Here is a 144,179-nt window from a genome sequence, read left to right as displayed (position 1 = left end):
AGCGACATTAATCAAGACCATATGGTACTGACACAAAAACAGAAACATAGATAAATGGAAGAAAGATAGAAAGCTCAGAGATAAACCCACACACCTATGGTCAACTAATCTATGACAAAGGAGGCAAGGATATACAATGGAGAAAAGACAGTCTCTTCAATAAGTGGTGCTCGAAAACTGGACAGCTACATGTAAAAGAGTGAAATTAGAACATTCCCTAACACCATACACAAAAATAAACTCAAAATGGATTAGAGACTTAAATGTAAGACCGGACACTATAAAACTCTCAGAGGAAAACATAGAAAGAACACTCTTTAACATAAACCAGAGCAAGATCTTTTTTGATCCACCTCCTGGAGTAATGGAAATAAAAACAAAAATAAACAAATAGGACTTAATGAAACTTCAAAGCTTTTGCACAGCAAAGGAAACCATAAACAAGACGAAAAGACAACCCTCAGAATGGGAGAACATATTTGCAAATGAATCAACAGACAAAGGATTAATCTCAAAAATATATAAACAGCTCATGCAGCTCAATATTAAAGAAACAAACAACCCAATCCAAATATGGGCAGAAGACCTAAATGTACATTTCTCTAAAAAAGACATGTGGATGACCAAGAAGCACATGAAAAGCTGCTCAACATCACTAATTATTAGAGAAATGCAAATCAAAACTACAGTGAGGTATCACCTCACACCAAATAGAATGGCTTCATCAGAAAATCTACAAACAACAAATGCTGGAGAGGGTGTGGAGAAAAGGGAACCCTCTTGCACTGTTGGTGGGAATGTAAATTGATACAGCCACTATGGAGAACGGTATGGAGGTTCCTTAAAAAACTAAAAATAGAATTACCGTATGATCCAGCAATCCCACTACTGGGCATATACCCAGAGAAAACCGTAATTCAAAAAGACACATGCACCCGAATGTTCATTGCAGCACTATTTACAATAGCCAGGTCATGGAAGCAACCTAAATGCCCATCAACAGCCGAATGGATAAAGAAGTTGTGGTACATATATACAATGGAATATTACTCAGCCATAAAAAGGAACGAAATTGAGCCATTTGTTGAGACGTGGATGGATCTAGAGACTGTCACACAGAGTGAAGTAAGTCAGAAAGAGAAAAACAAATATCATATATTAACGCTTATATGTGGAACCTGGAAAAATGGTACAGATGAACCAGTTTGCAGGGCAGAAATTGAGACACAGATGTAGAGAACAAACTTATGGACACCAAGGGGAGAAACCCACAGGGACGTGGGGGTGGTGGTGTGATGAAGTGGGCGATTGGGTTTGACATGTATAAACTGATGTGTATAAAATTGATGACTAATAAGAACCTGCTGTATAAAATTTTAAAAAAGATGCTCAACATCACGAATTATTAGAGAAATGCAAATCAAAAGTACAATGAGGTATCACCTCACACCAGTCAGAATGGCCATCATCAAAAACTCTACACACAATAAATGCTGGAGATGGTGTGGAGAAAATGGAACCCTTTTGCACTGTTGGTGGGAATGTAAATTGATACAGCCACTGTGGAGAACAGTATGGAGGTTCCTTAAAAAACTAAAAATAGAACTACCATATGACCCAGCAATCCCACTACTGGAAATATACCCTGAGAAAACCAAAGTTCAAAAAGAGTCATGGTATAAAAAAATAAATAAAATAAAAATCAAATATTCAAAAAAGAAAAAAAGAGTCATGTACCACATCGTTCATTGCAGCTCTATTTACAATAGCCAAGACATGGAAGCAACCTAAGTGTCCATCGACAGATGAATGGATAAAGAAGATGTGGCACATATATACAATGGAATATTACTCAGCCATAAAAAGAAACGAAACTGAGTTATTTATAATGAGGTGGATGGACCTAGAGTCTGCCATACAGAGTGAAGTAAGTCAGAAAGAGAAAAACAAATACTGTATGCTAACACATATATATGGATCTAAAAAAAAAAAAAAAAGAAAAATTGCTCTGAAGAACCTAGGGGCAGGACAGGAATAAAGATGCAGACGTAGAGAATGGACTTGAGGACACAGGGAGTGGGAAAGTTAAGCTGAGAAGAAGTGAGAGAGTGTCATGGACATATATACACTATCAAATGTAAAATAGATACCTAGTGGGAAGCAGCTGCATAGCACAGGGAGATCAGCTTGGTACTTTGTGACCACCTAGAGGGGTGAGATAGGGAGGATGGGAGGGGGACACAAGGGGGAGGAGATATGGGGATATATGTATATGTATAGCTGATTCACTTTGTTATAAAGCAGAAACTAACACACCATTGTAAAGCAATTATACTCCAATAAAGATGTTAAAAAATAAAGTATAACAGTATAAAATTTAAATATTAAAAAAAAGGAAAGAATAGACCAATTCTACAAGAATTTTCCAAAATAGAAACAGTATGTCTTCCTCACATTTTTACTATTGCAAATATCATAATTATACAATTCGAAGTAGTCTCAATTGTCCAATGTATCTGAAACAGTCCATAAGAACAAAAACCATAGTGAATGTCAAAAGTATAGTCATACCAGTAAGCATGTGAATAATAGAACAATCATTTACAATTTAACAATTAGTATAACAATAAAAATAACAAAAATTAAAGAATAATTTTTTAAATTAAAATATTGGGTTTATGCTTTTTCTTAGATGTTTAAAAATCAATTCTAGGCCTTAATAAGAATTACATAAATATAGGCTTTCATTCACCATGCTACCTTAAATTTAGATAATCTCATCATCAGAATGTTTATCAAATGTTTTAAATTCTAAGAGAAATGAAAAAGGTAAGCCTCCAAGGTTTTATCTTTTCTTTGGCAGGCAGGAAGTTTGATTATTATTTTATTACAATTAATTTCTTCTCTCAGAAGTGCTGCAATAACTGAAAAGGCATAGGACTAGAAAGAAGTAAAGATAATTTCCCCCTCTTTTTTGTCTAGCCTAGTATTCTGGTTTAAATGTATTCTCTAATTTTTGTTTATTTTTAGTGTTATGCTAATTGTTAAACAATATTTAAGTGATTTTTCTATGATTCATATACTTACTGTTGTGATTAACTTTTTACTGGGTGAGTTAACCATTATCAAGAGCAGGAAAAGCTAAATCTATCCTGCCTCTAGCCCTACTCCACCCATCCCTCAACCTCATAACTGAGTACTCTCTCCCCAGCGTTTAGCCCTAACTTGTGGCTGAGCAGAGCAGCATGAAGGCAGGGTCCCCAGCAGTCAGGGATGCCAGGGCAGATGTAGTAGCAGCCACTGATTTTAAAAGAACTGGGAGAAGGAGAGCAGGGAATAGTACTAAACCAAAAGTACAAGGCAGAAACCAACTGGCCTTGTGACTGTTGCAGCACCATCAGTCACCTTTCTTTCCATTCCACCTTCAGTAGACCCAAGCAGTAAGGGATGTCCAGCCCAGTGCTCACCTCCCCAGTCTCGTCCTGAACCATACGCTCTGAAGCAGGATGCAAAGAGAGTCAGCACTAGAAGTTCCATCAGTACTGGAAGGAAGTACCAATATAATTCATCTTAAAGACAGATCTAACAACGGCTAGAGCGTTATGCTTAAAACAATGAAAAACAATACCCTGTAGTGTTATTTATACATTCATATATGTTATGTCATTTCTCACTCTCAGCAACTTTCTGAGGTAGGTAAATTAAGGAAAGGAGAATAGAGAAATTGAGAAATGCAGTGACTTGTCCAAGCATACACAACCAGGTGGAAGTAGAATGGATGTTCTCTGAAAATAGTGGTTGAGAGTGTGGATTGGGGATCCAGATTTTGGAGGTTGGAATCATGACTTCTGAGCTGTGTGATCTTGGGTAAGTGATTTAACCTCCCTGTGCTGTACTCAAGGATTTTCATAGGGCTATATTAGGCATTAAATATGTTAATCTATGTAAAGCACTCTGGAACAGCAGTCAGGCTTTAAGTTTTTGCTCTTATTTCCTCCTCATGTAATAGCATTTTCTAGTCTCCTGATCTGTTTTTAAGTAAAAGAAAAAGTCAACATTTTTGCTTATTGTTGATACTCCTTATCTACCGTTTAAGCCAATAGCCAGTAGCATTCTAAAATAGAGGAATAACCTGGGAGAAGCAGCTGTCCTAGGAAGGCACTAAATGTAGAGGGTAAAAAGGTAATCACTCACCAATCACTTGTCCAAGGCCAAAAAGCCACCTGCTCTCAGAATGTAAATAAGCAGCCTAGTACCTTTCTGAGAAGTTCAGATCACATCCTCCCATTCCTGTTAAGCAGTCATCTACTACCCTTTTAAAACTATTTTTTGCCCTCTCCTCCATTTCCTGGATGTATTAGGTCTTCCTCTGCTTCATTTATGTCCAATGACTGATATGCAAAAATAATTTAGTATAATGTGGTTAGAAATAAAATATATTTTATAATGAAAAAGTTTTCCTTGGTGTTGTTATGAGGTTTAAATGGATTAATACATAAATATAATGCTATTAGAAGTTCCTGACAAGTATTCTGTAAGTGTTAGTTATTATGTGACCGTTCCTTAGTCTCATGCACTGACTCCTTAGAATCATGCTAGTCATATACTCTACATCCTTGCTTACAACTGCTTTTTGCCAAATTAACATAATATGTAAGGGACAGCAGCATTCAAAAATGTGGTTTCATTTATCTCACTCCCAAATTATCCCATGTCTTATTAAAGGTTCATCCAACAGAGAAGTCTTGGAGAGAATATTAACTCTGCAATCTCTGAGCCTGGGTGTAGGATATTTGGGTTATTTGGAAATGCCTACATTTTCTTGGTGTAAACCCAGTCCTTGTCCTAGAGGTAGAGACCTCCTCCAAATTATGAGGAATGAAGAAGACTCATGTTGAAGGCTTTGGGAAAGGAGTACTGTGAGTCTTCTCCCTCTCTTCCCCTTTCCCTCCCACCTAGCACTTCATGCTCCCATTACCAACCACATTTCTAAGTTTTCACTTGGATTGTTTTGTTTTTGACCTACCTTACCTAGCCATTAAGCTCTGTCTTAGTAACACAATTATCAGGTTGATTTTTCATAAAATACAAGAGACACATAATCTTAAAATTTTTCCATTCCAATTTTTTTTCCACATGGTGTTTCTCTGTCTACATTTTGAGATCAAATTAGTTTTTCTTAAAACATTCTCTGCAGAAAGTACAACACTGCATCTTCAAGTTCTTTAAATCACTTGAAGATTGTTTGATTCCAAGTAAAGAACTTCTTTTTCTGGTAAGGAATTACTACCTTAAATGAACTTCCTTCTTAATACCATGATCAGCCTGATTTTTAATACAATCTGTGAACATGTGGCATCCATTAGGACACAGCACGATTTGCTTTACCATCTTTCTTTCAAAGAATTCCCTGTCAGTTTGGAGAGGAGGAAGAGAACTGTGATATATGGCTATGATGAGCTAGATTTCTGCAGACAACTGGATTTGATACAAAAAGACCTTAACTCTCTGAACCAACCCACATTTACACTACACTGGGGAATAAATAACATGTAAAAGGGGACTTCCCTGGTGGCACATTGGTTAAGAATCTGCCTGCCAATGCAGGGGACACGGGTTCAAACCCTGGTCTGGGAAGATCTCACGTCCTACAGATCAACAAAGCCCATGTGCCACAACTACTGAGCCCATGTGCCACAACTACTGAAGCCTGTGGGCCTAGAGGCAGTGCTCTGAAACAAGAGAAGCCACCACAATGAGAAGCCCACACACCATAACTAGAGAGACTCCTGCGCACTAGAATGAAGAGCCCATGTGCCACAAGGAAAGATTCCACATGCCGCCACTAATCCACACAGCCAAAAATAAATAATACATAAATAAAAATTTTAAAAACACTTTAGATCCAAAGGGGAGCCTCCAGAGTGTGGAGATCCAGAGTTCGGAGCCATGTGGCTGACAGGGTCTTCGTGCTCCAGCCAGGTGTGAGGTCTGTGTCTCTGAGTTGAGAGACCCAAGTTCAGGACACTGGTTCAAGACCTCCAAGCTCCATGTAATATCAAATGGCGAAATCTCTCCCAGAGATCTCCATCTCAATGCTAAGACCCAGCTCCACTCAATGACCAGCAAGCTACAGTGCTGGACACCCTATGCCAAACAATTAGCAAGACAGGAAAACAACCCCACGCATTAGAAAAGAGTCTGCCTAAAATAATAGTAAGGTCACAGACACCCCAAAACATACCACTGTAGGTTGTCCTGCCCACCAGAAAGACAAGATACAGCCTCATCCACCAGAACACAGGCACCAGTCCCCTCCACCAGGAAGCCTACACAACCCACTGAACCACCCTTACCCACTGGGAGCAGACACCAAAAACAATGGGAACTACAAACCTGCAGCCTGCAAAAAAGGAGACCCCAAACACAGTAAGTTAAGCAAAATGAGAAGACAGAGAAACACACAACAGATGAAGGAGCAAGGTAAAAACCCACCAGACCAAACAAATGAAGAGGAAATAGGCAGTCTACATGAAAAAGAATTCAGAGTAATGATAGTAAAGATAATCCAAAATCTTGGAAATAGAATGGAGAATATACAAGAAACATTTAATAAGGACCTAGAAGAACTAAAGAGCAAACAAACAATGATGAACCACAAAATAAATGAAATTTAAAATTCTGTAGAAGGACTCAAGAGCACAATAACTGAGGCAGAAGAACGGGTAAGTGACCTGGAAGATAAAATAGTGGAAATAACTACTGCAGAGCAGAATAAAGAAAAAAGAACGAGAAGAATTGAGGACAATGTCAGACACCTCTTAGACAACATTAAATGCATGAACATTTGAATTATAGGGGTCCCAGAAGAAGAGAGAAAGAAAAGGACTGAGAAAATATTTGAATAGATTATAGTTGAAAACTTCCCTAATATGGAAAGGAAATAGTCAATCAAGTCCAGGAAGCGGAGAGAGTCCCATAAAGGATAAATCCAAGGACAAACATGCCAAGACACATATTAATCAAACTATCAAAAATTAGATACAAAGAAAAATATTAAAATCTGCAAGGGAAAAACAACAAATAACATACAAGGGAATCCCCATAAGGTTAACAGCTGATCTTTCAGCAGAAACACTGCAAGCCACGAAGGAGTGGCAAGACATATTTAAAGTGATGAAAGGGAAAAACCTACAACCAAGATTACTCTACCCAGCAAGGATCTCATTCAGATTCAACAGAGAAATTAACACCTTTACAGACAAGCAAAAGCTAAGAGAATTCAGCACCACCAGACCAGCTTTACAACAAATGCTAAAAAAACTTCTCTAGAAGGAAAACACTTAAAATAACAAACCCAAACAATTAAGAAAATGGTAATAGGAACATACATATTGATAACTACCTTAAATGTAAATGGATTAAATGCTCCAACCAAAAGACATAGACTGGCTGAATGGATACAAAAACAAGACCTGCATATATGCTCTCTACAAGAGACCCACTTCAGACCTAGGGACACATAGACATTGAAAATGAGAGGATGAAAAAAATATTCCATGCAAATGGAAATCAAAAGAAAGCTGCAGTAGCAATTCTCATATCAGACAAAATAGATTTTAAAATAGAGACTATTACAAGAGACAAAGAAGGACACTACATAATGATCAAGGGATTAATCCAAGAAGAAGATATAAAAATTGTAAATATTTATGCACCCAACATAGGAGCACCTCAATACATGAGGCAAATGCTAGCACCCATAAAATGGGAAATTGACAGTAACACAATCATACTAGGGGACTTTAACACCCCACTTTCACCAATGGATAGAATATCCAAAATGAAAATAAATAAGGAAACACAAGCTTTAAATGATACATTAAACAAGATGGAATTAATTGATATTTATAGGACATTCCATCCAAAAACAACAGAATACACTTTCTTCTCACATGCTCATGGAACATTCTCCAGGATAGATTATATCTTGGGTCACAAATCAAGCCTTGGTAAATTTAAGAAAATTGAAATCGTATCAAGTATCTTTTCCAAACACAATGCTATGTACATATCAATTACAGGAAAACCTGTAAAAAATACAAACACATGGAGACTAAACAATACACTCCTACATAACCAAGAGATCACTGAAGAAATTAAAGAGGAAATCAAAAATTACCTAGAAATAAATGACAATGAAAACAAGATGACCCAAAACCTATGGGATGCAGCAAAAGCAGTTCTAAGAGGGAAGTTAATAGCAATACAATCCTACCTCAAGAAACAAGAAAAGTCTCAAATAAACAACCTAACCTTACACCTAAAGCAATTAGAGAAAGAACAAAAACCCTCCAAAGTTAACAGAAGGAAAGAAATCATAAATATCAGATCAGAAATAACTGAAAAAGAACGGAAGGAAACAATAGCAAAGATTAATAAAACTAAAAGCTGATTCTTTGAGAAGATAAACAAAGTTGATAAACCATTAGCCAGACTCATCAAGAAAAAAAGAGAGAAGACTCAAATCAATAGAATTAGAAATGAAAAAGGAGAATAACAACTGACACTGCAGAAATACAAAGGATGATGAGAGGTTACTACAAAAAAGTATATGCCAATAAAATGGATGCCTGGAAGAAATGGACAAATTCTGAGAAAAGTACAACCTTCCGAGACTGAACCAGGAAGAAATAGAAAATGTAGACAGACCAATGACAAGCACTGAAATTGAGACTGTGATTAAAAATCTTCCAACAAACAAAAGCCAGATGGCTTCATAGGCGAATTCTTTCAAATATTTAGAGAAGAGCTAACATCTATCCTTCTCAAACTCTTCCAAAATATAGCAGAGGGAGGACCCCTCCCCAACTCATTTTACGAGGCCACTATCACCCTGATACCAAAACCAGACATAGATGTCACAAAGAAAGAAAACACTGCCCAATATCACTGATGAACATAGATGCAAAAATCCTCAACAAAATACTAGCAAACAGAATCCAACAGCACATTAAAAGGCTCATACACCATGATCAAGTGGGGTTTATCCCAGGAATGCAAGGGTTCTTCAATATAAACAAATCAATCAATGTGATAAAATATATTAACAACTTGAAGGAGAAAAACCGTATGATCATCTCAAAACATGCAGAAAAAGCTTTTGACAAAATTCAACACCCATTTATGATAAAAACCCTCCAGAAAGTCGGCATAGAGGGAACTTACCTCAACATAATAAAGGCCATATATGACAAACCCACATCCAACTTCATTCTCAATGGTGAAAAACTGAAACCATTTCCTCTAAGATCAAGAACAAGACAAGGTTTTCCACTCTCACCACTATTATTCAACATAGTTTTGGAAGTTTTCGCCACAGCAATCAGAGAAGAAAAAGAAATAAAAAGAATCCAAATTGGAAAAGAAGAAGTAAAGCTGTCACTGTTTGCAGATGACATGATACTATACATAGAGAATCCTAAGGATGCCACCATAAAACTACTAGAGCTAATCAATGAATTTGGTAAAGTAGCAGATACAAAATTAATGCACAGAAATCTCTTGCAATCCTATACATTAATGATGAAAAATCTGAAAGAGAAATTAAGGAAACACCCCCATTTACCATTGTAACAAAAAGAATAAAACACCTAGGAATAAACCTACCTAAGGAGACAAAAGACCTATACGCAGAAAATTATAAGACACTGATGAAAGAAATTAAAGATGATACAAACAGATGGAGAGATATACCATGTTCTTGGATTTAAAGAATCAACATTTTGAAAATGACTATATTACCCAAAGCAATCTACAGATTCAATGGAATCTCTATCAAACTACCAATGGCATGTTTCACAGAACTAGAACAAAAAATTTCACAACTTGTATGGAAACACAAAAGACCCTGAATACCCAAAGCAATCTTGAGAAAGAAAAACGGAGCTGGAGGAATCAGACTCCCTGACTTCAGACAATATTAGAAAGCTACAGTAATCAAAACAATATGGTACTGACACAAAAACAGAAATATAGACCAATGGAACAAGATAGAGAGCCCAGACATAAATCAACGCATATATGGTCACCTTATTTTTGACAAAGGAGGCAAGAATATACAATGGAGAAAAGACAGCCACTTCAATAAGTGGTGCTGGGAAAACTGGAGAGCTACATGTAAAAGAATGAAATTAGAACACTCCCTAACACCATACACAAACATAAACTCAAAATGGATTAAAGACCTAAATGTAAGGCCAGACACTATAAAACTCTTACAGGAAAATATGGGCAAAACACTCTATGACATAAATCACAGCAAGATCCTTTATGACCCACCTCCCAGAGAAATGGAAATAAAAACAAAAAGTAAAAAATGGGACCTAATGCAACTTAAAAGCTTTTGCACAGCAAAGGAAAACATAAACAAGACGAAAAGTCAACCCTCAGAATGGGAGAAAATATTTGCAAATGAAGCAACTAACAAAAGATTAATCTCCAAAATGTATAGGCAGTGCATGCAGCTCAATATCAAAAAAACAAACAACCTAATCCGAGGATTAACCAAGATGGCTGAGTAGAAGGATGTGCTCTCACTCCCTCTTGAGAGAGCACCAGAATCACAACTGGCTGCTGGACAATCATTGACAGGAAGACCCTGGACTTCACCAAGGAGGATACCCCACGTCCAAGGACAGAGGAGAAGCCACAGTGAGACGGTAGGAGGGGCGCAATCAGAGTAAAATCTAATCCCATAACTGCTGCGTGGATGACTCACAGACTGGCGAAAACTTATACCACAGAAGTCCACCCACTGGAGTGAAGGTTCTGAGCCCCACGTCAGGCTTCCCAACCTGGGGGCCCGGCAACGGGAGGAGGAATTCATAGAGAATCAGACTTTGAAGCCTAGTGGGAATTGATTGCAGAACTTCGACAGGACTGGGGGAAACAGAGACCCCACTCTTGGAGGGCACACACAAAGTAGTGTGCGCATTGGGACCCAGGGGAAGGAGCAGTGACCCTGGGGGAGACTGAACCAGACCTACCTGCTGGTGTTGGGGGGTCTCCTGCAGAGGCGGGGGGTGGCTCTGTTTCCTGTGGGGACAAGGACTCTGGCAGCGGAGGTTCTGGGAAGTGCTCCTTGGTGTGAGCCCTCCCAGAGTCTGCCATTAACCCCACCAAAGAGACCAGGTAGGCTCCAGTGTTGGGTTGCCTCAGGCAAAACAACCGACAGGGAGGGAACCCAGCCCCACCCATCAACAGTCAAGTGGATTAAAGCTTTACTGAGCTCTGACCGCCACAGTAACAGTCAGCTCTACCCACCACCAGAGCCTCCCATCAAGCCTCTTAGATAGCCTCAACCACCAGAGGGCAGACAGCAGAAGCAAGAAAAACTAGAATCCTGCAGCCTGTGGACCAAAAACCACAGTTACAGAAAGATAGACAAGATGAAAAGGCAGAGGGCTATGTACCAGATGAAGGAACAAGAAAAAAACCCAGAAAAACAACTAAATGAAGTGGAGATAGGCAACCTTCCAGAAAAAGAATTCAGAATAATGATAGTGAAGATGATCCAGGACCTCGGAATAAGAATGGAGGCAAAGATTGAGAAGATGCAAGAAATGATTAACAAAGACCTAGAAGAATTAAAGAACAAACAAACAGAGATGACCAATACAATAACTGAAATGAAAACTACACTAGAAGGAATCAATAGCAGAATAACTGAGGCAGAAGAACAGATAAGTGACCTGGAAGACAGAATGGTGGAATTCACTGCTGCGGAACAGACTAAAGAAAAAAGAATGAAAAGAAATGAAGACAGCCTAAGTGACCTCTGGGACAACATTAAACGCAACACCATTCGCATTATAGGGGTCCCAGAAGGTGAAGAGAGAGAGAAAGGATGAGAGAAAATATTTGAAGAGATTATACTCGAAAACTTCCCTAACATGGGAAAGGAAATAGCCACCCAAGTCCAGGAAGCGCAGAGAGTCCCATACAGGATAAACCCAAGGAGAAACACGCCGAGACACATAGTAATCAAAGTGGCAAAAATTAAAGACAAAGAAAAATTATTGAAAGCAGCAAGGGAAAAATGACAAATAACATACAAGGGAACTCCCATAAGGTTAACAGCTGATTTCTCAGCAGAAACTCTGCAAGCCAGAAGGGAGTGGCATGATATACTTAAAGTGATGAAAGGGAAGAACCTACAACCAAGATTACTCTACCTGGCAAGGATCTCATTTAGATTTGATGGAGAAATCAAAAGCTTTACACACAAGCAAAAGCTAAGAGAATTCAGCACCACCAAACCAGCTCTACAACAAATGCTAAAGGAACTTCTCTAAGTGGGAAACACAAGAGAAGAAAAGGACCTACAAAAACAAACCCAAAACAATTAAGAAAATGGTCATAGGAACATACATATCGATAATTACCTTAAACGTGAATGGATTAATGCCCCAACCAAAAGACATAGACTGGCTGAATGGATACAAAAACAAGACACATATATATGCTGTCTACAAGAGACCCACTTTAGACCTAGGGACACATAGAGACTGAAAGTGAGGAGATGGAAAAAGATATTCCATGCAAATGGAAATCAAAAGAAAGCTGGAGTAGCTATACTCATGTCAGATAAAATAGACTTGAAAATAAAGAATGTTACAAGAGACAAGGAAGGACACTACATAATGATCAAGGGATCAATCCAAGAAGAAGATATAACAATTATAAATATATATGCACCCAACATAGGAGCACCTCAATACATGAGGCAACTGCTAACAGCTGTAAAAGAGGAAATTGACAGTAACACAATCATAGTGGGGGACTTTAACACCTCACTTACACCAATGGAGAGATCATCCAAAATGAAAATAAATAAGGAAATAGAAGCTTTAAATGACACAATAGACCAGATAGATTTAATTGATATATATAGGACATTCCATCCCAAAACAGCAGATTACACGTTCTTCTCAAGTGCGCACGGAACATTCTCCAGGATAGATCACATCTTGGGTCACAAATCAAGCCTCAGTAAATTTAAGAAAATTGAAATCATATCAAGCATCTTTTCTGACCACAATGCTATGAGATTAGAAATGAATTACAGGGAAAAAAACGTAAAAAAGACAAACACATGGAGGCTAAACAATACGTTACTAAATAACCAAGAGATCACTGAAGAAATCAAAGAGGAAATAAAAAAATACCTAGAGACAAATGACAATTAAAACACGATGACCCAAAACCTATGGGATGCAGCAAAAGCAGTTCTAAGAGGGAAGGTTATAGCTATACAAGCCTACCTAAAGAAACAACAAAAATCTCAAGTAAACAATCTAACCTTACACCTAAAGAAACTAGAGAAAGAAGAACAAACAAAACCCAAAGTTAGCAGAAGGAAAGAAATCATAAAGATCAGAGCAGAAATAAATGAAATAGACACAAAGAAAACAATAGCAAAGATCAATAAAACTAAAAGTTGGTTCTTTGAGAAGATAAACAAAATTGATAAGCCATTAGCCAGACTCATCAAGAAAAAGAGGGAGAGGGCTCAAATCAATAAAAGCAGAAATGAAAAAGGAGAACTTACAACAGACACCGCAGAAATACAAAGCATCCTAAGAGACTACTACAAGCAACTTTATGCCAATAAAATGGACAACCTGAAAGAAATGGACAAATTTTTAGAAAGGTATAACCTTCCAAGACTGAACCAGGAAGAAACAGAAAATATGAACAGACCAATCACAAGTAATGAAATTGAAACTGTGATTAAAAATCTTCCAACAAACAAACTCCAGGACCAGATGGCTTCACAGGTGAATTCTATCAAACATTTAGAGAAGAGCTAACACCTATCCTTCTCAAACTCTTCCAAAAAATTGCAGAGGAAGGAAACCTTCCAAACTCATTCTATGAGGCCACCATCACCCTGATACCAAAACCAGACAAAGACACTACAAAAAAAGAAAATTACAGACCAATATCACTGATGAACATAGATGCAAAAATCCTCAACAAAATACTAGCAAACAGAATCCAACAACACATTAAAAGGATCATACACCACGATCAAGTGGGATTTATCCCAGGGATGCAAGGATTCTTCAATATACGCAAATCAATCAATGTGATGCACCATATTAACAAACTGAAGAATAAAAACCATATGATCATCTCAATAGATGCAGAAAAAGCTTTTGACAAAATTCAACACCCATTTACGATAAAAACTCTCCAGAAAGTGGGCATAGAGGGAACCTACCTCAACATAATAAAGGCCATATATGACAAACCCACAGCAAACATCATTCTCAATGGTGAAAACCTGAAAACATTTCCTCTAAGATCAAGAACGAGACAAGGATGTCCACTCTCACCACTATTATTCAACATAGTTCTGGAAGTCCTAGCCACAGCAATCAGAGAAGAAAAAGAAATAAAAGGAATACAAATTGGAAAAGAAGAAGTAAAACTGTCACTGTTTGCGGATGACATGATACTATACATAGAGAATCCTAAAACTGCCACCAGAAAACTGCTAGAGCTAATTAATGAATATGGTAAAGTTGCAGGATACAAAATTAATGCACAGAAATCTCTTGCATTCCTATACACTAACGATGAAAAATCTGAAAGAGAAATTATGGAAACACTCCCATTTACCATTGCAACAAAAAGAATAAAATACCTAGGAATAAACCTACCTAGGGAGACAAAAGACCTGTATGCAGAAAACTATAAGACGCTGATGAAAGAAATTAAAGATGATACCAACAGATGGAGAGATATACCATGTTCTTGGATTGGAAGAATCAACATTGTGAAAATGAGTATACTACCCAAAGCAATCTACAGATTCAATGCAATCCCTATCAAAGTACCAATGGCATTTTTTACGGAGCTAGAACAAATCATCTTAAAATTTGTATGGAGACACAAAAGACCCCGAATAGCCAAAGCAGTCTTGAGGCAAAAAAATGGAGCTGGAGGAATCAGACTCCCTGACTTCAGACTATACTACAAAGCTACAGTAATCAAGACAATATGGTACTGGCACAAAAACAGAAACATAGATCAATGGAACAAGATAGAAAGCCCAGAGATAAACCCACGCACCTATGGTCAACTAATCTATGACAAAGGAGGCAAAGATATACAGTGGAGAAAAGACAGTCTCTTCAATAAGTGGTGCTGGGAAAACTGGACAGCTATATGTAAAAGAATGAAATTAGAATACTCCCTAACACCATACACAAAAATAAAGTCAAAATGGATTAGAGACCTAAATATAAGACTGGACACTATAAAACTCTTAGAGGAAAACATAGGAAGAACACTCTGTGACATAAATCACAGCAAGGTCTTTTTTGATCCACCTCGTAGAGTAATGGAAATAAAAACAAAAATAAACAAGTGGGACCTAATGAAACTTCAAAGCTTTTGCACAGCAAAGGAAACTATAAACAAGACGAAAAGACAACCCTCAGAATGGGAGAAAATATTTGCAAATGAATCAATGGACAAAGGATTAATCTCCAAAATATATAAACAGCTCATTCAGCTCAATATTAAAGAAACAAACACCCCAATCCAAAAATGGGCAGAAGACCTAAATAGACATTTCTCCAAAGAAGACATACAGACGGCCACGAAGCACATGAAAAGATTCTCAACATCACTAATCATTAGAGAAATGCAAATCAAAACTACAAAGAGTAGTTTCTTATTGGAACCCTAACCAGACCCCGTGTGAACAACACTCAGCCCGCTGGAGGATGAGAGACCATGTGAAACAAGAGAAAGCATCCCAACTGAAGCCATCCCAGACCAACTGGCTCCTAGCCAGCCTAGCAGTCAACTGCAGACACATGAGTGAGCCCAGCAGAGACCAGAAGAAAGGCTCACTGGGCCCTGCATACCTGTAAACTGTGAGCTAAGTAAATGCTTGTCAATTAAAAAAAAAAAAAAAAACTACAAAGAGGTATCACCTCAAACCAGTCAGAATGGCCATCATCAAAAAATCTAGAAACAATAAATGCTGGAGAGGGTGTGGAGAAAAGGGAACCTTCTTGCACTGTTGGTGGGAATGTAAATTGATACAGTCACTACGGAGAACAGTATGGATGTTCCTTAAAAAACTAAACATAGAACTACCATATGACCCAGCAATCCCACTACTGGGCATATACCCTGAGAAAACCATAATTCAAAAATAGTCACGTACCACAGTGTTCATTGCAGCTCTATTTACAATAGCCAGGACATGGTAGCAACTTAAGTGTCCATCGACAGATGAATGGATAAAGAAGATGTGGCACATATATACAATGGAATATTACTCAGCCATAAAAATAAACGAAACTGAGTTATTTGTAGTGAGGTGGATAGACCTAGAGTCTGTCATACAGAGTGAAGTAAGTCAGAAAGAGAAAAACAAATACCGTATGCTAACACATACATATGGAATCTATAAAAAGGAAAAGAATTGTTCTGAAGAACCTAGGGGCAGGACAGGAATAAAGACGCAGACATAGAGAATGGACTTGAGGACACGGGGAGGGGAAGGGTAAGCTGAGATGAAGTGAGAGAGTGTCATGGACACATATACACTACCAATTGTAAAATAGATAGCTAGTGGGAAGCAACCAGGTGCTCAGTTTGAAATCATATCAGTTTGGTGCCCTCTGACCACCTAGAGGGGTGGGATAGGGAGGATGGGAGGGAGTCGCAAGAGGGAGGAGATATGGGGATATATGTATAGCTGATTCACTTTGTTATAAAGCAGAAACTAACACACCATTGTAAAGCAATTATGCTCCAATAAAGATGTTGAAAAAAGCACCGTTTGAAGAATATTTTTTGAAAGCAGGATTTTAAAAGAATGTACATGTATCTATAATTTTATTATGTATTTATATGGGTACATATAAGTATATTATAGAATAGAATATACAAAAATATTAACAGTGGTTACATTTAGTGGTATGATTCTTATAACTCTCATTTTCTTCTTTTTATAGAAATGTATACCCATTTTCTTAACTTTCTATAATGACCAGGAATTACTCTGAAATGTGTATTTTTAAAGGATGAAGGTTATTAGTTAAATATGTTTGAAAATTATTTAACTATAAATGCTTTTAAAACTTTCCAGATATTTGATAAACCCAAAATGCCTGTTCCTTATGGAGTTTATTTTTTTAAAAATAAATCATTAAAACTGCACATTTCTGAAATATTCTGTTTTCCCTCTTAATTGTCCATGTATTCAGGTATTATGAAATATTATACTTTTACAAATACATTCGTTTTAGCTTATGCTTTTCACTTACTGGTTGATTACTGACTTAGAGCAGTCTATCAGCATAAGAACATTATGAAAAATATCAGTGACTCTGAAAATCTTTCCTCCCAAGAATTCCAGGATGTGAGCTCTGTGTCTACAATTTAAATCCATGCCTAATCTTTAACAAAGATCAGAGTTCCTGAAAGTGACTAATGCTGAAAACTACTTGACATTCATTGACACTGTATTGAAGGAGGTGATAGGAATTAAATGAACAATGACACAATGACAATACTTAAAATATCTCACTACCTTTTATTTTACACTGTGTCCCTGCTTCCTATGGTACTGACTGTAGTAAATTGCCAAGAGACCAGAAAAAGCATACAGTGATTTAATGATAACAAAGATACAGAGGCTTAGACTTGGAAAGAAATTTAGAGACCAGATAGTTGAAGTTCCATCCAACAGATTCTCTTCCACAACATGCTAAGGGCTGTCCAGCCACTGCCTTAATATTACCTCAGGAGGCCGGAAGCTCAGACCTTCCTGAGGCAGCACATTTGAATGCTGACCAATGCTAATTACTACTTCTATTTTTATTTCTATTACTACTGCTTCTGCTACTACTGCTACTAATACTAATTCTATTACGTTTGCACAGACCTTTCACAATGTTTACAACATTCTAAAGCAACTATACTCTGAAAAAAATTAATAATAATAATAAAAAAGATATCTCTGCTTTAATTAGCCCATACAAATTTGACAAGCTTTTCAAAAAATAAAATGCCATTTTGCCAAATGGTGTTCAAAACATTAAAATTTTGGAGACAGACTTTGTAAAAATCTAATTACTAAATAATCTAATAAAACTATTTTTATAAAAAAACAAAACTGCTATAAACATTTGAAGACACGTCTTTATAGAGAAGTTTTCATTTCATTTTGGGAAATACCTAGGATTGGGATTACTGAGTCATATGGTAAGAGTATCCTTACATTCAGAAGAAACTTCTGTTTTCCAAAGTGGCTGTATTACTTTGCATCCCCAACAGCAATGCATGAGAGTTTCAGTTGCTCAATATCCTTAATAACACCTAGTATATTCCATTTTTTGGAGTATAGTTGCTTTACAATGTTTTATTAGTTTCTTGTTGTACACCAAAGTGAATCAGTCATACATATACATATATCTACTCTTTTTTAGATTTCTAACAGTTTTTTTTTTAATTTATTTATTTATTTTTGGCTGTGTTGGGTCCTTGCCTCCGTGCAAGGGCCTTCTCGAGTTGCGGCGAGCGGGGGCCACTCCTCATCGCGGTGCGCGGGCCTCTCACCGTCGCGGCCTCTCCTGTTGCGGAGCACAAGCTCCAGACGCGCAGGCTCAGCAGTTGTGGCTCACGGGCTTAACTGCTCCGTGGCATGTGGGATGCTCCCAGACCAGGGCTCGAACCCATGTCCCCTGCATTGGCAGGCAGATTCTCAACCACTGCGCCACCAGGGAAGCCCTGCTAACAGTTTTATTTTAAAATTTTTATCCATAATAGCCCCAAACTGGAAACAACTTCAATGTCCATCAACTGGTAAATAAGTTGTGGTAGTTCATATAATGGAATACTGACCAGTAAAAAAATAAAGGATATTCCAGAGAGAAGAAAGCAGGCACAAAGGCTCAAGAAAAGAAATAACTTGGTGTACTGCTGTAACTACTAGGATTTGGAGTTCACTGGAAGGTTAAGAATAAGGGGTTAAGCAGCAGTTAAACTAGACCACATATGCTATGCTAAGGCTAAAGACATATTTTTGAGAAGGGGTAACATCTATAATTTGATTTGGGCAGCATAAGGCAAACAAGCAGGTATTGAGATAAAGTAAATAGAAAATATTTGTTCAACAGAGCATGAATTGACTTATTGTCAAGGAGTCCTAATCTTTGCAGGTAAGCTACAAAGTCAAAGACAGGAAAGAGAGCAGTGACATCTGTTAGAATTTTCCTGAGAGTGTGATTTATTATGTAGGATAGGTGAAATCCACAAATGTGTTTCCTTTTTTTTTTTTTTTTTTTGTCATATATGGCCTTTATTATGTTGAGGTACGTTCCCTCTATGCCCAATTTCTGGAGAGTTTTTATCATAAATGGGTGTTGAATTTTGTCAAAAGATTTTTCCGCATCTATTGAGATGATCATATGGTCTTTATTCTTCGATTTGTTAATATGGTGTATCACATTGATTGATTTGCATATATTGAAGAATCCTTGCATCCCTGGGATAAATCCCACTTGATCATGGTGTATGATCCTTTTAATGTGTTGTTGGATTCTGTTTGCTAGTATTTTGTTGAGGATTTTTGCATCTATATTCTTCAGTGATATTGGTCTGTAATTTTCTTTTGTTGTAGTATCTTTGGTTTTGGTATCAGGGTGATGGTGGCCTCATAGAATGAGTTTGGGAGTGTTCCTTCCTCTGCAATTTTTTGGAAGAGTTTGAGAAGGATGGGTGTTAGCTCTTCTCTAAATGTTTGATAGAATTCACCTGTGAAGCCATCTGGTCCTGGACTTTTGTTTGTTGGAAGATTTTTAATCACAGTTTCAATTTCATTCCTTGTGATTGGTCTGTTCATATTTTCTGTTTCTTCCTGGTTCAGTCTTGGAAGGTTATACCTTTCTAAGAATTTGTCCATTTCTTCCAGGTTGTCCATTTTATTGGCAGAGTTGCTTGTAGTAGTCTCTTAGGATGCTTTGTATTTCTGCGGTGTCTGTTGTAACTTCTCCTTTTTCATTTCTGATTTTATTGATTTGAGTCCTCTCCCTCTTTTTCTTGATGAGTCTGGCTAATGGTTTATCAATTTTGTTTATCTTCTCAAAGAACCAGCTTTTAGCTTTATTGATCTTTGCTTTTGTTTTCTTTGTTTCTATTTCATTAATTTCTGCTCTGATCTTTATGATGTCTATCCTTCTGCTGACTTTGGGTTTTGTTTGTTCTTCTTTCTGTAGTTCCTTTAGATGTAAGGTTAGATTGTTTATTTGAGATTTTTCTTGTTTCTTGAGGTAGGCTTGTATAGCTATAAACTTCCCTCTTAAAGCTGCTTTTGCTGCATCCCATAGGTTTCAGATTGTTGTGTTTTCATTGTCATTTGTCTCTAGGTATTTTTTGATTTCCTCTTTGATTTCTTCAGTGATCTCTTGGTTATTTAGTAACGTATTGATTAGCCTCCATGTGTTTGTGTTTTTTTATGTTTCTTTCCCTGTAATTCATTTCTAATCTCATAGCATTGTGGTCAGAAAAGATGCTTAATATGATTTCAATTTTCTTAAATTTACTGAGGCTTGATTTGTGACCCAATATGTGATCTATCCTGGAGAATGTTCCATGCACACTTGAGAAGAAAGTGTAATCTGCTGTTTTTGGATGGAATGTCCTATAAATATCAATTAAATCCATCTGGTCTATTGTGTCATTTAAAGCTTCTGTTTCCTTATTTATTTTCATTTTGGATGATCTGTCCATTGATGTAAGTGAGGTGTTAAAGTCCCCCACTATTATTGTGTTACTGTCGATTTCCTCTTTTATAGCTGTTAGCAGTTGCCTTATGTATTGAGGTACTCCTATGTTGGGTGCATATATATTTATAATTGTTATATCTTCTTCTTGGATTGATCCCTTGATCATTATGTAGTGTCCTTCCTTGTCTCTTGCAACATTCTTTACTTTCAAGTCTATTTTATCTGATATGAGTATTGCTACTCCAGCTTTCTTTTGATTTCCATTTGCATGGAATATCTTTTTCCATCCCCCCACTTTCAGTCTGAATGTGTCCCTAGGTCTGAAGTGGTTCTCTTGTAGACAGCATATATATGGGTCCTGTTTTTGTATCCATTCAGCAAGCCTGTGTCTTTTGTTTGGAGCATTTAATCCATTCACGTTTAAGGTAATTGTCAATATGTATGTTCCTATGACCATTTCCTTAATTGTTTTGTGTTTGTTTTTGTAGGTCCTCTTCTTCTCTTGTGTTTCCCACTTAAGGAAGTTCCTTTAGCATTTGTTGTAGAGCTGATTTGGTGGTGCTGAATTCTCTTAGCTTTTGCTTCTTTGTAAAGGTTTTGATTTCTTTGTCAAATCCGAATGAGATCCTTGCCGGGTAGAGTAATCTTGGTTGTAGGTTCTTCCCTTTCATCACTTTAAGTATATCATGCTACTCCCTTCTGGCTTGTAGAGTTTCTGCTGAGAAATAAGCTGTTAACCTTATGGAAGTTCCCTTGTATGTGATTTGTCATTTTTCCCTTGCTGCTTTTAATATTTTTTTTTAATTAATTTATTTATTTATTTTTGGCTGTGTTGGGTCTTCGTTTCTGTGCGGGGGCTTTCTCTAGTTGTGGCAAGTGGGGGCCACTCTTCATCGCGGGGTGTGGGCTTCTCACTATTGCGGCCTCTCTTGTTGCGGAGCACAGGCTCCAGACGCGCAGGCTCAGTAATTGTGGCTCACAGGCCCAGTTGCTCTGTGGCATGTGGGATCTTCACAGACCAGGGCTCGAACCCGTGTCCCCTGCATTGGCAGGCAGATTCTCAACCACTGCACCACCAGGGAAGCCCTGCTTTTAATATTTATTTTTGTCTTTAATTTTTGCCAATTTGATTACTATGTGTCTCAGCCTGTTTTGCTTTGGGTTTATCCTGTATGGGACTCGCTGTGCTTCCTGGACTTGGGTGGCTATTTCCTTTCCCATGTTAGGGAAGTTTTCGACTATAATCTCCTCAAATATTTTCTCTGGTCCTTTCTCTCTCTCTTTTCTTTCTGGGACCCCTATAATGTGAATGTTGTTGCATTTAATGTTGTCCCAGAGGTCTCTTAAGGTGTCTTCATTTCTTTTCATTATTTTTTCTTTAGTCTGTTCCACAGCAGTGAATTCCAACATTCTGTTTTCCAGGTCACTTATCCGTTCTTCTGCCTCAGTTATTCTGCTATTGATTCCTTCTAGTGTAGTTTTCATTTCAGTTATTGTATTGTTCATCCCTGTTTGTTTGTTCTTTAATTCTTCTAAGTCTTTGTTAAACATTTCTTGCATCTTCTCAATCTTTGCCTCCATTCTTTTTCCGAGGTCCTGGATCATCTTCACTATCATTATTCTGAATTCTTTTTCTGGAAGGTTGCCTATCTCCACTTCATTTAGTTGTTTTTCTGGGGTTTTTTCTTGTTCCTTCATCTGGTATATAGCCCTCTGCTTTTTCATCTTGCCTGTCTTTCTGTGAATGTTGTTTTTGTTCCACAGGCTGCAGAATTGTAGTTCTTCTTGCTTCTGCTCCACAAATGTGTTTCTATGTCATTTCTGTGTGCTTGCATTAGATTTAAAGTTTCTCTTTCAACGTTCAGGTTAACATATTGTTAAAATCAGAGAAGTAGTGACTGTATTGACATGATCAGAAATATGATACTTTTCAAATAATCAAAAGACTATGGAAGAAAAAAGAACATAATATTTTCTTCTGTCAAAATAAAGTTTTAACTCTATTTTACTCCAGATTTTGACTCTAAAATATACCTTCAAAAGATGAAGCCACAAGTTTAACACATCAATAAACCACACAGGGTTTACAGACCACTCCTCAATGTAAGAAAGTAAAAAGTTTTGCTGAACAATATCCATCAGAATGGGCTGGCAATTAGGAGTGCAGCAGATGGAAATATAACAGGAAGAAAAGCTATACTGTGGTCGCTAGGGAAAGGTTGGAGCCAAAGAAGTGAAAGAGGTAGAGGAGGTAGTTTACAACAGTTGTAATAAAGCCAAGTTACATTAATGGAGGCTTACTGCAAGCTGCTGCCTTTTCACCAAGTTTCTCCTTGGCAGTCCTCAGTGTTCTGCTGGACCTATAGAACATTAAAGAGATAAACAGATTATCATGTTGGAAGGAAGGGACGTATGTCTAAAGGAATGAACAACAAATAGGGTACTAAGAGTAGGTGTAACATAATGCATCAGCTCCAATACGTTATTACCTCTTCTCTAAGAGCTCATGATCCATTTGCCTTCATTGAATTTGTGGCTGTGCCATGTATATCTAAACTCAGCACATGTGTGGGCTCTGCTGACATGTTGAGCTTGTCCACCTAGCATTTTCTGCTAGTTTTCTTGGCACTTCAGTCTATTCAGAACATTCTTGGCTTTTGCTAGTCCCACTCTTGTAGAATGGAACCCTGATTCTGAGTAATGAGCAATTAGATGTAAATTCTACTCCCAAAGTAGTTTTACTGGCCATAATTAGATGCCAAATAATAATAAAGTCGTTTTATTAAGTATTGTACATATCAGTAGTGAATTTAAGTTCAAAGTACCAGTTTGATCCCTTTGAAAGAAATAAAAGAATTATTTTACTTTAACCTAGGAATGATGAACAATCAGAAAGCATATAATATTACACAAAATTCTGCCAACTATTTCCAGGGAGAGAAAAAGGGGGAAATTCTTTACTTATCATCTTTGTAACCATCATTCAAGTAAATGTAATGATAATGATAAGGGAGTAGCTAATAAACTCAAGTGGAACTCACAAGAAGCAGTGAAACAATGAAAGGTTAAGAAGGTTAATTTATTAAATTAATAAATTTTAGGTTAACATATCAGAAAAAGTTGATACTGGAAGGACCTATTCCAATACAAAATGCATGGGCCAAGTATAACAATGGAAGTTTTGGATGTACTGTCAAGCTATAAATTACTAGGAAAATTTCCAGACTGTAGAAATAAAGGAACAGAAAATGTGGGATTGTAATTGGTGGGCAGGAGCAAAGACAAAATAGCTTCCACCTTAGCGTGAGTGCAGGGTTATCACATATGTACTGGTTTTGTTACCAAAACAAACTTGGGTGTGCTTGCCCACGTGTGATAAAGCCAACCTACTGGCACTGGGGTGTGGCGAAGGTAAGTGCAGCGTTTATTGTAGGTGCCATACAAGGAGTCCAGGCAGCTCATGCTCTAAAAAACCAAACTCCCTGATAGATTTCAAGGAAGCATTTTTAAAGGCAAGGTGAAGGAGGGGAGTCACAGGGTGTGTGCTCAGCTCGTGCACAATATCTGATTGGTTAATGGTGAGGTAAAAGGGTGGTGTCACAGGGGTTAACATTACCAAGCCTCAGGCTCCAGTTCGTCTGGGGGTTATGTGCTCATGGTCATCATGTAGTTAACTTCTTCCGTTTGGTGGGGGTTTTAGTATCTATAAAATAACTCAGGAATGTGTTTCAAATACTGTTATCTATGTACTTCAGGGAGGAACTAAAGATTCTATACTGCCATATGGCTTATTTACTATTTAAATTGTTACCAGTTCTTCTGGCCCAACTCCTACTTTTGCCACTATACATTCACATCCTTTCAATCATTCATTCTTGAGCCAGGCTTTTGTGACTCAGGGAGGCCTGGAAGACAACAGCTTTTCTACAAACAAGAAACAGGTAGAGGACATGGGGGGAGGGGTCTGTCCCAGGAAGGCCCCATAGGGTCCTGCTTGGTTACAGTTTTCTAAGGATAGGATTGCTTTGCACCTGCTGCTTCTGCATAATTAATAATAAATCCCTTTCCAATTTTCAAAGTGTTCTGATTTAAATGATAAATGATAAGGTTTTCCTAGTTAATGAACATGTTGACAGCAAGTATTATGCTTGAGAGTAGGGTTCTGGCCAAAAGACCTAACTATAAACTTCCTGCATATGACCAGGAGTCATAAGGAGCTGACCTTTCCATGAAATGGAAAAACATCAGCCACTAACCCTGCCTAGGAAACTGCAAGGAAGCTTGGGTGGAAAAGAAGCCAGTACCTTAACCAGTGGGTAGCTGTAGAGTCCAAATTCATTCTGTCTGCTTGGCTCAAATGATCCTAAACTAAGATATTTTCATTAAAACTGATCTAGATATGGTGAAACCCATCCAGTCTAAGTAGAGGCAAATTTGAAACTGGGCTGTGGTTAAGAGGCTACGCCTTGAGTATGCAGCATAAGCCACCAAATCAACCCCTGCTGCAGATGAATTTATAGTTAAAGATTATAATCTACTTGAGGAAATGAATCATTGTGAGAAAGTATTAGCAGACACAACAAATAGAAGAATATGCACACCAAGGTTACAATCTACTCTGAAAGATACTTTGAAATAAATATTTATAAGGAAGGAAGGAATATAAATCACAGTGAAAGAATAAGAGTATTTTAAATAAGAGCAGACAGATTTGTAAAAAAAAAAAAAAAAAAGCCAAACAGAATCTTTCTGCAAATAAAATATATAGTCATAAGAAAAAAAAAAATACTGAGTAGGTAGATTTCAAATCTCTTTTAATTAGTTTATCTAAAGCTCTGGTGTCTTTTGTTAGTTAACTTTGGAGATTAACTCTTACATCCATATATTTTTAAACAGGAAATAAAATTTCCCCTTGGAATTGCTCGAAGAAGCTAGATGTGTTTTACATTCTTTTAAGGAAATTAATTCCAACCTCTAGTTCTGAGCTCTGTATACCACACTAAATTTCTAAAATATTTAGCATTAGTTTTCTTGATTTCTATTGCAGTTCATAAATTAACATAAAATTGCACACAAATAAGCACATTCCCTGGCAACTCCCCCAAAAGAACAATCCAATCAAATATTCTAGTTATAGCAATTAAACAGACAATTAGAGAATCAAATGATTATTTTAACTATGTCATTACTAGTATATATTCTAAAAAAATTTTAAGAAAAACTATGTTCACATTTATGATTAATGCTATTATTTCTGTGATTTATAATTTGTTTTAAGATTGAGAACAAGAATAAATAGACAGCTGTTTTAATAATACTATTATCTGAGAATACCACTATTACATAAATTCAGGACAGTTGTCTTATTTTAAAAGAGTTGTATAACTTTGAATGCCTTAAAATGCCAGGTTAACAGTTCCTCTTCTTTTACCATTGAAACATATTTAGAATAAATTATATAATGATGGAAAGTCTAAGTCTTCTTCCCAAATAATCTGATTTGTGATGTATTTGATATTACAGCTTTTTCTTTCAAATCTATAGGAAATAAATCTACAGGCAAAATGGCCTGAAAGTTCAATAAGAATAAGAATCTACAAATAAGACTGTTAATTACCTCTTAAGACTCTGAGATCCATGTCAAGACACATTTAACAATGAATATACATACAAGATAACTTCTATATCATAAACCATTTTAGCAATTGGGGAGGCCAAATAATCTTTTAAAACTAAAGGAGAATAAAGTTAGGAGCAAAATAATGAAATTACATTTTAAAGTGAAATAATAATGTCAGTGTCCTTATGAAATTATCGTATGTGGTGACATAAATTGAAACTCTGAAGTAACTGAAGGGAAATGTAGAAAATAGGTCACTTTCCAAAAATAACTTTGGCAGGCATCTTAGAATTTTCTCTGATTTAATGGACAAAAAAGTATTGAAGAGGATGATTAGGTGCAAAGGACATCTATAATCATATTTGCTGATTGGATAGGTTTATCCCAACAAAGCATCAATATTTAAATCAAATAAATAAATTTTGATCTATTTCGTAAAAACTGAAGCACCCCATTTTCCCCCTAAACTGGGAAGAGAATCATTCAGAGTGGAAATTTGATTTTTCATAAACATCATAAGGTGGGTTACATTAGAAGACTCATTAGGTACAAAAACACAATATTTAGTATGTATTAGAGTGCAAGTTCCCCCTTGGGAAGCTGTTAGAATATCAAGGGCCATGTGATTCCATAGGACTGCTTTTCTCATAATGGAAACTTCTGAATTGAGCAATTAATGGCTTGATTATTATAATTCAAAGCTTGCTGAATAAATTTGGTTAAAGCCTCTATGTGAGTAATGACGTCTTCTATTCCAAGTGAAGGAACAAATACCATGGCCAAATTATCATACCATTAGAAAAATGATTGAACACAGTGTGCCCACATTAAAGGTATAGTGGCAGTGGCTGTTTTCAGGATTGCCCTTAGCTGATCTTGAGCCCAAGAGAAATCAATTGTGCATCTTTCTAACCAACCTGGGGAGAACCAACGCTGTAAATTTGCTCCATAAATCCACTGGGTCCTCTTAGGAACTACCTAATATTTTCCTGGTCATCTCAACCAATCAGTTCCAAACCAGTCACTGCTTCTCAAAGGTAATGACATATTGTCATTGTTCATAAGGCACTCAGCCCAATTTCCTAGTGTTATTAGGCTGATTATCCTTAATATGATTTAACTGTTCCCAATATAAGGGCCTTTAAACTTAAATGACCATAGCATGGTGTTAGCCATATAAATCCATGCCATAATTGAAGGAGGGTCCCTCCCAATAACTGGGAAGTTATATTCTTTGACTGAAATTTAGCTCATTGCTCTGATTGAGCTTGAGTAATTTTAAATAAAATCCGTATTTATGAATTCTGTTTATCTTCTCAAAGAACCAACATTTAGTTTTATTGATCTTTGCTATTGTTTTCTTCATTTCTATTTCATTTATTTCTGCTCTGATCTTTATGATTTCTTTCCTTCTACTGACTTTGGGTTTTCTTTGTTCTCCTTTCTCTAGTTGCTTTAGGTGTAAGGTTAGATTATTTATTTGAGATTTTTCTTGTTTCTTGAGGTGAGATTGAATTGCTATAAACTTCCCTCTAGGAACTGCTTTTGTTGTGTCCCATAGGTTTTGGGTCATTGTGTTTTCATTGCCATTTGTTTCTATGTATTTTTTTAACTTCCTCTTTGATTTCTTCAGTGATCTCTTGGTTATTTAGTAGCACACTGTTTAGTCTCCATGTATTTGTGTTTGTTACAGTTTTTTTCCTGTAATTGATTTCTAATCTCATAGTGTAGTGGTTGGAAAAGAAGCTTGATATGATTTCAATTTTCTTAAATTTTCCAAGGCTTGATTTGTGACCCAAGATGTGATGAGAATGTTGCATATGCACTTGAGGAGAAAGTTTATTCTGCCACTTTCAGGTGGAATGTCCTATAAATATCAATTAAATCTATCTGGTCTATTGTGTCATTTAAAGCTTGTGTTTCCTTATTTATTTTCTGTTTGGATGATCTGTCCATTGGCGTAAGACTCATCAAGAAAAAAAGGGAGAGGATACAAATCAATAAAATTAGAAATGAAAAAGGAGAAATTACAACTGACACCACAGAAATACAAAGGATTATAAGAGACTATGACAAGCAAGCATATGCCAATAAAATGGACAACCTCGAAGAAATGAACAAATTCCTGGGAAGGTACAATTTTCCAAGACTAAACCAGGAAGAATTAGAAAATATAAACAGACTTATCACAAGTAATGAATTGAAACTGTAATTAAAAATCTTCCAACAAACAAAAGTCCAGGACCAGATGGCTTCACAGGCAAATTCTATCAAACATTTAGAGAAGACCTAACACCCATCCTTCTCAAAGTCTTCCAAAAATTTGCGAGAAAGGAACACTCCTAAATTCATTCTATGAGGCCATTATCACCCTGATACCTAAACTAGACAAAGATATCACAAAAAAAGAAAATTACAGACCATTATTATTGATGAACATAGACGCAAAAATCCTCAACAAAATACTAGCAAACAGGATCCAACGACACATTAAAAGGATCGTACACCATGATCAAGTGGGATTTGTCCAAAGAATGCAAGGATTCTTCAGTACACGCAAATCAATCAATGTGATATACCATATTAACAAATTAAGGAATAAAAACCATATGATCACCTCAATAGATGCAGAAAAAGCTTTTGACAAAATTCAACACCCATTTATGATAAAAATTCTCCAGAAAGTGGGCATAGAGGGAATCTACCGCAACATAATAAAGGCCATATATGACAAACCCACAGCTAACATCATTCTCAATGGTGAAAAACTGAAAGCATTTCCACTAAGATCAGGAACAAGACAAGGATGTCCACTCTCGCCACTCTTATTCAACATAGTTTTGGATGTCCTAGCCATGGCAATCAGAGAAGAAAAATAAATAAAAGGAATACAAATTGGAAAAGAAGTAAAAATGTCACTCTTTACAGATGACATAATACTATACATAGAAAATCCTAAAGAGGCCACCAGAAAACTATTACAACCAATCAATGAATTTGGTAAGGTTGCAGGATACAAAATTAATGCACAGAAATCTCTTGCATTCTTATACACTAATGACAAAAGATCAGACAGTTAAGGAAACAATCCCATTTACCATCACAACAAAAAGAATAAAATACCTAGGAATAAACCTACCTAAGGAGGCAAATATCAATACTCAGAAAACTATAAAACACTGATGAAAGAAATCAAAGATGACATAAACAGATGGAGAGATATATCATGTTCTCAGATTGAAAGAATCAATACTGTAAAAATGACTATAGTGCCCAAAGCAATCTACAGATTCAATGTAATCCCTGTCAAATTACCAATGGCATTCTTCACAGAATTAGAACAAAAAATTTAACAATTTGTATGGAAACACAAAAGATCCTGAATAACCAAAGCAATTTTGAGAAAGAAAAACAGAGCTGGAGGAATCAGGCTCCCCAGCTTCAAACTATCCTACAAAGCTACAGTAATCAAGACAGTATGGTACCGGCACAAAAAAAGAAATATAGATCAATGGTGCAGGATAGAAAGCCCAGATATAAACCCATGCACATATGGTCACCTAATTTATGACAAAGGAGGCAATAACACACAATGGAGAAAAGACAACCTCTATAATAAGTGGTGCTGGGAAAGCTGGACAGCTACATGTAAAAGAATGAAATTAGAACCCTCCCTAACACCATACACAAAAATGAACCCCAAATGGATTAAAGACCTAAATGTAAGAACGGACACTATAAAACTCTTAGAGGAAAACACAGGAAAAATACTCTTTGACATAAACCACAGCAAGATCTTTTTTGACGCATCTCCTAGAGTAACAAAAATAAAAACAAAAATAAACAAAATAGGACCTAATTAAACTTAAAAGCTTTTGCACAGCAAAGGAAACCATAAGACGAGAAGACAATGCTCAGAATGGGAGAAAATATTTACAAAGGAAGCAACGGACAAAGGATTAATCTCCAAAATATACAAACAGCTCATGGAGCTCAATATCAAAAAAACAACCCAATTAAAAAATAGGTGGAAGACCTAAACAGACATTTCACCAGTGAAGACATACAGATGGCCAAGAGGCACATGAAAGGATGATCAACATCACTAATCATTCGACAAATGCAAATCAAAAGTACAATGAGGTATCACCTTACACCAGTCAGAATGGCTATAATCAAAAAATCTACAAACAATAAATGCTGGAGAAGGTGTGGAGAAAAGGGAACCATCTTGCACTGTTGGTGAGAATATAAATTGATACAGCCACTGTGGAGAACAGTATGGATGTTCCTTAAAAAACTAAAAATAGAACCACCATATGACCCAGCAATCCCACTACTGGGCATATACCCTGAGAAAACCATAATTCAAAAAGAGTCATGTACCCCAGTGTTCACTGCAGCACTATTTACAATAGCCAGGACATGGAAACAACCTAAGTGTCCAATGACAGATGAATGGATAAAGAAGATATTGTACATATATACAATGGAATATTACTCAGCCATAAAAAGGAACATAATTGGGTTATTTATAGAGATATGGATGGACCTAGAGTCTGTCATACAGAGTGAAGTAAGCCAGAAAGAGAAAAGCAAATATTGTATATTAATGCATATATGTGGAATCTAGAAAAATAGTACAGATGAACCTATTTGCAGGTCAGGAACAGAGACGCAGACATAGAGAACGGACATGTGGACATGGAGGGGAAGGGGAGGGTGGGACAAGTTGGGAGATTAGGATTGACGTATATACACTACCATGCATAAAATGGCTAGCAGGAATATGCTATAAAGAACAGGAAGCTCAACTCAGTGCTCAGTGATGACCTAGATGGGTGGGATGGGGGGGGCGTGGGAGGGAAGTCCAAGAGGGAGGAGACATAGGTATACATATAGTTGATTCACTCCATTGTATGGCGGAAACTAATACAACATTGTAAAGCAATTATACTCCAATAAAAAAATAAATTAAATATACACACTACTACTATATAAAATAGATAATCAATAAGGACCTACTATATAGCACAGGGAACTATACTCAATATCTTGTAATAACCTATAATGGAAGAGAATTATTAAAAATTTATTTTAAAAAGAATATATATATTTATATATATATGTATAATTGAATCACTTTGCTGTACATCTGAAACTATCACAACATTGTGAATCAACTATACTTCAATAAAATATTTAGAAAAGGGAAAAAAATCTATATTTATGGCCATGGTCAGAGCAAGTATGATTAATTGGCCAAGTGAGGAGGGTCCCATCTAGAAATATCAATAATGGCCCCAACAGAACTATAAGTCCTTTCTTCTAGAATAAATTTCCTAAGGGTCATCCAATTAGAGCCTTGGAGAGGAGAAATCCACCAAGGTAACCCAGGAGTACTAGACACAGGTAATTGTCCACAAACGCAGAAATTGGACTGATTTTTGAAACGCATATGATTGAGCCCAAGAAAGAAACACATTTGGTTCATAAGCAAAAGTGTGAGCAACCATCAAGGTAACAAGTACACAGGCCTGGTTCAGCATCTTGGGTCAGCTCTCTCCTTCAGATGTCGTCTTCTTGTCCTGGTCTGGTACTGCTGGTCTCAATTAGTCGAAGCTGGTTTTCAGAAATAGAAATTGCAGTCCATTCAGAAGAGGATGCCTGATATGGCCCCTTCCAATGTGGCTATAAAGAGTCCTGTACTTGATGTCTTTTCCAATATGCATAATCTCCTGGTTGCAGGTCATGGGGCATCTGATCTTCATCCAAAAATAGTTTACTATGATAAGCTTCAGAAACAAACTTAGACTGTCCTTTTAATAATTCAATTAAACTTTACAATAATGTAACATAATAATGAGGAGCCATCCAGGAAGTGAGTCTTAGGCAGTAAATATAGAACCTCAAAGACAATTAGAACACTGTTAGAATTTAATATCCACAAAAGCATATTGCTAAAACATAATTTTTTCTCTAAAATTGTCCTTATTTCCACCAAATATAGCTAAATTAAGACTAATTTGTTTGCAAAATGTCTGGTTTCAATAAATTTGGTCTCATTAATTACATAAGTATAATTGATCATATAGGCTCTTTCAAATTTGGTTTTGCTAGAACTGTTCATAAGGAATCTTAGATTGAACTTTTAAAAGGCCTCTCAAGGCCAGGAAAGCCACACCAAGAGCTTGCTATCAGATTCCACCTGCAACATCTACAGATTTGGGAGAATTCCTCTCTTCTCAAGGTCCCCAAAATATCTTGAGATTCTTTCACCTGCCAAGATGTGGCCTTCCTCATTTACCTGGTAAGGCTTCTGGGAACCCTGTAAATGGTGTATCAAGTCATTTTTCCAAGGGGCTTTATGGCTCCATAAAGTTCACCTTAGTTCTTTAAAGCTGTCTGGTCATATCTGATTCTATGTACATTCTCAAAATATGACATTCCAGTCGGAGCCATGGTAATATAACTAATGTTTCCAATTATGTCCTGTTATAAGGAGAACAGATTCTTATTGAACTTATGGAAATAACTATATTGCCATAAAATAAGAATACTCATTAAGAGTTTCCAAAATCTGGACGGACCAGGTAGAGAGAAAAGATAAAATTTTCAATTCCGATTACAAAAATATAATTTACCAAATTGCTGTAAGTCACAATTAGTCTAAGGGGAAAGATTTACTTATATCTGGAAAACAAAGATTAAAAGTAGTACTTCAAACAAAAACCATAAAAATTATAACCATATTCACCAGTTCACTCAGTCCTATGTAACTAATTTTTGATTTTAATCATCTGTTAAGAGTTTAGAAGCCACTGGGGTTTCCATTAGAACTTTTAAATTTCTTACCTGTTTCAGCAGTATGATCTGAAAACTATCAGAGACCTGTACTTGTCAAAAAGTCCTTTCTATGAATCTTCTTGAAAATGAAGCATTTTTGCAAAAGTATCAGAGTAAAACAACTGTCTATGAATGACAAAAATTTGATTACAATGCAATTGACAAAGAAACTTGATTATTGCTGTGACATAAACATTTTAAGATAATAACTAGAATTATGACTGATAATATTATACCAGGACATATCCAATTTTAGAAATTTCATATAATTTCTAGAACATTTATATTAATGACATTTACCCATACAATATAACCTAAGAAGCTTTATCATCACTATTTGACAATGCTTCCCATTAATTTAACATATCAAATAATCCTAATTAGTTGAATATCTCTCTTTGAGAGGCTTCAGGGACCCTCTGAAACATCCCAAAGTTAGCTAGAGGTCAAAAGAACTTCATTTAGAATCTGATTTGAAGAAGTTTGTCAAAAATTTTAAAAAAATTTTAACATTTGGTCAAATAGATCATAGGGTGCTGTGAAACAATACTTATTCACGTAGTCAAAGTGACAATAAAAGCAGCTCAATATTCCAAGAAAACTTTGATCTCTTTACAGAGGGAGAAAACCAAACTCCAGTCTTGTACCAACTTACTTTCAATAACAAAAGACATTTACTTATTTAGTTCAATCTAGTTTTAGCCAGTCCTGATCATGCACAAAACTCTTTTCTCAGGTTTCCTTTTCCACAAACCTCCCACAACTTTCTATATCTGTATTAGTTTGTTCCTTATTTTCTTTCCCATTTAGAAATAACCAGCTTTAGTACATAATTACTTTCTGTTCCTTTAACAGAATGCATTTCCATTTATCATACCTTCTTTTACTGAAAACACACATCCTACTTTTCTTGAATACTGAAATATTTCCCTTATTATTTCTAGTAACATTAATTACTTATATATTATAATATTAACCTTGAAAACCTTAATTAATCTCTGTCAAAACCCAAGAAGCAATTAATTGTGAACTGTTAGTCATACTAGCATTTCCTGATTGGCAAACTTATGAAAATATTCTATAACCTCTAGAAACATACATTTTTCTCAAAGCATAATTTCTTTCCTCACTGTGGCACAAGACATGTGTCCAATAAGCTCAAACATCTTTAGTTTTTCTCTAATAAGACAAAACTAGGTAAACTTAAACTTGTTTAGCAATTAATTTTCCAGGAATTTTTAGGAAATGATCTGGATATTCAATGAATTCCCATCACTTAATTTAGCAAAACTCTAAAGTTTCAAGTTACTAAAAATCTGGAGAAACTATTTTAGATAAACATACCTAAAACATAATTATTCTTAAAGTGTTCACCTAAAAAATTCTTGTCTCATTTATATTTAAGTTATTTAAAAGTTTCATCATACCAAGTTATTTTTCTTGCTGACAATTTTGCAACAGATATAACAAGATCTTATTTGATTTCTAATAAACCTAGGTACAATGAAATTATTATATTTAATATTGATGACTCTAAAGACATCTCTGTGTTAATTAAACCAACAAACTTAAACTAACTTTAATACCAGATATTACTTTAATACTGAATATTTCCCAGATCACATGAACCTGAAATTCTTTTGGGTTACTTTCTTTTATATTTCTGACTGTTTATATAAGCCAATTTTATTTAAGCCAATTAAATAGAGCTCTTTTACAAATTAATTTTGGTAATACCGTCTGGAGGTAAAGACATATCTATATGTATCTATCTACATGCAGACATACATACATCCATATAGACACAGAGATCTCACAGTCTTCCTGATTCAGGTTAAAAAGTCCCCCTCCCTGCCCCCTTTCTTTTTCTCAGTCTCAGGAATTGGAGATGCTCTAGATAAGAGTAAGATAAAAATTCCTGAGAGCCCTGATAGAACATTTACATCTCAAGGCACAGGGAGAAGAAAACAAGCTCTATTCCTAGGGTCAGAATTCTGAAAAGGTGTTTCATCAAGCCAGCTTTCTCTAACTGTGTACCAAAGCCTGTTTTGGAATGTCAGAAGAGTTCCATCTTGGCCATTTTCAGGTCAAGACTTCCCTCTGTTCCCAACTAAGCACTTGCAAGTTATACATTCCCTAAATGTGATATATAAACCCAGCTAGTATCCACTTAGGTGGCTGTCCATCCGGGAGCTGATTGTCCTTTGGGGCACAATTTCCCATTATTAATTTAGTAGTCTAATTTAGCTATGAGATATGGTATGAACAACTTTCTGAGGACAGTGTGGTGGATTGGATGTGTGCTGCTTCTGAGTCCAGTTCCCCAAGGGTTGGTTCAACTCTTTTAGGTGTCATAGTTTTTCCCTCTGACAGTCTAAAACCATTGTGGGTGCTTGGAGCCCTGGATGATCAGTCTTTATCTTATGCATCCTTAGAGGAAGAGTATTTACTTAATGGTTATAGTGGGGTTCTCTGTGGGACTACTGCAGGTCACAGGATTGATCCTCAGATACATCTGTTAGGTTCTCAGTCACCTGAGGACACCTTATGGCTGGAAGGACCCAACATCCCTTGTTCTTTAGAGCTAAATAATTCAATCTCTCATTTCACTAGCAAATAGTTTGTTCAAACCATATATCTACTTGGGTTTTTTTTTCAGTTTCAGCCAAATTTAACAAAAACCAGACACCTATATTTCCCTTGACCTCCCACCAAGATCCCCCTAGGTCCCTGCCTTGGAAATACATCAGTGCCACTTAAGACTCCAAGTCTTAAGTAAAATAGCTCAAATAAAATTTTTAGGTTTATCACTTAAAAGCAATGAGATCCACATATCAGGAGAACTCACCGGAACATCTGAGGAGTACCAAGAAGTCAGTGGGGCTCAAATGGCCCATGCTGATATCAAACACCAGTTCAGGGTAGACTCCAGGTGTCCTCTGGTGGGTATCTCTGATATCCTGCCAACTATGTTATGCAAATGTTGATGAAAAAATAATCAATAAGCGATCTAAGAAAGAAACGGAAAATTTTATTCAAGCCAATCTGAAAATTATAACGGGAGATAGTCTTTCAGAAAGCTCTGAGGACTGTTCTGCCCATTAGAGGTCAAAGCACAGTTATATAAGTTTTTGAGACAAAGGTTATACATCAAAGTGTTAAACATCAAGGTGACATTGACAGTTTACATAGCTCAACAAAGTGAGTAGTGGGTCCTCATAACCCCTTACATGATTAAGGAGGGAATGCTATCTCCTAAGGAGTTTCCTTGATGGTGCCAGCAGGAAATTGATGTGTGTGTGTGTGTGTGTGTGTGTGTGTGTGTGTGTGTGTGTGCGCGCGCGCGCGCACGCGTGTGTGTGTGTGCAGGCATTCCTGCGTCTTCTTAGGGAATCTAGTTAATGTATAATGCAGTTGCACAATGCACACTAAGGAGAAGGTATAGTGGCTCAAACAGCAGAGAAAATTTCACGTTAAATTTTTTTCCTGCCTTAAAATTATTTTGTTTCCTCAGCAGCCTCATTGAGGAGGTAATATCTGAGTAGACTCTAAGGTGGTGAGGGACTTAGCCTTATGGATATGGTGGAAATAGTGTTGCAGGCAGTAGGAGCAGACAGTGAAAAATTCTAAGGAGGAGAGCTTGCCTGGCATGTTTGGAGAACAGCATGGGGACACTGAGGGTAAGAGGTGAGATTAGAACTGTAAACTAGTATGTTTGTTTTGGGGGGGGGCTTTTGACCACAGAATTAACCTTATTAATGAAATAAAAGCCATACATTTTCTATTTACACTATAACTATGTATTATAAGGTCAAGGAAGTGAGTGTTGTTCTTTCTTGGACTTTATATTATGAATATCAGAATGAAAAGTGGTTTGAAGCTCTAATTTTTTAACTCAATCAATTGTGCAGAAATCGCTTATGAACTGTATGTTAATGATTTACATCATGTGCCTGAGGTCCCTTTGCCAGAGACTTTTAAATTTAATTGGTAGTGGTGAGGGTGGGAAGGGAGGGGGTTGTGCCTGGGCATTGAGTTTTTTAAGTGCTCCCAGGTGGTTCTATATGCACTACTCTGGTACCTGCATATATAAAAAAGAGACAGCTTTTCTCATTCCGGCTCCAAAGTAGTCTGCCCAGTATGCTTATTATCCTTGCTGCTTCAGCTCACTGCAATGTCTAATAACTACCTGGAACTCCACAACCACAAATCCCCTCCACAGAAATCCTGGGACCTCTCCTAGCCATGCCATTGGAGGGGAAAGGTAGGACAGGTAAGAGTTCTCCTTTACTGCCCCATTCATAAGTTCCCCACAACACCAAAAAACAAGACTGGGTGTGGGCACCAGACGACTGAAAAGTTTGTGTTACAGAATGACAATGTAAGAGGAAGGGTAAGAGAAGAGGGGAGCAACATGTTGGCATCAATTGCCTAATAAAAAATTTTAAGAACAAGGCTGCCTAATATTCAATTTCAAATTTTGGCATTGTTATGGTAGAAAATACCCTGTCTCCCCCACTCATCTGTTTCATTTATGTGTCTGGCACATTTTTGGCACACAACAAATATTTGTTATATAAATGAATGAATGAATTCAATAGGGCTGAACACAAAAAGCAACAAGCCTCCAACCCATCCTTTCCTGATCCCTCCAATCTTGTTCCCCAGTGGCAGTCGCATTTACCTCATTGTTACCCTACTAGCTCTAAATTATATATTTATGCTGTTCATTCTAGATGCATCGGTGTTAGGTCTTGCATACTCACTTTCTGCTAAGATAGGTAAGGATTTTACTAAATTAACCACTCCAATTTTTCCCGACCTACAATACCTAATAAATTATATCACTATTGTTAGCTTTTCCATTGCTTACATTTGTGAGGTTAAATAATATACTTAAATTTGTATTTCTTATTTCAACTATAAGGAGTACCTCTTCACTTTGTCAAACAAGAATTTATATCCCATACCCTACTCTTCATCTGTCTTGTTCTCTTTTACCTTATCATGGATGACATTTATAATCTGATTCATAGCCATAGTTAAGGGATTCTTGATTTGTCTACAGGTGGACTATAAATGTGAAAATCAGTAAATAGTGTATATCTTACATCTACCCAGCCAAGTTGTATTCTATGACTATATATGTTTTTTGTATACTTTTTGCCATACACCCCCACCCTACTAGACTTCTGCCTTTTTTTTTTGAATGGTCTATTTTTATGCCATCATTAGTATAGGTTCTCCAACACTTCCATTTACTCTCACATCTGGGGGCTCTTTTGTTGCGACAGAAAATCCTCTTACAACTCTGTAGTCTCCTTTCAATTTGGATGGGTGGCTCTCAGGCCTGCTGCACGGTCGTCACCCTGGAACTTGCCCTCATTGCTTTGCTGAATTAGTTCTATTGTTAATAGATCCAACCTGCTCCAATTCCTTGGACAGTTCCCTTGTTTTGCCAGTCAACATTCCCAAGTAACATCCTAAAAAAGAGTATTTGAGATATAAAGCTTCCTCAGTTTATGTTTAGTTTTCTTTTTCATTCTGCCTTCATATTTTATCAATAGTTTGGCTTGGTACAGAATTCTAGGTTCAAAGTCATTTCCTTGACTTGGGAAAGTGGAACTTCAGGGAATTGCTTATCTCCTAACCTCTACTCCTATTGCTGAGAAGTCTATTCTTAGCCTGATTCTCATTCCCTTATGGAAGACCTGTATTAGCTCTCCAGACACTTTTGAGATCTTCTCTTTATTCTTGCTATCCTTAAGTTGTATATGCCCACATATAGATTTTTTTCTTTTCTCCTGCTCAGTAGATATTATACACTTGCAGACTCACATCTCCCTTTAGCTCTGAATTTTTTTCTTGTAAGTTTCATCCAATCATTTTCTCTGTTCTTTCTGGAACTTCTATTCATGTTGGAAACCACAATTAATTCTGTATGAATTATCTTTTCTGTCATATTTTGTCTCTGACTACTGTTCTCTACTTTTCTCCTTTTCTCTAATCTTGTAGTAATGCAAATATAGCCTACAAGTCAACCTTATAGGCAGTGAGACAGAGAAATGAGTCATAACTCATGTTTCTCCCTTCCATTTAGTTAAAGGCTTATCCAACATCAGTCCTCCTGGATCAGTAAGTGAGTGTCACCTATGGTGGTGTGTGTTCACTCTTACTACAAACCAATATCTGGTCTCAGTGCTGGAGTATACAATAGTGAACAGAGAAACAAAGTTCCTGACATCCTGGACTTACTTTGTTAGAGGGAGGAAAACAATCAAATGTTGCACTTCAGGTGTAGTTCTAGAGTGAGCAGCTGTAGCTGAAGCTTTCAAGTAGGCAGCGGCTCCCTTGGTGGTTTGGGGTACTAGGTTAGGCAGTCCCAAAATGTGCCTCAATGGCATACTGATTATTTTGAATTAAATTTACTAAACAGTCAACACAAAAAGTACACTGACTCTCCTGTCTCCGTGAAAAGAGGAAATAAATTGTGACAAGTGCACTCATGCATCTGGAGGTAGAATGATACCTTTTCACCAAAGATAGGGAATTTGGGGCTGAGAAGCCTATATAAACAAAACTTGTTACTTTAATTTACTACCCCAAACCCAAATTCTGTTTAGATTTTTCACTAATTGGGCACCCAAAACCTAAGTTCCTTTGTCCTATCAATTCCTTACAAATTTATTGTTTCTTTGCCTAAAAGTATAAAAGCTGCTTGCTTCAGCCACTTCTTAGGACCCATTTCTACAAGACATCCATGTTCATGATTAAAATTTGTTTCTTTTTCTCCTGTTGATCTGTCTTGTATCAATTGTATTAGTATAGCCACAAGGATTCAAGAGGGGTAGAGGGGGAAAATTCCCCTTTCCTGATAGTGAACTGCTCTTGCAGTGTGACTATGGGTACTTTTCTCATAATCCTACCTATGTGTCTTCAGCTCTCCTATGATTCTGCAATATCCTGTAAAAATTCTTCTTATTCTTAAGAGTGATTCTTTTTTTTTTTCACACACACGCACTGTATTTTATTTTTACAAGAGATAAATAAACTGACACCAAGCATTGTACATGGATGACCACAACAAAAGCAACAATGATTGCAATTATCAAACACGAAACACACTCATACTATGTCATAATATTGACATTCAGTCCAGTAATCCTCCACTGTAACAGCTCCTTTACTTTGCAGTGAAAATTGATTTGTATATTCTTTGCCTCTGAGTCCTTGTGGGATTTTTTTTTTTCATTCAAACAGAAAGTCACAAAAATTATAATCATCCTCATCAGTGCACTCAGTCCCATGAAATTAATTTTTTTAATCTTTATCATTTGTTAGCACTTTTATGAATTCATCAGTTTTCCGTTAGACTTCTGAAAATGCTTATTCATTCAATTCAGCCAAATAGTCAGTTACCAGAAACCTGTACTTGTCAAAGTCTTTTCCATGAATTCCTTGAAGATGAAACCCTTTTATAGGAATATATTTGCAAAAGCATCAGAGTACACCCAGGACTGTCTGTAAATGACAAAAGACTTAAAAATGACCACGGTTAAAGATTTGATGAAAGTTCATAATAATGCTATTGATAAGGAAATTTAGTTATTTCTGAGATATACATTTTAAAGTAATAACTAGAATTATAACTTATAACATTATACCAGAACATATAAGATTTTTAGAAATTTCATGTAATGTCTGAAACATTTATATTAACATATTTCCATACAAATAACCCAAAGAAAGTTTAGTATTAGTTGTTTTTTGTTTGTTTGTTTGTTTATACTGCAGGTTCTTATTAGTCATCAATTTTATACACATCAGTGTATACATGTCAATCCCAATCGCCCAATTCAGCACACCACCATCCCCACCTCACCACGGTTTTCCCACCTTGGTGTCCATACGTTTGTTCTCTACATCTGTGTCTCAACTTCTGCCCTGCAAACTGGTTCATCTGTACCATTTTTCTAGGATCCACATACATGCATTAATATATGATATTTGTTTTTCTCTTTCTGACTTACTTCACTCTGTATGACAGTCTCTAGATCCATCCACGTCTCAACAAATGACCCAATTTCATTTTTTTTATGGCTGAGTAACATTCCATTGTATATATGTACCACAACTTCTTTATCCATTCCTCTGTCGACAGGCATTTAGGTTGCTTCCATGACCTGGCTATTGTAAATAGTGCTGCAGTGAACATTGGGGTGCATGTGTTTTTTGAATTATGGTTTTCTCTGAGTATATGCTCACTAGTGGGATTGCTGGATCATATGGTAATTCTATTTTTAGTATTTTAAGGAACCTCCATACTCTTCTCCATAGTGGCTGTATCAATTTACATTCCCACCAACAGTGCAAGACGGTTCCCTTTTCTCCACACCCTCTCCAGCATTTGTTGTTTGTAGATTTTCTGATAATGCCCATTCTAACTGGTGTGAGGTGATACCTCATTGTAGTTTTGATTTGCATTTCTCTAATAATTAGTGATGTTGAGCAGCTTTTCATGTGCTTCTTGGCCATCTGTATGTCTTCTTTGGAGAAACGTCTATTTAGGTCTTCTGCCCATTTTTGGATTGGGTTGTTTGTTTCTTTAATATTGAGTTGCATGAGCTGTTTATATATTTTGGAGATTAATCCTTTGCCCGTTGATTCATTTGCAAATATTTTCTCCCATTCTGAGGGTTGTCTTTTCATCTTATTTATGGTTACCTTTGCTGAGCAAAAGCTTTTAAGTTTCATTAGGTCTCATTTGTTTATTTTTGTTTTTATTTCCATTACTCTAGGTGGAGTGCAGGTGGATCAAAAAAGGTCTTGCTGTGATTTATGTCAAAGAGTGTTCTTCCTATGCTTTCCTCTAAGAGTTTTATAGTGTCCAGTCTTACATTTAGGTCTCTAATCCATTTTGAGTTTATTTTTGTGTATGGTGTTAGGGAGTATTCTAATTTCATTCTTTTACATGTAGCTGTCCAGTTTTCCCAGCACCACTTATTGAAGAGACTGTCTTTTCTCCACTGTATATCTTTGCCTCCTTTGTCATAGATTAGTTGACCATAGGTGCGTGGGTTTATCTCTGGGCTTTCTATCTTGTTCCATTGATCTATGTTTCTGTTTTTGTGCCAGTACCATATTGTCTTGATTACTGTAGCTTTGTAGTATAGTCTGAAGTCAGGGAGTCTGATTCCTCCAGCTTCGTTTTTTTCCTCTCAAGACTGCTTTGGCTATTCGGGGTCTTTTGTGTCTCCAAACAAATTTTAAGATGATTTGCTCTAGTTCCGTAAAAAATGCCATTGGTAATTTGATAGGGATTGCATTGAATCTGTAGATTGCTTTGGGGAGTAAAGTCATTTTCACAATGTTGATTCTTCCAATCCAAGAACATGGTATATCTCTCCATCTCTTGGTGTCATCTTTAATTTCTTTCATCACTGTCTAATAGTTTTCTGCATACAGGTCTTTTGTCTCCCTAGGTAGGTTTATTCCTGGGTATTTTATTCTTTTTGTTGCAATGGTAAATGGGAGTGTTTCCATAATTTCTGTTTCAGATTTTTCATTAGTGTATAGGAATACAAGAGATTTCTGTGCATTAATTTTGTATCCTGCAACTTTACCAAATTCATTGATTAGCTGTAGTAGTTTTCTGGTGGCATTTTTAGGATTCTCTATGTATAGTATCATGTCATCTGCAGTGACAGTTTTACTTCTTCTTTTCCAATTTGTATTCCTTTTATTTCTTTTTCTTCTCTGACTGCCATGGCTAAGACTTCCAAAACTATGCTGAATAATAGTGCTGAGAGTGGATATCCTTGTCTTGTCCCTGATCTTAGAGGAAATGCCTTCAGTTTTTCACCACTGAGAATGATGTTTGCTGTGGGTTTGCTGTATATGGCCTTTATTATGTTGCGGTAGATTCCCTCTATGCCCACTTTCTGGAGAGTTTTTATCATAAATAAATGGGTGTTGAATTTTGTCAAAAGCTTTTTCTGCATCTGTTGAGATGATCATATGGTTTCTATTCTTCAATTTGTTAATATGGTGTATCACATTGATTGATTTGTGTATATTGAAGAATCCTTGCATCCCTGGGATAAATCCCACTTGATCGTGGTGTATGATCCTTTAAATGTCTTGTTGGATTCTGTTTGCTAGTATTTTGTTGAGGACTTTTGCATCTATATTCTTCAGTGATATTGGTCTGTAATTTTCTTTTTTTGTAGTATCTTTCTCTGGTTTTGGTATCAGGGTGATGGTGGCTTCATAAAATCAGTTTGGGAGTGTTCCTTCCTCTGCTATTTTTTGGAAGAGTTTGAGAAGGATGGGTGTTAGCTCTTCTCTAAATGTTTGACAGAATTCACCTGTGAAGGCATCTGGTCCTGGACTTTTGCTTGTTGGATGATTTTTAATCACAGTTTCAATTTCATTACTTGTGATTGGTCTGTTCATATTTTCTGTTTCTTCCTGATTCAGTCTTGGAAGGTTATCCCTTTCTAAGAATTTGTCCATTTCTTCCAGGTTGTCCAGTTTATTGGCATAGAGTTGGTTGTAGTAGTCTCTTAGGATGCTTTGCATTTCTGTGGTGTCTTTTGTAACTTCTCCCTTTTCATTTCTAATTTTATTACTTTGAGTCCTCTCCCTCTTTTTCTTGATGAGTCTGGCTAATGGTTTACCAATTTTCAATTTTGTTTATCTTCTCAAAGAACCAGCTTTTAGTTTTATTGATGTTTGCTATTGTTTTCTTTGTTTCTATTTCATTTATTTCTGCTCTGATCTTTATAATTTCTTTCCTTCTGCTAACTTTGGGTTTTGCTTGTTCTTATTTCTCTAGTTACTTTAGGTGTAAGGTTAGATTGTTTACTTGAGATTTTTCTTGTTTTTTGAGGTAGGCTTGTATAGCTATAAACTTCCCTCTTAGAACTGCTTTTGCTGCATCCCATAGGTTTTGGATCATCATGCTTTCATTGTCATTTGTCTCTACGTATTTTTTTTGATTTCCTCTTTGATTTCTTCAGTGATCTCTTGGTTATTTAGTAACGTATTGTTTGGCCTCCATGTGGTTGTGTTTTTTACGTGTTTTCCCTGTAATTCATTTCTAATCTCATAGCGTTGTGGCCAGAAAAGATGCTTGATATGATTTCAATTTTCTTAAATTTACTGAGGCTTGATTTGTGATCCAAGTTGTGATCTATCCTGGAGAATGTTCCGTGCGCACTTGAGCAGAAAGTGTAGTCTGCTCTTTTTGGATGGAATGTCCTATAAATATCAATTAAATCTATCTGGTCTATTGTGTCATTTAAAGCTTCTGTTTCCTTATTTATTTTCATTTTGGATGATCTGTCCATTGGTGTAAGTGATGTGTTAAAGTCCCCCACTATTACTGTGTTACTCTCGATTTCCTCTTTTACAGCTGTTAGCAGTTGCCTTATGTACTGAGGTGCTCCTATGTTGGGTGCATATATATTTATAACTGTTATATCTTCTTCTGGGATTGATCCTTTGATCATTATGTAGTGTCCTTCCTTGTCTTTTGTAACATTCTTTATTTTCAAGTCTATTTTATCTGATATGAGTATAGCTACTCCAGCTTTCTGTTGATTTCCATTTGCATAGAATATCTTTTTCCATCCCTTCACTTTCAGTCTCTATGTGTCCCTAGGTCTAAAGTGGGTCTCTTGTAGACAGCATGTATATGGGTCTTGTTTTTGTATCCATTCAGCAAGCCAGTGTCTTTTGGTTGGAGCATTTAATCCATTCAAGTTTAAGGTAATTATCAATATGTACGTTCCTATGACCATTTTCTTAATCGTTTTGGGTTTGTTTTTGTAGGTCCTTTTCTTCTCTTGTGTTTCCCACTTAGTGAATTTCCTTTAGCATTTGTTGTAGAGCTGGTTTGGTGGTGCTGAATTCTCTTAGCTTTTGCTTGTGTGTAAAGCTTTTGATTTCTCCATCAAATCTAAATGAGATCCTTGCCAGGTAGAGTAATCTTGGTTGTAGGTTCTTCCCTTTCATCACTTTCAGTATATCATGCCACTCCCTTCTGGCTTGTAGAGTTTCTGCTGAGAAATCAGCTGTTAACCTTATGGGAGTTCCCTTGTATGGTATTTGTTTTTTTTCCCTTGCTGCTTTCAATAATTTTTCTTTATCTTTAATTTTTGCCACTTTGATTACTATGTGTCTCGGCGTGTTTCTCCTTAGGTGTATCCTGTATGGGACTCGCTGTGCTTCCTGGACTTGGGTGGCTATTTCCTTTCCCATGTTAGGGAAGTTTTCGACTATAATCTCTTCAAATATTTTCTCTGGTCCTTTCTCTCTCTCTTTTCCTTCTGGGACCACTATAATGCGAATGGTGTTGCGTTTAATGTTGTCCCAGAGGTCTCTTAGGCTGTCTTCATTTCTTTTCATTCTTTTTTCTTTAGTCTGTTCCACAGCAGTGAATTCCACCATTCTGTCTTCCAGGTGACTTATCCATTCTTCTGCCTCAGTTATTCTGCTATTGATTCCTTCTAGTGTAGTTTTCATTTCAGTTATTGTATTGTTCATCTCTGTTTGTTTGTTCTTTAATTCTTCTAGGTCTTTGTTAAACATTTCTTGCATCTTCTCGATCTTTGCCTCCATTCTTATTCTGAGGTCCTGGATCATCTTCACTATCATTATTCTGAATTCTTTTTCTGGAAGGTTGTCTATCTCCACTTCATTTAGTTGTTTTTCTGGGGTTTTATCTTGTTCCTTCATCTGGTATATAGCCCGCTGCCTTTTCATCTTGTCTATCTTTCTGTGAATGTGGTTTTTGTTCCACAGGCTGCAGGGTTGTAGGTCTTCTTGCTTCTGCTCTCTGCCCTCTGGTGGATGAGGCTATCTAAGAGGCTTGATGGGAGGGACTGGTGGTGGGTAGAGCCGACTGTTGCTCTGATGGTCAGAGTTCAGTAAAACTTTAATCCACTTGACTGTTGATGGGTGGGGCTGGGTTCCCTCCCTGTTGGTTGTTTGGCCTGAGGCAATCCAACACTGGAGCCTACCTGGGCTCTTTGGTGGGGCTAATATCAGACTCTGGGAGGGCTCACACCAAAGAGTACTTCCCAGAACTTCTGCTGCCAGTGTCCTTGTCCCCATGGTGAGCCACAGCACCCCCCACCCCCCACAGGAGACCCTCCAACACTAGCAGGTAGGTCTGGTTCTGTCTCCCCTGGGGTCACTTCTCCTTCCCCTGGGTCCCGATGCACACATTACTTTGTGTGTGCCCTCCAAGAGTGGAGTCTCTGTTTCCCCCAGTCCTGTTGAAGTCCTTCAATCAATTCCCACTAGGCTTCAAAGTCTGATTCTCTAGGAATTCCTCCTCCCGTTGCCGGAACCCCAAGTTGGGAAGCCTGACGTGGGGCTCAGAACCTTCACTCCAGTGGGTGGACTTCTGTGGTATAAGTGTTCGTCACTCTGTGAGTCACCCACCCACCAGTTATGGGACTTGATTTTACTGTGATTGCACCCCTCCTACCATCTCACTGTGGCTTCTCCTTTGTCTTTGGATATGGGGTATCATTTTTGATGAGTTCCAGTGTCTTCCTGTCGATGATTGTCCAGCAGCTAGTTGTGATTCTGGTGTTCTCGCAAGAGGGAGTGAGAGCACTTCCTCCTACTCTGCCATCTTGGTTCCTCTCCAAAAGCTACTCTTAAGAGTGATTCTTAAGAGCTAGAGTGAATTTTATGAGTTCTGTTCTCTGCAACTGAATCTGACTGCTACAATAGCCACAAAAATAAATCGTATTTTTAGCAAGCAGCCTTCTTGGTATAGAATTTTCTAATCCCCTGAGTTCAAATTGCAGGAACAAACTTTATCTTAAGTCCCCAGCACCAGTAAGTCCCCAATTTCCTGTGTAGTCAGGGAAGCATTTTTTTAAAATTTGCCATCTAGATAGAGAATAGAGCTGATGAGAATTTCAAATTGGCAGCTAAACAGAGGTAATTCTCTGTATCAAAAAGTGTCAGTGGGCCTGAGGATAAAGAAATCTGAACGGTATCTGAACTTCCCAGAGTCTCAATAAAGGAGGAACTGTTTTTCTACAATGTTTTCTAAACCCCTCTAAAACTTAGTCTTATACTACCAAGCATATGAAATGGTCCATTGACAGGTTTACCTAGTATATAAAATGCAACAGTTTATTTTGAATAATTTCCATTAAAATTTTCTGTTTGCTTCTAGAAAATGCAAAAACATACTATCTTTGTCAGCTCAGGCTCCGAAACAAAACGCCATACAGTAGGTGGCTTAAACAGACATTTATTTTCTCACAATTCTGGAGGCTGGAAGGTCTGAGACCAAGGAGGCTGCTGATTTGGTTCTTGGTGAGAGCTCTCTTCCTGGCTTGCCACCCTCTCCTGTGTCCTCATCTGGCAAAAAGAGACCGCTCCTCTTCTTCTAAGGTACCAAACCTACTGGGTTAGAGTTCCACACTCATGACCTCATTTAACCTCAATTACCTCTTTACAGGCCCTATCTCCAAATACAGTCACATTAGGGTTAGGGCTTTAATATATGAATTGGGGTGGAGTGAGGGAGAGCACATTTCAATCCATACACATACTTCCTGATTTTAGAAAATGTGAAAATATTTTACAATATTATTGATAATAATGAAAAGTATTTTCATATTTATTTAATATTTTATACTTAATTATTTTAGTATTTATTAACATGAGCCAGGTACTGTGGTAAGTGCTTTATAAGTATTTTTTAATTTAATTCTTATAGCCAATGAACTAATTATTATTATCTCATTTTACAGATGAGGAATCAAAGCCCAGAGAGGCTAAGTAACTTGTCCAAGATCACACTGCTAGCACAGTGAAGATTCCAATAGACAGTCCTTTTAACTACTATACTATAATTTAATGTATAAAATACTGGTATATTATACACCAGTAAGGAGGGTTGTTTTGGAATGGTTGTTAGTGTGAGATAAGCTCCACCCTAAATGTGCTACTGCACGTGCTGAAAGGAGGAATGAGAGTCTATTATGCAGATGGGGGAGTTTGGATTTCATACTAATTTACACTCTCACCAGCAGTATCTGAGTCTGTTGCCCCACGACCTCATCAAACCCGGATTTTATATTTAAATAGCACCTCACCCTACAATTTCAAAAAACAGAAACAAAAATTCTGATGTGCCCCATTTGCTATAAGAAAAATCCTCTATGTAGTTATTGTGACCTGGTTTAATCATTAGCCCTTATCAAGGGTAAACCATGATAGCAAGTTCCCGAGGTTTAAATACAAGGCTGCTTAAGGCTAAAATTTGACATGCTCACTTTATTAATTCATCTGAAAATACCACAAGAAACTCAAAGTGAAAACAAAGCCATAAAGAAAAGAAAAAGTTATACAAAGTACTCATAAACCTTACAGTTTTAAATATTTCAATTCTCTGGATTGGCATAGCTATTACGAATTTAGTTCCTTTAAAAGGATAATGTTATGAATATCAACAGAAAATTATGCTTCACTTTCTGAAACATTAAAGCAAAATAAACATTAGAGTAACATGAATATAAGTGTATATGTATGAATGAATATATTATCTTAGATTGTATAATCCTGGAGTCAGGCTGAGTCCTAGAACTTCATTTTAAGCTCCACAGACTCTAAAATACCTGCTAAGTCCAAGTTTGTTCAATGACAACATTCAGCAAAAATTGAGAACTTAAAAAATTATTTAAAAACAGAAACTTACGTATCCCAGATTTTAACTGCAAAAATAATTAGCGCTCTTTGGAAAGAGGGATAGAAAGACATCTCTATATAACAGTATATGCAATTAATCACTTCTCCCAGGTTTTGTCCCCCTTCATTTCTTGAAAATACCGAACAGGGACACTCATTACTCGGTACTTTCTAACTTTTCTCGCATTATAACCACCTGGAGGGACTTAAAAAATACACGTTCCTGCCCTTTCCCCCTCCATGAAAGGTACTCAGTGAATCTGGGGCGGGGCTGAGCACCTGTATTTTTAACCAGCGATGCCACTTACTTAAGGAAGGGGACCTCAGTCGGAAAGCCAGACTTCCCCCATCAGAACCCTTGGGGTGGGGCCCGGGCACCCATGGTTTGGTGAGTTCTCCCAGGCGATTGTGAGGCAGGGTCAAGAACGAAAAGCGCGCGGAAGCTCCGGGCGTCTGCGCCCAGGCCAGCGCCAGGTAAGGCGCTAAAGTGGAGCGGGAATCTCGGTCTTGCCGGTCGTCCTCGGTGAGAGGCCCGCGTGCACCGACTCTGGAGACACTGGGGTGCTCGGGTCGCAGAGGCCGCGCAGCACGCAGGGATTTCCCCCTAACCGTCCCGCTACCGAGGTTAGCAGCTCTTCCTCTTCCCCTTGTCATCCGGCCCTCAGGACGCTCGTCCTCCCAGCCTCGCCAACCTCCCACGCCGCAGGTCGGGAGCACGCGAGGGGCCCGCAGGGCGCAGGCCGAGGCCCGGGCCCCAGTAGCCACCGCCAGCCGTCTGGTGGGCAGAGGACCTCGGCCCCCCGCCCTCTCAGCCAACACTTCTTCAGGCCGGGCCCCTCGCTCTGGCCGCGGCTCCACCAATCCTGGGCCTCGCCCGCCGCCGCCGCCTCCGCACCTGCGAGGAGGAGCCCGCCCGCCTCCGCCGCAGCCGTCGCAGCGTCCCCGCCCCGTTCCGCCCCCATCGCGGCGCCCAGAGATCGTCGGCCGCCGGCGTCCGGCTGTAACTAGTCGAGGAGCGGAAGCCGCTTTACTGAAGCGGGCTTGGGTGCTCCAGAGCCCGGCCGGCTGCTGAACCGCAGCTTCCGGCAGCCGCGGCAACGGCTAGGCGCGGGGCGCGGGCGCCCCGAGGACCCCGTAACCGGGCGGGCGCCCCGAACGGGCAACCCCGCCGAGGGAGGTGGCCGTGGCGGTCGCGCTCGGGCGCCCCGTGCGCCGCGCTCCATGCCCGTGTGGTGTTGCCGCTGCTCCCTGGCCGGTCATTTCAGGTGACTTCTCCACCGTGGAAGAAAAGGGGGCAGGCGGAGGTTAGAGTGCTGCGGGGCCCTGCGGCAGGGCAGGGGCCGAAATGGGTAGAGGCCGCGCGGGTTAGGGAGTCGGGGACGGGTCGGGGGTGGAAGGCAAGCGCCTGAACTGCAGAGGCCTCCCGCCTCGGCCGCTGCTTCCTCCTGGTTCCTGTCTAGTCGAGGTTCCCCGCCTTGGCTCCTGGCTCTGGGGGACTCTCCTCTGTTGTCCCCTTTTCCTCTCCCTGGACCGTGCCAGTCACGGGACTGCGGGACCGGCTAGGCCCGGATCTAGTCGGTTACGGCGAACTGAGACTTAAAAGTAGTGCAAAGTTTTAGTGAAGGGTTGTGAGGTTCTCCCAGCCCCACACACACCTTAAACATTTTTTTTCTTTAAAAAAAATCTAATAACCTAAGTTACTGGGTTGAAGGGAGGCATGGAGCTATGTTTAAAATGAGATGTTCTAGCTACAAATATGTTTCTGACTTTTAAGATGTCAGTCATTGTAAGTCATATATATTGTAGAAATTTGAAAAATCTGGCGATTCTAGACTAACATTATGAGGAACGTTTTTAGGGGTCATACAGATAATACGTTTTAAAATAAAAGTTTATGTACTAGATCTAGCACAGTTGGCCAACATTTCATTCAGTTATGGAGAGAAAGACCAAAAGCAACTTGAAACTAGTTTTAACCTTCTGGTGAAGAAAAGATAAGCTTAGCGAAGACTTTAGTAAAGTGCCTTGCCTTATATATACACGAATGTGCTAGAATAATGATATGCAAAACTTCTTTTGTAAAATATGAAATTCTGATCAGAGTTCTTAAATTGGGCTGCATGTATAGACTTTAGGTGGCCAGTGAACTTGGATGTAAAGAAAGGTACCAGGAATTTTCACTCAACTTTAACCAAAATCTATTTTCTTCAACTGTAAATATAAGCAGTAAATCACAGTAGTATTTGTGACTTTGTCATCAATAGAAATCACAAGTATTTTCATACCACATTAATTGTTGCAGATACCTAGAAATACTGTTTATTTCTTTCTTCAAGATTACAGTAATTATTTTACATTACTGAACTTGTTATTTAATACAGTAGAGGAATACATAAAAACATATTCCAAGTTTACTTTTTAGTTTCCTTGTAAATCCTGTTATGTGTTTAATAATATTATTCAAAGAAGAGGTCCAGAGGCTTCACCAAATTGCAAAAGGGGTGTAAGGCACAGAAAAGACTCAGAATTCCTGTTGAACTAGAGCAGCAATCCAGGCTTGCCTACCTTCTCAGTGAGTTTTGTAGGAGTCTCTAGATTCTGGATATTAAAAATTATTTTATGTAATAAACTGCTGGATCTTAAATTCTAGGCAAATTTGTGTGGTATCTACTTGACAGACAGTGATTTGAGAGTATCAGATCCACTTTGGAGAACTTTAGAAAACAAGTTCCCCTAGTGAAAACTTGTTAAACTGAAGCCCCTGAGAAAATAATATGCCTTTTAGAAAGTACTGTCCAAAAGCCTTTTGACACCTTTTGGTACACTTGAATTCTAAGGACACAGCTTGGGATTCATACGTGTTCAACTAACCCTAGGTAGTGAATATCATGTGCTTACATCCTTGTACAGAAATGTGGAGGAGGAGGTGAAAACAAGGTATTTGCTATATTTTGATCTTGAGGAATAAGGGAAAACAAGCCTGCTAGCCAAAGAATAAAAATTGTGATTGATAAACCATATTTCCATTGTATAAACAGCTCTATCTTATCTAAATTTTTAAAAAGAAAACGTTTATTTAATAATTAAAACATTTCCTTAGGAGAAGGTTTATAATTTACTAGCACAATTTTTTTTTTTTTTTGAGTAATTTCATTAGGAACACATTTTAAAACCAATTGTGACAGTGTCTACATTTTGGATCTTGCCTTATATCTGAAAGAATAAATATTGTGAGAGAACTGTCTCCTAACTTCCCAAGGAAGAAAACTTCCATACTTCCTGTTCTAGAAGATAAAGAGTGTGACTGACTTCCTTTGTGACTTTAGAACCTTCTTTTCTTATGGTAGTATCAATTTGGTAAAAATCTAAGCTTATGCTTCCAAAGACTAAACTCAGGTAGTAAAGCATTTCATTTTGAAGGATCATTTAGAAAAGTATTGCTAGGTGTGAGAAAAGTGTTTTGTTATTCAAATATTATGTCTGTGCCATCCTTTTAAATTTGTTTTGAGTCTTTGGACCATAATGTTTCAAAAACAAAACATGGAAGGCATCTAAAATCATCTGAAATTTCAAATAGTCTTCTAATTTGATGCCTAAAAATAAGGTAACTATTTTTGCATATGTGTAAAGTGCTGTTCTTTACTATTTCCTAAAATTTAATTATATTTTCCAATTTATTGCCTCAAATAAAGGAAAAGTAGATTTTTTTATTACTCAAATACTTGTTTTAAATAGAACATTCAGCAAATTGGATATCTGCAGTGGAAATTTTCACTGTTCATAGACCTGTGAACACAGTATGCATATACTGTAAAATATGTACAGCAATACTAAATTTATAGTTTAGACTCTGAATTTTTTAGAAAGAATACTTACTAATAGGTCTTTGTTTCATTGTTGCTTTATGTAAATTCAGTGAACCTTATTTTCATTTCTTCTCTTGATTCAGTTTTTCATGCCTGTGTTAAACCAGTATTTATCATGTACCATGCAAGTTTATTACAAATAGTTTATACCAATATTATGGATTATATACACAAAGATTATACCTATGACCAGTTAGTAGAAAATCAGAACAAATTACGTATACTCTGGAGAATTAAGATAAGCTAAAACTTTGGCTCTATATACTCTGCTTGAGTCTTGGGAGAGACTAGTGTCAAATTGCTTGAGGCCCACACACACACAAAAAACCTACTAGATCTAATAAATGAATTCAGCAATATTGCAGAATACAAGATCAACATACAAAAATCAATTATATTTCTGTACACTTACAATGAACAATCTGACAATGAAATTGATAAAACAATTCAATTTATACTAGCATCAAAGAGAATGAAATATTTAGGAATAAATTTAACAGAAGAAATGTGAAACTTGTACATTGAAAACTAGAAAACATTGAAAAGAATGAAAGGAGGCCTAAATAAATGGTAAGGAATCCCATGTTCATGGATTGAAAAACTTAGTATTCTTAAGATGGCAGTAATGGCAATATTCCTTGAATTTATCTACAAATGCAGTGTAATCCTATCAAAATCCTAGCTGCCTTTTTTTTTTCAGAAATTGATGAGCAGATCCTAAAAGTCACATGGAATTACAAGGAACCCAGAATAGCCAAGACAATCTTGAAAAAAGAACAAAGTTGGAGGATTCACACTTCCTAATTTTACAACTTACTACAAAGAAACTGTAATCAAGACAGTGTGACGTTGGCATAAAGATAAACATAGATCAATGGAATAGAATTGAGAGTCCAGAAATAATTCCCTTTATTTGTTGTCAGTTGATTTCTGTGGGATCCCAAGACAAAGGGAAATATCAGTCTTTTCAACAAATGATGCCAGGACAGATGGATATTCACAAGCAGAAGAATGAAGTTGGACTGCTACCTCATACTATATATAAAAGTTAACTCAAAATGGATGAAAGACCTAAATTTAAGAACTAGAACTATAAAACTCATAGAAGAAAACAGGTTTGTAATCTTAGATTAGGCAGTGCTTTCTTAGGTATGACACCAAAAGTACAGCAACAAAAGAAAAAAATAAATTGGACTTGATCGAAAATTAAAACTTTTGTGATTTAAAAGACAATATAAAAAAAGTGAAAAGACAACCCACAAAATGGGGGAAAATATTTACAAATCATATATCCAAAAAGGGACTTGTATCCAGGACATATAAAGAATTTTTTAAACTCAACAATAAAAAAGACAACCCAGTTGGAAAGTGGGCAAATAAGTTGAATTATTCTCTGAAGAAGATATGCAGATGGCCAATAAGCACATGAAAAGATGCTTAACATTATTAGTCATTAGGGAAATGCTAATCAAAACTGCAGTGAGATGCTACTTTACACCTACTAGAGTGGCTAAAATAACAAACACAAAAAATAACATGCTGGTGAGGATGTGGAGACATTGGAACCCTCATATCACTGGTGGGAATGTAAGATGATGCACACTTGGGAAAATAGTTTGCTAATTCCTCAAGATGTTAAACATAGAGTTTATGGCCCAGCCATTGCATGCACTCCTAAGAGAAATGAAAACATTTGTCCACACAAAAATTTATATATGAATGTTCATAGCATATTTGTAATAGCCAAAAAGTGGAAACCATCCAAATGTTTATCAGCTCATGAGTGGGTAATATACAATGGAATATTATTCAGGCATAAAAAGGAATGAAGTACCAATACATCCTACCACCTGGGTGAACCTTGAAAACATGCTAAGTGGAAGAAGCCAGACACAAAAGGCTACATAATGTATGAGGGGTTCCATTTATTTGAAATTTCCAGAGTAGGCACATCAGTAAGACAGTAGATTAGTGGCTGCCAATGGCTGCGGGGAGGGAAGAATGAGGAATGAGTGCTAATGGGTGCAGCATATACTTTTGGGGTGATAAAATTTCTCTGAAGTTATTGGTAGTGATTGCAAAAACCTTGTGACTACTTAGAGCCCTGAATTGTACACTTTAAAAGGGTGAATTTTGGACTTCCCTGGCAGTCCAGTGGTTAAGACTCCGTGCTTCCACTACGGGGGGCGTGGGTTCAATCCCTGTCAGGAAACTAAGATCCCACATGCCAAGTGGTGCCGCCAAAAAAAAATAAAAGGGTGAATTTTATATGTGAATTATATCTCATTAAAAGTCTTTTTTTTTAAAAAGCATTACCAAGTTCCCTCTATTTATTTACCTTGGTCTAAGGCCTGATCAGATGATCTGTTGTTTTTCTGATGTTTTTGAGCGCTTGAAAACTTTGTCTTTCTTGATTAATGGAAGCCTAACAGAGGAGGCATTTTATTTCTAATTGTCTTAACCTCTTTTTTCTTAAGTGTAAACCCATTATTTGAGAAGACTAGTCCAGTGTAATGAAAGATCCTTGTAAAATGTATAGTCAGGGGGTTGGTGGTGGTGGGATGAATTGGGAGATTGGGATTGACTAATATGCATAAAATAGATAGCTAATAAGAAGCTGCTGTACAAAAATAAATAAAATTCAAAACAAGATGTATAGTCAGTTTATAGAATTGATAGCTATATTAAAATTCTGAGGCCTGCCAGAAAAAAAAAAAAAAAAAAAGGTTTCTTGAGACATCTTGACTTAGAATATTAAATGCCTCTTAATAAGTTATTAAATAAATGAATTCTACTGTACCTTTAAGTAAAAGTGATTCGGAGTTTAAGCCAACACTTCTAGCCATGATTTTTTTGTTCTTAAGGAATTTAAATATTAATTATTTGTTTCACAGCGTTTATTTGTAGACTTAAGAAACTGGACAAGGCATTTTAGATCATTGAGTTTTGCTTATAAAATCAAATATGGTAGTAACTGCTAAAGTACCTTCATTCAGTCATTCAGAGGATTATCAGTTTGCTCTCAGAGTGTACAGGATATCAGATAATATTCAAGTATCTAGTTTAATATCTATATAGTCTCAAGTTGACTCTAACCCCCAGCATATCTGCCCTTTTATTAATGTGAAACATTTGTTAGGGTTTGAAGAAGGAGACATCTTTTTAATTACCAGAATCTTAGAGTGATGATCATTTTTATTATTTAAATTCCAGGTTATATATATGGAAGCAACAGTGTTTGAGATAGGGATGTCAGGAGGAGACTGGCCATGATGTCTGCATCTCCTGAAAAAGAACTGTGGCCTTTACAACCACCATAATATTAATGAGGCCTGGATACCTAAAAGGACTAATCAGAAGCATCCAAAGGAAGCTGGGGAACCTGTCCTGGGCACACACTTTGGAGAAATATCACGGACAGGCCCAAGTATGATATACTCATGTTGAGTTCAGTTGTCAAGAAGCAGAAGGCAAGACAGCTAGTACATCTGGATCTGATTAGTGGTGGGAGTTGGAATTCTTTGAAAGGGATGGATTGAGCATAAGACACTTCTTTCAGGGGCAGGCTTGCAGTGTGAGGAGGGGCTTTCCTAAGTAGCCATATCCAAAGGGTATCAGTTCTGGCCAAAAGGGGCCATGTATCGTTAGGGGAGCCCAATTACTGGGGGTGGGAAAGCTGTCAGTGTATCCTGGGGAACTCTGCCCTATCCTAGGGTAGTTTGGGAACTTGGAAGGTTATAGGGAGGGAGAAATTTTGGTCTCTGCCTAATTCTTTCAATTTGTCATCCTCCCCCAAGGGTCAGTGAGTCCTGTGAAATAACTGATCCATTCCCATGTTTATCATTTTAGGAATAGTAATCACACTCACCCACTGGTCAGTACTCAGTTTAGTATTTTCAGACAGTGGCCTGTTTCTGACTATATGAAAATGAAAAATAATTCAGGAATTCTGTTCTGAAGTAATCTCTAGTATAATGCAGAACATTAACTGTGTTCAAAGGATACTCCATTTATTGCATGAGCTTGTCAGAACGCCAAAACTAGTTTCTAGGGAGGCAGTTGGGAAAGAAGGTAGATTGGAAATCAACGTTAAGATCTTTGCATTTTTCAGTATCTCTTTGAGAATAAGATGTATAAACCTTACTTTTTTTTTTACCAAAATGCACCATTTGTAATATATAAGTTCAGTAACTTTTCCTTAAAATATTGTGTGTGACTGTTTTTTCCCAAATATACTGCCTCTATTGCACTCACCTTTTTATTAATGAGAAAAAAGTGAAGGAGAAACTTTCCAGTCCTAGGAGATCTCAGAATTATAAAAATCCCTAATACAATGTTGTGTCTTTGGTCATTAAAAATAGCTTCTTATTTAAGACTTGCCTTCAAGGCATTAAAGAGACATGAGCAGCTACATTCAGCCCTCCATGTCCACATGTTCTGCGTCCTCGGATTCAACCAACTGCAGATGAAAAATATTTGGGAAAGAAAAAATTCCAGAAAGTTCCAAAAAGCTAAACTTGAATTGGCTGCATGCAGGCAACTACATACATAGCATTTACATTGTATTAGGTGATATAAGTAATCTAGAGATGGTTTAAACTATGTGGGAGGATGTAGGTAGGTTATATGCAAATAGTATGCCATTTTATATAAGGGACTTGAGGATCCATGGATTTTGGTATTTGGGGAGTGAAGTTGGGGTTCTGGAACCAACCCCCCTTGGATACCGAGGGACCACTGTATTTAGGATTTCTGACAAAGTGGTGTACGTTGACATGTAGCTAAGGTACTAATTTGAAAGCATTAATCAAAAGGATTTCCCTTTCTCCTTTTATGGAACTATTGAATATTTTATGGCCTAAATCTGAATAAAGACAGATTTTTATAAAGGCTATATTGACTATATATCTGTTGTTTTGTTTTTGTTCCATATTTTCCTTTTAAAAGAAACTATAGTGACCCTGAAACTGAAGGAGAGATTTTTAATTCCTTAGTGCAATATTTTGGTGATAATTTGGGGCGAAAAGTTAAAGCTATGCCATTAGTTGAAGAAACTTCTTTACTTGAAGATTCATCAGTGACTTTGCCTGTGGTAGTAATAGGTAAGTTTTGTTGCATTTTATCTCTTAAAATTACAGTTCTGATCCTTACTACTTTTATAAATGCACAGTTACATAGCACAAGTTCTTAGGATTGTATTGAAAAGTATTCTTAGGTTGCTTAATATTTTTAAATAACCAATAACCAAATCTTTGGAGAGAGGAATTGGTTTATCTGATATTAGATTCTGTGTTAGAATGGAACATTTTTTCATTGAAGGGTTGATATTACTCTATTATTTTAAAATATCAGTAGTCTATCAGTTGTGTTACTTATATGACAGTGTCATGATAATGATGATAACCAATGTTATTAGAGCCCTGTATAGAGCATTCTGTGTACATTATTGGATCATGCCTTACAACCCGATAGCCCTCTGAGGTTTTCGGGTATGGACAGACAGGGAAACTCAGTTGTTGAGTAACCTGTGCAAGTTAGTAGTCAGTGCTCAGTTAGTAAAGAACATTATAGTACTCTACAGTTAGGTTTATAATATTTTAACCATATGTTACTATTATATATCCATTGTACCACCTCAATAGATAGGTATATAAGATATTAAAAATTAAGTTATTAATAAAACCTAATTCAAAATTATAAAATTTTATGATTTTGTTTTATTGCATGTATTTAATTACCTGTCATATGTATCTTTAATCTAATATTCAAACTCATGAAGTTGGGCAAGTACTATAGTATGAAACCAAGCCAAAGGAAAGAATTATGGGACATAATGTACCTTGATGGCATACAACTTCCTTAGTTTCTTTGACTTGTTTCAAGTTAATGGAGAGGAAAGTCCTGTGCTCTGTCTGGCATATTGACATCTCTCCATAAGAGATTCAATAAAGGAAGGAAGGAAGGAAGGAAGGAAAACAAGATAGTTCTACACTAGATTCCCCTCTAGGGGAGCTGACAGTGTTTGCAGTATTTCTCATCCAAGATATCTTGGAAACTAAATCTCACGTTCCATTTCCCACTTATATCCAGCCCTGGTTTTCCATCCTGGATGTCTTGCCATAGGCAAAGGAACCTATGTCTTCTTGTTCTAGTTGGGCTATGGCAGGGTCAGAAAAGGAAAAACTACTTCCATCTGCGCCTTACTTCCCCCAAAGCAATCTGTTCCTATTTTGCCTCAGCTAGCCGAAGCGTAGCTTAACCTCATGTATATAGGGCCATTATTGCTGGCAATAGCACCGCCAGCTGATCATAATAAAGGGCTAATTTCCTTAATGTATGTAATTGGTTTTCTGTTGCTGTCATAACAAATTACCACAAACCTGGTGGCTTTAACAACATAAATGTATTTAACTGTTCTATAGAGCAGAAGTCCAACACTGGTCTCACTGGGCTAAAATCAGCAGGGCTGCATTCCTTTTGGAGGCTCTAGGATAGATAAAATGTTTCCTTGCTTTCCCAGTTTCTAGAGGCTACTAGTATTCCTTGGCTCCTGGACCCCTTTTGCATCTTCAAAGCCAGCAGTGTCGTTTCTCTTTTAACCTTTCATAGTTATGGTTCCTCCTTACCAAAGGTGGGAAAGAGTCTCTGTTTTTAAGGACTTGTGTGATTAGATTGGGCCCACCTGGATAATCCAGGGTACTCTCTCCAGCTCACTGTCCTTAATTTAATCACATCTACAAAGTCCTTTTTCTCTGTAAGGTAACACGCTCAGGTTCTTGGGGTTAGGAATGGGAAATCTTTGGGAGTTGGGGCACATTCTGCCTGTGTATATATTTCTCTATGAACTGCTTATTTGTATTCTTTTTGTATTGTCTTTTGAGTGTTATTTCTTTTTGATTCTTTGAGATATTAACTCCCACTATTTTTCATATAGTCAATATTTATTTTAATAGGCTTTATTTAGAGCAGTTTAAGTCTATAGGAAAATGAAACAGAAATTACAGAGAATATTTCTGTAAATACTCTCCCAACCCCCTTTTATACCTTTTATTAATATCTTTATTGTATATTCCTTTTCTTCTCCTTCCCAACCCCCTTTTATACCTTTTATTAACATCTTGCTTTGGTGTGGTACATTTGTCACAATTGATGAACCACTGTTTTTATACATTATTATTAACTAAAATCTATAGTGCGCATTAGGGTTCACTCTTTGGGTTGTACAGTTCTATGGGTTTTGCTGGGTGTATAATGTCATGTATTATAACATCATATAGAATAGTTTCACTGCCCTAAAAACCTCCTGTGTTCCACACATTCATCCTTTCCTTCAACTATCAACCCTTGGTAACCACTGATCTTTTACTATCTCTATAGTTTTGCCTTTTCCAGAATGTCATATATATGGAATCACTGTATGTAGCCTTTTCAGACTGGCTTCTTTGACTTAGCAATATGCATTTAAGATCCCTCTCTCTGTCTTTTCATGGCTTGATACTCATTTCTTTTTATCACTGGATACTATTGCATTGTTTGGATGTTTCAGTTTACCCATTCGCTTATTGAAGCACATCTTGGTTGCTTCCAATGTTTGACATTTATGAGTAAAGTGCTGCAAACATTTATGTACAGATTTTTGCATGGCCATTCAGTTTTCAACCCACCTAGGAGTGTGATTGCTGGGTCATACAGTAAGACTATGTTTAGCTTTTTAAGAAACTGTCAAATTGTCTTCCAAAGTGACTGTATCATTTTGCATTCCCAGCAACTATGAATGAGAGTTCCTGTTGTTCCACATCCTTGGAAACATTTGATACTGTCTGTGTTTTGGGGTCTAGCCATTCTGATAGGTGTGTAGTATCTCATTGTTTTAATTTGCTGTTCTGTAATGATATACAATGTTGAGTAATTTCTCATATGCTTATATTCCATCTCTATACCTTGAGGTACAGAGCTTTTCCCTACTTTTTAATTGATTGTGTTGGTGGTTTTCTTATGGTCGAGATTTAAGAGTTCTTTGTATATGTTAGAAACAAGTACTTTATCAAATACATGTTTTGCAAATATTTGCTCCTAGTCTGTGACTTGTCTTTTCATTCTCTTAACAGTGACTTGGCAGAGCATAAATTTTAAATTTTAAGAAGTCCTGCATATCAATTTTTTTCTTTCGTAGATCTTGCTTTTGGTGTTATATCTAAAAACTCATTACCAAACCCAACGTCACCTAGATTTTCTCATAGTTATTTTCTAGATGTTTTATAATTTTTATTTAAAATTAATTAATTAATTATTTTTTGGCTGTGTTGGGTCTTCGTTTCTGTGCGAGGGCTTTCTCTAGTTGCGGCAAGTGGGGGCCACTCTTCATCGCGGTGCACGGGCCTCTCACTATCGTGGCCTCTCTTATTGCGGAGCACAGGCTCCAGACGCGCAGGTTCAGTAATTGTGGCTCACAGGCCTAGTTGCTCCGCGACATGTGGGATCTTCCCAGACCAGGGCTCGAACCCGTGTCCCCTGCATTAGCAGGCAGATTCTCAACCACTGCGCCACCAGGGAAGCCCTAGATGTTTTATAATTTTGTGTTTTATATTTAGTCTATAATCTGTTTTAATTCATTTTTGTAAAGATATAAAGTTAGTATCTATATTCATATTTTTTACATGTGGATGTCCAGTTGTTCTAGTACCATTTGTTGAGAAGATTATCCTTTCTCCATTGCATTGCCTTCGCTTTTTTGTCAAAAATAAGTTGACTGTATTTGTGAGGATCTATCTCTTGGCTGTCTATTCGGTTCCATTCATTTGTATATTCTTTCATTTCCACACTGTCTTGTTGACTGTAGTTTTACAGTAAGATGAAGTTGGATGGTATTAGTCCTAACTTTGTTCTGCAATATTATATTGGCAGTTCTGGGTCTTTTGCCTTTCCATTTAAACTTTAGAATCAGTTTGCCAATATCCACAAAGTAACTTGCTGGGATTTTGATTTTGATGGCATCATATCTGTAGATCAAGTTGGGAAGAACTGACATCTTAACAATATTGAATCATTCTATCCATGAACATCGAATAGCTTTCCATCAGTTATATATTCTTTGATCTCTTTCATCAGAGTTTTGTGGTTTTTCTCATTTAGATCTTATGTGAATTTTGTTAGACTTATACCCAAGTATTTCTTGCAAATATAAGTGATGTTGTGTATTTAATTTCACATTCCACTTGTTCATTACTGGTCTGTAGGAAAGCAATTGACATATATATTAACCTTGTATCATGCAACATAATTGCTTATTACTTCCAGGAGTTTTTTTGGTCAGTTCTTTGGGACTTTTGACATAGATAATCATGGCATTTACAAATAAAGACAGTTTTGTTTCTTCTTTCCCAATCTGTATACATTTAATTTCCTTTTCTGGTCTTAGTGCATTAGCTAGGATTTCCATTAAGGTGTGTGATGAGTAGGAATGGTGAGAAGAGACATCCTCTTCTTGATCTTATAGGGAAAAAACCCCCTAATTTCTCACCATTAATTATGATGTTAGCTGTAGGATTTTTGTCGATACTCTTTATCAAGTTAAGGAATTTCCCCTCTGTTGTTTGTTGAGAGTTTTTACATGAATAGGTGTTGGATTTTCTCAGATTTTTTTTCTATTTCTGTTGGTATTATGATTTTTCTTTAGTTTTGTCTCTTTCTTTTTGATTCAAGGAAGTTAGCTCTTTGCCTCAGATCTTAACTCCCAGTATTTGCCATTTAAAAAAAAAATTTATGAAGTCAAATGGTTTATTTTCCTTTCTGTCTTCTGAGTTTTGTGTTGTATTTAAAGGCTTCTTACTACAGCATTATAAGTAGAAATATTAACCTCTTTCCTAATATTATGATGTTACTTTTCATGTTTACATCTATGAGCTTATTTTATTTGGGGCAAAATATTAGACAAGGAACAGGATATTTTTCTGATGGCTTACAGTTGTCCCAGATAGATTAAATTTTTGGTAGATGGATATAATAGAGAAGTGGCAACCCAGACTAAAAGAACTACAGAAATCAAAGTAGTTGTTGGAGTTCAACAACAACAAAAAATCCAGTTTGGTTTTGGGTAAAGGATATAGAAATACAGGAGGGACGTTATTAGGAGGTGGGACTTGAAAGATGGTTGAGACCAGAACATGGAGAACACTGGATAGAAGAAACAAGCAATGAAGGACTTTGGGTAGAGTGGGTAACATAGCGTGGGTAACATAATGAGAACTCTGTTATGAAAACTCATTTGAATGTAGAATGTGAAATGATTTGAAGTAGGTGAATCTTGAAGAGGAACAAGAAGAGATTTTTGTCTTTTGAGTGAGAATATATGAGTGAGAATAACAAAGACAACTGAATGGATATAGGTGACAAAATACGTTTAAACCAGAACCTGATTAACTTAGGATTTTGCTGGTAAGTATCATACCAGCAAAGGAATAAGGTTTAAAGGAGGGGCACCAAAACGGAAGAACTCATGAATTTGCTTTTGAACACATTGTGATTAAGTTATTAGTGGTTCAGTCAGGTGAAGAAGTGGCATATGGAAATTTGGGATATATTTTGGGGGTAAGAGGTCAGCCTAGATATCTAATTTTGAGGGTTAGTAGCATAGAGAGTTGAAGCTTTGAGTAGGTGAGACTCCCAAAAGAAAACAGGAGGGAAGACAAAAATCTTCTCTTGTGAATACTTGTCTTTGAGAGTTTAGAGAAAGAAGAATTGGTGAAGGAGAAAAACCATCTGTGAAACAGAAAAGCCAAAGAACATGAGTATTAAGATGCAAGATACACCCCTCTCCACCTTTTTTTTTTAAATAGGAAATGGACCCTCAGGAATCTGCCTTTCTTATATGCTGTCAGGCTACAGACCATATTTATCATCAGAAGCAATACATCCAAACACAATCTTACATAGCAAATTAGAAGAAGCGAGACATCTTTCCATTGTTGATCAGGTATTATTTTTCACATGTTGATGTTTTAAATTTTTTTATACTGAGGCAAGGTTAGTTTTCTACTATATAAGCATTGTACTTCTTAGCAGAAAACATTTTCTTCTAAATAACACCTTCTAACATTTTAATTTTAGATTTGTAAATATATTCTGCTGAGTTGCTTCCATTTATTTTCCTGAATTAATTAGAGCAGAATTTCCCAAATTATTTCCTGATGGAGTTTAATAGGTGCTCTATGCTCTGGTAAGTTTGGGAAATGCTGCTTTTTATTATTAGAGTGTCATGGTAGACATAGTAAGGCATACTAGCATATTAAAGTCATCTTCAAGTTTTGTAGTAAAACGATCTGATTAGCTTTTTGAAACCCAACCTTTTCCCATACTTATTTGACCAGAGAATCTATTAAGATCTCAAGGAACGTCAGTGTTTTGTAGCACACTCTATGGGAAATGCTGGATTACAATAATGGTCTTCACTATTATTATGTTAGCTGGAGTTTTTTTGTTTGTTTTTCCAAACTCCATCTGCCTTTTTTCTTTCTTTTTGAAAAAAAAATTCATTCAGGACTTAGAGTATTTGTCTGAGGGCCTTGAGGGTCGATCATCCAATCCTGTTGCAGTACTTTTCGACGCACTTCTTCATCCAGATGCTGACTTTGGGTATGATTATCCATCCATTTTGCATTGGAAATTAGAACAGCATCATTATATCCCTCACTTAGTTCTTGGTAAAGGTCCGCCTGGTGGAGCTTGGCATGTGAGTATATTTTCCTTAGCATTTTAGTGAATGTGAATTATTATACGTCATCTTGATAAGACCATTTTGATTCTTAAACATTATGATATAATGTTATATATGATGATTACCACATCTTTATCTGAGAATTTTAATGTGTTCGGATAAATATGAATTAATTACTAGTAGAAATTAAGCCAAATTTGATTAGTGATAGTGTCTTAGAATAAATGTTTCTCTAAGAATTATACAGAAAATATTTCAAGATGTTTTGCATAGTAAAACATTTTTAATTCATTTATTCATTGTAGAGTTTACAAAATCTCACACAGTATTTCATTCTAATATGTATTATTTCCCTACATTTTCAAGATCTTAAATGAAACATGTAAAAGAAAAAAAATTGTATTAGTCTGCTTGGGCTGCTAAAATAAAATACCATAGACTGAGTGTCTTAAACAACAGATTCACACTTTGAAGGCTGGAAAATCCAAGATCAAGGTGCCAGATGATTCAGTTTATGGTGAGGGCTCTTTTTCTGGCTTGCAGACAGCTGCTTTCTTGCATATCCTTATGTAGCAAAGAGAGTGTGAACTCTCTTCTTGTAAAACCACTAATCCTGTTATGAGGGCATCAGCCTCATGACCTCATCTAGCCCTAATTACCTTCCAAAGGCCCCATCTCCAAATGCCATAACATTGGAGGGTTAGGGTTTCAGCATGTGGATTTGGGGGGTGATACAATTCAGTCCATAGCAGAGGTTAAACCAGAGGACTGTCAACATAAAGATCCAGCATATTTAATTAGCGGGCAGCAACTAATAATTTTTCTTCACTCCTGTGTCCTTAGCAGTTAGTACAGTGTCTAGTGTGTGGCGAGTGCTCACTTGTACAAATAAATGTTAAATAATTTTTGCTATGTTATGAAATAAAGACTTCATGGGAATTTTAACTTTAAATATCAAATCTTTAGTATAAACTTCGGTTGGATATTCCTATATTAGTGCAACGTTATATGGCTAAAAGTTGTTTACATTTATCAAACGATTGTTTCAGAGTATTTGGGGACTTTATAGGTTAACTATGTCGCTGACTTTTTCATCTCAATTACCTTTATGGTAATGGATAGCAACTATCAAAATATCTGTGCCTTTTAGCTTACATGTTTATATTTGCTTTATTAATAAGTAGCATTCTTAATAAAACTGCATTTATTGAAAAAGCCATAATACATTTTTTAAGTTTTTAGAGAACCTTCTATAAATTCCTGAGGTTTTATTGTACATATATATTTTCTGCTTAGAAAAATGTGCAGGCAATATTTAATCTCTGTTACTGCATTTCTCCCACTTACATTTAGGAAAGTTAAAGTATGGATAAGCCTTGATTACTAAAACCATATTTGAATCAGTGCTAAAGCGATATATACCTGAAACTTGGTTCTAATCCTAGTATCAGGCCCAGCCTGCTTCAAAGCAGTGGCAACTTGCTGCATTCTCTTCCTGTGGTGATCGTGTACTGTCACAAATAATATGACTTTATAAGCCATAGCACATAGTAAGTGCTCTGTAAATGTTGGCCAATAATAATAATAATAACAAGTCCCATTCCCAATACTGGGCTGTGTAGAAACAGGGCAAGAAGGGTTCAGATAAAAGAAGGCATAGCCTAAAAGAGTTGGTTGAAAGCGATCGTTGAGGTCATTGGGAAAGGTGCTTTTGGCCCTTGGGCTTTTCTTGCTTTGTACTGAGCAAAGCAGAAGTAGGGCAAGCTTGAAGGGGCTCACTTCCTTAAAGGCAGCATTAGCCTCAGCAGTGAGTCTGTTCTTAATCAGGCAACCACTTACTTATATCCCTAGTTTTAGAAAGCGATGCCTGCTGTATTGAAACCAGCTTAGACTTCACAATCATAATTGATTGGGGGGGGGGAAGCTATTTTGCTGCCCATTTAAAATAATTTGTTAATAGTATTAAAATGCAAAGACATTTAAAGTGTTAGAAATGAATGAACTTGTCCCCTTTTGTTTAAAATGAAAATACTGATTTGCTCCTCTAACACGATATTCTGCATCTAATTATGTTGATTATAGGCATTGGGTGATATTGTAAATCTGATTTATAAATGTATAATTACATGAAAGAAGGAGTATAGAAACTACCAAGTGTTGAAAATATTTGAAAGTTAATTGGAATAAATTTCCAGAGGTGATTTACACAACCATTTAGGACTTCTTTGAGCTCTCCTTTTCCAGACTTAATTATAGTAAATGAGATGGCTTTGGTTAAAAAAAAAAAAACAAAAAAGAAAAAAACCCTTGCTACTGATAAAATATGTTTTTTGATTGTACATTTTTTATTCAAATAGAATATGGAAGGCTCGATGTTGACAATCAGCTTTGGAAATTGGATGGAGCTACCTGGACTTAAATTTAAAGATTGGGTATCTAGCAAACGAAGGTAAAGATCAAACTATTAAAATTTTGGTGTACAATGGGAGTCTGTCAGCCAATCTCAAACTAGTTGTGATCCTGTCTTAGATGAATAATATTAATGCATGTGTCTTTCAAATCAAACCTCTTTGCAACAGTGGTTATGAGTTAGTTTCTATTTAGAGATTTTATAAAACTAAGCACACAGAAGTAAGGGCTTGTCTACAGACTGTTAATCATAGTTTTATCCCACTCTCCTGTTAAACCACTCTGTTTTGTTACTTTCTTGTCCACCTACATATCCTTTCCTTATTTACTTATTTTTATGAGTGGATATATATAACTTATTTTTATGAATGGATATATAACTTCATGTATGCATATCTCATGTATACATACCTAAAGTATTTGACTTTTCAGAGTAGAAGAGTATATATAATGAATAATTTTAAAAGGCTTAAGATTTATATGATCTGAAGAGAAACCAGAATATATATAATGAATAATTTAGAATGATGGAATAAAATAGAATCCGTGATGTGATTGCCTACTTGGCTGTAGAGGTAAATATTTAATAAGAATACTAAAATATGAAAATCTCCTAACACAACATTGTAAAAAAAACTATACTTCAATGAAAATTAATTTTTAAAAAAAGAAAATATGAAAATCTCAACTTGAAAGAATAAAAGTTTATTTTGTATTTATTTGGGAGAAAGAACCCAAAATTTAAAAAGAGAAATATGAAAAGCCCTATCATTTTCAAGCCATTTTCATTCCTATAGATAGTAACTACTAATACACAGAATCTACTCTAATTTGACTGCTGCCAGAAACAATAAATTAAAGCAGGAAGTTACTCAACCTTTGTTAGAACAGGGCTGTAATGTTTGAATGCTTTACTTTCTGCTAGATAGAAACCATGTTAATCTACAGTAATTATCCTTAATTTAAGAAGATTTAAGGAAAGTAAATTTAGACCAGAGTAAATTTAAACCTTTCAAATATGACTTTTGGGTGTTTAGAAAGGAATTTTATGTGGGTTTGAAATGTTAAGTTGCAAAATCAGGCAAATCGTACAAGTTCTTGATTTTCATAAGTAAGAAAGTGAAATTGCTCAACATATTTTTCCCTTTATGATGTGGGTAAGAAAGGGAAAGAGAGCTTTATGATTTACATACCATAGTGTTCATCCTTCTAAATTGAGCATATTGTGTGTTTAATATGTGAAAATGAATCTTGTGATAAATATTAGCTTTAGTTCCTGCCCTTGCATAGTGTTAAGACTCTTAGACCTCTAGAGATTGGCAGGGTTTAAATCCTGACTCTGTAACTTCTAATGTTATGACCTTGGTCAAATAACAAACTAGCTATCAATTTCCTAGTTTGCAAAATGAAGATAATAATAATAGTAACTATTACATAGGGTTTCTGTACAAATTGAGACTTAATACATTCTAAATCTTAATTATTATAGTCATTAAACTTTGAACTTCTTCCAGCTACAAGTTACACTGAATTATGTGAAATGATTTGGTGTTTTTTCTGGGTTTTCTTGGCCCCACTGCGTGGCTTATGGGATCTTAGGTCCCCAACCAGGGATCGAACCCGGGCCCTTAGCAGTGAAAGCACGGAGTCCTTACCACGGGACCACCAGGGAATTCCCTGATTTGGTGTTTTTATTTCTACTTACTTCTAATTGGGGCATTGTTTAAGGATACTAACGCCCATTGCTTTAAATTTCAGGTGGAAAATAAAAAATATATTAACGTGCTTTTTTCATAAAGAGCAGCTTATATTTATAGATCTCTTTATGAGTAGGAAACACAGAGAGAGAATTGTTATCTACTTAAATATGATTTTGTTCAGCAAAAGACTGATCTGAATTATTTTTGGTCATTAGGAAAACAGAAAGCAACTTATTAAAAATCGTGTCTAGATATTATCTTTGAGAAGTATATGTATTGCAGTCAGACCTGTAATATCTCAATGGTTGTAATCTAAACAATTCAGTCTACAGTTAAATAGAATACAGACTGAATAGTATAGCTATAGACTGAATTATTTAGATTACAATTGTGAGATAGACTAAAATAGTCTAATTTTCAGATATCCACATTTTAATCCATTTATTTAATAAAAGTTTATTGATAAAGGCAGCTAATCTGAACAGATACTTATACAAGGCATTGGGGAAACAAAGATGCATTAAATACAGTCTCTACCCTCATGGGACTTCCTCCATTGATAAACTAATTTATTAACATTTTTAAAGAAAAGGAAAGGCTTTCTTTCTTTGTAAAGTGTTATGGTAAGTGTTATGTAAAGTGTTATGGTAAGTGTTATGGTAAAGTGTATGGTTAGCTTTAGCTGAGACAGTCCAGAGGAATTAAAAAGATATAACAGTTCACTAGATGGAGAAGTACTAATCATGGAAACTAAAAGTATTATCCTCATATAATATTTTTCCTTTTCTTTTTATAGGAACCTAAAAGGGGATCGAGTTATGCCAGAGGAAATAGCTCGCTACTATAAACATTATGTAAAAGTCATGGGTCTTCAGAAGAATTTCAGAGAGAATACTTACATTACCTCTGTATCAAGACTCTATAGAGATCAAGTTGATAATGATGGTCAAGACAGAGATATTTCAACACAGCATTTACAGATAGAGAAGTCAAAATTTACCAAGAGAAACTGGGAAATCAGGGGTTATCAGCGAATAGGAGATGGTTCCCATATTCCTTTCTGTCTCTTTGCTGAAAATGTAGCTCTGGCAACTGGAACATTGGATTCTCCTGGCCGTTTGGAAATTGATGGGGAAGATTTTCCTTTTGTGTTTCATTCAATGCCTGAATTTGGAGCCGCTATAAGCAAAGGAAAGTTGTGTGGCAAAGTGGATCCAGTGTTAATTGTAGGTTCTGGGCTTACCGCAGCTGATGCAGTACTGTGTGCTTACAACAATAATGTCCCTGTGATTCATGTATTTCGCAGACGAGTAACTGATCCAAGCTTAATTTTCAAACAGCTTCCCAAAAAGCTTTATCCAGAATACCATAAAGTCTATCATATGATGTGTACTCAGTCATATTCTTTAGACTCAAATCTTTTATCTGATTATACCAGTTTTCCTGAGCACCATGTGCTTTCCTTTAAGTCGGACATGAAATGCATTCTTCAAAATATCTCTGGATTGAAGAAAATATTTAAGCTCTCTGCAGCAGTAGTGTTGATAGGTTCTCATCCCAATCTGTCCTTTCTGAAGGAGCAAGGTTGTTACCTGGGCCACAACTCAAGCCAGCCAATCACATGTAAGGGTAATCCTGTGGAAATAGACGCATATACATATGAGTGTGTTAAAGAAGCCAACCTTTTTGCATTGGGTCCTTTGGTTGGAGACAATTTTGTTCGATTTTTAAAGGGAGGGGCACTGGGTGTTACACGCTGTTTAGCTACAAGACAGAAGAAAAAAAAGCAGCATTTATTTGTTGAAAGAGGAGGAGGAGATGGGATAGCTTAGAGCAGGTTTACAAGTAATTTATATGAACACTTTACCATTAAAGATTTTTAATAGTGGTTTTACAGTGTACTGGCTTGAATTTTCTGAACTTGAATTAACTGGAAGAGCCTCAAGCTATAGTAACTATTTTTTAAAGTTACCAGAATTTGGTGTCCTGATTACATTATAATGTATCAAAGGTGTCAATTGTCAGACAAATAGAAACACTGCCAATTTTGTATACTTTAAGTTCTCACTTAACTAAAACATTCTTTTCTTCCAAGACTTATTTTTTGTGATCATTGTTGGTTATTTATGTTTGATTACAAAATATAACAGCATTGAATCTATAAAACCACAGTCATTAGGCCAGAGGTTTCCTTCACTTTATATATTGGGTCACCTTGCTGCTCAAAGGGTGGTTCAAAGATAGCATCAGCTTCATTTGTGGCTTGTTAGAAAGGTAGACTCTCAGGACCCACAACAGACTTACTGAATCAGAAATTGCATCTTAATGAGATCCTCAAGGAATATGTATGCTTATTAAAGCTTGAGACACACTGGTCTAAAAGAAAATGGGATGTAAAGGTATAGATGCTGAGGGTGGGTGGAAAAAGAGGGCATATACTACTCAGGTTTTATTTATTTTGAAATCATCAATTGTATAAATCTAATTTATTAACAAATATGATGGGCTTTTAAAATTTTTTATTGTTGAAACCTTGACAGGTAATTCATAGTTTCAGCTTCTAATTTAAACAGTCCAATAATGTTGGCATATACTGAGACATCCAGGGACCTGCTGAGATATTTTTTAGAGATATATTCTCTAGTTAACTAGCATAATACTTAAACTAATTTGCAGTTCAATAAATTTTGAATGGAACTATTTATTCCTTTGTGAACACTGAGTTAATTTCTGTCACTGAAACTTAAGATATTTGGGCATAAGTACTTACAATATTGCAATACTTTTTGAGTATTACCAGAATTATTAAACGTTAAAATTGAAAAAGTTAAAACCTGTCTTTTCTATTCTCAAGATGATTACTTTGAAATTTGTTCATTGGAGATGACATAGCATTTAATCCTTTGGTTATTTATTGAATTATATGTTCTATCTTGATTTATATTTAGGTGTGCTTAATGTCTTGTGTTTTCATGCAAATCCCCAGAAATTTAGTATTAGACAAGAAAAGTGTTACTTGTGAAGTTCTCCATGGCAAATTGAATTTCTCAAGTCTTTTTCTCTCTGTTACTCTTTTTTTTTTTTTTTTGGTAAAATTTATTTCACCTGGAATGTGTTTATTCAAAGCCTATTTCTATTTTTTTTATTTATTTATTTATTTATTTATTTATTTATTTATTTATTTATTTATTTATTTATTTATGGCTGCATTGGGTCTTCGTTGCTGCGCACGGGCTTTCTCTAATTGCAGTGAGTGGGGGCTACTCTTCATTGCAGTGCGTGGGCTTCTCATTGCTGTGGCTTCTCTTGTTGCGGAGCACAGGCTCTAGGTGCACGGGCTTCAGTAGTTACGGCTCGTGGGCTCTAGAGCGCAGGCTCAGTAGTTGTGGCACACAGGATCAGTTGCTCTGTGGCATGTGGGATCTTCCCAGACCAGGAATCAAACCCGTGTCCCTAGTATTGGCAGGTGGATTCTTAACAACTGTGCCACCAGGGAAGTCCCTCTATTATTATTATTTTTTTTTTTAGTATTAAAAAATGGACTAAAAGTATTTTTCTGTTCATGTTATTGCAATGTTATGTGCTTACAGAATCATAATTCACCTTAAAATAGAATTGTTTGGAATAGACATCTACAACTAGCTGTTTCAGATGAATTCTTACACTCTTGAAAACTGTCATGTATGATTAACTTGATTTTAGAAATGACATACCCAGTTTTTATAATGGTAACTTTTTCAAATTAGTTTCACACCTATTGATACGGTATAACATCCTTTCATGCACTTGATTGAGCACTTTCTTGTTTGTTGTTTTGAGCTCTGAATTAGTTGGATTGGATGTTTTTCTTAATGTCGATTCTAAATTGAAAATGACATTGTCATAAAGATGGTTTCTAGGGAAGGATAAAAACTGTTGACATCCCCTTGTGTCTCAAAAGTTTGCTTTTACCCGACCAATAGCATTTTTGCAATGAGAGTATTCACATACACACACAAAATGACTTCAAGGAAAATAAAACTTCAGAAGGGCCCTAAAGGCCCTAAATAAACCTGGTGAATAATTTCATTTTTAGTAACCTCACGTTTCTTAGTTCTCCCTCAGACCTAGCTGTCCTATGTTGCATGTAACATTAAAGCTTTTTCTCTGATGTAATATACTCTTGTACTCTTAAGTTGATCAATTTCAGTCCCATAATTCCAAATCTTTCATTATTTGTCAGTATCAACTACCTATTCAGGGAGGGAGGAAAGCACTAAATATTTTGACTAGTCATACCATGATGTGGGCATCTCCTTCATCCCTCAAAAGCCGAGCTCTTGAAAGAATGATTAAAAAGCAGAACCTCTTTGGGGTTTTGAAAATAATACAATAAAAATAAGATTTAGTCATGACTCTGTGTTTTAAGCAGTCAGTATGTGAACTTTGTTCAACTTTACCTTTTTTTAAAGTGAAAGAAAGAAAGAAAAAAAAGCCAGGCATTCAGGTGAGACCCCAAACAGGCCAACCCTTGGGAATACAGTTACTATAAATCCGCATTACTCTAAAACCAGTCCTCAACAGGATCACACATATTTGCCAGTAAATTAACTGCCTGCCACCACAGAACTGGACACTCTCTAAAGGAAGACAACAAAATCCAGATCCTTAGCAACATCACAGCATCCACAATATGCAATATGCAATAAAAAATTATTAGGTGTTAAGACAAGAAAATGTGACATAACGAGAAAAAAGCCATCAAAATAGATCCAGAGTTGACACAGATGTTACAAATAGCAGACAGCACTTTAAAAGCTACTATATAAATGTTTAAAATATTAATGAAAAAGGTTTACATTGAGGGAGTAGGTGGTGAGTCTCAGAACAACAAAAACAAAAAACAAATAAAAACAGACAAACCCATATATTCTACAACTGAAAAATACATTCTTAAATGAAAAATTCACTAGATGGGCATAAAAATATACAAGACACTGTAGAAGAAAAGATCAATGAACTTGATAGGTTAATTGGAACTACTCAAACTAAAGCATAGCAAAAGGATTTAAAAAAAGAAAAAAAACCTGACATATGAGATAAATAACAAGTTGTCTAACCTGTATAGTTGGATCCAGAAGGAGAGGAAGAGTGACTGGAGCAGAAAAATATATATGGAAAAATAAAGATTAAAAAATTTACAAATTTGATTTAAAAAATAAAAACTCACAGATCCAGGAAACTCAAGCCGCAAACAGGATAAAAGAAACTGGTCAATTGCTGAAAAAGATGAGAAATTTTAAAAAGCAGTCAGAGTTTGACACATAGCAGTGAACAATAAGAAGAATAAACAACTTACCAGAAAAATGTAATCAAGAAGACAGTGGAACAATGTCTTTAAAGTGCTGAAGTTTAAAAAAGGGTGTCAAACTAAAATTCTATATCCAAATATCCTATAATGAAAACTGAAAAAATTCGATACCAGGAGATATGCACTACGAGAAATCTTAAAGGAGGTTCTTCACATTGAAGGTAGTGACATCTGGTGAAACATATATCTACATGAAGGAAGGAAATTCCAGAAATGAAAATTTTAAATTATTTTTCTAATTCCTTAAATTATTTAAAATCTAATTGACTATTATTAAAAGGAAAATGACAGTGTTTAACCAGAAGAAAATTTAAAGCAGAAATTAAGAGCTAAGACTTAGGACATGTAGAAGTAAAATATGTGATAATTATAAGTAATGGGATGAATGGAAGTACACATTTATAAAATGTATATATTACACTGGAAGTGGTATGTTATTTAAGGTAAACTGCAATAAATGTATTCCTTACAGCAACTAGAAAATTTTATAAGGTGTGGCTGTAAACCCAATAGAGGCAGTAAAGTAGAATACCAAAAAACATTTTAAATTTTTTATTTTTTCCCAGGTGCACAACATAGTGATTTGATTTTTCTGTATATTACAAAATGATAAGCACGATAAGTCTAGTTACCATCTGTCATCATACAAAGGTATTATAATATTATTGATTATATTCCCAATGCTGTCCATTTCATCCCCATGACTCTATTTTGCAACTGGAAGTTTGTACCTCTTAATCTCCCTCACTTATTTCACTCATCCCCCAGCCCCCTGCACTGTAAGAATGACCTGTTTGTTCTCTGCATCTAGGAATCTATCTGTTTTATAATGTATGTTCATTTGTTTTTTAGGTCCCACATATAAGTGAAACCATATGGTATTTTTCTTTCTCTCCCTGACTTATTTCATGTAGCAAAATACCCTCTAGGTCCATCCATGTTGTCACAAATGGCAAGATTTCATTCTTTTTTATGACTGAGTTTTATATATATGTGTGTGTGTGTGTGTGTGTGTGTGTGTGTGTGTGTGTGTGTGTGTGTATACACACACACACACACACACCATAGACACAGGTTGCTTCCATATCTTGGCTATTGTAAATAATGCTGCAAGGAATATAAGGGTGCATATATCTAACTGAATTAGTGTTCTTGTTGGAAAAATACCCAGATGTGGAATTGCTGGATTGTATGGTAGTTCCATTTTTAGTTTTTTGAGGAAACTCCATGCTGTTTTCCATGGTGGTTGTACCAATTTACATTCCCACCAACAGTGCAAGAGGGTTCCCTTCCTCCACACGCTCACCAACACTGGTTACTTGTCTTGATGACAGCCTTCTGACACAGATGTGAGGTGATATTGTGGTTTTGATTGCATTTCTCTGATGATTAGTGATGTTAAGCATCTTTTCATATGTCTGTTGGGCATCTGTATGTCTTTTGGAAAAATGTCTTTTTGAGGTCCTCTACCCCTATTTCAATTGGTTTGTTTTTTTGAAGTTGGGTTTTAAGAGTTCTTTGTATATTTTGGATATTAACCCCTTATCAAATATATCTTCTCCCAATTCAGTAGAAATTTTTCATTTTGTTAACAGTTTCCTTTGCTGTGCCAAAGCTTTTTAGTTTGATGTAGTCCCATTTGTTTATGTTTACTTTTGTTTCTCTTGCCTGAGGATACATATCTCCACCAAAAGATATTGGAAAGACTAATGTTAAAGAGCATACTACCTGTATTTTCTTCTGGGGTTTTTATGGTTTCAAGTGTTATTAAGTTTGGAATCCATTTTGAGTTGATTTTGGTATATGGTGGGAGAAAGTAGTCCAGCTTGATTCCTTTGCACATAGCTGTCCAGTTTTCCCAACACCATTTATTGAAGAGGCTATATTTTCCCCATTGTATATTCTTCCCTCCTTTGTTATAGATTAATTGACCATAGAAATATGAGCTCATTTCTGGGCTCTCTATTTTGTTCCAGTACCATAAAATTTTTGATCACTGTAGCTTCATAGTATAGTTTGAAATCAGGGAGCATAATACTTCCTCCAGCCTTGTACTTTCTCAAGATTATTTTGGCTATGTGAGGTCTTTTGTGTTTCCATACAGATTTTTAAATTATTGGTCTAATTCTGTGAAAAATGCCATTGGTATTTGATAGGGATTGCATTGAATCTGTAGATTGCTCTGGGTGGTATGGTTATTTTGACAATATTAACTTTTCCAATCTACGAGCATGGTATATAATTCCATTTGCTTGTATCATCTTCAATTTCTTTCATCAGTAATTAATTAAAAAAAGAAATCTATGCAACAGATTTCTATATATTAATTTTGTATCCTGCAATATTATTGAATTCATTAAGTAGTTCTAATAGTTTTTTTTTGGTGGTATCTTTAGGATTTTCTAAATATACTATCATGTCATCTACAGTGACAGTTGTACTTATTCCTTTCCAACTTGGATTCCTTTTCTTTTTCTTGTCTGATTGCTGTGGCTAAGACTTCCAATAATATGTTGAATAAAAGTGGTGAGAATGAGCATCTTTGTCATGTTCCTGAACTTAGAGGGAATGCTTTCAGCTTTTCACCTTTGAGTATGATGTTAGCTGTTGGCTTGTCATATATGGCCTTTATTATGTTGAGGTATGTTTCTTCTATACTTGCTTTATGGAGAGTTTCTGTCACAAATGGATGTTAAATTTTGTCAAAACTTTTTCTGCATTTATTGAGATAATCATATGGTTTTTATCCTTCAGTTTGTTAACCTGGTATATCACATTGACTGATACCAAACCATTCTTGCATCCTTGGGATAAATTCCACTGAATCATGGGGTATAATCCTTTCAATGTATTGTTGAATTTGGTTTGCTAATATTTGGTTGATGATTTTTGCATTTATGTTTGTCATTGATATTGTCCTCAATTTTTTTTTTTCCCCCTGTGGAGCCTCTGGTTTGAGTATCATAGTGATGTTGGCCTCTTAGAATGAATGCAGAAGTGTTCCTTCATCTTCAACTTTTTGTTTTATTTATTTTTGGCTGCACTGTGTGGTATGTGGGATCTTAGTTCCCTGACCAAGGATCAAACCCATGTGCCCTGCATTGGGAGTGTGGAGTCTTAACCACTGGACCACCAGGGAAGTCCCCATCTTCAATTTTTTGGAATAGTTTAAATATTCTTTAAATATTTTGTAGAATTCACCTGTGAAGCCGCCTGGTCCTGGACTTTTGTTAGAACTTTATTATTATTATTATTGCTGATTCAATTTAATTACTGGTAATTGGTCTGTTCATATTTTCTATTTCTTCCTGATACAATCTTGGGTGATTGTACATTTCTAGGAATTTATCCATTTCTGCTAGATTGTCCATTTTATTGGCACATAAATGTTTATAGTAATCTCTTATGATCCTTTGTATTTCTGTAGTGCCAGTTTTAACTCCTTCTCTTTCATTTTTTATTTTATTTGAGCCCTCTCTTTTTTCTTTCTTGATAAATATGGCCAGAGGTTTATCAATTTTGTTTATCTTTTTAAAGAACCAGCTCTTAATTTCATTGATATTTATTTTGGTTTTTTTAGTCTCTATTTCATTTATTCCTGCTCTGATCTTTACTACTTCTTTCCTTCTATGAAACTTGGGGAAGAGGATTGCTTTTTTTCTACTTCTTTAGGTGTAAGATTAGGTTATTTGAGATTTTTCTTGTTTCTTGAGGAAGGTGAGTATTGCTATAGAACTGCTTTCCCATACATTTTGAATCATTGTGTTTCCATTTTGATTTGTCTCTAGGTATTTTTAAATTTCCTCTTTGCTTTTTTCTTTTTTTTTTTACCCATTGCTTTTTCAGTCTCCACGTGTTTGTGTGTTTTGCAGGGTTGGTTTGTTTTTCTTATAGTTGATTTCTAGTCTCATACCGTTAAGGTTAGAAAACCTTAATTATGATTTTATTAAGACTTGTTTTCTGTTCTCGCATGTGTTCTACCCTAGAGATTGTTCCATATGCACTTGGAAAAGAATATGTACTCTGTTGCTTTTGGGTGGAATGTTCTAAATATATCCATTAAGGCTATCTGACTAATGTGTAATTTAAGGTCAGTGTTTCATAATTGACTTTCTCTTTGGATGATGTCCCTTGATGTAAGTGAGATGTTAAAGTACCCTACTATTATTGTGTTCTCCATTTATCTTTTTTTAATATATAAATTTATTTATTTATTTATTTATGGCTGCATTGGGTCTTCATTGCTGTGTGCGGGCTTTCTCTAGTTGCGGCAAGTGGGGGCTACTCTTCATTGCACTGTGTGGGCTTCTCATTGTGGTGGCTTGTCTTTGTTGTGGAGCACAGGCTCTAGGCGCATGGGCTTCAGTAGTTGTGGCACATGGGCTCAGTAGTTGTGGCTCGTGGGCTCTAGAGTGCAGGCTCAGTAGTTGTGGCACATGGACTTAGTTGCTCTGCAGCGTGTGGGATCGTCCCAGACCAGGGCTCGAACCCGTGTCCCCTGCATTGGTAGGTGGATTCTTAACCACCACACCACCAGGGAAGTACTTTTTTAGAATTTTTTTTTTTTTTTTTTTTGGCTGTGTTGGGTCTTTGTTGCTGCACACAGGCTTTCTCTAGTTGTGGCAAGCGGGCTTCTCATTGCGGTGGCTTTTCTTGTTGCGGAGCATGGGCCCTAGGCACAGGGGCTTCAGTATCCGTTTATCTTTATTAATATTTGCTTTATGTATTTAGGTGCTCCTACGTTGTGTTCACATATATTTATAATTGTTATATCTCCTTTTTGTAGTGATCCCTTTATTATTATGTAATATTCTACTTTGTCTCTTGTTACAGTCTTTATTTTAAAATCTATTTTGTTTGAAATTAGTATTGCCACCCCAGTTTTTCTTTTCATTCCCATTTGCATGGAATAACCTTTTCCATCCCCTCACTTTCATTCTGTGTATGTCTTTAGAGCCGAAGTGAATCTCTTGTAGGCAGGATATATAGGTCTTGTTTGTTTAGCCATTCAGCCACTCTATGTCTTTTCACTGGCGCTTTTAGTCCATTTACATTTAAAGTCATTATTGATAGGTACGTAGTTATTACAATTTTGTTAATTATTTTGGGGTTGTTTTTGTAGTTCCTTTTTGTTCCTTTCTTCTTTTGCACTCTTTCCTTGTGATTTGATGACAATTTTGAGTGTTATGTTTGGATTCCTTTCTCTTTTTTGGGTATCTATTATAGGTTTTTTTGTTTGTGCTTACTGTGAGGTGTGTATATATCTATATCTATACATCTATATATATTTTTATGTATCCCTTAACAACTTATTATGGATATAGATGATTTTAGTACTTTTAGAAATTTTCCTGTTTCTAATTACGGTCTTTTCTTTTCCATTTAGAGTTCCTTTAACATTTCTTGTAAAGCCAGTTTAGTGGCGCTAAACTCTTTTAGCTTTTGCTTGTCTGTAAAACTATTTCTCTGTCATATGTATCTGAATGATAGCCTTGCGGCAGAGTATTCTTGATTGTAGATTTTTTCATCACTTTAAACATTGTGACACTCCCTTGTGGCCTGCAAAGTTTCTGATGGAAGTCAGCTGATGATTGCTTATCTTATGGGCATTTCCTTGTAAGTAACTAGTTGCTTTTCCCTTGTTGTTTTGAGATTCTCTCTCTCCCTCTCTTTAATTTTTACCATTTTAATTATAATGTGTCTTGGTGTTAACCTCTTTGGGTTGATTTTGCTTGGGACTCTCTGTTCTTCCTGGACCTGGTTGTCTGTTTCTTTTCCCAGGTTAGGGAAGTTTTCAGTTATGACATCTTCAAATATGATCTCTGCTCCTTTCTCTTACTCTTCTCCTTCTCAGACTCCTATAATATGAATGTTAGTAGGCTTAATTTTGTCTCAGAGGTGTCTTAAACTGTCCTTATTTTTAAAAATTCTTTTTTCATTTTTCTCCTCAGCTTGCATGATGTGCTCTACTCTTCCAGTTCCCTGATTCGTGCCTCCATATCATCTATTCTGTTGATTCCTTCTAGTGCATTTTTTTTTTTTTTCGGTTATTGTATTCTCCAACTGTTTGGTTCTTCTTTTTTCTGTTAAACTTCTCATTGTGTTCATCCATTCTTCTCCTGAGTTCATTGAGCATCTTTATGATTGTTGCCCTGAACTCTTTACTGGGTAGATCGCTTATCTCCATTTTGCTTAGTTCTTCTTCTGGGGTTTTATCTTATTTCTTCATTTGAAACATATTCCTCTGTCACCACAGTTTGTCTGTTTTCATTTCTGTTTTAGGTTGGTTACATTTCCTGATCTTGGAGAAGTGGCCTTATGAAGGAGATGTCCTATGGGGCACAGCAACACATTCCCCTCTGGTCACTAGAGCTATATCCTCTAGGGGTGCCACCCATGTGGGCTCTTCTGTTGTGGCAAGGCCAACTACTGTGGGCATGCAGGTAGGTGGAGCTGGCCCCTTGCTTGGTTGGCTAAGGCCAGGAACGTCCCAGGGCTGATGCCATCCTGCTAGCAGGCAAGTCTGGGTCCCCACACAGCTGGCTGCTTGTCCTGGAGGATCCTGGCACTGGCACAAACTGGCTGGTGCGCAGGTAAGCCTCCAGTGCTAATAAGCTAGAGAGGACTCCAAAATGGCACTTGGCAGCATCAGTGTCCTTGTGGTACAATGAACTCCCCAAAATGGCTGCTGCTAGTGTCTAAGTCCTCCGGGGAAGTTGTTTCTTCCTACTTCTCTAGGAGTCTCTCCAATATCAGCAAGTGAGTCTGACCCAGGCTCCTTTCAAATTACTGCCTCTGTGCTAGTGGTCAGAGTGTGTGATATTTTGCATGTGCCCTTTAAGAGAGAAGTCTCTGTTTCCTACAGTCCTCCAGCCCTCCATAGACAAGCCCTGCTGGCCTGCAAAGTCAGATGTTCTGGAGGCTCATCTTCCTGGTGCAGGACCCCTGGGCTGGGGAGCCCCAATGTGGGTCTTGGACCCCTCAGTGTGCAAGGGGAACCTTTGCAGTTGTGATTATCCTCCTGTTTGTGGGTCACCTACTCAAGAATGTGGGTCTTGACTATACCACATCTCTGCCCATCCTACCTGTTTCATTGTAGTTCCTTCTTTATATGTTCAGTTGTGGAGTATCTTTTCTGCTAGCCTTCAGGTCATTCTCAATAGTTGCTCTGGAAATAGATGTAATTTTGGTATGCCAATGGAAGGTGAGCTCAGGGCCTTCCTACTCCACCATCTTGGTCACTCCCCCCCCCCACAAAATATTTGATTAAAAAGGAAGACAGAAATGGAGAAAAAAGGAAAGAATAGATGTGGCAAGGAGAAAAAATCATGATGACAGACTTCAACCCAACCATATAAAAAATCATAAGTGGATTAAGTACCACCAGTTTAAATGCAATTATCATCATACTGGATAAAAAGAACTTCAGTAATGTGGTGTTTACAAGAGACTCATGAAAATATAGATACTGATAGATTATAAGTAAAACGACATAGCATACAAACACTGAAGAGAAAGACTTCAAGATAAACTATTACTAGAGATAAAGAAGGATTTCATTAAAAAAAAGATTTAGTAAATCCAGAAGACATACCAAAATTTAAAATATATGCATCTAATTTCTGAGTTTCAAGATATATAAAGCAAAATTCTGGTCCAAGATGGCAACAGAGGAGGCTCCTGAATTCACCTCCTCCAGTGGACACATTGAATCTGCAGCTACACACAGAACACTTCCCTCTGAAAGAAATCCAGAAATTAGCTAAATTATACCTATATATCCAGTGAATTAGAAAAAAAAAATCAAAAAGCAGTAGGAGAGGGTGCGAAACTCTCTTGCCAGAAAACCCACCTCTGGCAGTGACAATTAGGAAAGAACTCCCAACTCCTCCCTGAGAAGTTAAGGGTTTGGACCCAACATCAAGCACCCCAACTTTAAGACTTCCATCTGAGGGATACGCCCCCCAAACATCTATCTCTGAAAGCCAGTGAGACTTGTGTACACAAGACGCACAGGACTATAGCAAAAAGGAAACAGTTCTTAACTGGCTTGGACTTGCTGTGACTATCCCATCAGGGCTCAGCACAGAGGCAGCAGACAAAAACGCCTAAAAAAAGCCTATCTCCTAGTCTTCCCCGAAAAGAGGCTTATTTGCATAACTTAAAAGCTGCAGCCTGAGGGTCAGTTTTCTAATTTGGCACACATGTAGGGACAGACTGCTACCCTCTCCAGAAACCAGCAGCTGTCATGTTTTGCATTACCCCTCTGCCCCACTCCAGGTTACTCTGATGTCACCCCGAAAGAAGCTTGTGCACATGTCGGGTGCCCTAGGTTTTGTGGCTGCCACTCAGAGGATATACTCCTTGATACTCTGGCTCTGGTGGTCAGCAGAGCTTGGGTTCACAAGTTCAACAGGGATGTAGCAAATAAACAGTTCTTGACCAGTTATCCCACAGGGATCAATGCAGAGGCAGCAGACAGAAATTCCCTTTTCCTAGTCTTTCCATGAAAGAAGCCTATTCACGTATCTTAAAACCTGCAGCCTTAAGGTCAGACTTCTAATTTAGCTTACATCTAGGTAGAGACTGACATCCTGTTACCAAAACCTCGGCCTCTCTGTACAGCAGTGCCGAACCAAATCCTGGAGACAGAGTTTTGGGTGAAGTAGAAGAGGATGGCTTTATTCCTTTGCCAGGCAAAGGGAGACACACCGGGCATCTGCCTCGAAAAACTATGTGTCTTAACCCCAGAGGATTTCGTGGAGGTTTTATAACAGTGGTTCAAAGGTGGGTTCTCTGACAAGATAAGGATGTGAGCAGGGCTTGCACTCCCTTAATCTTGTCTCAGGTGGTCTCTTAATCTTGATGAGCTTTTCTGGTCCCTTTAATCTTGCCTCAGGTGGTTTCTTGGCTGCTCCTCCCTTGATTAGCAACTGTTCAAATCCACCCTTTGGAACTCAGGGAAGGTCATGGAGGCTGGAGTCTTGCCTATAAGAAATGGTGGACCAAAGGATGCCTCTGTGTCCAGGCCCCACTCAGTTTCAATCCTACCCAAGGATCAGGGAAGCCAGCGCCTGCTGTATCTGCATTATCCCTGTAGCCAAATCCAAATCACCAATATCTCACTGGAAGGAGTTTGTATTTATGGATCACATAGCATTGTAGCAAAAAGGAAATAGTTCTTAACTGGCTATCCCCACCTGGGCCCAGTGCAGAAGGGAGACAGAAACTCCCAGCCACAGTTCTATGAAAGAGATCTACTTGAATGCTTTAAAAAGCTGCTGAGGGTCCAGCTTTTAATCAGCCTTCATCTAAGTGCTGAGTTCTTCCCCTTTAGGACATTTACAGAACTTGGCACATCCTCAACTACTGGAAGCCACTAAGAACAAATTTGGTGGCTTTGATGATCACAAAGATTTGAGAGACAACTAAGAGCTAGGGCCTGACTGAATGATAAGCTTTATCTCCTACATGAGACCACTCTGTCAATACTGGGAGAGATGGCTATGTTATCTAATACACAGAAACCAACACAGAGAGTCAAGGCAAATGAAGAAACATAGGAATATGTTCCAAACAGAAGAAAAAGATAAAAACCCAGAAGCAGAGGAGTGATGGAGATAAGTGATTTAGTTAGCTAATAAAGAGATCAGATTCATAGCCATAAAGATGACTGCTGAGGTCAGAACAATGCATGAACAAAGTGAATAGTCAACATAAACATGGCAGGCCAAAAGGGAATGTAATGATATAATCAAATTGCTGAGGAAAAAAAAAAAAAAACCCAAAAAACAAAACTTGCCAACCAAGAATACTCCACCTAGCAACGTTCTGAATTGTTCTGTCCTTCTGAATCAAAGGAGAGATTTTCCAGACAGCAATAGCTAAAGGAGTTCATCACCACTCAACTGGCCTTACAAGAAATGTTAAAGGGACTTCAAGCTGAAAAGAAAGATGCTAATTAGTAACAGAAAAACATATGAAAATATAATCCCTGGCAAAGGTAAATATAGTTAAATTTAGAATAATGTAATGGTGATGAGTAAATCACTTAAAAATCTAGTATAAAGGTTAAAAGACAAAAGTAGAAAAAAATTATTATAGCTACAATAATTTATTAATGGTTACATAAGGTAAAAAGATGTAAATTGTGACATCAAAAACATAAAACATGGGGGTGGGAAGAGTAAAAATGCAGAGCTTAGTATGCATTCAAAGTTGTTATCAGTTTAAAATAGACTGTTATAACTATAAGATGTTTTATGTAAGCCTCATGGAAACCACAAAGCAAAAACCTACAGTACATACACAAAAGATAAAGGAATCTAAACATACCACTACAAAAAATCATCAAATCACAAAGGAAGAGAACAAGAAGGAACAAATGAATTAGAAAACAATTTACAGAAATTAGTCAGAAAACAACAAAATGGCAATAGTAAGTTCACACTATCAATAGCTACTTTAAGTGTAAATGGACCAAATTCTCCAATCAGAAGACGTAAAATGCCTGAATGGATAAACAAACAAACAAACCAAACTATATGCTGCCTACAAGAGACTCACTTTAGCTTTAAGGATACACACAGACTGAAAGTGAAGAGATGGCAAAAGACACTCCATGTAAATGAAAATGAAAAGAAAGCAGAAGTAGCTATGCTTTTATCAGACAAAATAGACTTCTATCCAGAGTATAATACAAGGCAAAGAAGGTCATTATACAATACTAAGGGTCAATCCAACAAGAGGATATAGCAAACATATATATTTACGCACCCAACACAGTAGCACCTAAACACATAAGCAAATATTAACAGACTTGAAGGAAGAAAGAGACAGCAATACAATAACAGTAGGGGATTTCAATACCCTGCTGTGATACACAATTACAATTAGTACTAAGGAGATTGAATCAATAATCAAAAATCTCCCAACAATGAAAAGTCCAGGACTAAATGTCTTAACTGGTGAATTCTACAAAACATTTAAGGAATAATTAATACCCATCCTTCTCAAGTGAGTCCAAAAATCTGAAGACAAGAGAACACTTCCAACCTTGTTTTATGAAGCCAGCATTAATTAAGCCAGCTCAGGGACTGAAATAGTTGATATTGTTAAAATATCCATCCTACCCAAAGCAGTGTACAGATTCAGTGCAATCCTTATCAAAATTCCAGTGGCATTTTTCACAAAAATAGAACAAATAATTGTAAAATTTGTATGGAACCACAAAAAACTTAAAAAGCCAAAGGAGTCTTTAGAAAGAAGAGCAAAGCTAGAGGCATCACACTTCCTGATATCAAAGTATATTACAAAGCTATATCAATCAAAACAGTACAGTATTGGCATAAAAATACACATAGACCAAAAAAAAACAAAAAAACAAAAACACATAGACCGAACATAATAGAGAGCCCAGATTTAAAGCCATGCATTTACAGTCAATTAATTTTTGACAAAGGATCCATGAATATAAAATGGGGAAAGGACAGTTTCTTTAATAAATGTTGCTAGGAAAACTGGACAGCCAAATGTAAAAAACTGAAACTGGACCATTATCTTATACCATATACAAAAATCAAGGCAAAATATATTAAAAACTGGACTGTGAGACCTGAAAGCATAAAATTCCTAGAAGAAACCATAGGAGGTAAATTCCTTGACATAGGTCTTGGCAATGATTTTTTTTTTTTTGGATTTGACAACAAAGGCAAAGCCAATAAAAGAAAAATAAACAAGTGGGACTACATCAAACTAAAAAGCTTTTGCATGTCAAAGGAAATCATCAACAAAATGAAATGGCAACCTATGGAATGGGAGAAAATATATGCAATATATGCAAACCATATATCTGATAAGGGATTAATATCTAAAATATATAAATAACTCAATAGCAAAAATCAAACAATCCAATTAACAAACGGACAGAGAAACTGAATAGACATTTATCCAATGACATACAGGTAGCCAACAAGTACATGAAAAAGTGGTCAACATCACTAACCATCAGGGAAATCAAATCAAAAGTATCTCACAGCTATTAGAATGGCTGTCATCAAAAAGATAAGAGATAACAAGTGTTGGCTAGGATGTGGGGAAAAGGGAACACTTGTGCACTGTTAGTGGGGATGTAAATTGGTGTAGCTACTATGGAAAACAGTATGAAAGTTCCTCAAAAAGTTTTTAAAAAATACATCATATGACCCAGCAATTCCACTTCTGGCTATATGTCTGAAGGAAAGAAAATCACTATCTCAGAGGAATATATGCACCTGTTTCACTGAAGCATTATTTACAATAGCCAAGACATGGAAATAACTTAGGTGCCCATCAATGGGCAAATAAAGAAAATGTGGTATATATACACAATGGGATATTACCCAGCCATAAAAAAGAAGGAAATCCTGTTATCTGTTACAACATGGATGAACTTTGAGGCCATTATACTAAAATGGCAGAGAAAGGCAAATATTGTATGACCTCACTCATGTGGAATCTAAAAAAACCCAACTTATGGAAACAGAGAATACATTGGTGGTTGCCTGAGGCAGGGGGGTAGGGAAAATGGATCAGGGTGGTCAAAAGGTACAACAAACTTCCAGTTATAAGATAAACAGGTTCTGGGTATTGAATGCACAGCATCTTGACTACCTTTAACAATACTGTATTGTATATTTAAAAGCTGGTAATCTTTAAGATGTGATCTTAAAAGTTCTCATCACAAGAGAGAATAAAAATTTGTAAATATGTGAGGTGATCGAGGTTAACGAAACTTGTGGTAATCATTTCACAATATGTACATATATCAAATCATTATGTTGTATACCTTAAACTAATTTATATCTCAATAAAACTTAAAGATATATGAAGTAAAAATGGACAGAACTAAAGGGAGAAACAGACAAATCCACAACTACAGCTGGAGATTTTAATATGCATCTTTCAGTAACTGGTCAAAGAGAAAAAAAATTAGTATATTAAAGATTTCAATAGTATTATTAACCACTGACCTAACTGACATTTATAGAACACCTATACCCACAAACTGCATAATACACTTTATTTTTAAGTGCATATATAACACAAACAGACCAACCATATGCTTGTGATAAAACAAGTTGCAAAAAATTTCAAAAGACTGAAATTCTTACTAAATACATCTCTCACCATAGTGCAATTAATTTAGAAAGCAGTAACAAAGAACTGGTAACTAACTAGCTGTTATATCTTTGGATAGACAGAGAACTTCTATTGGGAAATTAAATAGCTAATCCACATGTAAATGAAGAAAGCACAAGGAGATTAAAACATATTTTGTATTGAATAATAACACAAATATCCAAAGTTGTCACATGCAGCTAATGCAGTGCACAGAGAGAAACATATAGTTTTAAATTCTAATATTAGAAAAGAAGACAGGTTTAAAATCAATGATCTAAGTTTCCATCTACAGGTGTTAGAAAAATAAGAGCAAATTAAACACAAAGTAAGTAGAAGGTAGGAAATAAAGAGTGAAAATCAATGAAATAGAAAAAAGACAAAAAATAGAGAAAATCAATGAAACTAAACATTAAAAAAAATTTTTAGAACAGAATTGAGAAACCTCTAACTAGATTGATCAAGCAAAAAAAAAAAGAACACAAATCTCTGAAAAGAACAAAAGAGACATCACTATATATTATACAGACATTAAAAGCTTAATACAGGAATATTATGAACTCTACACCAGTAAATTTGTTAAACTTGAAGGAGAAGAAAACTTTACCTAAGTCTCAATGTGCTTTGATCTCTTAGGAAGGAATATGGATCATGATCATTCAAATAAGCAATTATAGACTCCCACTAGTGTGACCAACCACAAGGTTTCAGTTATCGAATTAGGAAGAAATCTGTAAGGAAGATACTTCCGGGTAGAAAGAGCATTATACCTAGAGAAAGGGAAGGGGGTATGCAACTTCAAAAGTGCTGCTGGAGATCCTTTTTGATCCACCTCTCAGAGAAATGGAAATAAAAACAAAAATAAACAAATGGGACCTAATTAAAGTTAAAAGCTTTTGAACAGCAAAGGAAACCATAAAAAAGACAACGCTTAGAATGGGAGAAAATATTTGCAAACGAAGCAATTGACAAAGGATTAATCTCCAAAATATACAAGCAGCTCATGCAGCTCAATATCAAAAAAACAAACAACCCAATCCAAAAATTGGCAGAAGACGTAAATAGACATTTCTCCAAAGAAGATATACAGATTGCCAACAAACACATGAAAAGATACTCAACATCACTAATCATTTGAGACATGCAAATCAAAACTACAATGAGGTATCACCTCACACCGGTCAGAATGGGCATCATCAAAAATCTACAAACAATAAATACTGGAGAGGGTGTGGAGAAAGGGAACCCTCTTACGCTGTTGGTGGGAATGTAAACTGGTACAGCCACTATGGAGAACAGTATGGAGGTTCCTTAAAAAACTAAAAATAGAACTACCATATGACCCAGCAATCCCACTATTGGGCATATACTCTGAGAAACCCATAATTCAAAAAGTCATGTACCACAATGTTCACTGCAGCACTATTTACAATAGCCAGGATATGTTAGCAACTTAAGTGCCCATCGATAGATGAATGGATAAAGAAGATGTGGCACATATATACAATGGAATATTACTCAGCCATAAAAAGAAACGAAACTGACTTATTTGCAGTGAGGTGGATGGACCTAGAGTCTGTCATACAGAGTGAAGTCAGAGAGACAGAAAAATACCGTATGCTAACACATATATATAGAATCTAAAACAAAAAACAAAAAACAAAAAACGGTTCTCATGAACCTCGGGGCAGGACAGGAATAAAGACACAGACTTAGAGAATGGACCTGAGGACACAGGGAGGGGGAAGGGTAAGCTGGGACGAAGTAAGAGAGTAGCATTGACATATATACACTCCCAAATGTAAAATAGATAGCTAGTGGGAAGCCGCTGCATAGCACAGGGAGATCAGCTTGGTGCTTTGTGACCATCTAGAGGGGTGGGATAAGGAGGGTGAGAGGGAGACACAAGAGGGAGGGGATATGGGGATATACATATGCATATAGCTGATTCACTTTGTTACACAGCAGAAACTAACACAACACTGTAAAGCAATTATACTCCTATAAAGATGTTAAAAAAAAAAAGTGCTGCTAGGCAATGGACAATTGTGAGATTATGGCCAAAGGCCAGGCTACCTCTTCCCTGCCACCACCTAAAGGCCCAGGTCAAAAATGGAGGCAGAGTTCCCATTCATCTGACTAAGAAAGGGAGGTGGCAAGTTTCACCTCCCCTCTTTCTCCTAAAACATGCAAAGGCTTAGAAAAGAGTCCCCCAAAAATCCAAGGGAAAAGGTACACACCTTACTCAAGCATGGGTATGACTAAAGTTGTTCAGAGCTAAGAGAGCTTTATAAAAATTGTGCAGCACTGAAGGATCTATGCAAAGCAATGGCAAACATCTTTCATCTATTTAACAATACTTTCTAAGCTAAAGAGAACTTAAAGGGAATTTTAAAAACTCAGTCCGTTCTGGAGCGTTTGAGCTTTTAGACTACTCCTAGAAAGTCAGAGAGACCATTATTCATTTACCTTTGAATTCTTTCAGTGTTGTGGAGGGCAATGTTTTATATAAAATACACATTTAATAATGTTTCCTAAACAAAGAAACAAGAAAAAAGCTAGGAAATTTAAAAACTATCTCCTGAAAGGAAATAACATGTTCTGAAGGCTGGTCAAGGGTGCAAAATATATTAGCCAGATACTTAAATGTGGTGACTTCCCTTGACTGAATATGGAGGAACACTAAATCTTCCATGAAGGCTTAGCAACACTACAAATTAATTTATGATATAACTTTTCACGCTAGGCTATCTCTCACAACCTAAAAAGGGGTGGCAGAACCTACGTGAAACTAGGAAGTTTTCAGTCAGTATAAAAAGCATGTTCTACCTCCTAAGACAAAATGCATCAGTCCTTAGAGGAGATAAAAAGACTTTACCCTATATTATAATGTACAGCCAAAGCTGTCTATATGACAAAATTTGGAAACAGACATTCTTTTTCTTACCATCTCCCTTTAAGGTAGAAAGAAGACGACCTTACCATTTCTACTTTATAGATACAAAAAATAGGATTCTAAAAGGCTCAAAACACCCAGCTCAGTAAGAGCACCAAATAGGTCTTATCTCATTCTAGTGAGATCTATCCACAAGCTTGATGAAGTCTTCCACTGTCATTTCCAGTACTAGAATAATATGTGGGTGACATCTTCAACACTGAAATCCATTTCACTTGGGTTACTTCAGCTCAGGGAAGACTATGGCAAAATGGAAAAGAAAAAAATAATAAACAGAAAAAAATTATGTTTTGATATGACTATAACCTTCCAATCTAGTCAATGAAAAAGAATAAGGTACAAAACACTGTATATATTATGCTATCAATTTTATAGGAAATTACTGAAAAATGATATGCAGAGAAATTTGAAGACATTAAAAATCTCTGTAAAGACTCATAAGAAATGAGTGTCATGGATTTTTTCAGAGGAGGGGAAACGAATAGCTAGGATAGTGGTAGAAGGGAGACCTTTTATTCTTTTACCCTTTTATACTTTTAGAATTTTGAACTGTGACCACAGTAACTATTCAATAAGTTAAAGTAACATTTAAAAATGAAAAAAAATTATTATAAAAGATTAGATAACAAAGACGGAAAACAGAATAAACAATACTAATTGTCACACACAAAAGAAATGGAGTTTTGTTCATTTTATTTAACAAATTTAGGCCATAAACTTAAATCTTCTATACACTATATGCATGTATCCCCGAGGAAACTCGACGTATATACTTGATAGGAAATGTTTTTCCATGGCTTCTTCATAAAACCCTGTTATCTTCTCCTTTTTACATTAGGATTGTATCTGCAAAGAAAGAAACAGTTAAATGATATCTAGATAAATGACCGCATTCCTTTTTACTTTTCAAGTTAAAGGGCTTTCAAAATAGAGACACACTTTTGCAAACAGAAATGAGAATGCTAATTTTATCCTTGGGATCAGATACTAAGCACTGACATTTTTACTGTCATTTATCCTTTTGATGTTGCTTTGATGAATATTTGGTAAAAGTAAAACTATCAAAAAATACTGTAAAAGCACTAAAATAATTAATGAAAACAACAGTTTAAAAATTAATGCATGTTTTTATACTTCCTCCAGGATGGCTGCAAACAGACCTCTCCACTCTCAAATTAAATTATACCATTTTCACCAAGAGCATAATGAACCTAAAATATAATTATGTTATAAAGTCTTCTCCTATAACAAACAATGTAGTTGGGCAACTATTCCCATCTGACTGTACTTATGAAAAATCAGCACTATTTGTCAACATTTTCATCAATGATTCACACTGTCAATAATGAAATTAAAGAATCAAATTGGTTACAAAACAGACTCAAAAATACAGTATTTCTTGGGAAAACGTTATTCTCCCCTAGCCAGTATCTACCTACAATATTGTTTATGAATATTTGCGAGCTAATTATTATAATGTTTGTTGGGTCTGCAGGAATGCTGAAAATGTTAAATCAGAATTAAATTATAATCATCCATTATAACTCCTCTAACCCTCCCACAAAAACCTGCTTTGAAACTCTAATCCAGCTTCTTATTTTTATGTATGTGCCAAATAAAACTAACAAATGGTCTGGTATTTTACTTGTCTTATTTCAAAACCCCATTCATTCATAATTCTACTCAGAGCTGAAAATCTCACAAATTTATCAGCCAAACTCACCCAGCTCAGGAACCTTCTTTTGCCTAAATGCCCCAAATAAATTTTAAATATCTTGTGATACAGTATAAGTGAATTAAGCTCAAACCTTGAAGATATATCCAGTAAACCCAATTAAGAGGTGCTCAAGTAGTAAAAAGAAATACCTATATTAAAAACAAGACAAAATATTCTTTCGGTGAAGGTACTAAAGTGTCTATTTCTAAGGATAGAAGAAACAAATATTTAAACTCTATCAATAGAACTGAATTTTATATACAAAGATTCAGGAGAAAGCTGAAATTAAACTTTACCTAAAGAGTTCATCGGCAAGAGATTCTTCTTTTGCATGTTGATTTTGCACCTGTCAAAATTAACAGAGTTTCAAAAACTTTCTAAGTGATGAAAATATAGTTAATGAAATTGCCATGCTGGGTGATCACATCCCAGAGGTCACCAGATCTGTAAGTTTTTGCCTCTATGACTTCTTGCCCATTCAACAGGTCTGTTCCGTATTCACTTCATGCCAAGATTACTGCAAAAGTCCTCTAATTAAACAACTTTCTCCAGCCAACCTCCTCTCAAAGGCAACCAACACATACATTGCTAGCTTGTTGAGTTTTTAAACATTTTTTTCCAGGAGAACGCTTTTACTAAATGAAATTTCAGTGTTTTGAGATCATACCACTGATGGAGCGGCTGAGAGGGCAATATTTACCCCACCTTCAACCAGAGCAGCTCTGCAGGTAAAGTGGCTCTCTTCCTCACAGCCCCAAATCAGGACTCAGAAGTCGCTGCTGAATCACCTCAGCCACAAAATAATTTAAAACACAAACTCACCAAACTCTTAAAGCACCTTTGACAGTTAGGACTGGAAATACCCTGTGCTGGGTGCATATTCCTAAAGTCCAGCTATGATCCTATCATGTGCCATTCAAAACCCTTCAATGACTTCTCCCACCTACCAAAGAAAACACAAACTCTTGAGTCTGACTCTTAAGTGGGAAAGGCTCTTCATAACTTGGCTCCATTATACTTCCTCAATCACTTCTCACTCTCCTCTTCATGAACCCTGTATGCCAGTTAAACTGAATCACACAAAAAGACAAAACAAACAAAAAACCAGGCTCACCTCCTAACAAATATACTGGGACCCTCTCTGCTTTTGTTCATGAAAAAAATTTTATACAGTATCCTCCTCTTTCCACATCTGGCCATCTTTCAAGGTGCATTCACTCAATAATTGTTTAGTGTCTACTATGCATCAAGGAACATGTTCTTCCCCTCTTTAACAATGGCTTTCTAATTCTCTTCATTTAAAAGTAAGTCTGGGGCTTCCCTGGTGGCGCAGTGGTTGAGAATCTGCCTGCCAATGCAGGGGACATGGGTTCGAGCCCTGGTCTGGGAAGATCCCACATGCCACGGAGCAACTAGGCCCGTGAACCACAACTACTGAGCCTGCGCATCTGGAGCTTGTGCTCCGCAACAAGAGAGGCCGCAACAGTGAGAGGCCCGCGCACCACGATGAAGACTGGCCCCCGCTCGCCGCAACTAGAGAAAGCCCTCGCACAGAAACGAAGACCTAACACAGCCAAAATAAATAAATAAATAAATAGCGTTCCCTTAAAAAAAAAAAAAAAGTAAGCCTGCTATGAAGAACTCCCACAGAACTTTACCTATGTGACTCCTAGATGTTCATCAATTTCTATCTTCTGTTATAATTATTTATATCACATCTCCACTAAAAAACTGTAAGTTCTCTGAATGCAGATACCGTTTACTGTAATTTACATTTGTGTATTTCCAGATACTATCTTAAAACTGTTTCTAAAAAGAACTCATTTAATCTTCATATAATCTCATTACTACTTTTACACTATTATTCCAATTTTAACCAATAAGGAAACAGAGACTTAGGTTAAGTACGTTGTAGAAAATCAAAAAACTGTCATATGGAAGAACTGGGATTGACCAGGTCTCCTTGAATAAAAGCACCAGCTATTAACCAGGCTGTTACACTGCTTCTGAGTCTTTGGAAAGGGCCTAGAAGAAGACTTGCAGGGATTCAAACTTATAGAATGATTTTCTATTCATACAGTGAAATGTCAAACTGAAATTACATCTTTTACATTTTCTAATAAGTATAGCAGAACACATATGGGAAGGCACATGATTTTCATAAAGCAGTTGTCAAAAAAGCTGCTGGTATCATTCTCCTAAATATTCTTAAAGGCTTCCTAGTAAGGGATGCTAATTTTAAAGTTTAATATAGTAAAGAAAAATCAGCTTTATCTTATATATCTTAGTAAAATCATTAAGTAAAAAAGTACTAAAAAACAGAAATCCTCCTATTACTGGCATTTTTCAGTGGCTTGGGAGAACTACAAATCACAGTCTTTCAAAAGTCAAATCAGGTTCGGTAGAGGTCAAAGAGTTATTATGTTTAATGCACAGAATAAAAATATCCTATATTCAAAGAAAGTTTGGGAACTAAGTGATTATGAAAACTAAGACTGGTCTGCAGCAAAAGAAGAAAAGGAGGGCTGAAAAAGAACAAAGGCAGGGAATATAGAAGAGCAGCTAGAGCAAGACTAGGGAAACATCAAGACAGTAGCACATTTATATGTAGAAGCTGCAGCCATGTAGAAGAACAAGGTCAACTCTATTATCTTAGAGAGCAAATCCTACCTAGAGCACCTAAAATTGTTCTAGCAAAAAAAGGAGAGATTTGGTAGAATAAATCTAGGACACAGCTTCTCTACTAATGCTAACGAAATAAATGAAAGATAGGAAAAAAAGCCAGCAGCTGCACCATCATTCTGTCAACTCCTCCCCATCCAAGAACAAATAAAACTCCACAGCTATAATTAATCAAGAAGAGCATAACCCCACGCCACAGACTTCAAAAAGGTGGCTGTGCAAAGAACCAAAAGATTAATGCAACTGATTCCTAATCCTCCCCCAACTCATTAAAAAGTGCTACAGAACTGTCCAGACCTGAGAATTCCTACTAATAATACAAATTTGGGAAAAAGTAGCCTGAGCAGGAAAGAGAAGACAACTGCTGGTGGACTGCTGGGAGGGGACTAATGGCATGGAGAGGTAAGTGGGACTGACACTGACCAAAGGCATAGGCTCCAGGCATCCCTGACAAATTAGGCAAATAACCTAAAATGTAGGTTATTCTCTTCTGGGATAAGATATACTCCCTGGTACATTTTTAATTCCAGTCCCAAGAAAGAGCCGCACACAGCTTTACCTGACCCTCCCCTTTCCTCAATTCAATGTTTTCAGGCAATAGAAACTAGATGGGACATGCAATGTGCCTTTGACTGAACATGTTGCCATACCAACAGTATGGAGGCATCAGGATAATTCTGTTCTTTATGAGCAAGCTAAGATGGGTAGGAGTGATTTCAACAACATTCAATTTTTGCCTCACAAACTGGTTTCAGAATGTAATCCCTGCAATAAGATGTCATATGATGTTTCACACAGCAAACAATATCTGGACAGGGTATTTTACTTTAAATAGCTGCAAGGCAAAAGAAAACAGGAAAGCCACTCCACATCCAGATGGAAAAAAAGAGAGACTGGAATAGAACCTGCAAAAGACAGTTAAAGAACCTAGTCTGAAAGAAATAATAACCCATAAATAAAAAATAAATAAAATTAATAAGAACATGAAAGCAATAAAATAAGAACAAGAAAGTTAAATATAGAAAAAACACAATGAAATGAAATGGGAATGAATGCTAAGTAAACAAACTGAGAACTCTAATAACACCATTTCAGAATTAAATAAATGAGAAATAGCTAACACTGTTTCCACTGTTATAAATGCTTTATTAAGTAGTATGTATGTTATTCTCACAAAAAGCCTGTGAAATGGAGGTACTATTATTATTCCCATTCTGCACAGGAGGAAACAGAAGGATAAAGAAGTAATTTCCTCAAGGTCACATAACATAGCTGGTGAGGAACAGAAGAGACACAACTGAAATCTGAATTTCTGATATACTGAAAGAGCTTAAGAAAACCACAATGAATGTAGAAGAAAAGGATGTGAAGGGCAAAGGTGATTTAATAAAAGGAGAGTTATGTCTTAAATGCAGAGAACCCAGCAAATACAAAAATGTTTTTAAAGATGTAATAGAAAAGTTCCTTGAAATAAAAAAGAACTGCACCTACAAATCAAAATAGCATACTTTACTCTGGGAAAAATGAAGGGAGAATGATCAACACTGAGATATATTCTGACTGTTACTGACTTTCAAGCCTAAGAAGGAATACTGTAGGCATGCAAGTCACCTAAAAAGGGGGAAAAGGGGCACTGGCATGAGGTGCGGGCGGGGAAGTAGAGGAAGCACAAATAATTTCCTCACTCTTCACAGCAGGAACCAACAAACAGTGTCTAAAATCAAAATACGTAGTTTGAAACAAATACTGATTCTAACCTGATAGTGTTTTTCTTATTTAGGGATCTCAGGAAATATCTGGAAGGAAGAAACATTTATACAAATTCATCAATGCTTTCAGTTTTACTTCCTTCTATCCATCTCTTCTTCCCTTCCTACATTATCCCTCCCTGCCTCCACTCCTCCTCAATAAAGAGATGTCTGGAACATTATGTATTTAATGTCTAAATGGGTACTTAGGATTTTCACTTCTTCATTCTTTTGGTACTACCATAATTATTTGGAATGCACATTTATAAAATAATAAAGCCAGTTATCCTTTCAAAAAAGAAAGAAGAGAAGGATGGTACCTTCATTCTTCCATTTTCTGACATTAAAAATCCTGACAACCCTATTTTTGAGTGACCTAACAATTTTTTGATTAAAAAAAGCATGCTTAAAAACAAATTTCTGAATACTACATTAAACCCATAATAAAGCAAAATATAAATCTTGAGATGTTACCAAGTACCAAAGCCAGCTTTTGCCCTGCCCTGGGGGGATCTACAAAACACAAAAAAACCCAGGCTCTCCTTTGATGTCTGTACGGGAAATGAGCATTATCAAAGAAAATCATAATAAATAGAATAAAAGACTCCAGCACTAAAGGGTAAAAGAGGAACAAACTCTACAACACAAAAGGAGACAGCAAAGAAACCTGCCTATCTTGACCCTGACAGGGTGAAAGAAAGAAATAAAAAATCTCACTAAGTTTATAATGACAAGGCAGCCTTCACCCAAGCTTCTGGTCCAAATACATTAACTACCTGAATGATCCAAAAACATCACAAGCAGAGATTAAAGTAGTCTCATATTGGTAGAACAAGATTGGCAGACACAAACATATCTTTTCTGGAGGAAATAAACCTGAAATTAGGACTTAAGGAATTCCCATAGATCAAGTTCCAAGGAAAATGAGCAGTTCACATTCAAAGATCACAAAATACATACTTGGAAACAAGGCACCATAAGAGAGAACTAGATTAAATAGATCAACACTTTAGGTATTGGTATCATTAGGAAAAGAATACAAGAGAGGAACTTTAAAATGTCAGCAGGGAACAAGATTTAGAAATAAATGACAAAACTTCCAGAAATGAAAAAATCCAATAGGTTGAATGAAAACTCAATGGATGAATGAAATACCAACCAGACAGAGCTGAAGAGAGAAGTACTAAACTGGAAGACAATCTGAAGAAATTACGAAAGTACAATCCAAAGAAACAAAGCAGTGAAATATACAGAAAGGAGCTAAGGTACATTGAGAAGAAAGTGGGATTTAACTTATGTCACATCAGAGTGCAAGAAAGAGATATTGTCCCTACCCCCTAATTACCAAACAGCCCTACTTCAAACAGCCTGTTGAGATGACCAATGGAGCCCACCTTTGGGTTCCAGTAGCACTGGATAATCACGCAATACAAAGACTAAGAAGAAGACTTTCTACCTTTGGATACGGACTCTCATTATCTCTCAATTCAATGGTCATGTGTTTCTGAATTCTTAACTTCCACATAGTACTTCTATATTAAAAAGCTCCCAACTTTAATGAATTTTTATCAAATTCACCAGTTTAAAAAAAGTAAGGGGTTGAAAGAATTATGGATCACATGGACAGTCTTGTTATATAACATACACTAGTACTCAAAACACCCAGGGAGAAAGTAAAAGAAGCATATTTTTGTATTCTTCCCTGTGAGTTCTCATTATAGTAGTTTATAAATATTTACTTGTAGCCAATAGCTGTAAAACAGTGAGTTTTTGGAAACCACATTCTAACATGGAGAGCTGTAAAGCAGTTCATATTTTCCCAAAAGAGCATTATAACTGAGGTTTGGTTTCCTGAGGCTTAGGCGGCATATTGGATATTATATGATCAATAAATCTAGAAGTCCTTTAATGAAGTGTTATAGAAAGGTACACATTAATCTTAATGCTCTGTAACTCAGGAATTTTTCTGAAAGAATAACCTTAGGTCACTCATTTTAAGTTTGGTTTTAAGAAGAATTTGCTCTAAGGAAATCACAAGGGATCAAAATACAAATCAAACAAGTTACGGGGTCTTACTTCCTACTAACCTCCATTTCCTGCCTCAACCACTCCTCTAATTCTGTATTCTTTCGAGCATGATGAGCCATTAGGTCTGATCCTCCAATGATGTGTGGAAGTTTTCCTGCTCCAGGAAATTTGACCTGTTAAATAGTAAACCTTGGTAAATGCACTAAAAAATTGACAATCTTTTTTTAAAAAAAGCTTAAAAAAAACAACGATTGTAAATCACATATAAGTACTAAAGATGTTTATATATTATAAATGAAAATGAGTGTGAGAGGAAATAGAGCTGTTTCACTGATTTGAGTATATACAGAAAAAGTCAAACAAATTCTTTCACTACAGGCAATCCAGTTAAGCTTCTTTTTATTGAGTATTATTGATTTTTGTTTGGTAACTTAATTAAAAAAATTAGTATGTCTTTTGAATTTTGATTTAACAATGAGATTTTGTAACACGATATTGAACATGAAGTAAGCATGCATTAATACAGACTGGATCAGAAATATTCTCTTAGAACAACAAATATCGTATATTAATGCATATATGTGGAACCTAGAAAAATGGTACAGATGAACCAGATTGCAGGGCAGAAATAGAGACACAGATGTAGAGAACAAACGTATGTTCACCAAGCGGGGAAAGTGGCGGGGGGTGGTGGTAGTGGTGGGATGAATTGGGAGATTCTGATTGACATATATACACTAATATGTATAAAATGGATAACTAATAAGAACCTGCTGTATAAAAAATAAATAAAATTCAAAAATTCAAAAAAAAAAAGGAAAAAAAATATTCTCTTAAATATCTTGTCAGTTCCTAAAGGAGGAGGAACTCAGATCTGATATTCAGTATACATATTTATATTTTGTTTAATAGACACATGTAATAATAAAATGCCTAGTTTTCATTATTAAATATGCTCAGTTATTTTGAACAAATCTGTTATCGTCACAAAGTCCTAAGTTAAAGAACCTCTTCAGGTAGTCACAGATCAATATTAGAAAATAGGAAGACCTGGGAATTCCCTGGAGGTTCAGTGGTTAGCACCCCATGCGTTCACCACCGAGGACACAGGTCTGATTCCAGGTCGGGGAACTAAGATCCCGCAAGCCATGCTTAATGGCCAAGAGACATAAAAAAAAAGAACTAGGAGGACACTGTCGATACAGCCAAAAGCCTGCTGCTTAAGGTAGAAAAAACCAGGTAAACAGCATCCTTTAAAGAATTCAACCTGAATAAAGTTTGTTTTATATATTCATTTAAGTGTCAGTTTATGTCCTTAGTAGTTTTTAACTGTTTTAAGCAGAAGAAATAGCATCACTTTTCAACATAAACTGCTTTTATTACTAGTTAGCATATTTCTAAAAACATTTCAAACACTGGCCTCTTGTGATATTTTAGTTAAAGGAATACATACCTTTTTGAATTTCTTGAAATTCTTTAGTTCACCATAATCATTATTTACACTGGATGCATTTCTGGAGGTAGAGTTACGAACCACCAGTGACCTAAATTCAGTCAGTAACACCTTCTTTGGAAGCATCTCACCATCATCCTGAAGTTCATCATTGTTCTTAAATGGTGTTAAGATGGAGAGAAGAAATTAGAAGGAAAAGGAAAATTACTTGTCATTTAGGAGTTTACAGAAAAAAGTTCAAATACCCGCAAAAATAGTAAAAAAAAAAAAAGGTTTATTTCTGGCACCTGAACTTTGTACTTGAAATCAAATCATATCTATTTCAAAACCAGAAAATTACTCAAGTACTCTACAACTTTAGAGACATTTATAACACACTCATCTATGAGAGAAGGCTAAAAAACCATGAAGTGTTTGAAATTTAGTAGCATATTCTAATAAAAATCATCCCAATAAACAATTTATCCTCTTGTATACATTTTCTTGGCAAGAAATAGTCTGCTTCTTTTCATTAAAACCATACACCGAGATTATTATACAATCCATTCTAGAAGTTCTCTATACTATGTTTAAGGTTTCTTGGATTTTCAATAATTTATATTTTTTATTATTTTGGACACCTCAAAAAAATCAATCATTAATTCTGGGCACACCACCTCATTAACTGAAAGCCACTTTTTTATTCCAGATTAATAATTATTAAATCAGCCTGAAGATTCCTTCCTGTTGCTGGAAGAGATTCTTTATGTCACTTACTATTAACTAACTAGCTAGTTACATATCCACATTCTTACAGCTGCTCAAGGCTATCTTAGTTTTTTAAACTGCTTTACAATATATCCATTTGGAAGTTGCTAATAGGACTAAGATAAAAACAGTCTTAGTCCTTTTCTTCTTAGGGAGAGAAAAGAAAAAAGGGAAAAGTAAAAAGAAAAGGTTCATGCAACAGTGACAGAATGTAATCAGGAACTCAAAATAACAATGGCCTAATACTTTTGTATTTTGTTTTAGAGTTTACAAATATTTCATTACTCTTTTGGATATAAACAACAACCCTGTTGTAAAAGTGTTAACCTGATTTTATAAACAAAAGACTTGAGGTTCATAAATGTGAAAATCACGTTTTCAAGGTCACTATCTATGGAGTAGAGGGCAGGGAATTACACTCAGGCTTTGTCCATACTCTTTTTGCTATACCATGGTTATAATATGATCTATCCATTTCCAGAGGAGGCATAATTATGAAATAGACCAAAATTATAGAAAGAGAATCAATTAATCCTAAGAATGTAGACTGACAGAAATTGATGCAATGATGGTCCATACAAGTCAAATCTTTATAAAAATGAAATACAAATCCCTCACAGATAGTTCTTTAGTTGACCAAAGTGATTCTTGAGCTCACACTTCTTCCCAATTTCATATTCTTGCTAAAGAAATAAAAAATATTGCTCATAAGAGTTATAAGATGGTATCTTTCTGAAAACCTCAGAGATACTCATGCTCTTGACCCAGTTATTTCACTTTCAAGCATCTTTCCTAGAGAAACTATGAAATGAGACTAGAAATATACATAGAAAAAGACTGTCATATGAGTTATAAAAGTAAAGAACAAGAAGCAATTTAAGTTCATACAGGTTATACACTTAAAGAATGTAATATGAGAAATGATCATAATACAAATGAATTTAAAATGGTTATAAAATTGCATTAACATTTGAGTCCAATTTGAAAAATAAGATTTAAAAGAGAAAGTGCCAAAATATTGACTATGGTTATCTGCAGATGGCAGGATTATCAACAAACTGTAATGTTTTTCTTTAGTTTTCATATTTCTACATGATCGTGTATTACTTTTACAGTCAAAAATAAAAACACATTTTTAAAGAAGTCTATCTAAATTTATTTAGAATTGAATGTTAAGTCATCCTTAATCCAAGATGAAAGAGTTATTTTAATTGTTCAAGATATTTATGGAGACTGCCTTGTATAAAATCATACTATCCTTCATATTCATATATCCAGACCACGTACTAGACAAAAGTATATTACACAGATAGCTTTCTAATACTTCCAATAAAGACTACAATTCCTTTGGATACAATAGGGGGGCATATCATTTTACATCAAATTTTCAATGATTCAGTAATAAAAATTCAGAAAAATTTTAATAAGAAGAAAGTTAGAAAGAAAAAGCAAGATGTACTCTGTACTTGCTTAGAGACTAAAGAAAATTAATGCTATTTATCAGTAGTAAGATTAAAAATTTCGATTCCAAGCCTACCATGCACCCTTTTACTGAGTATTTTCACATACATTACCCACTGGAAGTTGTTACTACAATCAGAACATTTTACTCCCCCATACATTTTCCCAATCCTGTCCTACTCCCTCAAACTTGCTTAACCTCTTGAGCAAGTTTTTATTTCCTATCTCAGAGAATCATACTACAGCCTACCCAGACCCTTCGACTGCAAGCTTGGGACTTCTACACTCTTTCCTCTCTCCTCATTTCTCATATTGAGTCAATCACCAAGTCTTAGAGATTCTACCTCCTAAAGGCCTATCAAACTTATTCTCTCAGACTGCCTTTCAGGTTAGCATACCCAATGCCTAGAATAAATAAGTGAATGAATGACATTCTGAGGAACCTGACAAAAGAAACAGCCAAAAGAACAGGGTGGACCTTGCATTTTCGTCTCAGCTGTCAAAACCTAGCTAAGTCACTTTGGCAAGTTACTTAACTCCCACTGCAGTTTCCACATCTGTTCAATGTGTATAGTACTACTTCACTGCAGGTTGCTATAAATAGCATGATGGTATCCAGTAAGTGGTAGGTATAATTGTCAGGCTTTCAAAGATGTTATACGGTAAGAGAAGAGGAAACCTTAATTTAGAATAGAAGGGTGGAAAGAGGTGAAGAAGAGATATTCTGTAGACAGGGGGTGCTGTTAAGAGGAGGAATGTTAACAAGGATATGGAGACATGTTTGCATTTTATGGAGACTGGGAAATTGAAAGTAAGGCCAAGACCCCGACACAGTTGTCATTTACACAAGGATAAATGCCTAGCAGGGGTATCTAGCCAATAGCTTTCTATTTCAGCTTATAGTAAATCTTACAGACATGCTAGAATCCACATTTAATCCCAAAATAGAAAAATGGTAGTTTTATCATCAATATATTTTAGAAAATGCCCTTCTGATATACAGCTAAGGAATCCAATGCCAGAGAGAAGTATGACATTTTTGCCTTCTTAAAACTGCAAAAAGTTTTTTAAATGAAAGGATTAAGAAATATTTTTTCTGATAATCACTTCTGTAGCTAGAAAAATTAAGTGTAATTCTTTCAATCCACGAGTATCCACAAGGACCTTCAGACAACAAATTCTTAAAACAGTAAAAATGAAAGAATTAAAAATAATTTCACACTGTCTGAGTAAGGTTGATGAATTATATCAATGTCAATTTCCTGGTTTTGATATTATACTTAAGTTCTGCAAGATGTTACAATTAGGGGAAACAGGGTGAAAGGTATATGGAATCTTTCTATATAATTTCTTACAACTGCATGTGAATCAGCAATTATTTCAAAATAAAAAGTTTTAAAATATTATCTTATATTGAAAGCAAAATTACTTTTGTTAACAAGGTTCTTACTAAAAAAGTACAGTGCTAAAATACAGTGATTTAACTTTAGTATATCCAGAAGTGTGTCACAATTGAGTTGCTATTCACTCTCCAAACGTCTGCTACAACATATTTATGTTGTACCATATTTTTATTCAGAATGTCATGAATTCTAAAATAGTAAAATAAGAACAAAGGAAATTATGCTGCAGAATCGTAGAGCAAAATAAAATAATTATATTCCCTGATATCATTATACAGCATGTAAATCTTGGCCCTATCTTATTTAAGCCACTGATTTTAGAATTTTTAAAGACAGCAAAAGTAATTCTTAACCAATACATTGAGGGAACTTATTCTGGGAAGAAAACTGGATATGCTGAATCAGGATCTCTGGGGCTTCGGACCGGGAATCCCTATTTTGAAAAAGCTCACCAGGTGATTCTGATGCAGCTGGTCCACAAAACGGCATTAAGTATTCACTTATAAGGAATAACAAACAATGAGGATTTTCTATCTTATATGAAGATGCCAGTATATAGGCTAAACAGGACATATATTTTGATTTTTCAATAGTAGTTATAGATTTATATAGTGCTTGATACACACTAGGTTCTCAACAAATGCTTATCAAATCATTGTACCTGTGCCCTCACCTAATGAGGTAACCAGTCTACCAACAGTAGGCAACTTAATGATGCATAAAGTACAAAATAATCTAAAGAGTTCTCTTAGACCAAAGAGGGTAAGACAAATTACCAACATTCAGGAAAAGAGGACAGAACATTAAAGATAAAAATGAAAATTAAAAATCCCTAGTGATGTTATACATGTTCTATCCTAAAAATTTATTTAGTAAATACTTTGTTTTTACTAACTTTCTTCATCTCTCTGTGCCTGTTTACTCTATTAAAGCTCCTCCTATACTTATCATCATGGCCAAATGTCTGATAAAATGGTACAGCCTGGAAATCTATTAAAACAATCATGGGGCCTTCCCTGGTGGCGCAGTAGTTAAGAATCCATCTGCCAATGCAGGGGACACGGATTCAAGCCCTGCTCCGGGAAGATCTCACATGCCGTGGAGCAACTAAGCCCATGCACCACAACTACTGAGCCTGCGCTCTAGAGCCCAAGAGCCACAACTATTGAGCCTGCGCGCCACAACTACTGAAGTCCGCCTGCCTAGAGCCCGTGCTCTGCAACAAGAGAAGCCACCGCAGTGAGAAGCCCGTGCACTGCAATGAAGAGTAGCCCCCGCACACCACAACCACAACAAAGAGTAGCCCCTGCTCGCTGCAACTAGAGAAAGCTCACGTGCAGCAATGAAGACACAATGCAACCAAAAATAAATAAATAAATAAATAAAATTGATTCTTTAAAAAAAACAAATCATGAATAAGTTTTATTGTCATTTATTATATATAGTCAAAGAATCACTGTATTTTTAACATTTACCCTATCAACCAACAAATTCTTATACTTAATACTGGGTGTAGAAGATACTAATTTTTTCCCCCAAATAAACATCATGACTGCTCATACTGTCAATACAAATACCTCAAGTACTTTTTAACATTCTAAGTTCCTATTTGCAATACTTCTTATTAAAAAATGTTGGGCTTCCCTGGTGGCGCAGTGGTTGAGAGTCTGCCTGCCAATGCAGGGGACACGGGTTCAAGCCCTGGTCTGGGAAGATACCACATGCCGCAGAGCAACTAGGCCCGTGAGCCACAACTACTGAGCCTGCGCGTCTGGAGCTTGTGCTCCGCAACAAGAGAGGCCGCGACAGTGAGAGGCCCGTGCACCGCGATGAAGAGTGGCCCCCGCTCGCCGCAACTAGAGAAAGCCCTCGCACAGAAACGAAGACTCAACACAGGCAAAAATAAATAAATAAAAATTTAAAAAAAAAATGTTACTTACAGAGATTTTGTTACTTTCTGGTATTGCTTCATCATTACAAGTGCCATTTCTTTCTATATCCAATCTCGGCCTTTTTCTAATATTGACATCTTCCTCTTGTTTTTGAACTTTCACTTCAATTTCTAACTCTGGGTTTGCGTTCTTGAATAACTGTTCCAATACTTCATCTTCTATGGCTAAATCATCAATTTCTTTTCTTTTTTCTGATCTTAGTTTTTCTGTAGAGAGAGATTTATTGGCAGAATTTTTCACAGTGGATTTTAAATCTACATCTGCATACGAGTTATCTGGTTTTTTTTCCACAGGCTCATTCTGCTGCTCCTTATTGTTCCATACTGAGGATGTAGTAGGTTGTGTTTGTTCTAAAAGAGAACAAGACATTTCTATTCTTGCTGATTTAGATAAAGACATTTCTTGATTTTCTTCATCCCTTTCCCTTAGGTTCAAAAAAGGAGAGAAGAAAACAAAAACAGAAAATGAACACAGCTAAGTAATTTTTTAGTTTGGCAGTATACACCCCCTTCTTCATTTAATTGACAATATTCTTGGTTTTACTGATTAACAATCTCACCAGAAATAAAAAAAACAGACATCTGAAAACAGTACATAATTCATACACACTCTACTGTTTTGATAGGACTGGTCAATTCCATGACTTAAACAATAGGGAAATGTCTATCTTCTTTGCTGGAAGTTACAGTAGTTGATGAATCAGTGTGGAGGAAAAGGTAGAAAAATATAAAATACAAAAGACTTGCCAGAAAACAACAGCTTACTTTATAATGAAGGGAACCTGTGGACATGGAAAAATTACCCTGGAGTGGCCCCCGCTTGCTGCAACTAGAGAAAGCCCTCGCACAGAAACGAAGACCCAACACAGCCATAAATAAAATTAATAAATAAAATTAAAAAAAAAAAAGATGCTAGAAATTAAGAATAATTGATGAAGCATGGTCCTAGAGGAAATGAGAGACATGACCAAGGGAAACAGGTAGGTCAAAAAAACTGAGGTGTGGGAAACCTCTTCTTCAAGAAAAGCACAGCAAATTAAACAACAGAAGGAAAAAGTTGAGGGAAAATGTATCTAATGACCTTAGTGAAGAAAGAGACTTGGACATTTCTGAGAGGGAATAAGCTCAAAGGGCCACAGCTTTCCACAGAAGCATACTTAAGCAGAACATGGACTTAGTACCATTCTACAATCGTATAACAAATATTAGTATTTTTAGACACACAGAGCAGTATTATTAAAAATTATACCTTTTTTTGGTAGATGGCTGAAAGTAGTTTTTGATGGAGTTGGTTTGCTGATTCTGAGAAGCCCGATCTCCACTTTTATTTACACCTGGGAATTTAGTTGGTGAAAGCTGATAGTTTGGGATTTTCATACTAACAAGAGTATTTGATACTATATTATTATTATTAGAGTTTACTTTGTGGGGTTCTTTCACAGTGGATGATTCTTGTGAAGGTATTCTGAATTTTTGTTCCATTCCGAAGATTTTGATTTCTTTTGGCCTTTCACTCAAATTCATACTGCAGCAAAAGAAAAGAATGCAAGGTAAACAATCACGTTTATAGCAATTTTTATCCAGAAACAAAGTCCTTTAAGTAGTACGAACGTAATATAGTTATCTTGAGACAGTAGTTTAGTGAATATATTTTACTATCCCAAGAAGGTAGCTCCTTTGTCATCAAACCTCCCTGAAAACATGATATCTTTCTCTTCTTCGTCCCCTATAGCACATACTGTCAGGAATGCTCTATAAAAAACTGCCAAACACACATGGAATAACAACCTAGTATCCTATTATAAATTAAACCAGGTCATATACCGAAGTGATATTTGCTTTGTTTAAAATTTTAAAATTATTTCCATGTAAAAAAATTAATAAAAACTGGAAATTTATGAAAAGAATAAGCTATCATTCCAATTTCAAATATAATGGGGTATTCAGATCACTTCTGATGAACTGATACGGTTATATTCCAACCAGATGGCAGTCTCTAGAATAGAACTCTAGAGTAGAACTCTAGATCATCAGAAAAATATTTTAAACACACACACACACAAACACACAGTTCTACAATGTATGGTTGAATATATACTACTTTTGCTCTTCTTATTTCACCAAAAACCCCAAAGTTGTCATTCAACTGACTTTTAAAAAATTAAGTTTCTCTTTTAAAAGTTATATTAAAAGTTCTCTTTTAAAAAAATTTGTAGTTTGTCTTTTAAAAGTTATTATCTCAATACAAAACATAGGTATAGTGAAAATTTAAATATGGTCTAATATAGTGCTTTCATAAGTATCTTCCAATATGAATAATTCATTATGGATTATTTAAAATACACTGTCTCAAGTGAAAAAATGCCATAGGATACATATGAGCTACCCTTGCTCTCCAAAAAAAAAAAAAAAAAAAATCCAAAAAACCCTCTTCAAATAGAGAACCACTAAAAAAACTACCTTTATGAACAAATATTGATTATTTAGATAGCCAGGTACACACATATAAAGTATCTCCAAAACTATAAGTAATGTTCACATACAGGCAACATCATATAATAGAAACAAATTTATCTCAAACTTATTTCACCAGTCACAAATAAAACAGTATAATTCTTTGTAGTCTACCATGTACATGTGCAAGGAATAAAAAAAAAAAACTTTATCATATTCAGGAGTTGGCAAACTACAGCTTGCAGGACACATCTGGCCTGTTACTTGTTTTTGTAAATTAAGTTTTATTGGAGCACAGCCACACTCATTCATTTACATGTTGTCTATGGCTGCTTTAATCCTACAATGGCAGAGTTGAGTAGCTGTGACAGAGATCAGTGGCCCACAGACCCAAAAATATTTCCTCTGTAGAGCTTCATTTTTATTTATTTATTTTTGGCTGTGTTGGGTCTTTGTTGCTGCGCATGGGCTTTCTTTAGTTGCAGCGAGCAGGGGCTACTCTTCTTGCGGTGTGCAGGCTTCTCACTGTGGTGGCTTCTCTTGTTTTGGAGTATGGGCGCTAGGTGTGCGGGCTTCAGTAGTTGCAGCACATGGGCTCAGTAGTTGTGGCTTGTGGGCTCTAGAGCGCAGGCCCAGTAGTTGTGGCACCCGGGTTTAGTTGCTCTGCGGCATGTGGGATCTTCCCGGACCAGGGCTCGAACCCATGTCCCCTGCATTGGCAGGCAGATTCTTAACCACTGCGCCACCAGGGAAGTCCCTCTAGTGCTTTATAAAAAGTCTGCTAAACCCTGTCCAAAATATTATTTTGCCTGGCATCCCACACTCCCAATTCTTTATCTCCCAAGAGATGACTTGATACAGGCATTGACTCTACTTCTTGAATATACTATTAATTTATTGATAGAATAATAACAATAGTTCGTTAACAATGAAGCTTTACCATGTATCTCCTTGCTCTGATTGTGTGTCAGCTACATATGTTGTAGTATTCACTGGGGCACCTGGCATTAAGTTTTCATTGGCTGGTAAGACTTGGGAAAGGCCTGGACCTGGAGTTGTTGTCTTCAATCCTGTAAATCACAGAAGTGAAAGAAAGAATCACAACTGCTAGACACAAGATGGACATTTGGTCACTTAGAATTGTTAGGACTGTGCCATGTTGAGAGAATTAACTATAGCATACAGTTGTCTCCAGTCAAATACTTAACAAAACAGCCTATAAGCAGCAGCCTGTTGGCATCTGTGATGGGCTTATCTGAACCAAATCATTTTAAAGCTACATCAAATCCTTCATATTAAACTATTATCAACTTAAATAAAAATAAACTCAACTTAAATTCTAATTCAAATTATGCTTTAGTCAGGAGACCAAAAAATTAAAATTTCTCCCCCACAGAAAGTATATCTACTCTACTGTCTACACAAATCAAAATCAATGTGAATTTAATTTTTAGAAGGAATACACTATTTGAAAAGAAGAGATGAACAGTTTTAGACATAAATTTTTTGGCTACTCCAGAAAACCATAATGATTACTTCATCATTTTATATACCAGAATAGCAATTTAATTCAAGTGCCACTCTTCTGGAATACTTCTCTTGAACCTCCCACATTGAATTAGATGCCCCTCATTTTGGATCCCATACCACCCTTTACATCAGTCTACTAACTGTTAACACACTCTTACTAACTTTTTAACACTACCTGTGTGACCTGTATTACTTAACCTCTCTATGCCTTAGTTTCCTCATCTATGAAATGAGGATAATTACATGTTGTTTCTTCCTCACATATTGTTTTAAGGGCAAAGTGAACTGATATATGGATAGCACTTAGAAAAATGCTTGGAACATAATAAGGACTACGCAAGTGTTAGCTGTTATCATCACTTTATACCATACTTGTTTACTTGTTACTTTCTCTTATTAGACTTGGAACCTCCTTGAGAACAGGGACTGAGTCTTGCTCATTTCTGTATCTCTAATCTCTGAGCAATGTTTGGTATATAATGGATATAAATAAGTTAACAGAATTAAATTAACTGAAAAAAAATTTTAAGTTGACATTTACTAAGTATCAAAGCTAAATTACCACTCTGTTAGCTCCTCATGACACAGGATGTGTTTAATAAATGTTTATTACTGATTCCAAATTCAGGTATTTAACTTACTTCTGCCACTCTCCTTATATGACCACCTTAGCTCACTGGCATTTCCTTATACATACATATCCCTAAAATTCATCTTAGCTTGCACAGCTTGCAAAAAATAATAATTACAAATGTGTATATAACCATTAAAAGAAATACTTATAAGCTGAATCTAATGATGCAGAATAACTAATGTCTGTCAATAAGATTATTTATAATATTCTCCTTGCTAAAATACCAGGAGGGTAGGGATTTGCTCTACTCTGCTCACCTCTTTATTCCAAGTGTTTAGAGTAATTAAAGGCATATAACAATGTTCAATAAATACTTGTTGAAAGATAAATGAATGAATATGGAAGGAAAGCAGGAAACAAAGGAGAAAAAGGGAGGAAAGAAGACATGCATTCACTGTTCCCCCCAAAACTAGCCGTGTTCTAAAACTATTTGTTAAGTCTGATGCCTATGACTTGGAACCCACACAGACCTACCTATGAATATGTGCAAGAAATAATACTACTAATTATAATGTAGATTTTTAATCAATTCCTTATGACCTTGTTTCCATATGAAATAACACAATAGAAAAGGTGCTGGTCTAGCCGTCACAAAACCCCAATTTTAGGATTGTCCTGGCTGTTTTATGTATGGGACCTTAACTTTTCTCAGCCTTGAGGTCTCTCACCTTTTAATAGAAAGATTAGATGATCTTTAAGGACCTTCTGGCCATAAATACATTTCTAACAGTGGATGATAAAACTTTGTTGCTCCACCCTAGCAAAGATAATCTTGTGTACCAATAACTTAGTTCAATTAAGCAAATATTCATACCAACTACAAACAAGTATTGGGCTTGGTGATGTCAGAGAATCCAAAATTAGTAAGAGTTTATAATCAGTCTAGTGGCTGAAAGAGGCATGGAAACAACTGGTTATGTTTCAAAGTAGGAAAAAATTCTAACTGGAAGGCAAAAAAAAAAAGTTACTGGGGTATAAAAAAACAGATTAACCTGACTTGGAGAAGAGTTATGGAAGAGGAAAAAACCTAGAAAAACTTCACGAAAGAGGTGAGCATTTGTGGAAGGAGTCAGATTTTGAAAAGCAGTGCTAGCATTCTAGGAACAAGGACCATGATGAGCAAGGTCAAGAAGTATGGCACATAAAAGAATATGGCATATGTATTCTGTAGGGAAGTATATTAAAAAAAGATGAGGATGGGAAGAGATAGGCTACAGCTAAACTGTTGAAGGCTCGAAAGTCTAGACAAAGGGCTTAGGGATTTATTCTATAGATAATGAGAACTAGTAAAAGTTTTTAGGAGAAGGGAAGGTGATTCTAGTGGCAAAGTGAAATATTAACTGTAGAGATGAATATGGAGGCAGGACCTTAATGAGGGCAGTTAGAACAGCCCTCAGGAAATAAAGACATGGAGGGTTAAATAGGGCAGTGGCTGTGAGAAGGGATGGTAGCAGACCTCTTGAGCAGAAGCTGCAGAGGAAGAATTTCAAGTCTTGTATGAGTAAAAAATGACTTAAATTTATAGTCTGAGTGCCTCCCCCATTTATATAAAAGAAAGCTCCTCTCTAGTTCAGTCCTTCCCTAGTTTCTATGACAAACAGGTTAAAATCAAGCAAAACAAACCAAAAAAATCTGATGCCTTGGCTGCATCCCAGAATATCCTGGAATACAGAGAATGTGAATTTGAATTTTAAAAAAATGTTTCTGAAGCACATATCTAATTGAGACTAGTTTTCTAAAAGAGAACAGAGGACAGCTGTTCCAAACAGGGACCTGGGACAAGGGGAGATACTCACATAGACCCAATGATTGTTTATTTTTACATATTTTTTGTTGTGTTGTTAAAGTCTGAAATTACACATAGCGTTTTATTTTTTTCTGTAACAGAACAGAAATACACAATCAACAAAATAGTATCTACAGTACATGCTATTTCTAAAGGGTTGTGGAGCTTTCTAATGGACAGCTTCTATAAGAATATGGCTCACTTTTGGTATCCACATCAAAGTAGTTTTCTCTCTAAGAGAGGTTGAAGAGTTGGTCTTTAACTTCTGACTCTAAGGATAAATTCTGAGAATGTTAGTCATGAATTTTGAGGAAACATTCACCATATCACAATTATTATGGAAACTTCACAAGCTCTTAAAACTGTATTTGAAGGTTACCCATGTATAGACAGAAACATATGTAGTATACTAATGGAAAAGTGTACAGATATCAGGTGAATAAACATTCTTAACCAGATCATAAAATCCAAGTACTAGTCTGTTTATCCTTTTACATCTGCTCCCAGTAACCCCCACACCATCAATCATAATAGCAGTATAATAATATCATAAAAGCTTTGACTTAAAGAGTCAGTTTGAATCAAATTATTTGCTATGTGACCTCTGGCTAATTTCTTAACCTCTCTGTACATCAGTTCCCTCATCTGTAAAATGCAAACAATGTCATCTATCTTAAAAGGATTGTTTTGCAGATTAAATTGTAATGCCTTGTGTAAAGCACATACTTCAGTCTCCACAAACTCAAGAGACAGCAGCTATAATTACTAATCAGGAGGTACGCTGTCCAATTCTATAGGTGCCATTCAGTGGGCTACAATGTAAATGATACCCCCTGGAGTGTATAATTAGGTAGTGCTGTCCTAACTCGTCTTTTAGCCAAAGTCCAATAACTGCTGACAAATAGCTATAAAAAGAACTTAGGAGGCAAATAAATGTATAAAGAAATACCAAATGGATGCACACATAGCTAGACAAAGAAAAGTTACAAGGAAGAATAAACGTAAAAATATCTAAGGTAAAGAAGCGAGAAGGAAAGAATAAATGAACCATCTTCTTGATGGCAACATCAGCTTATCAAGAAAAGTAGGGGAATGAGTTTTAAAAAACCAAGGGGTAATAGCTGCCCTGAGTAAACTGGCTTTTGTGATAGTCAACACTGAGATGATTATAATAGGTATTCTTCATCTCTGTAAATGGCATCACCACCCAACCAGCTACTCATGCCAAAAGATTAGGAGTTGTTTCTAAATCCTCCACGGGCAAGATGTGCTGGGTCTAGTTCCAAAATTTGGCCTGAATTTATTTGCTTTTCTGCATCTCTACTACTACCACCATGGTCCAAGGCACTAGGCTCTCTCTCACCTGGACCTCCACAACAGCTTCTACTCATATCCCCACTTCCATTTTGGACCCCTGGAATCCATTCTCCACACAGACACGATTTTGATCTGTTCCTTCTACCTGGAATTCTGCTATCCATATCCTCCCATGGCTGCCTTTTCTCATCATTCAGGACATGTGAGGCTCAAATATGACATCTTAAGTGAGACTGTCCCTGACTACCAATCTAAAATAGCCTGCTCCCAGTCACTATCACATCATCTTGTTTTAGCTTTCTCTTTGTACTTGGCCTTAACAGAACTTATCAGATGTGTTTGTTTGCTTGTTAACTGTCTGAATCCTGACTTTTAGAATATAAAGTTCACAATAACAGGTATCTTGTTTACTTTATTCACCACTGTATCTTCAGTACTTACAACTGTGCCTAGTACTTGGCAGCCACAAATATTTATCAAATGAATAAATGAACAGATAAACATATGACTTTTAAAAGACGGTGAAGATGGTCACCCCTGGCAAGTATAATGTACATACAGGAACTTCCCTGGTGGTCCAGTAGTTAAGAATCTGCCTTCCAATGCAGGGGACGTGGGTTCGATACCTGGTTGGGGAACTAAGATCCCACATGCTGCGGGGCAACAAAGCCCGTGCGCTCTAGAGCCCATATGTTACAACTAGAGAGGAGCCCGCATGCTGCAACAAAGATCCCGCATGCCACAACTAAGACCCGATGCAGCCAAATAAATAAATAAATATTTTAAAAAATAATGTACATACAGCCAATCATCAATTTACACAATAAAGTTGCTAAAGAATCAATAAAATAGTATTTTAATTACCTGTACTGGGCTGGCCCTGAGGATCACAGTAATTCTCTGTAGTAATGAAAATAACTGCCAATCCAATTTCTGCTTCAGGAATAGGTCTAAGACCCTGCCTGTTAGAATAAAATAGTTTAAGTATGATGATATATTAAAACTAACAACTTTTATTAAGATGATGTCAAACTGAATCTATCTTTTTCCGCCCCCCCAAAGTGATATCACAATTTTATGGTACAGAGAGAATTGCAAATACCTATAGTACTAGCTTATTCACTGGAGCAATGTTACATTGGGCAAGTTCACCACCTTTTAGTAATTCAGTTATTTCATCTGTAAAATAAAGGTCTAGAGTAAAGGATACAGATCCTTCCAGTTCTAAAACTCTATAATTTTCAGAATAATAGTAATACCCAGATGAAGCAATAAAATAGATTTTTTAAAGCAAATCTATGATTACTAGAATCCTAAGATAAAACTTAAAAGAGAGAAAAAGAGGGGAGAAGGATAAGGAGGGAGAAAAGTACAAAGAACTAGAAATAAGCTACATCTATACGTATGTTAGTAAATCAAATCATTTTACCAAATTTACATGTATTAATGAATCTTCTTATTAAAGGAATCTTATGGTGAACCTATCTTCTGTTACTCTGTAATGTGAATAATGACTGATTTTATCAAACAAACATAATTTAATATAACTTAATAATGCTATATAGAAACTACACCTCAAATTTTAAGAGCTTTAAAACTCCTTTTAATACTTATTGTAGAGATATTTTAAGTGGCTGTAGTACCTTAACAGGTCATTTTCAAATGCTTAACATTTGTTTTTCTGTTAAGTTTTTAAAAAGATGATTCTAAAATGTATATGGAAAAATAAAAAGCCAAGAATAGCCAGGATGCTTCTGAAGAAGAGCAGAAAGAAAATATTTGTCCTACTAGATATGAGGACTTAAACTGTTATAGTAATTAAGACAATGTAGTAAACGTGGTATTAGTATAAGAAGAGACATATTGCTCAATGGAAAAGGCCAAAAACATTCCCATGCATGTAAGGTCCCTTGGTATAAAACAGAATCAATTCCAGATAGATCAAAAATAAATTTCAAAAACAAAATATCAAAATACTAGTAAAAATTAGTAAAAAATATAGGTGAATATCTTCTTGATCTATGAGTAGAAAAAGATTTCTTAAACAAAATACAAAAAGCACTGACTATGAAAGATTTTTAAATTTTAGGATATTAAAATTAAGGGCTTTCATTCATCAACACAATAAAAAGATAATTTACAAAGTGGTAACAGATTCTGCAATCTTTTATGTAATCACATAAAAGTGAAAAAAGGATTAATGTCAAGAATATATAAAAAACTCCTACAAATTAAAAAAAAAGGCACACAAATATGCAATAACCATACAATCCAGAAACTGCACTCTTGGGCATTTATTCCAGAGAAATGAACACTTATGTTCACAAAGAAACCTGTACATGAATGTTCATATCAGCTTTATTTGTAACAAAAGCTGGAAAAATGCAGACGTCCTTCAATGGATGGATGACTCAACAAACCATAGTATATCCATACTACAGAATATGTAAAATATACATATGTATATGTATTTTAAGTGGCTGTAGTAGTTTAAAAGGTATTTTTCAAATGCTTAACATTCATTGTTTTGTATGTATTAGTTTAACTTAGACTTGAACTCTAAGTGAATTTATAATAACACACAAAAAAAGATTTTAAAAAGTGTTATCATCAAGTGATCACACACACCTACTTGTATTTCAGGCAATTCAAAATTGATATTTTACTACCCTACTAATACTTTTGAAACTATACATACATTATATCATGAAAATTAGTTACAAAGATTGGCTATATAAAACAAAATACACATTTAATAATCATGTTATACAGACATACATCATCTTAAATGGGGAAATACTGGAAGCATTACTTTTAAAGTCAATGGTGAGATAAATGTGGCTGCTATCACCACTTCTATCCAGCAGCTTTGGATGTCCCAGTTGGTCCAAAACCAAGAGAGAGAATAAAAGAGAGAGAGCAGTACCAGAGGCATAAAGGATTAAAAAGGAGGAGAGAAATATTATTTACAGATGATATGGTTTATACAAAAAAAGACTATAAAGTATTAGAAATAAAAGGGGAGTCCAACAAGGTGATGGGATATGAGATTAATATCAATGTCAGCTGAATTTCTATATATCAACAGTAAACTAGAAAATGTAATTAAAGAGACAATATCCATACCATGGTTATCCATACCATGAAACACTACTCAGTAATAAAAAAGGATGAACTACTCATACAGAAAACCTAGATGAATCTCTGAGGAATTATGGTGAGTGAAAAAAAAAATTCTAAAAGGTTACATGCTGTATGATTTCATTTATATATCACTTTTTTAATAATAAATTTTAGAAATGAAGAAGAAATTAGTGGTTGCCAAAGTTTAGGGACAGGGAGGGGGAGGTAGGGAGGGGTGTGTGGTTATAAAAGAACAACATGAGGGATTCTTGTGGTGATGGAACTGTTCTGTATCTTAACTATGGTGAATACACGAACCTACACATGTAATAAAATTATATAGAACTAAATACACACATGTACACTACACACACAAGAACACATAAAACAGGGGAAATCTGTATTTAAAACAAAAAAAGAATACAATTATCCCAATAGAAAACTGGGCAACAGACATGTATTTCACAAAGATGGAAAAATTAACATCTAATAAACTTTTGAAGAAATGTTAACCATCACTGGTGATCAGGGAAATACAAATCAAAATCACAAGATATGATTATATATCCATTAAATTGGCAAAAATGATAGTCTGAAAATACCGACTGTTGAAAATGATGTGCATCTAACTTAATCTCTTATATACCGTGGGTGGGAGTATAAAGTGGAAAACAGTTTGATACTGTTGAGTGTTCTAACCCTAGTAATGCGGTAATATATCCCAAAGAAAATCCTGCACAAGTACCAATAGGAAACATACAAAGATAATCTCAGTAGCAGTTTACAATAATAAAAATTTATTTAAAATAACTAATTAAATAATTAGTGAACAAAATGAATGTGTATTATTTATAGTTCAGTGATGACAGTGTATCATGATCCAAAGATTATGATTCATTCAATTTTATGCAAAGCTGTGGAACAGGTGAGAAGAGGATAAGGCACAGGAGGAGAGGATAAAGAGAAAATAATTAAATTAGTAACAGGAAGAGGTCCCAAATATGGGCTAAGACATTGGGAAAACATCTCAGCAAGAACAAAAATCAGGGTTATATTGTTCCCCTAGACATCTAATCTTTTTCAGAGATATTTAATTTTAATCACTGATATCCTATACCCATTTCTGACAACTAATCAGTAGCGCCATGGCACTAACCAATCCCAATGTTGCCCTATTGTCTGAAATTCAGTCAATAGCTGACTTTACTGGTTTGATATAACTGTACCTTCAATTGCTATCAATGGCTTGGACTAAATGGACAGGTGTTATTTTAAGTGATAGTCTTTCTCAAACTGTAAAATTGTCCTCTCTCCAAGAACAAATTGAAACAGGAGCCAGAGACTACAGAACAAAATGTCATCTCATGATCAAGTTACCAGCCTCTGAGCAACCTCTCACTCCAGCAAGGCAGCAAGATGTAATGGTAAAGAGCATGGACTCTGGAACCAGACTGCATGCGTTCACATCCTGGCTCCTCTGCTCGCTCCCTGTGTTCTACTCAAATCCCCTTTTGCCCTCTCTGCACAATGGGGACCATAACAGTAAAAATACACATGATTGTATGAGGATTAAATGTCTTAATATATGTAGAACTCTTAGAACAGGACCTGCTACAGTATACAGTATTATGTAAGTAAGCTATTATTGCTATTGTTCAGCATGGCTTTTAAAGACTGGTAAACTGGTCATAAGTAAAATACTGCCTGAAAGAAGCCTTCTCTATTTAAAATAAACTTCTCCCCTCTGCCCTGTTATTCTGTTTTCTTATACACATTTGTAGTTATCTGTTTACTTGTCTTTATCTGTCTTTTCCCCTAGACAGTAAGCTCCAGTGGTGGCAGGGTCCATAGCTATCTTGTTAACCATTATATTCCCAGTGCCTAAAACACAATAGAATCACAGTATATTTTGGTTGTAGTAGTAAGATGGTATTTTTGTTAAACAAATATTTTCTTTTTCACAGTAGTTAACACACCTCCTTTAAGCAAAATATTTATGGGACACATGACTGAAATTTTACTTTTTACTTTGGCAAACCCATTTAAAAAAAAAGCAATCTTCATGGTCAGAAAGAACTCCTGGGTCAGGAAAAATGAATACTGTGGAGAGCTTATTTGTATGGACTTTTTAGACATATAAATACCCTAGGCCCTAACTATTTTTTAAAATATTTATTTATTTATTTCGCCACGCTGGGTCTTAGTTGTGGCGTGCAGGATCTTCTAGTCGCAGCATGCAGGATCTTTAGTTGCAGCATGCAGGATCTTTAGTTGCAGCATGCGGGGTCTTTTAGTTGTGACATGTGGGATCTAGTTCCCTCAACAGGGATCGAACCCAGGCCCCCTGAACTGGGAGCGCGGAGTCTTAGCCACTGGACCACCAGCGAAGTCCCGGCCCTAACTATTTTTCACTAGGTGAATAGAAATTCAGTCAACGGACTGCCAATGCTGACTTTTTTACTTTGTGCTTCAAAAATGCTAAGATTATTAACACCAGTAAAGAGTCCAGGAAAAAAATCCTTGCTTTAGTGCTTTCAAACTGCCGCCCCTCCACACTACAAACACTATTCTAGGATACTTGATACTTTCTTTCCTGCTTTCCCATAACAGCCTATATAGCCATAATAGCCTAATTTTTATACAAATTTTCAATGGGTAATAATCAAGGGAAAAATACATTCCAGCTTGAGGCTATTTCAGAACAATTTTACATTTGAGTTTTAACTTACTCAACTACATATTCTAGAGAAAAACAAATACTGCTTTATTAAGAGAGGTATATTCTGCAAATTCTATTAAAGTAACAAAAAAGCGGCAGAAAATAAATATTGAGCTAAAACTGTCATGGATAAATATATTCTATTTCTAGCATACTAAGTCACAATAAATTTCCAAGTACCATACACAATAAAATCTTTACAATAATTCTTGTATATACCTTTACATTATTATGTGGAGTGCAAAAAAAGTTACATATAAAATCACCTACCTGCCCTGTTTTTTTTTAACTAATAAAGAATAATTCTGTACCTCTGCAGTATATCCATAATGGAATGAATCCATTTTTTCTGAGAGTCAGGAATTAAGGTCTGTGAATCTGTTATTCCTACATCAACAACACAAGTTCCAGGAGCTGAAAAGAAACTATCTTCTTCTTCATTGTCTTCCGTTATCAACCTAGTGTCTCCTCCTCCAAATACAACTGCTGCACTTAATTTTTTATGCTAAAAATGGAAAGAAAAAGAAAAAAAGTAATGAAATAGCCATAATTAATGTCTTGAATACATTCTTAAAATTATAAGAATTTGATTTGGGAAGTAAAATATAAGCAGAATTGAAGAAGAATTGATTTTATAATACTTTCTGAGAGGACAATCTGAGCTTCCACTCTTGAGAAAATCCCTAGTTCACCAGGTACCACTGCAGCCCTGGAATCCTTACATCATCTACAGCTCCTCTTCACACAGTACTGTAACTGTGGGTTTACTTGCATGATTTTTCCACTTGTAACATTAACTCCTGGAACTCTCATTTCAGCACACAGAAGACATTCAACAGCTGCTTACTAACTGAACAAGTTAGCACTTAAACCAAAGTTTTTGGTCTCCTCCTTGTATGTATTTATATAAACTTAATTAATAAGCCAATTAAGAGATATTAAGAAATGCCATAGTCATATACATGAACGCTGGGCAAGTTCTGCTGCCTGGGTAGTTTTTTATTTCACTTCACACTTCTACACAAAATCTCAAAAGGAAGTGCATTAACAACTATTGACAACAGTAATAATTTATCCTAGTTTATAACATTTTCTTTACAAAAATTTAGCTTACAACATTACCTGTTTGGCATTTAGAAAGACAAATGTTTTCCCTTTGAAGATCTGTTTTCTTTCCTGTCGTCCTGACAGATCAATATTTTTACTTCCAATAACTGGTTCATCAATAGGTGGGTAAAAACTATAAAAAATAAAATAAAGTACATTCTAAATATACACTACACTGTATGTGTAACATTAAATTTGTAAATGGAATGGCAATCTAGACACTAGAAAGGCTTAATTTCTATAATACCGTTATATTATTAAAAAATTAAGAGTTTTATCTGGGACGTAAGGACCAAAAGTGCCTAAACACTTTTTCTAGAAATATGGTGACAGATGCCACACAGAACAGCAGAATTCTTCTTTATTTTCTAAAACTATATAATGCAAAAGTAGACAATCATAACAAGATACAATTAAATATATATGAATCAAACAACTTATGTAAATTACAAATGGTTGAGAGAGAAAAAGTAATTAAAAAGTTTTTAAAAAAGTAAAAACAAAACCAAAACCAAAAAAAAAAAAAAAAATCCGAATGGTTGAAACATCAACCATTAAAGATCAAATTCTATTAGCATGTTGTGCTTGCTTAGGAACCAGTAAGTATTAGTAATAATGTTCATATTGTAATTCTATGAACTACTGCTATAAGTGTTTTGTTACAAATCTCTTTGGAGAAGCTCAGGGAATTCTAAAACCTACATTTTGTCAGTTTAAATAAAATTCCCACAGATTTAAAAACACAGTCTTTTAGCTCTTTAATGTAACACTATAAACACATCTTAATAATCCATAGAGATTAGGGAAAAGAAGAAAATAGAGAAGTAAAATCAACAGATAATTCAGTCCATAGTTTCAACTTTCTATATAACTAGATCTTTTGTTACAGCTATTCATAACTGACCAGACTTTTAGTTTCTCTATCGTCTAGTAAAAATTATTAATGTTCATGGATAGAAAGACTCGATATTGTCAACATGTCAGTTCTTCCCAACTTGATCTATAGAATAAACACAATCCCAGTAACTCCCAGCAAGTTATTTTGTGAATGTTAACAAACAGATTCTAAAGTTTACATGGAGAGGCAAAAGACCCAGAACAGCCAACACAATATTAGGGAAGAAGAACAAGGTTGGAGTACTAACACTACAGAATTCAAGACTTAATGTAAAGCGGCAGTAATCAAGAGAGTGTGGGACTTCCCTGGTGGTGCAGTGGTTAAGAATCTCCCTGCCATTGCAGGGGACACGGGTTCGAGCCCTGGTCCGGGAAGATCCCACAAGCCACAGAGCAACTAAGCCCGTGTGCCACAACTACTGAGGCCCGCGCACCTAGAGCCCGTGCTCCGCAACAAGAGAAGCCACCACGATGAGAAGCCCGCACATGGCAACGAAGAGTAGCCCCTGCTCGCTGCAACTAGAGAAGGCCCGCGCACAGCAACGAAGATCCAATGCAGCCAAAAATAAATAAATTAAAATAAATAAATTTTAAAAAAAGAAAAGATTAAAAAAAAAAGAATCCACCTGCCAATGCAGGGGACATGGGTTCGAGCCCTGGTCCGGGAAGATCTCACATGCCACGGAACAACTACTGCTTTCTAATGAGAAAAATAGCATTTTAAAATTATCTACAGCTTTGTGTTTTTCACACTGTCATTCTTAATTTTGCCACAGATAATAGCTAACAGTTAACTACAGTTTAGTTCAATGAAGAGTGAACATTTGTTATACCAAGTCACATTCCATGAGAACGATATGCAATTAGCTTTCCAGAGTTCTAACTTTTATTTGTGTGATTCTTTGATGTTTGGTTCCTCTACTAAGTGCCAAGATGGTAGAAACTGTAATGCTTTTTGGCTCATCATTATATCCTCAGGTCTATCTTGCCTGGTTCAATAAATATTTGATAATAAATAAACTGATAGTATAAAACAGAAATAAAAATTTCACCTAATAAATTAGAAGTAGAGAGAAAGTAAAAACATCCCTCAATACAAATGTATTAAAATTCTGGGACTAGAAAAATGTATTTTGGTTTTCTTTTAAAAACATTGATAAATTTGAGCCCCAATACTCAATAAGACTGATCTTGAAAGGAAAAAAAACACCGTATTATCAAGAATCGAATCAAATGTTGGAGTCATACATACATATACATATATATGATATGTATATATATCATATATATAATACAGTGATAAATAATAGACCATGTTCTGGAACTTCATATACATAGAAAAATCTTTCTCTCTTTAGTAGTATTAAGGATGAAAACAAGAAAGGAGAGACTAGTCATAAATGTGAAGAAAACATCATTAAAAAATCAGTATTTCCGAAAAATTAAATTCTAGAAGTTTTAAAGCATCACTGAGGCTATAGTGATTTGACAGCTAGTAATAAAATTGGAAAACAGTAAATTAACTTGGCAGAGACCTAGGTTAGAGGCACACTGCCTGAATACAAGGATACCACAAATATAAAGTGACCTCTAACTTCTATAATGAAAAAATTAAAACATTTTTTGGCATACTTACACAGAAACTTCAAGAGCTACAAATAAAATAATTATGCTTTATTATGTAGTAACTGGTACATATTATTCACAAATTCTATAAAATATTAATCTAGAAATATTGACTTTTTCCTATATACATTTTATAACTTTATATAAATTCTTCACGTGATGTTCAATAAATTTTATCTAACTCAGAGCACATCATCTTCACTTCTGTCCCAAGATTTTCCAAATACAGAATTTTTCTGAATTCATGTATAATTCTGGCTGTGGAAACTATTCTAAGCCACAATATTTCTTTGCCCAACATCTGGATAGCTGTTTATTTCATTAGTACCAAAGGTACATGTTCATGATTTCTAGAACCACATACTTACTATACTGCTTTTTTTTTTGGTGATCTCTAAAAGGTTTGAATTACATTGGCATCCACAACTTGTAAATCTGAGCTTGTATCTCCAGGAAGAAAATTTCTAGTGTGTGTTAAATTTCTTTGCTTTAAATTTTAATTGATTATTTAAGGTCAACTCTACAAGCTTCCTAAACTTTCATTTACCAAGATTGTTTCATGCTAATGTGTCTCTTGGGTCTGAGATTTTATTACAAGCTAATAAGTTAACCTATTCCTCTTTCATGGATGCTGGCAGAAGACACAAGACTCCTGGGTCAGAGACAAAGCAAGCAGCAAGCCTCAGTGTGTTTGCAGCAGGTCTCCTTCCATGCCAAGTCCCCTGAGGATGACACAGAAGGTACATACTGTGGGTTATGTTACAGGAGAGGTATATACCATGGGTAGTGTTACACTGAACTTGGGAATCCACCCATTTTATAACAAGCTATAAGCAGGCCTGCTCTCTGTCCTGGGAAGGAGATACTACCTCATCCCTCCAGGTTTCTCACTGCAAACATAACCCTGAGAAATGGCCTGGGTATAGGGCAGTCAGGGCCTTTCATTCTTGGCATATCCAGCAAGTTTTGTATGATGTAAGGACTCTCTCCCAACAGTGTTTTCTGAAAACAATGCTGCTTGTTGTCTGAAATAAATTGAGAAAGGGAAACTCCTTTTTTCTCTTGAGGATCATTTTTTTTACATTCAGACATATATAATATTTTAATGAACTTCCTTTATTAGAGCATAGAGTATCAAAATTAAATACTTCTTTTAAATGTAATCTAAAAATGACTTCACCTACATTGGTACTTTGATAACAGTATAGGAAAATTAGGTATCACAAACCATATCAGGTACTCTATCTTAACCCTTCACTTACTCTGTTTTGTGGTAACAGTGCAAAGATGCAGACATAACTGTACCAAAAAGTACTACACATTTTGTTAGGTAAAAATATTATAGTATGCCTCCTAATTTAAATTCAGGACTAGTGATAATGCTTTTACAGAACTAAAAGAACAGGTAGTTATGTAATAGAAGAGCCACCACAATTTATCTCATATCCCTTTTATAACCCATCCTACTACTATTTAATATCTTAAATTTAATCATTTTTCTATTTAATTGAGTATGTAGTCAAATTAGTCTTCAACAAACATATCAAAATGGATCTCAATAGGTATAGCAATCTATTAAGGCAAAAAACTACGTATTTTAAAATAGTATTAAAACTTGATTATCAGTTGCTATCATCAAACATGAACTAATGTAATAGTCTTTCCTGGTTAACACTGAATTAGGAGTTATTGAACAATCTTAGAGTAGGGATGTTTTATTATAGCCATCTAAGTTAATACAGTCACAAATTGAAGCCAGAAAAAAACTATGCCTAACCTAAAGTAAAAAAAACAAAAAACAAAAAACCAAGGTTAAATACACCTGAGAATCTGAACAAATAAGTAAGAATCAATGACTAATTCTAAAAACTCCAAGACCATAAAACATATCACCAGTAGTAAAAACTTAATCAGACCCCTCCACTCTTAAGTAATCTAGAATTAACAATGGTTTATTATCTGTAACAAGAGTCATTATTTATAGGATTTATCAACTTTTCTAGGGAGGGTCATAAATAGGCTTCAGGGAAAAATGTAATTCTGTTGAAATACTGTGTAAGTTGGTAGTAAGTGAAGTTTCTAGAGGAGAGACCAGTGCTTTCATTTTCTCACAGGGGTCTAGGACTCAAAAAAGTTTAAGAATCATCTATTTTAAAATCTCAGGAATTCCCTGGTGGTCCAATGGTTAGGACTCTGCGTTTTCACTGCCAAGGGCCCAGGTTCAATCCCTGGTCAGGGAACTCAGATCCCTCAAGCCGCTTGGTGGGGCCAAAAAATAAATAAAATAAAATCTGAAGATCTCTTTCCAGAAGAAAGCATATTTTCTGTTAACCAGATTATAAAATACAAGAAACCTCCCAAATGAAAATTAAAAACAAAGAGAAAAATCTGATATTCAGTTACTTTTAAAAGCAGATACATATTATCAGGTATAAATAGTTCCTAAAAATATATGCACTGGGCAAATTAGCTTATAATAGCTAGTAATATTTTTAAATTGGTAATAAAATACTTAGCTTGAATAGGTAATACTTAACCTAAATTGGGTAATAAAATACTTAATTTGCATAGAATTTTAGATTTTTAAAACCTCCTCAAATCTATTATGCCATATAGACTATAAGCTACTGACATACATTTTAAGCAAGCATGTTCTTATGCTGACTAAAAACACCCACCGTTTTATAGTCACCAGTACTTTAACCATGCAATCTGAAAAGAAAAATCACAAATATCTTCCTCCTCAACCACAGCTTATATTACTGCAAACATTACTAATACAATACATACAGTGGATAGATCCTTTAGTCTGGTGGTTCACAAATTTAGCAGAGCATCCAAAAAATTAAATAAATAATCAAGCTACTATGAATCTTCCCAGATATTGCAATTAGCTACATTTCTTTTAATAAGCACCTATTATGATGCCAGGCAATATGCTCAGACTTTATGTATACCACTAGTTAAGATGAATAATAATTATACTAATACTAATAATACTAAATACTTAAACACTCAGCAGGACAGGTATTAGTCTCATTTTTCAAAGGAGGTAACGGACACTTAGAAGAAATCAGCTCAATTCCCAAGGCCACAGTGCTGTTAATATTCTGGCCCAGGACTCTGAGGCTCCACAACAGGGATGCTGCACCACACAATTCCTGGTGTCCTGCATGCATGATGCCCAGCATTGTCATGTGTGCTCTACTGATTTCACCTCTATGTTATTACTGTCCTTCAACATTTTCCTTTAAATATTGGCACATATGTAACATTTGTTTCACGGAGATAAGGAACAATCACAAAGAACTGGGAAACTTTCTTCACATACTGACAAGACAACTTCATTAATAATACTGAACTGTAACATTACATCCTGAAACAGTCAATAAAGAGGGAATTAACCTAAATAAAACCAGTGCTATCATATTTTGTATGTCATATTTTATTATATTTAAAATACGCAATATACCTTTCAATTTCTGGAGGCTGTTTCTTGGACTGAACTGTTTTAAGAAATTCAGTAAAATATTCTGGTTTTACAATCGGACGCCCACAAATGAGTGCACATATTGTCTAAAAAGAAGAAAACATGTGAATACATATACTCATACCCTAGCTGTTTTAAAGATGTAAGTTATAGACTACAAAGAGGCTGTTCTATTCTGTTTTTCCTCCTGTCTCTCTATAATTATAAAGGAGACACAATCTATAAAATAGAAGTCAGTATTGGTCACTGCCTAGTTTTAGTATAAAAATCCCTGTATTATCACTTGATTATTAGAAGCTACCAATTACAATACGGGGTGGGGGACAGATTGGGAGTTTGGGATTGACATATACACAATGCTATATTTAAAGTAGATAACCAACGAGGACCTACTGTATAGCACAGGGGACTCTGCTTGACATTCTGTAATAACCTAAATGGGAAAAGAATTTGAAAAAGAATAGATACATGTGTCTGTATAACTGAATCAATCACTTTGCTGTACACCTGAAACTAACAAGGTTGCTAATCAACTATACTCCAATATAAAATAAAAATTAAAAATAAACAAACTGTGGTAACTACAATTCATGTAAGTCAGACCTTGCAAAGCAAAGGCCTATATGCTAAAATAGCAATAAGATTGTTGAAATAACAAATAAATGTAACATACAGGCAAGTATCAATAAACAATAAACAATCATTATTAAAGGTGAAAAAAAAAGAAGCTACCAATTACAATATTAATTTAAAAACTGCTTGGGGAGGGCAGAACAACATAACATAAAACACAAGTCAATTTAAAAATGTATACCATTTTAAAAACATTAAAATGTACATCTTAGAATTAAGGAAATGTAACATCTGCCCTAGACAATAACAAGAGATAAACATGAGAGAGTTCTTTCAGCTTAATTGCCTTTCAAACTGATTTTAATTATGGAATAAAGTGTTTTTAAGAAAGTAAATAAAGGAATAACTCTTTAGTGTTGGACAAAAGCTGAAAATAAGTATATACAGATGGAGTGGGGGAAGAAACTTCAACTAGCAAGTGAATTAAACTATAAGCCTCAAATACAATGTATCCATAAAATTTGAGACAGGTTAAAAAATACCATCACTGACAATGAAAATAAGATTCAGCATAATTCTAGGAAATAATCCAACTAAAGAATTGGTAAGAATGCTTCTAATAAACAAGGGAAATTACCTAAATGTGAGCAAGCAATTTAGGGTATCTCTCAAGAGTGGAATCTGAAAGTTATGAACCTCAAATATGAATGAAATAATTGACTCCTTGCATGAAGCAGTAATGTGCAATTCAACACTGGACTGAGTAAACTCCAATACATGTGATCCTGGGCAAAGGATTCAATTGCTCCATGCCTCAGTTTCCTCTTCAGAAAATAAAAACTGAACTGAATGCTCTTTAGGTTACCTTTTGGTTCTAACATTCAACGATTTCAAAAACATAAACTAACTTGTATTTTTGGAAAATTTACTAAAAAAATAATATAATGACAAAATATTTTTTGCACACGATTGATCAGAAATATTGAAAAAGGAGTATTGCTCTGCAAGCCTTTGTTGGTATATATACAGTAATCTCTAATATCCAGGGACTGGGTGGCCATTAGCATCCTAGTCACTGGAATACAGTGTACTATGGTAAATGGATGCTAGTTTCCAGGTCTGTCACAGACTCAGTAAAATATCTTTCAAGACCATCTAACTGCCTTTGCTCTTATTTCAAACCCACCAAGCAATGGCATGATTACCTATTCCATTTCTCAGGTACCTTGGTATCTTCAAGGGGACCATGTTGGAGTCTACATGTAAATATTCTGGTCACTATAAAGATACATCCCTACTATAAACTGATAAATGGACATTTTGAATTATGAATCTATTATCTGGGTTTATTAGCATAAATTACTATTCAGGAGGCTAATCACTCTGTTGAATTTATAAATCAATTTCATAAACTAACAAAGATGAAACAATCTTTGATCCAAGTTTAACATGAGGTTCAACCTGAACAGCAAGCCTTTCTCTATGACACCTATTTAGGTATAAGACACATATTCTAATTTAAGTAATTATATATTAAAGGATTTTTGTATCATCGAATAAAGGAATCTAAATATCTGTTGCTTTTCACTATAGATATTAACCTAAAACAATCTCACATATCTATAGTCAACTTGCTGAAGGAGACGAATCACCTCCCAATATCATTCTTCAATTAGTTTTGGATTAACCAAATCTGAAGAAGATGCAAAGTCTGAAAACATACCAAAATATATCACTGCTTTGACAAATAACATATATCTACATATCTCTAGATTGTGACAATACATTAAGGTAATATTGTAAGAACCTAAAGTCTTTGTGATTAGGGTCTAAAGCCAAATAAGAACTAAATAAAAGAGCATGAAACCATGAGATGGTATCAGAGACTGGAGGAAGGAAAGACATGAGCTGCTAACTTTGAAGATTGGCAGTTGATCTCTAATTGCTTTGCTTTTAGACTGAAAACACAAACTACACGCTGTAATAACTTCTTGGTGAAAGGATAATATAAATCATTTAAATGCTAAATCAATATCTGAAATATAATTTCATGTGCTTTTGCTTGCCCCAGATAATAAACAGTGTTTCTGAAAAACCATTCTAGCCTATACGGTAGATATGGGGTTGGTTGGCATATATACACCTACAACTAACAGTTCTGATAGTTTTAAAGCAAGTGACTTTTAAAACATCCGTGTACAGTGGGTAAAGGAATAAACTTAAATTCAGAGAACTTACTTTAACATAATAACAAGGCATTCAACTTACTTTAATGGTAACTTTAACTGATACCATGACAAGGTGAGTACATTCCTCTGTCCAATTGTTTACAGTAAGTCCTCCAAGTTGCAATACAGCTTGACTTAAAGCAGTTTTCCCAGAGACATCTAAACAAGAAGAGCACGCAACCAAAGGTTCATACTCTACTCTGTAAATGAGAATAAGTTACATAAAGTTATCATAGTTATAGAGATGGCAACTTATGGTACTTTAAACTTTAAGCTCACATCATATGCTGTTATTTTGATTTTTACGTATTACTAAACTTTCTAACTTATGAAATTATCACTTCCTAAGTCTTAAGTCACAATTAAGAAAAAAACAATGATCAAAGTTTAACATTATACTTTGACCTATGCAGAATCAAACAAAAGTAGTTCCCATCAAGGTTCTTAGGGCCCACTCAAACTCTCATTCACTCTTTTCACTATCTATGATTAATAAAAGGCACTAACCACGTGTGGTGCAAAGTTCACTACTGTCCTAAGTAGGAACTAAATAGACTGGTTCCAATTCATTATCCATAAATATCCTTTTCCTTTAGAATCTGATTGGTGCAAAATAAAGCTGTCCATTTTAATATCAATTTAAAAATTCTTACTTGAATTTACTTTCAAACACTCCAAAGGTAACTCTATCCCCTGTCTTCAGAATTCGGGAAAGGCCATTCTGCATTTTTTCCTCATTAACAAAGGTACCATACTTAGAATTATCTTTTATTGTCAATACAGGGATTTCATCTGTTTGACTCTGAAAAAAAAAAAATCAATAAATAATTCAAAGTCTCTTACCACTCAGTAAATACTATTCCTAAGGGGAAAGGTTTCAAAACAAAAGGTTGATAACTTCTGGAATAGGTGATACGTGGCTAACCTCCCAACACAGTAGGCAATACAGTTATTGTTTTGGTTGCATGCAAAGAATGATCACTCAACTAGCAATTAAGAGAAAAATGTCAATTCCAGAATCACTCCTCTTAGAACATACATTGTCTTTATTTTTGTAAGTCAGTGGAGATTTTCCTGACCCCTAAAAATTTGAGAACTGTTTGCTTTTGTACAGTCTGTTCATGTATAAAATGACAGCTTCATTCCTAAGGTTTCTTTTTTTTTTAAATTATCAAAATCACATAGTAAAAATCAGTCTAATGCAAAAAGGCTAGAGTGTCTGACTTGCACTAACAATTTTATTTTTTTCTTTAGGATTTTCAACAATGTTTTTCTATACCTAAAAGAATACAGACACAAAACCTAAATATTACTGAACAGATCCAGCATTTGCCAACATGCAGTCTTTGCTCAAAATAATGGCTTTTCTTTCTTAATTACCACCAGCATTACCATTAGCACAGCTATTTGTGCTTTTACAACCTACCTTTATTATTAAAACAACCAACACACCAAAACAAACTCAAAGCCATTCAAACGAGCTGTGGGGCATATACAACAGCTGTTTTCCCTAGTAAAGCAAATCGATTTCCCTTGTGAAAACCTAAGATATACGGGAAACACCAGTGTTCATATGGCTGCATTAACTCATTAAAGCAGGAGTCATGATGGTCCATTCACTGCTCTATTCCCAGGCTTTGGCACAGTGATTGACACACAGTAAGCACTCAATAAATGTTCAAGTAAATAAATATAAATATGTTCTACTTCCCCTGAGTTTCTAAATCACTAAAACAAATAGTAAAATACTGAAAACAGAAACTTTAAATCTTAAATAAACAAATATCACCAGTACCACTGCCCAAACGTCCTTAATTTTGTTAACATTTAAAGAAAACTAACAGCTTTATAAAAAGTCTCCCAAATTCTCTCTTACATATACACCAAGGTAAACTTTTGTAATTTCAATCCTCTTACTGTCAGCTACTGAAATAAAATTAGTAACTTACCAGGTTAGTTACAGAAAAGTTAGCAGTTAATACAGCATGATTTCGGCTGATTGATTGATCATCTTCAATTAGAATGCCACAGTTTTTCCTTCCAACAATGTACTCAACACCAGCCAAAAGTCTGTATGGTTCTAGGAGAATTTTTTTAAAAAGTAAATTAACAGGTACGCACATACATAAACATGTATTTACGATATAGATATGGCAAATATTTAAACATTTTTATTTTGCTATTTAAATGCTAATAATCAACTTTACGTAAATCAAACTTGTGTTTTCCAGTAAAGCCTCACTGAAGGAGGCAAAACTAAACAGATAGAAAGCTCTACCATTTTTCTAACAGGAAAACAATTTTGTCAGTGCTTGCCCAAATTAACTTATAATTTAATGCATTACCAAATAAAATCACAACACTATGTTTGGAGCTTGATAAACGAATTCAAAATTCCATCAGGAAAATATAATGTGAAAAACTGTCCAGAAAAATGTGAATATTATGGGAACTTCCTCTACCAGGTGGTAAAATATGCCACAAAGCGAAAGCAGTTAAAAAGTATGGTATTGGATCAAGAGTAAAAAATATAGATCAAAAAAAAAAAAAAAAAAAAAAAATATAGATCAATGCAAGAAAAGTCCAGACCAGATTCAAGTGCATAATTTGGGGATTTTTTTTTTTTTTTATGTTAAAGGTAGCTTTTAGAACAACGTGAAAAGGTTATTAGTTTAAAAAAATTTTGGAAATCACAAATTGTTGGAGGAACAGCATGTACGTTGAAGACTTGTAGAGTTTAGTCTGGTACCACTGGAGTGGTAGAGTGATTAGGGCAAATAAACTAGACAAGTAGAAAGGAGTCCAGGTAAACCTTGACCAGACCTGGATTATATTTTATTAATCAGATTCTTAACCTAGAGTGGACTCTTTCAACGAAAAACTTTTGTGTTGGTTTCCCTCCATTTTTCCTAGAAGGATGGCACCCCATAGCTTCCATCAGATTCCGAAAAGAGTTCAAGATCCCCCAAAAGTTAAGAATGCCACCCACTGGCGCTAGGGGCATTTTTCTTCTGCTACCTCCTTAAAGGAACTCAAAGAGCCAGCCACAGGCTACAACTGTTTCTGGAAACTGTTCCTACTGTGTTCCACCTTGCAATCCTCCAAGTCCACAGTGAAACTTGATCTTTGAGTCTCTAAAATATTTTTTAGTATCTACAGTATTTTTACAGTATTTATTTTCCTTACCATTAGTTTGGCCCTCTCCATACTTCCTTACACTGTCAATCCATTTAGCCTCTACGTAGATCTTTTTTTCAATCATAACGTAAACTTCCGGAGGGCAAGGCCAATCATAGGCTACAACTGCTTATCTAATCAACTAATAAGTGCTTACATATATTAGGCAACCAATTTACATGCAATTACCATTTTCCTTTGCTAGAAATGCAGAAAAAAAAAACTTTTTCAGTTGTGATGACAAAACGGAAAAAGGCTCCGAAACAAAACCCAAATTATGCTTTCCTGTAGTTGCCATTTACACAAGTCATCTCCGTGGCTCCTCACAATAATAAACAATGCGCTCAAGACAGAGTCATCGAGTCTTCCAGACTGTTAACTTATTCTGGGTGTTTCCTCAAAAGCTTAAAACGCTAGGTGTTGTAACATATACCCGGTCAAGACTCAATCCGGAAGACCATTTAAGTCCGGGTCAGAGCTAGTCCCGCCAGGGGAGTTGGTCCCAACCACGGAGAACCTGGCGGTAGACCGGGCGGAAAGGACCCGGCGGTCACTGAACGGCCCAGTGTCGCATGCCTCCTCCCCCCGTCAGACCAAAGCCTGGTTCGCAAGCACTGCGCACCCGCCGAGAAAGACCACGCGCTCCCCACACAACAAATGCGCGGCTTCCGCACCAGCTTTCGCAGCCTCCCAGGGCGAGAAGGGACCGGAAGTAACGATCCGCAAACCCTGTGCCCACCGCATCCGCTCCCGGGAAATCGGTCCCCGGACATCTCCCTACCGCCCTTACCTCGGGCAGGGCCCGCAGCTGGCAGCAACTTCCACATGGCCTGGAACACTAGGGTCTGGCCGATGTGCGGCAGCGTAACAGCGGCTGACCGACGTGCGCGGCCGCAGCGCCAGCGATTGGCGCGGACTCCGGGACGTGCGCGCTCCCGGAAGCCACACCTGCCTAAGAAGCGGAGGGATAGACAGAAGTGCGGCGTTGGTGCCTGGTCGCCACCCTGTGGTTAGGAAAGGAATAGCGCAATGTGTATTGAAATGTGCTGTCTTAAAAGGATCCCATTTTAAGGTGTTCAACGAATACAAGATTATCGATTTTTTTCTGATTGTGAATGGAAACGATTTTAAAAATCAGCTTCAAAGCAACGTAAGGAAACTTTCTAATTAAAGATATTAACGTAGTGACCAGTTACATATCTCCATGCATTTGCAATTGCTTAAATTGCGGTCATTCCTTCGTATGGATCCTAATGATTGTGATAATTATGGTGAAGATAAGTATTTCACTCCAATTATTTTTACTCTTCTCCAAGCTCAAATAAAGTTCTCCTAATTTCTCTGTTTCATAATGTTGCACTTTCATCTAATCAGTAGCTAAGTACTGGGGTGTTTATCCGTCCTTTCCACTTCTACTTGTACCGAGCTGGTGCAAGCTCTTCTCAATGCTATAGTAGCTTGCTAATCCTTCACCACCCACCTCCTGCACTAATCCATTCTACAGTCTACACACTACAAAGTAAACACCCTAGAGTACACTTCTGATCACATAATTTTTGGTTTTCAAAAGCATTCTGAAATGAGAAGGAAAAAAGATGTCACTTTAAAAGGCTGGTTTATGAAAGGCTCTGTTATGAACATAGATGCAAAAATCCTATACACAAAATTAGTGAATTGAATCAGGTGGTATATAAAAAGGATAATCATGACTAAGTGGGACTCATTCCAGAAATAGAAGGGTGGGTGTTAACTGGGGGGAAAAAATAAATGTAATTCACCAGAATAACAGGAAAAAGGGAGCAAAATAATGATCATCTTGGTAGCTGCGGTAAAATCATTTGATAAAATTCCACATTCATTCATTTATTCTCAGCAAAATTGGAATGAAGGGAACATTCTTGATCAGATAAAAGGCATCTACCAAATAACTGCTGCTTACATTATACTTAAGGTAAATTATTTCATGTTTCCCCCTGACATCAGGAATGAAATAAGGACATATTTGCTCTTACCACTTATTTTAAACATTGTTTTGGGTGTTCTAAGCAATGCAAAAGGGAAAAAGAAAAGGCATATGGATTGGAAGGGAAGAAATAACAGTCATTATTCACAAATAACATGATCATGTACATTGAAAATCTAAAAGAATTGAAAAGTATATTTAATAAGGTCACTGAACACAATGTCTAAAAAATTCAGTTGTATACCTTTATTCCATAAAATAAATAGAATGTGACACTTAAATAACTAATTATAGTAGCACCAACAGTCATCAAATACCTTATAAGAAATCTATCAAAAGATGTGATACAAAACATTTTTGACTACAAAAAACTACTGACAGAAATTAAAATAAGTTCTAATAAATTCAGGATAATATACCATGTTCATGGATTGTTATGATGTCATTTCTCACAAAATTGATCTTTCTATTCAGTGAAAAATGAATATAAAAATGTCCCAATTTTTTTAGTGGAAATTGATAAGAAGTTTCTAAAATCTATATGGAAATGCAAAGGCTGAGAATAGCCAAGGAAATTTTGAAGAAGAATAAAGCTGGAGTGCTTACAACTACCAAGTATCAGGATGTATTTATAAAGTTATATTGTCAGTGTTCTGTTGACACGAGGATAATAGGCAAATGTGTCAAAATAGACCTAACCCATGTTAGGTCAACCATGTTGATCTGCATATGTAATTTGCTTTTTCAAAAGTGATATTACAGAGCAATGGAAGAAAGTTCTTCTTTTTTCAGTAAATGGTCCTAGGGATATTAGTTAACACTACAAAAGAAATGAAGACTGACCCCATACTTCACACACATACAAACTTTCAAATATACAAAACAGTATTGTTAGCTATAGTTATGTTGTACATCACAACTGGAAATTTCTATATTGTTTCTTATTTACTATCTTGCCTGTGCAATTTCAGAGGCTCCCCATTGGCCTTTCCCACTTCGATAGCTCTTATTCCATAGGCCAAAGAACTGTACTAATGTGGGTGCTTTACTAACTACCAAATATGTCCTTTTCAATTATATATTTGGGAACTGTGGAAATGACCACCAGATAGGTCCCTGTGCTCAGTGGACGTACTTCTTCCACACCTGGGCAAAAATTACATTTATTATCTGGCTCCTATCTACCTCTAACTGCAGGCCATAATAATTCTTTGTGTTCCTGGGTATCAATAATGATTGTGTCCAACAATCCTCAAAATGTTTGAGCATTCCCTCTTCCTCAGTGTATGGTTTCCCGAGGGAATGGCCACAGGTCCTTTTGAGGAAGGACTGAGGGTGGGGTGGGCATGGATGGAGAAATCACTATCATATATTCTCACCAAGGTGTTACAGGGTGCTTCCTCCTGACAATCCTGCCTCTCCTTCAGTAAATGGGTTCTGGATTGGTAAACTGGCTCAAGTTAGAAAACTGGGTAAGAGACTGACTTTTTATTGAGACTGCTGCTCTCAGCCTTATGTCACCCATCCTTGATTTCTTGTTATTGTATAGATTGAGCATGCCCTTGTTAGCTAACCTCTATCTTTCCCCCTAGGGATGCCATATTCTATTAATCATCTTCAGAGGTCAGGATCTCTGACTGTCACTCCTATTTTGCCACTCATTTGGATACGTGTAGTGGTACCTTTCTGATGGCTAAGTGCTGCCACCTGGCTTCTATTGTTTCAGGATTCTGTTAGCCTTGTTGCTTATATGTGAACCCAGTTCTGTAACAACATCTTTTATCATTACCCATGACCTACGAGGAGAGCCACCACTGAGATTCTCAGTGATGCTGGTGCCCCTCTCACCAGAGAATTCCTAGTCACTTTGATAAATAGAGCATCTGTATTGGAATACTAGCATGCCTACTTCTCTGAGCATTTTGCTCCTTACATCTTCCATCTGCCATGACAATTCTGCCATTTCTACTTCTCTTAGTGTGGGCCACCACTTTCTTCAAGCTTCTAAGAGCCATCATGGAAGAATGATATAGTCATATTTCCTAGGGTCCTTGATAGTATTAAATCCTCTCTCCCTGGAGAGTGCTGCCAAATCAATAAACTCTCCCTTGTCCAAATTTATTTTCCATCTGCTCCTTGTTTAGCATTCTCAGAATATAGTCTCATAAGCACTCTTCTTGTTCCTGCTGGTACATGTTGGTGAGGTCCTGCAGCTCCATCACTATAAAGTCACTTTTTCCCTTTTCAGGGCAAGTCCTTCCCCAGATGGCTTTTGCTATAACTTTGTCCTGTTTATGTCTGATTACCAGGAGGACAGATTGAGTAGTCTCAGAATGATTAAGGAAAACTTAACTGTTGCTTGGCAACAATACATGTCTGTTAATCAGAGTTGAGAAATATTAAAAAGGGACACAATGAGGGTAGAATTTAAGATTGGTAGCAAATTGGTCTGCTCATTGTTCCATGCTCCTTGCTTCGTGTAGTTTGCTGGCATCTCCTCTTACCTCTGTTCTCTTATAAACAAACCCTCTTAGATCTTTAAAGTCTTCATGGAAAATTCCCTCTACATCTTGCCTTAAATGAAACATGGCTCTCTCCCTAGTTCACAGCTTCCTTCCATGAGTTCTAGGATAGTCATTCCAATACCTCTCCCACTGACATGCACCATATTTATTGGCCAATAGAGTTACTATTTCCCTCTAAACTTTCACTTCTATTTTAAGATATTCATCTTCCCTACCTTGCAAAATCTCTTCTAGGTCAGGATTATTTCATATGACTACCCATCCTCTATACCCCTTTTATTGTTACTAACTGCAAGTATGTCCATGTCATTTGCCCATATTCATTGAGGACAATGCCATCTATGTGAGAGTTTTCTTCTCCATCCCAACTCCTCCTGTCATTCTCAAGTAATTGTAAGACACAGCTGGACAATATATTCTACCAACTAGGCTCACATTTCTTTGACTTTCAGCTCCTGTGACTTTCATTTCTGCTTTGCACATACTACCCCTTTGAAGGTCAGTTTTAGCTCTTTATATCACCAGAATCTTCTCCACCTTTGATATCCAACTTTCTGACTGGAGCTGCTTGGTCTTCTCACTCTTATATGTTCACTCCCATTACACCTGCTGTTTAGCTTCTTCCAGGTATCCAGCCACTTAAGCCCTCCACTTTACCCAGGTTATCTGTATCCTTCTATCCTCCATGATATGCAGGATAGACACCAGGATCTGAGCTTGAACTACTTTTGCTCTTAGCTCATCTCTCAGTACTGAGAATAGCTCTCAGAATAACTTTTACTCTCCGAGCTTTCAACTCTCACTTTCAGCTCTATAGCTTACTTTTCTATGAGCCCTAACAACCCCTCAGTCATGAGTCAATCATACAGCAACATTCTAGACTGAAGCTTCTGGATAAAATCTGCCTATTTTTGAAAATATGAAATGAATGCAAATTCATAAACTAACTAAGGTAGCTCAGTCTCCTCTGACATATAAGTGGGATTAAATACTAGCTATGTTGAAGTATTATTGTTAGCATTAAATGAGATACTGTACTATGCATGGTAGATGTTAAATAAATATTAGTTTCCTTTTCTTTCCTTCCTTTCTAGTTCCTTAAGGGTAGGGGCTGTGTCTAAGTCATTTTTGAGTCCCTACTGTACAAATCATTTTTATATCTCTAATATTTACCATAGTGATGGGCACAAACAGGCACATAAGTGTTTGTTGAACTTAACTGCTCATTGATGTCTTTTGAATATCTCATTGAATATCCCTCTTTCCAACCTTTACTTATATTGGAACTGTGCAGATAGGTGGGGTGTGGGGGAATAAGAAGCATGTGGAGAAACAGTGTTGACTCAAGGTGTATCTTTATGATTCTGAGGATTATCTGATAATAAAGAACAATGAGTTCTATTTTTGTAGCCCAACCCTAATTCTACTTTACTAGAATTATTCTACTATAATGATTTTATATTTTTTGAGAATAAACAATTTAATTTCTATGTGACTAAATTGTTTTGTCTTTACATGGGAGTATAATAGTATATATGTTAATCTATGCATTATTAGTAGACTTAATGAATTAATCTACTGGATTACAATTATCAAATTGGCTGTTTGACCAGAATTTATTTGTTAAAAAATTGGAAGTTAAAAGAATGCAAGATCCCAAATTGCAAAGTGTATGACTTGACTTTACAGAATGAGAACAAATAAGTCTATGTAATGGAAGCATGGGTTAGCTTTACTTCCAGAAGTCACTCAAGTCACCCTAAATGATTGCAAAGCACTTTAAAAATCTGAAGCTTAATAATCATCTAAAACGTGTAAATTAGATGAGGTATGTAAATACTAGAATACATAAGAGCTACTATTCTAAAGAAAGTCATATCTTATCAATTACTTTATGTTAACAGCACTTAACAATGACTTTCGTAGTACCATACCAGATGGTCTATAATAATTCTACCAAATCTCATTTACTTGTAAAATCACAGATTTTTAGAACTACAAGTGATTTTAGAGATAATTTATACCAACACCCCAGTTTCATGGATGAGGAAAATAAAGCTGATAAAAATTTATTTGCACAGTAGCAGAAAGCCAGTGTGCAGCAGAGTCATGACAAGAACAAACTTCTGCTTCTCAGTGCAGCTCTCTTTGGATCCCTTCAGCTGCAACCTGGACCAAGTCCTTGGAGGTCTACCCTTGAGCAATCTCTGTGTAGTGCAGCCTGGGAAGTGAACACTGGATCAGAAACTAGAAGGAGGAACATTATCAACTGTTGCTTCTTTTTCTCAGCCTCAGACATATAACTTTAAGGATGTTACAGGTTCCATGTTCAGTACCTCTCACCTAAAATAAGCAGGACACCTGCTATTCTCCAGTAGTGAGATAAAAGCCAGGACTTCTTAGTCACTCTAATCCTTCTTCAAGACAATACTAAACAACCCTCTGGCCATTTCTGGAAGTCATGGTTCTTTAGTACCCCACAGTCCAGACCCAAGCCTGGTGTGACTATGTGGCTTTAGCACTGGGCATTGTTGGTTTTTTTTTTTTTTTTAATGTCTGAAACATTTATATTAACATATTTCCATGCAAATAACCCAATGAAAGTTTAGTATTAGTTGTTTTGTTTGTTTTTTTATACTGCAGGTTCTTATTAGGCATCAATTTTATACACATCAGTGTATACATGATCCATCCACGTCTCAACAAATGACTCAATTTCGTTCCTTTTTATGGCTGAGTAATATTCCATTGTATATATGTACTACAACTTCTTTATCCATTCGGCTGTTGATGGGCATTTAGGTTGCTTCCATGACCTGGCTATTGTAAATAGTGCTGCAATGAACATTCGGGTGCATGTGTCTTTTTGAATTACGGTTTTCTCTGGGTATATGCCCAGTAGTGGGATTGCTGGGTCATATGGTAATTCTATTTTTAGTTTTTTAAGGAACCTCCATATTGTTCTCCATAGTGGCTGTATCAATTTACATTCCCACCAACAGTGCAAGAGGGTTCCCTTTTCTCCACACCCTCTCCAGCATTTGTTGTTTGTAGATTTTCTGATGATGCCCATTCTAACTGGTGTGAGGTGATACCTCATTGTAGTTTTGATTTGCATTTCTCTAATAATTAGTGATGTTGAGCATCTTTTCATGTGCTTCGTGGCCGTCTGTATGTCTTCTTTGGAGAAATGTCTATTTAGGTCTTCTGCCCATTTTTGGATTGGGGTGTTTGTTTCTTTGATATTGAGCTGAATGAGCTGTTTATATATTTTGGAGATTAATCCTTTGTCCGTTGATTCATTTGCAAATATTTTCTCCCATTCTGAGGGTTGTCTTTTCGTCTTGTTTATGGTTTCCTTTGCCGTGCAAAAGCTTTGAAGTTTCATTAGGTCCCACTTGTTTATTTTTGTTTTTATTTCCATTACTCTAGGAGGTGGATCAAAAAAGATCTTGCTGTGATTTATGTCAAAGAGTGTTCTTCTTATGTTTTCCTCTAAGAGTTTTATAGTGTCCAGTCTTATATTTAGGTCTCTAATCCATTTTGAGTTTATTTTTGTGTATGGTGTTAGGGAGTATTCTAATTTCATTCTTTTACATGTAGCTGTCCAGTTTTCCCAGCACCACTTATTGAAGAGACAGTCTTTTCTCCACTGTATATCTTTGCCTCCTTTGTCATAGATTAGTTGACCATAGGTGCGTGGGTTAATCTCTGGGCTTTCTATCTTGTTCCATTGATCTATGTTTCTGTTTTTGTGCCAGTACCATATTGTCTTGATTACTGTAGCTTTGTAGTATAGTCTGAAGTCAGGGAGTCTGATTCCTCCAGCTCCATTTTTTTGCCTCAAGACTGCTTTGGCTATTCGGGGTCTTTTGTGTCTCCATACAAATTTTAAGATGATTTGTTCTAGCTCCGTAAAAAATGCCATTGGTAATTTGATAGGGGTTGCATTGAATCTGTAGATTGCTTTGGGTAGTATACTCATTTTCACAATGTTGATTCTTCCAATCCAAGAACATGGTATATCTCTCCATCTGTTGGTATCATCTTTAATTTCTTTCATCAGTGTCTTATAGTTTTCTGCATACAGGTCTTTTGTCTCCCTAGGTAGGTTTATTCCTAGGTATTTTATTCTTTTTTGTTGCAATGGTAAATGGGAGTGTTTCCATAATTTCTCTTTCAGATTTTTCATCGTTAGTGTATAGGAATGCAAGAGATTTCTGTGCATTAATTTTGTATCCTGCAACTTTACCATATTCATTAATTAGCTCTAGCAGTTTTCTGGTGGCAGTTTTAGGATTCTCTATGTATAGTATCATGTCATCCACAAACAGTGACAGTTTTACTTCTTCTTTTCCAATTTGTATTCCTTTTATTTCTTTTTCTTCTCTGATTGCCGTGGCTAGGACTTCCAGAACTATGTTGAATAATAGTGGTGAGAGTGGACATCCTTGTCTCGTTCCTGATCTTAGAGGAAATGCTTTCAGTTTTTCACCATTGAGAATGATGTTTGCTGTGGGTTTGTCATATATGGCCTTTATTATGTTGAGGTAGGTTCCCTCTCTTCCCCCTTTCTGGAGAGTTTTTATCATAAATGGGTGTTGAATTTTGTCAAAAGCTTTTTCTGCATCTATTGAGATGATCATATGGTTTTTATTCTTCAATTTGTTAATATGGTGTATCACATTGATTGATTTGCATATATTGAAGAATCCTTGCATCCCTGGGATAAATCCCACTTGATCATGGTGCATGATCCTTTTAATGTGTTGTTGGATTCTGTTTGCTAGTATTTTGTTGAGGATTTTTGCATCTATATTCTTCAATGATATTGGTCTGTAATTTTCTTTTTTTGTAGTGTCTTTGTCTGGTTTTGGTATCAGGGTGATGGTGGCCTCATAGAATGAGTTTGGGAGTGTTCCTTCCTCTGCAATCTTTTGGAAGAGTTTGAGAAGGATGGGTGTTAGCTCTTCTCTAAATGTTTGATAGAATTCACCTGTGAAGCCATCTGGTCCTGGAGTTTTGTTTGTTGGAAGATTTTTAATCACAGTTTCAATTTCATTACTTGTGATTGGTCTGTTCATATTTTCTGTTTCTTCCTGATTCAGTCTTGGAAGGTTATCCCTTTCTAAGAATTTGTCCATTTCTTCCAGGTTGTCCATTTTATTGGCATAAAGTTGCTTGTAGTAGTCTCTTAGGATGCTTTGTATTTCTGCGGTGTCTGTTGTAACTTCTCTTTTTTCATTTCTGATTTTATTGATTTGAGCCCTCTCCCTCTTTTTCTTGATGAGTCTGGCTAATGGCTTATCAATTTTGTTTATCTTCTCAAAGAACCAACTTTTAGTTTTATTGATCTTTGCTATTGTTTTCTTTGTTTCTATTTCATTTATTTCTGCTCTGATCTTTATGATTTCTTTCCTTCTGCTAACTTTGGGTTTTGTTTGTTCTTCTTTCTCTAGTTTCTTTAGGTGTAAGGTTAGATTGTTTACTTGAGATTTTTCTTGTTTCTTTAGGTAGGCTTGTATAGCTATAAACTTCCCTCTTAGAACCGCTTTTGCTGCCTCCCATAGGTTTTGGGTCATCGTGTATTCATTGTCATTTGTCTCTAGGTACTTTTTTATTTCCTCTTTGATTTCTTCAGTGATCTCTTCGTTATTTAGTAACGTATTGTTTAGCCTCCATGTGTTTGTCTTTTTTACGTTTTTTCCCTGTAATTCATTTCTAATCTCATAGCATTGTGGTCAGAAAAGATGCTTGATATGATTTCAATTTTCTTAAATTTACTGAGGCTTGATTTGTGACCCAAGATGTGATCTATCCTGGAGAATGTTCTGTGCGCACTTGAGAAGAACGTGTAATCTGCTGTTTTTGGATGGAATGTCCTATATATATCAATTAAATTTATCTGGTCTATTGTGTCATTTAAAGCTTCTGTTTCCTTATTTATTTTCATTTTGGATGATCTGTCCATTGGTGTAAGTGAGGTTTTAAAGTCCCCCACTATTATTGTGTTACTGTCGATTTCCTCTTTTATAGCTGTTAGCAGTTGCCTTATGTATTGAGGTGCTCCTATGTTGGGTGCATATATATTTATAATTGTTATATCTTCTTCTTGGATTGATCCCTGGATCATTATGTAGTGTCCTTCCTTGTCTCTTGTAACATTCTTTATTTTCAAGTCTATTTTATCTGATATGAGTATAGCTACTCCAGCTTTCTTTTGATTTCCATTTGCATGGAATATCTTTTTCCATCCCCTCACTTTCAGTCTGTATGTGTCCCTAGGTCTAAAGTGGGTCTCTTGTAGACAGCATATATATGGGTCTTGTTTTTGTATCCATTCAGCCAGTCTATGTCTTTTGGTTGGGGCATTTAATCCATTCACGTTTAAGGTAATTATCGATATGTATGTTCCTATGACCATTTTCTTAATTGTTTTGGGTTTGTTTTTGTAGGTCCTTTTCTTCTCTTGTGTTTCCCACTTAGAGAAGTTCCTTTAGCATTTGTTGTAGAGCTGCTTTGGTGGTGCTGAATTCTCTTAGCTTTTGCTTGTCTGTAAAGCTTTTGATTTCCCCATCAAATCTAAATGAGATCCTTGCCGGGTAGAGTAATCTTGGTTGTAAGTTCTTCCCTTTCATCACTTTCAGTATATCATGCCACTCCCTTCTGGCTTGCAGAGTTTCTGCTGAGAAATCAGCTCTTAACCTTATGGGAGTTCCCTTGTATGTTATTTGTCATTTTTCCCTTGCTGCTTTCAATAATTTTTCTTTGTCTTTAATTTTTGCCACTTTGATTATTATGTGTCTCGGCATGTTTCTCCTTGGGTTTATTCTGTATGGGACTCTCTGCGCTTCCTGGACTTGGGTGGCTATTTCCTTTCCCATGTTAGGGAAGTTTTTGACTATAATCTCTTCAAATATTTTCTCTGGTCCTTTCTCTCTCTCTTCTCCTTCTGGGACCCCTATAATGTGAATGTTGTTGCATTTAATGTTGTCCCAGAGGTCTCTTAGGCTGTCTTCATTTCTTTTCATTCTTTTCTCTTTAGTCTGTTCCACAGCAGTGAATTCCACCATTCTGTCTTCCAGGTCACTTATCCGTTCTTCTGCCTCAGTTATTCTGCTATTGATTCCTTCTAGTGTAGTTTTCATTTCAGTTATTGTATTGGTCATCTCTGTTTGTTTGTTCTTTAATTCTTCTAGGTCTTTGTTAATCATTTCTTGCATCTTCTCAATCTTTGCCTCCATTCTTATTCCGAGGTCCTGGATCATCTTCACTATCATTACTCTGAATTCTTTTTCTGGAAGGTTGCCTATCTCCACTTCATTTAGTTGTTTTTCTGGGTTTTTTTCTTGTTCCTTCATCTGGTACATAGCCCTCTGCCTTTTCATCTTGTCTATCTTTCTGTAACTGTGGTTTTTGGTCCACAGGCTGCAGGATTCTAGTTTTTCTTGCTTCTGCTGTCTGCCCTCTGGTGGTTGAGGCTATCTAAGAGGCTCGATGGGAGGCTCTGGTGGTGGGTAGAGCTGACTGTTGCTGTGGCGGTCCGGCATTGTTGGTTTTGCTCACTGAGTGGTTTGTTGCTGGGGGGCAGGGCATGATTAAAAACAAAATCTCCTGCTACCCCAGAAAACCTCTCCACAAAGATAGAAGAGAAAGGGAACAGCTTTATTATTGAATAAG

General features: G+C 36.0%; 2 protein-coding genes across 12 annotated transcripts; one reads left to right on the top strand and one right to left on the bottom strand.

Moving 5' to 3' along the window:
* Nucleotides 1–49,998: 49,998 nt before the first annotated feature.
* Nucleotides 49,999–92,268, top strand: OSGIN2 (oxidative stress induced growth inhibitor family member 2). 9 transcript variants are annotated; one of them, XR_014236377.1, is made up of 8 exons: nt 50,001–50,273; nt 53,575–53,989; nt 57,822–57,976; nt 63,710–63,846; nt 64,411–64,602; nt 66,945–67,036; nt 69,493–80,489; nt 91,304–92,268. XR_014236377.1 is itself a non-coding variant. In XM_082363488.1 (7 exons), the coding sequence occupies exons 3-7, from the start codon at nt 57,910–57,912 to the stop codon at nt 70,526–70,528; spliced, it is 1,524 nt and encodes a 507-aa protein (XP_082219614.1). In that variant the 5' UTR covers nt 50,001–50,273; nt 56,088–56,301; nt 57,822–57,909; the 3' UTR covers nt 70,529–87,555. The 9 variants fall into 9 exon arrangements, 8 of the variants coding, with proteins under 8 accessions (XP_082219618.1, XP_082219613.1, XP_082219614.1 ...); XM_082363488.1 differs by lacking the exons at nt 53,575–53,989; nt 91,304–92,268 and adding an exon at nt 56,088–56,301 and having other exon boundaries at nt 69,493–87,555; XM_082363486.1 differs by lacking the exon at nt 91,304–92,268 and having other exon boundaries at nt 69,493–87,555.
* Nucleotides 90,837–139,004, bottom strand: NBN (nibrin). Of its 3 annotated transcripts, none has more exons than XM_082363423.1 (15): nt 132,802–139,004; nt 130,784–130,914; nt 129,488–129,636; nt 128,875–129,034; nt 126,016–126,119; nt 120,036–120,153; nt 119,225–119,418; nt 113,936–114,033; nt 108,745–108,874; nt 106,600–106,875; nt 105,340–105,775; nt 99,789–99,944; nt 98,395–98,508; nt 92,174–92,223; nt 90,837–91,006 (listed from the first exon to the last, which is right to left on the bottom strand). In XM_082363423.1, the coding sequence occupies exons 1-15, from the start codon at nt 132,836–132,838 to the stop codon at nt 90,976–90,978; spliced, it is 2,184 nt and encodes a 727-aa protein (XP_082219549.1). In that variant the 5' UTR covers nt 132,839–139,004; the 3' UTR covers nt 90,837–90,975. The 3 variants fall into 3 exon arrangements, with proteins under 3 accessions (XP_082219549.1, XP_082219547.1, XP_082219548.1); XM_082363421.1 differs by lacking the exon at nt 132,802–139,004 and adding an exon at nt 132,201–132,686; XM_082363422.1 differs by lacking the exon at nt 132,802–139,004 and adding an exon at nt 132,021–132,164.
* Nucleotides 139,005–144,179: the final 5,175 nt, after the last annotated feature.

The sequence above is a fragment of the Balaenoptera borealis genome, assembly GCF_965194805.1.
Source record: "Balaenoptera borealis genome assembly, chromosome: 17".
In the NCBI taxonomy this organism is placed as follows: domain Eukaryota; kingdom Metazoa; phylum Chordata; class Mammalia; order Artiodactyla; family Balaenopteridae; genus Balaenoptera; species Balaenoptera borealis.
Note: the sequence above shows the minus strand (reverse complement) of the source record. Positions and strands in the feature narration are given on the sequence as shown.

Excerpts from the sequence above, each read along its gene's own strand:
- OSGIN2 (XM_082363486.1), top strand. The coding sequence starts at position 53,886 with ATGAAGTTGGACTGCTACCTCATACTATATATAAAAGTTAACTCAAAA. Across the intron at positions 57,977-63,709 it reads TTTGCCTGTGGTAGTAATAG|GAAATGGACCCTCAGGAATC; the intron begins GTAAGTTTTGTT and ends TTTTTTAAATAG. Across the intron at positions 64,603-66,944 it reads CGCCTGGTGGAGCTTGGCAT|AATATGGAAGGCTCGATGTT; the intron begins GTGAGTATATTT and ends TTATTCAAATAG.
- NBN (XM_082363421.1), bottom strand. The coding sequence starts at position 132,309 with ATGGCAACTACAGGAAAGCATAATTTGGGTTTTGTTTCGGAGCCTTTT. Across the intron at positions 120,154-126,015 it reads CAGCCTCCAGAAATTGAAAG|TTTTTACCCACCTATTGATG; the intron begins GTATATTGCGTA and ends TATTTTTTATAG. Across the intron at positions 108,875-113,935 it reads TCAGGGCCAGCCCAGTACAG|GATTGAAGACAACAACTCCA; the intron begins GTAATTAAAATA and ends TGTGATTTACAG.